Source organism: Phoca vitulina, unplaced genomic scaffold, assembly GCF_004348235.1.
Source record: "Phoca vitulina isolate PV1807 unplaced genomic scaffold, GSC_HSeal_1.0 scaffold5, whole genome shotgun sequence".
Classification (NCBI taxonomy): Eukaryota; Metazoa; Chordata; class Mammalia; order Carnivora; family Phocidae; genus Phoca; species Phoca vitulina.
Genome location: NW_022589708.1, coordinates 46,900,532 through 47,044,710, shown reverse-complemented (window position 1 = coordinate 47,044,710; position 144,179 = coordinate 46,900,532). Strand labels below are relative to the sequence as shown.

Sequence of the window (144,179 nt, the reverse complement as noted above, 5' to 3'; positions counted from 1 at the left end):
AGGAAAAAAACAGAATGGAAAATCTCTAAGGCAGGTAGAACACTTAGGAAATTTGGTACATTGTGATGAGAATCTGAACTAAAAAAAAAATCCAGGAAAAATAATGAAAATAGATGGATTGAAAATGGATTCTAATATTTTAACTCTTTTTTTAATTATATGGCTTTGTAATTTAATATAAAATCATAAAAATAGTGACTATGTGATTAATGAAATATTTTATCTAACCTCATGTTAATTTTTTAAAGGTTTTATTTATTTATTTGTCAGAGAGAGAGAGAAGCAGGGCGAGCAGCAGACAGAGGGAGAAGCAGGCTCCCCACTGGGCAAGGAGCCTGATGTGGGACTCGATCCCAGGACCCTGGAATCACAACCTGAGCTGAAGGCAGACGCTTAACCGACTTGAGCACCCAGGCATCCCTAACCCCATGTTAATTCTTTAAAAGACAAATGCATCATGTGATTTTCTTCCAAGTTTATGTTTCTTATTTTGCTTTATTCTTGACTACGTGTTCTAAAATCTAAATTGAAGTCAATGTTTAGACAATGTCTAGATGGCAAACCTAAGCTCTATCCCAAAATCTATTTAGATGATAAAATAATAGTACATATTGATGGATTGATTGTAGGACAAGTAGTGGAGATTTAGGGAAAGAAAGCAGCTGAGGTTGACTCCAGTATTTTTTACTTATAAAATTAAGTAAATGATGACATCATTAACCAAGACAGTACAGAAGGAGTAAGACTTAAAGTACAAGCTACTTAATTTAGGTTGAGTCATGTCAATTTCAATTCATCTATGAGATACACTGAAGATAATGGATCTCAGAACAGAGGAAGAACATAGATATGGCGATCATCCATAGACTGGAAATCACAAGACTGGATGATTCTAAAGATGATTCCACTCAGGAACAGCATCTAGAACAAGAGATTGGCCAATGTTTAACAGACACACCAAAATTTATTGTGTGGAAGGAGAGAGATCTGTTAAGAACCCTAAGAGAAGTAGTTATATTCATGATAAAAGAACATAGAAGGATAAGTTCCTACGATGCTAGGGAGAGGAGAGTTTCACAAATACAATGGGTATACCAGTAGCAATGTCAAAAGCTAACAGGAGCACATTAAATGAAAACTTAAGATAAGCTTTGCGTGGGGGACTTCAGCAGAGATAGAATTCTGGATTGGCAGTCAAAAGCTGTGGTCGAGATGTGAATTGATTTGAGGAAATGGAAACTTTTTGTTCCTGTTTTTGTTATTTTCAGAGTTTGGAAGTGAAGAGAAACCAAAAGAGAAAATAATAGGTAAGGAGGGAGGCTGAGGCAAGAGGAATGTAAAGAAAATTTCAGAAACAGATAAATTTGATCTCAGGGCACTGAAGGAAGTTAAAGCTTTGAGCACTGTATTTGCTCTGTCTATTTGCTCAGTGCCAAGGTGAGTAAGGAAAATGTGCAGAGTAAAAATTTAGAATAGTTGCTGTAGGAAACACAGAAAAGGCTATGGATGAGTACATATGTTGGCAGGATGGCGCTGGTATTGTAGGTGATATTTTGAAACCATCAAGTTATAATTATTCCATTCTGAGTTATCAGTTAATTATCCCCTTAGCAGGCTAAAAAAAAGGAAAATTCCATTTTAAGAAACCAAAGTGAGAAAAAATTTTATGAAATTTTTCTTGAGTTAACCGCATTTCCTTGTAAACACTTAGAAAAGAAATCTTTTTTTTTTTAAAGGATCTAGAGCAAAGAATAAGAATTATATCAAGGACCTGATAAGATTCAGTAAAATTAGTATAAATTCAGCTGTATTATTTAACAAAATTTAAATTAGTTCAAAGCTTCTTAGAATTAAAAACCATTTTTAATCAAGTGTGTCTTATAAAACTGGAAGGGGTGTATTTTTCGCCTGCAGAGGTAGTTCTGTTAAAATAGCTCTCTTAAGACATGTATCATATGACCTCACTGATATGAGGAATTCTTAATCTCAGGAAACAAACTGAGGGTTGCTGGAGTGAGGGGTGGGGTGGGAGGGATGGGGTGACTGGGTGATGGACACTGGGGAGGGTATGTGCTCTGGTAAGCGCTGTGAATTGTGCAAGACTGTTGAATCTCAGATCTGTACCTCTGAAACAAATAATGCAATACATGTTAAGAAAGAAAAAAAGAAGAAGAAGAATGTAGCAGGAGGGGAAGAATGAAGGGGGGGAAATTGGACGGGGAGAAGAACCATGAGAGACGATGGACTCTGAAAAACAAACTGAGGGTTCTAGAGGGGAGGGGGTTGGGAGGATGGGTTAGCCTGGTGATGGGTATTGAGGAGGGCACGTTCTGCATGGAGCACTGGGTGTTATGCACAAACAATGAATCATGGAACACTATATCTAAAACTAATGATGCAATGTATGGTGATTAACATAACAATAAAAAATTAAAAAAAAAGAAGAAAAAGATCAGAACAAAAATAAATCAAATGACAGATCACTTTAAAAAAAAATTAAAAAAAAATAAAATAAAATAGCTCTCTTGATAAAGAAAAGGAGACTTTAATTAAGGAATACTTGAAACCAAAATCGAATGATATCCAACAATAGCTACAATATTATTCTTCACTTTATTTGTGTTATGGAATATTGGCACAGTATAGTTTTTTAAAGTTGGATTGGCATGAGAAGATTTAGGTTCAAATCATGGTTCAGCTCCAACTGTACTTTTTTTTAATTTGCAGCTACTACGCTACTTCAGTGGTTAAAATCAATTGTTCATGTGCTTCTGTCTGCATCAGACCATATTGAGACAGTGGATTTCATTTTGTTTTGTTTTTTGTTCTTTATCTCTATTTGAATAAATTGCCGTATGAAAGAATAAGTAAGTAAAGTGTTTGAAGTCTAGCTGGTGCTAAATAAATGACACATTATTATTATTTCTGTACACATTTTCTATCAACTTCTAAGGCATCTTTATACACTATAGTCTTTATCTTTCATGCTTTAAATTTAGGGAGAATTTTCTTCCCACAATAAAAAAGTAATTAACTACCCCCTTTGCAACCCTAAACTGACTAATGAAATAGTCCACATACAGTATTTTTATGATCCATTCAACTGATCAGCTAATGTGAAAATGTATGAATTTCCTCTTGTGAAAACCATGACTTCCATTTTGCAGCTAGGAAGTTAAGAGAATCACGTGATTTAACAAGGAGAGTGGTGCTACAGCAAAAAGTAATGGCATTACAGAAACTTCCTATCTTTAGAAAATACTTCAAAGACTTTCCAAACTACACACAAGCTTTTATTTCCTCAAAACAAATGAACAAAAATTAAACGAAAAAACAAACCAACCAAACTTTTACTTTTCACATAGAGTTGGTATACCTAATGAGGAATTTATTATGATTATAGTGTATGTGAGGCTCTTTTTCTAAAATAAGCTTAATTTTTCTTTTTGACAGGAAAGTATATTCACTATTTTTAACTTGATTTTCTTAGATGCAAGCACAATAAGATGCCAACATACGAATCTCTGTACATTACATTAAAACATAAAATACCCAACACACACACACCACTTTAGAGTCGTACTTATTAAGTTTCATTTTTGGAACAAGATATAGTTGAAAGCTCCGTTAAAGGCATATTGCAATTACAGTTTATGTTCAAACCACAACAGGGGAATTCTAATTCTCTGTATAAATGGTTATATGGCGGGTAGTACAGATGTTACCCTCTAGTGAGTGCTTCTCCCAGGGAATCTCCTACCTCTCCCAAAGGGAACAACAGCAAAAACAACACAAACTAGCTATGGACTGCCTGGAAAACAACATAATCTCATTTACTTGTGAATGGAATAGTGCCCCATGGTAGACTGTTTGTTGCTGAAATGTTAGGAAGCTACGTCACTACCACTATTGTAAAGTGGATGTAGCAATTCAGAACAAAACTTCACTGCTGATTCTGCATTGTTTTTTTGTTTTGTTTTATTTTGTTTTGTTTTTGCGGAATGGCTAGTATAAACACCATGTAAGCCTTGCAGGATGTGAGGAGACAAAGTATTAATCAACCACCGGGGAGCTCACCCCATATTAGACCCCCTGAGGATTCTGAAAGTATTTGCAGCAGAGCAATTCGAATGCCTCTGGCAGTCAAAGGGTTTTGGTATGTTAAACTCAACTTTATTGAGTGAGGAGAGGGATGCTCTGGAATGCTTAATGTGGCAATATGTAGCTGCTAAAAAGGTGTAGATTCTGTTGTTTATTCCTACATTTATTTTACCTGACAGAATCCTACTTATATCCTAGAGTTTTAAAGTCATGAAATGCAAGGAGCGTCTGGTTTTTGGCAGTTAAACAGACTGCATATTTACGAATAGAGCTGAAAATAAAAGACAACCAAAAGATGTCACAGTTCTCAGATGATTTTGTGGTAAATCAGCTTTGAACATGGTCTAATGTGTAGGTGACCATAACAATGATTAGATTCATTTTTCCTTCTATCATCTAACCATTTTTTGATTTCTTGAAACAATTTATCCCATTTAATATTTACTATTTCCATTACTACAATTAATCCCTCAACTAGAGATACATCTTTTTTTCAGAAATCACAGATTATCAGTTGACAACTGAAATAGAATGAGAACTGCCTGATCTTGTATATTTGCACTGAATTTGGAGAGTTAAAGGTAATTGAGATAATTTACCTAAGAAGTCAGGAATATAATTAATTAATTAATTAATTAATAAACCAACAGCATTCTCTACCAACTTTTTCATGTGCATGGCTTTCATTACATCATTTTAGCCTAACTTAGGATGTGGGGATGGGGTGAAGGAAAGGAAAGAGAGTTAAAGGGAGAGTAGGAAGAGAGCATGTTAGTCATTTATAGAGAAAGAAATCACAATGGAACCAAAATGCACCAGCAATTTAGCTCTTCCCATGTATAAATACCACGTAAGCCTTGCAGTATTTTAGTAGACAAAATCTTTCAATATCAATATGTTGAAAAATATCAGAATATTATAGTTATACATAAAATATTTGACAAATAGAGGCACCTGGGTTGCTTAGTTGGTTAAAAATCTGCCTTCAGCTGGGGTCATGATCTTGGGATCCTGGGATCAAGCCCTGCGTGGGTGCTCCCTCCTCAGTGGGGAGCCTGCTTCTCCCTCTGTCCCTGCCCGCCTTGTGTGTGTGCTCTCTCTCAAATAAACAAATAAATAAAATCCTCAAAAATAAAAAGAATATATGACAAAGAAAATAAATATTTACTACATGATGTTGTGTCTGAATATAGAAAAAAAACACAAGTAAAATTCAGGGGGTCTAAATATGAACATTCAGAAGGCATACAACTTGGGGCACCCGGGTGACTCATTTGGCTAAGTGTCTGACTCTTGATTTCGGTCAGGTCACGATCTCAGGGTCGTGAGATCAAGCCCTGCATGGGGCTCCATTCTAGGCATGAAGCCTGCTTAAGATTCTCTTTCCCTCTCCCTCTGCCCCTCCTGTCCACATGCTCTCTCTCTTGGAAAAAAAAAAAAAAGAAGAAGAAGAAGAAAAAGAAGGCATACAACTCTTTTAATTAATACCTGCTTCAATTAAAATAATGGTAGAAAATTGTTTGTACAGAAGGATATGAAGTGATTTTGTTATGTTTATATTATATATAAATACTGCATTCAACTCTGTAGCTGTAGCTCTGTTATTAATGTTTAAAGGTCAATTTTCAATTATAAGATACATACATAGAATTTGCAGCATTGCATTTTTATAAGTTACTGCAGAGCCAGGTGGTATGATTGGTTCCAAAGAAAAGATTTATTTGGCCCAAGTGATAAATTGCTCATGCTATATCTTTATATTAAAAGTTACCACTGAATAAAAGCAGAAGAAAATTTTTGAAAACTCAATCTTAAACATACCCAAGTCAAATATATATAGTATTTTTAACTCCATATTTTTCTTCTTTTGTATTTTTATAGTCTATAATTTGGTTCTAAACATTTAGATATTCTCTTATTTTTGTCTTCATGATCATTGAAACCCAACTGGTAGGTGTGTGGTTTTGTTACAAGACTACCTGGATTCACAGTGTGGCTGCTCCTGGGTAATGTACGGAATTGCTGAATCACTACATTGCACACTTGAAACTAATATAGCACTGTAAAAATAAAATAAAATAAAAAAATAAAAAAAGTGTGGCTGCTCATTTCCAACTGTATAGTCTTATGCTTGTTAGTCTCTCTCTGCCTCAGTTTCCTCATTTGTGAACTGGTGATGGTAAGAGTCTCAAATTCATAGGTTTGTTGTTAAATTGTATGAGTTAAGAATATATCAAGTTTATGGAATAATACCTAACCTATTATAACCACTAAGTAAACATTATCTATTTATTCGATCAAAGAGTTGGGTTTTAGCCGTGGTAATAGATTATTCAGTTTATTCATTAATTTTTTCCTATTTCAGAAGTCAAGTAAATTTTACTTGTTCTCTTTGCTCTGTACTTTGTTACAGCTAGGTCTATTTTTCAATGTAGGTTTTAGCCTATACAATCTCTCCATAGAACTTTATTAAAAAGTAGTGTTATGATTGTTATTTCCAAGTTTTCTTCCTGAATAATGTGGTATCAGTGTGGCTTTTTCATGTCTGTGTGATTCTATACATGTCTGATAATCTTTGTATTTTTATTTCATTTTTTTTAATTTTTTTATCTGTTTTTATTTTTTTTAAAGACTTTATTTATTTATTTGACAGAGAGAGAGAGCACAAGCAGGGGAAGCAGCAGGCAGAGGGAAAAGCAGGTTTCCCACTGAGCAGGGAGCCCAATGTGGGGCTCTATCCCAGAACCCTGAGATCATGACCTGAGCAGAAGGCAGACGTTCAACCAACTGAGCCACCCAGGCGCCCCTTATTTCATTTTTTAAAAGATTTATTTGCTTATTTTAGAGAGAGAGAGTGTGCACACAGGGCAGGGTGTGGGCAGAGGGAGAGGGAGAAGCAGACTCCTCATTGAGTGTGGAGCCCCATGTGGGCGTCGATCCCAGAATCCTGAGATCATGACCTGAGCTGAAATCAAGAGTCGGATGCTTAGCAGACTGAGCCACCCAGATGCCCCTTTTTGTTTCATTTTTATGAAAAAGACCATGTTGTTTAATATAAGCAGTTGATACAGCCGTCTTTTTCAGTTCTATAGGTCTCTTTCCACAGGAGATGACTTCCTTAGTAAGGAAGGCTGATGAGGGGTTCCACACAGGGGGATACCTGCGAGACAGGATGCTTGCCTGCAAAATGCCTCAACATAGAACCACTCACAAGGTAGGGAAGACTTTACTCTTTGACTGCAATAGTTCAGTAAATTTAATAAAAATAGGCAAAGATGGTTTTGCAATGTTTTTAAATTTTTCCCTTCAGAAGTTATTTCTTTTCCTCAGGCCCTGACACTAACATTTGGAACTTCCTGTGGCATATCTGTCACTTAATTTAAAGAGTGTATCTCAGTTTTAAATCAGGCCACAACAGTTGCTGCCTGTGCTTTCTATGTAGGACACAGGGATGGGAGGAGGAAAGCTCAGGCTGGCTCAGATGTTTTAATTAAAGTTCTGTAACAAATTACCTAGACAATTTCTTCTTCTCATCTCCTGCTCTTTGGATTTATTGACCCTGAACTTAGAGCTTGTCTGGGGTTGCTTGGGAAGGAAACTTTATCTCTGGTATTTGCAGGTGCTGTTTGCTTTTCTGTTTCATTTTTCTAAATCCAAATCCAATTTATTTTTTTTATATGTTCAAGGAACTACCCGATCAACTGCCATATGCCCTTTTCTCTTTAGCATGTTATGGTTGCACTGTATTTTCTTTTAATATAAACCTCATTACCTAAGGATAATCAGCTCTAGGAAAAAAAAGTCACTCAAAGTAAATCCACTTAAAGCAATGACCAAAATTTTATATGAAGAAACCACAAAATAAAGTTTGAGAGATTAACTTAAAAGTAAAAAAATAAATCTTGTCAAGATCCTTTGTAAAACTTCCTTCATCGGTGGTTAATTATTTTAATACCAACATGCTTTGTATTACTTTGCATTTGATTCCAGCAGTTGCGGTTCTCTAGCTTCCATTGTTTCATGAAATCCTGCATTTTTCTTCAGAATTTCAATTTTTACTATTAAAAATACACAGATTGGTTTGCATTGTATTGTGGAATGTTCGAAATATAGGATTGTGGAGGAGAGAATAGCTGACAAAATTTTGATGCAATAAACCAAAGAACAGCCCATATTAAATGTAAAGTAATATTTGGAGTCATATACTCTAAGCAGTTTTTTTGTTATGAAATTTTGCTTCCACATGCAGCCTCCCGGGGGTTCACCAGTGAAAACTCTGAGAAGAACACCTATGTATATATTTCATCAATTCAATAGAATGAAAGAGCTTTTAAACATTTTTTTTTGTACACTTTATTTTTAGTTTTGAAATTTTGGGTGACATTTTCCTCTTTTCTAGATCACAATCTCTTTTCTGTGTTCCATAAAAATCAATGATCTCAAATAGTTATTAGTTAAGTAGTTAATTATTTAAATCTTGTTGAATATTTTTCTTACAATCCTTTTTATAATACTAATTTCAAATTAAACAAATGATAAGTTTTCAGTATAAGAATTCAGAGATAAACTCTTTACAGTGGTTCCTAATTTTAACACATTAATTACGCATCAATGTTCACTATTTACAATTTCTGTATATGTCTTATATATACACATATTCTTTAATGCAATTTCAATTCTTAATTGAAAGCACTCTTACTTTCAGGAAGATACACACTAAGATGTTGTTTTATTGAAAAGATTTCCCATACATTTGCTCATCATAAGCTTTCTCTCTCTCTTTTTTTTTTTAAAGATTTATTTATTGGGACACCTGGGTGACTCAGTTAGTTAAGCAGCCTCTTGATTTTGGCTCAGGTCATGAACTCAGGGTCCTGGGATCCAGCCCCGCATAGGGTTCCCTGCTCACCAGGGAGTCTGCTTCTCCCTCTCCCTCTGCCTCTCCCCTCTGCTTCTGCACTTGCACTCTCTCTCTGTGTCTCTCTCTCTGGAATTATTTGTTTCTTTGTTTATTTCAGAGAGAGAGAACATGAGTGGGAGGGTCAGAAGGAGAGGCAGAGAGAGTCTTAAGCAGACTCCTGGGGAGCATGGAGCCCATCTCAGGGCTCTACCTCACAACCCTGAGATCACCACCTTAGCTGAAACCAAGAGTCAAGACAATTAACTGCGCTACCCAAGCACCCCTTTCATAAGCTCTTTTTGATAAGACAATGCCTGAATGATTGTTGCTTTCTTTGGAAAAGTCTTCTTTCCAAAAGACTTTCTAATTCTTGCCCACCAACAATTCACAAAAGGTCCGATACTTTATTAGTCTGTTACTTTCTATTTGCCAAATTCTTGCACAGTTTTAGGAGGCCCAGGATATAACAACATACCATCTCTTTTTGTCAAAATCTTTTTAGGTTTTACTCAATTAAAGTACATCTTGTCCCGATCAACAGGTATTCTCTGGTTACATATTTGCAAGAGTGTGGTAAGGATCTTGGCTTAGCTACTCGGTTTTCATAACCTACTCTTACACAGATGAATTTGTTCTATATTTTATCCAGAGTCTTTCCTTAGTATAAGCCCATAATCAAGTGGTAACAAAGATTGTTCTTTCATGGTGTGAAACACAGTAAAATTTCTCTGCTACTTACAATATTTGTAAAAATCAGTAACTCACTTGTTAATCATGAAAGAAGCCTGTCTGTTAATAAAATATGTTAACAGTTTCAGGGCGCCTGGGTGGCTCAGTCGGTTAAGCGACTGCCTTCGGCTCAGGTCAGGATCCCAGGGTCCTGGGATCGAGTCCCACATCAGGCTCCCTGCTCAGCCGGAAGCCTGCTTCTCCCTCTCCCACTCCCCCTGCTTGTGTTCCCTCTCTCGCTGTGTCTCTCTCTGTCAAATAAATAAATAAAATCTTTAAAAAAAAAATAATATGTTAACAGTTTCAGTGATTATTACCAAAGACTGACTAAAGCTAAAATAATTTTTACAAGTTTGAATCTTCAAACTTATTTATCTATTTAATATTATTTCTAAGTCGAAGCTATGATATGCATATGTGAATATGGAGTAGAAATGTTAATACTCCTCATTTTCTACAAAATTCCAATTTGATTATGTTCATCTTTTCAGCAGAGAAGAAACAACTGAAGTAATAGTCTTTTCATTAACTAGGATGAGAGAATGATTGATTGATTGCTTAATATTTAAACTGTTCTTCCATGTGCATTGAATTAACTCCTCTGTTGATAGGGTAGCTGTCATGCATAATGCTTAGACAGCTTAAATAACGAATTATTTCATTAAAAGAACTGCAGTATCATCATTGTTATTTGTTATTCATACAAATTATGCTAATGATTACCATGTCATATTTTAAGAAGCTTAAATGAAGTCCCTTAAAATTAAGCAATAATTTTAGGACAATAAAGTAATATACTAGGACATCCCACTTGCAAATAGGGGTTATGTGAGCCATGATTTTAGAAAATGGCTTTTACTGATCACTGTATATCTCATTTTTTTATGTATCCTGGAGATTATATATACATAAATATATAAATAAGTAAAATATTTATATAAATAAACAAATTTACTTATGTATCCTGGATGTATTCATATTTATTTGATGCCACATGTTTATGATGATTTATAAATGATAAGCTTTGCATACCTTTTCTTTCTTAATTTATAGGCTCACGTATTACGCTCAACAATTATTAAACATTTCCTCCTCAGTCTGTTGTTAACTCAGCTGCACAAAGTGATGTTCAGACTTGGTATCTGGACAAGCTGAAACCAGTTGCATAGCTCTTCTCTTGTATTTATTGTGTGCTAAGATAAGTGAAATTTCATATTCCCAAAATTTCAAATGTCCAACAGAGTATTCTGTTAGAGGGAACAAAACACAGTAATAAGCGCTATCAGAAAAGGATAGGATAATTTATTTCAATTTTTATTGAGGGGATGCTATTTGCAAAACATTGTACTAGATACTGTGGGCTACACAGAAATGGGTAAACCATTTTTCTCCTCTAGGTCTTTATAATTTTCAAAAGGAGAATGATACAGCAATTAAACAGAAATGACAATACAAAACAGAATAAAGTATGTGTCATAAGAAATTATAAATAAATTGCTGTAATGGTCTAAAAAAGGAGAAATCACATCCAATTGCAAGGACTCAAAAGAGGATTTACATAGATGTGGGCTTCTTAAGTGGGCCTTAAAGGATATTAAGGGATGACTTTATGGGATATAAAGAATTAATATGATTTCAACAGGTAGAGGTGAGGTGCTAAGGGCATTCTAATTAAAAGGAAAATAGGTGGGGCGCCTGGGTGGCTCAGTTGGTTAAGCAACTGCCTTCAGCTCAGGTCATGATCCTGGAGTCCTGGGATCGAGTTCCACATCAGGCTCCCTGCTCAGCGGGGAGTCTGCTTCCCCCTCTGACCCTCCTCCCTCTCATGTGCTTTCTCTCTCTCTCATTCTCTCTCTCAAATAAATAAAATCTTAAAATAAATAAAATAAATAAAATAAAATAAAAGGAAAATAGGAAAACAGAATGCTTACTTAAGGAATAGCAAATAGTTCAGAGTCAGAAATGCATGTAGGCACAATATGTATTATCTGATCACTGTTTTATTTCACTGTCTGATTCTTTATTACCTTGAGAGAAGCAAAATTCCATCTGAGAAGTAAAACCTATGGAAGATGGGCCAGATATATAATCCTTCCTCAATTCTATGACTACAGTCCTCTAGGGCTTGGGGGGGGGCGGTGCAGGGGGGTAAAGGAAAAACTTCTTTAATGATGCCAACCCTAAATTCAAGGTCTACATCCCTGAAGTAACTATATGAATACTTAGTATTCTGGTAAGTTTTCATGCTCAATAGTAATGTGATAATAGCGATTTATCCACACTTCTTGTCACAAATTCTCCAAAAAATAAAGTATATAAATGGAAGAGTAGCAACTACTTGCCCACTACAGTTGACTCTTGAACCTCATGGGTTGGAATTGAAAGGGTCCACTCTTGAACAACATGGGTTGGAATTGCATGGGTCCACTTATATGCAGATTTTTTTATAAAAATATAACATTACAGTAAATACTGTAAATGCATTTTCACTTCCTTATGATTTTCTTAATAATATTTTTTTCTCTGGCTTTATTGTAAGAATAAAGTATGATTCACACAAAATATATGTTAATTGATTGTTTATGTTTTCAGTAAGGCTTCCAGTCAACAGGTTATTAGTAGTTAGATTTGGGGGTAGTCAAAAGTTATATGTGAATTTTTTATCATGTGGGGGTAAGCACCCATAACCGCCTTGTCATTCAAGGGTCAATTGTACTTTTTAGAAACTTCCATGAGTAGCTACTAGATACAGTGAATGAGGGACATGATTAAGGGGAGCAGAGCAGTCCTTGCCTATACCATTCTCTCACCCTAATCGGGAAAGGACCTTGTCTGGTAATTAAGGGAGGAGACTTAGAACCCTACTATTATTCCCCATCCTGATAAAGTAATGACAAAGTTAAGTGCAGGGTTATTCAGAGATCCCTAAAGTATTTAAATCCTGAAGCTCTGTTATTTCTGCAGGTTCTAAAAATTTGGCCACATCAAAGAGGCTTCAAGTGGCCCCTGTGTTTGCCCCTTACCTGCCGTCATATCCAGGAAGGACAATGGCAAGCATAGTGAGTGAAGGGAGAAAGCTTTTCTTGCTACTACTAACCATTGCATTTGTCCACTACTCACTTCCTAAAGACCACTGAGTTTTCAAAGGGTCTTGATTTAAGTGACTTGCTCTGAAAGCTGAGACAAATGTATTTGAATCAAAATTAAATGTTACTTAAATATGAACTAATCCCTTGCTAAGCTAATGTTTATATTACATGGGGGAAGAGTTCCATTAAAGAATTTATACTCATTTGTAAAATTAATAAATATAATTCACCAATAACAAGGAGGAAAAAATCATTCTGTTTTCAAGTCTTGGATTTGCCACTTACTAATTACTAACCAGGAATTTATAATTTTATACCAGTTATTTGATTTCAGCTAACCTGTGAATTTGATATCAACTGTGTGAGATCTGGCTTCCTTTTTATACACTGGGTAACAAAAATTGCTACTTACCTATTGTTAACATCCACATTTTACAGATGAGGAATCCAAGCCACAGAGAGGTTAAGTAACTTATCCAAGATCACATAGTTCATAAGTGGTAAACCATGTTTTGACTGAAGTAGTATTTCCCAGAATCCATGCTCATACCCTTATGCCAAGAGGAGAGGTCAGTAAAGGAAACAGGGAAGGAGCATCATCAGAGCAGACAGTAAGTTGGAATATTTAAAATTTCTAAACTCACTTTCAGAGCTTAAAATTTACATTACCGAACTATTTATGAATAGGGCAATAAACATGAATTAGTCAGTTATTACCATAATAAGGTTATGGAAGTGATTTTAAAGAAAAAATTAATATATGTAGCATGGTGCTGTATCACTAAAAGACACAATGGAAATTATGAAATCATACAACTGAAGGATCATAAAGCAAAGATTTTAGTTTTTCTCTTTGTTCCTCAGTGACAACCTCCTTAGATTGGAAGGAACTAGAATAAGTCATGTGGACCAACCACAGCTAGAATGGTTCTACGTATACCTTGTAAGGTAACAATTCTGGGACAACCATTTGAGTAGTGGTTCTTTCAATTAGATGAGTCAACATCTTCTGAGTAATGTGTTTGAATGTCTGTCATTGTAAAGAGTGTCAAGACATTGTTCTTAAATTATAGCTTATTGTGCACATTTTCAGATAATTAATGTTCAGAACATTATGATTTAATGAATTATTTCTGAAAATAGCATATTTTAATGTATAACATAATCCTACACTTAACTTGAAGTCACAGAACACTGATAAATCATATTGCTGACTTTTTTTTAATAGTTTTGAGAACAGTTAGTTTGAAAAGAAAAAAAAACTAGGACTTGGAGTGAAAGAATATTTTATACAGGACATTTTTGATCCATTAGTATTCTAGTTCTTGTTCCTACTATTCTTAGATGTCATGACCTTTTTATTTCCTATTCACCACATGCATTGTATTTAATATAATATATTATGACTTAATTTGAATTCATTAAACCATACAATTAGCTGCATATATTAATATTTTTTTGCCTGCCTTTTTCCCCAAAATGATTCTCAGAGATGTACACATCAAAAGCAAATGAAATGTCCTTGACGAAGGTTCAATAACTGGGCCTTAGTAAATATTATAAAAACAATAGCTTCTTCATCAGTATGGGGAACCAGTTTCAAAAGCCTGGAGAATATGAATTAAATGTTCTCTGGGAGAAATGGAAAAGGTTAAAATTCATCATTTTAACTGATAGGCTTTCTATGGGAAAATAAGCAATGCAAAGAATACCAAACATAGATTTAATTTTATAGTCTTCCCAAATACATTTTCTAGGGGAAAAATAATTTTATTACTTTAATTGTAAATAAGCTTTTATGATAATTATTGATTTTATATTTAATTGTTCTAATAAGACATATTTTTGAGTTTAAAAAACACTGAATGAAAAAATTTCTTCTTTCTTTATTCTTTTAAATTCTATGGGAAAATAAGCAATGCAAAGAATACCAAACATAGTTTTAACCATGAATTGTAATTTTAACTCCTTCATGTTTGATGTGCTAAATCTCATGGTTTAAATTTGAGCCTTTTATGGGTACAAGGAACAGAATTAACTTCAATTGTAAATTTAAAACATCAATGTCTTAGGAGTATGAATCAGGTTTTTGTAAAAAAAGAAACTTTTTAGCTTTTGTTCATTTGTTGGGGGATAAAGTAAGAAAAAGTTTAAGGTGATTAGCATTCTTCTGGTTTCATTAGAAAAAAAAAAGAGAATTAGTAGTAGTAAACTATGACACCAAGATGAAGTTTTCTAAGGCTCCAAACTTGGTCTGATTAATGCCATGCCAAAGATCATTCCTGTCATAGAGCAACTCTGGTATCATTCATTCCCTTTACTTAGAACAGAAATGAAAGAGACTAAGACTAAATATCAAACTACAGATTATCTATAGACAACAGGAGTCAGAGAACTGGTATTTTTTTTTTTTTAAGATTATTTATTTATTTGACAGATAGAGACATAGTGAGAGAGGGAACACAAGCAGGGGGAGCGGGAATGGGAGAAGCACGCTTCCCGCCAAGCGTTGAGCCCGATGTGGGGCTTGATCCCAGGACCCTGGGACCATGACCTGAGCCGAAGGCAGACGCTTAACGACTGAGCCACCCAGGCACCCTGGTATTGTTGCATAGACATTTTTGTTGAGTTTGCTACTCTCGTCTCCAAGCTTCTTAATCTAGAGGACAAAGGGCCCTTGGGGAGGCCTACAAACTGTGTTTCTAGCATTAAGGAAGAGGACAAATTTCCTGAAAATAGTTATTGAAGGGGATGTGACCTTAAGGGATATTGATATAAAAGCTTTGGTTTTGTTTAAACAAAGGGGAACTTGCACAAATGATGAGACCCGGGAGAGTCTAGGCAGCAGGCTGGAAGTGAGACCCCAAGGATGGAGAATTCCATTCATATCAGGGTCTATATTGAACCAAATTGAGTTGTGGGATTTTTTTTGTTAAAGGTTAAAGAACTGGAGGCTTGGTTTTTCCAAAAGCATTTTTGTTTACATGAGTGAGAGAGAGAAAGAAAGATTTGAAAGAGTACATACTTGATTGTCGTACTAGACCAAAAGCCAAAATGGAGCCGAAGGGCTAAGGTTGGCCAAGAAGTACTGAGACAAAGTTTACACTGGACAGAATGTGATTAAATACACACATAAATACTCAGATGAAAAATCCTTGGTCTGTACTTTTGGAACTTCAATGTAAAAACACATTTCCAATGACTGTTTTGACTCATGTTTTCTCTTCTTGCCAAACATCTAGTTTTCCATAGTTTCCATGATATCTCTGCATTTAAGAAAAATGGGATTTCCTTATTAAAATACCAAATAGAGCATTTAAGTCTTTTTGTAATCTTAGTTTTTAATCTTAGATTTGTTTTCCAAGTATGACCATGATTTAAATATTAACCAGGTCATTACTAACTGTGTCATCTTGGAAAGTTTTCTAACCTCTCTGAATTTTTCACTTGTAAAATGGGGATAATCATGCATCAAAATGTTGTTGGGAGGATTCAATGATATGACACATGCACATTTCTGGTAGTCAGCAGTAATACATGATATTTATTATCATTAATTGTAAAGTTCTATCCAGTTTCTTAATTTTACACTTCTTTAATTCTTCAGCTTGCTAGGAAAACCCGAGGCATAAAGTTGGTTTTAATAATATTTTGGGCATATCATAATGGCATAGCCCATTTTCCTAGTTATCTTGGACAATTTGGCATCGTAGCTGTCTTTTACTGTGGTGCCGGTTTGTTTTATCCTAGTGCTGGAGAAGTGAGGGGTGAGGTCAATAAAGTCTCCTCAACACCCCGAAGCTATTCACTATAATGAGCAATTAATTTCCACTCTTGGATGTTTTCATAGTAAGTCTCCATTGGACATGAAAAGAGCATAAATTTAAACTTGAAATTTTAGCTAATAAAAAGTCTAAATAAATATGCATCCATAGACAACATAGAGTATCTTCTCTTACAAATTTTTTTTATAATTTTTATTTTAATGGAGACTGAAATGGCCTCAGTTATTGATATTATTAAAGTAGTTTTTACTGTCGTGAGCGATTATTATCTTTAAGATTCTTTAGTACAATTATATAAAACACAATTTAGCTGACTAACTTTTACACATGGTCTAATAAAGGCAAAATTAATCACATGTTCCATTCTCAGTACTGTATATCCTTTTTTCATACAACCATGCATTTTTCAAGTTCTGTTTTATTACTATCATGTCTATTTAACTCAGTTGGTTAGTGCATGCTGCTAATGAAGCCAAGGGCATGGGTGATATCCGTTTTCGGGCCAATTAGTTTTACTCTGTCCACAGACTATAACCCTAACCTAAGGCAAATTGTACAAAAATTGAACACCCTCCATTATAAAGCAGCCAGCACAGGGAAATGTGTGATTCTTTTGTTCCATCTGGAAAAACAATTTAGTGTCTATGTCTATACAAGTTAAATCACTATAGTCTTACATAAACACAGCACATTATTATTATTTTTTAAATTACCTTTTCACGTATAAATTCTTACTTTTTTCTCAGATTCTTTTGAAACAAATTAGTTCATTGGTTTTCAAATCTTTTTATTTTGATTAATCCTTGCATATAAACTCCAAACCACAAAGAGGTGAATGGTAGTTCTTAGTGTGAATATTCTATCTGGATTTAGAATTATCATCTTACAAAAATAGTTTCAAATTTCATTTCATTCTTCATGGGTCCACAAATAAAAATTATTTGAACTTTTAGGTCAGTTTCCGTTTTAGCATTAAGGTTGAATGATGACCTCTATTCATAGTTGGCGGTGGGCATTAGGCTTATGATTCCCATAGGGGTGCTGAGGCTTTAGAATACCACATATACTTCTTACCATTAGTTAGCCCTAAAAGTGTGGCTGAACATTTTAAAACAGTTTATAAATCATTACAATTAACAACTTTTAAACTGCCCATCGAAAGCAACTGGCTTGACATGCCATCTGTTATTTTTCCTTTAAAACCCTCTAGTCTGTTTATCTAAGGCAGCCATTTAACATTTAAAATGATGTTCCTTTTTAAGGTATGTGATGGGCTGATGAAGACAAGCTTTTGTTTTAATTATCAACAATTTCTGTGATGTGATATAATTTTTGCAGTGCTCAGGGCCCTTTACAAATCAAAAGGAATCCAACTAAAACAGTAATTAATGTCAAATGACTAGTCACAAAAGGCCCTATTTAATTAAAAAGTTCTAATCTTTGATTAAACCTCATCACACATTCTCCTGATTGCAAACTGTTGTCTCAAAAAGGAATGTAATTGGGTACATAGTATATTGTCTGTCTAAAATGACACCTGCAAATTATATAAAATCACTATGGTTTGCTTAAAAGTTGAAAATTGTTCCTAAGTTATATTTTTATATTGTTTCTCTTTTTGTAACTATAATTGGAAGCCTTGTTTTTCATTAAATAATATACTAACTAAGAAATAGAAAGAGTAAAGTAAATTTATCTATGATTTATAAAAATCTGCTAATAAGGATATTTTGGACCAACTATATGTTTTGAAGTTGAAATTAAAGAGAGTAGCCTCATTCTTAAAAAATCAGTAGAAAAACTCTGAGAAAAATGCAAATTTGGGTCAAATCATCATGGCATCTTTTGTGCTTATATTTAGAAATATTTCAAAATCGAATATTTTTTTTAAAAGAGAGCCGAAGGGGAAGGGCAGAGGGAAAAGGAAAGAGAAAATCTCAAGCAGGCTCCATGCCCAACCTGGAGCCCCATGCAGGGCTCAATCTCATGACCCTCAGGTCATGACCTGAGCCAAAATCAAGAGCCAGACACTTAATCAACTGAGTCATCCCAGTGTCCCTCAAATAATTTTTTATAATTCCCACATCTTTTCTTTAATACTTCTCATGTTTGAAGGCATATTGTCTTTTATTGTATATTGAAATCACTGATTGTAAATTCAGGTTTCTTTTATATATTGCTTTCCATTGCACTTATTTTATTTTGTGATCGTAGTGTTAGATTTAGCTATAGTTCTCCTAGGTTTAGATATAGATAATGGTTGTTCTAATTAGGTCATTAAAATAGGTATAATCGTAAATGGACACAAAGACAAAGGCTTGTTGGCATATTCTAGGAGGTACTTAATTGTCATGTTTTTTCTCCATTTTGATGACTAGTATCTAAACCATACGCAATCCAATAACACAATGCTCATTCCAGATTTAATATTATTGATTGACAAACTAATCTTTAATACAGTGTTTTATTATTATAGTTCAACCCACATGGTCATTGTTTTTATCCATATCCAACCAACCTTATGCTAATTTCATCTACCATTCTAATCTAACCTGCATCATTCCAATCATTTCTGTTGTTCTAAATGAATGAATAAGGGAAGGATTTAAGAAAAGTTGAGGAGAGGAAGATCAAAGGCATTCATTCTGTGTCTACTATTGCCCTATGTGTGGTATTTAATGTAAAGCATTTCATTTAATCTACCAATTAAATCATTCACCATACTTTAAATAAAAACTCATTTTGTATATTTATCACATAGAATATAAAGAAAAGTGGAATATTTTTCATTATATTAATTAAAACCATATAAAATGTAACTGAAACTTTAAGAGCAAGCTGTTGTGTTTATGACAATTTGGTGTCTCATAAATTATTTTTGATTCTAAGATCAAGCTAATAACTAAAGAAATAGAAATGCTTTCTCAAACCTTCATCTTAAAATAGAATTAAGTCCTTGATTAATCATCATAACACATCTTAAACTATAACATTGAGTCATTTATATGTATGACTTATATGAATAAAGCAGTTTGCTAAAATTTGTGGATCTGACACTTCAGTAAAAAATGAAATTAACTTCATAAGGATAATTGAAACAATAAAGCAAGTTAAAAGACATATCATAAAATGATTCCAAAATTAATCCTGTCAAGTACTTAGCATATGATGTCAAAACTGATAACTATCTACCTAAAATGAAAATATAAATATAAATTCTTACTGAATTTTGATGAGTCTCTTCTTTGAAAATTTAACAGACCGCTATAATTATTTTATACACAATAAGGTAATAAATTCTCTAATTCTGGAGACAATTTCTGTGATCAGATGTATAAAAGAAAAATTCTACCAGACTAGTTAAATAGGCCATGGAGATTTTATTAAAGATTATTGCAATAGGAGAGAAAGATTGAACTCAACTTCACTGAAACAAAAGGCAGGAGAGTTTTTAAATGCCAATGTGAGCTAGCGCGAAATAACTAGAGGACATTCCTGGGGTAGTTTGGTCAACATGATTTCTCTGCATTTGCATTGTCCCTTATGGAAGTTAGACGCTAAACTCTCACAGAAACTGGATGGTGGAGACCCTTATCTTTCTAGGTGATTACATTTTAAAGATATGGTTCACAAATCCTTGAGAAAGATACCCTTTGAATGTAGAAAATAACAACTCAAAGGGGCAAAGAAAGAAACTGCAATTGCAAGCTTTCTAAAGTAAATGCTGTAAGAAAAAAGAGGTCAGGGGCCTGGAGTCAGGAAGAAGCCTGTTGAAGTTTAGTTAAGCTGAGGAAATGTAAGGCCATCTTGGTCAGATGATCTGTTTCAACTTTACTTAAAATGAGCTTTATGTGAAGAGGTGGGGCATGATACTAATAACAGTTTGTCACTTTTTCTACTGTTCACTTTGGGTTCCAATGAGTCTCTTAATTATTAATACATGTTGAATGCCAGAATTTTTAAAATATTAGACTTCTTCCAGTTGTGATTCTTATGACACCAGAACTGAACTAGATCAGGTGTAATAATCACTTGACACAGATTTACTGATTCTTCATAACCCCACCTTGAAGTAGATATTTCTATTATCTCCATTTTATAGCAGAGAAAACGAAAGTATAGAAACATTTAAGTAACTTGCCCAAAGTCAAACATCTAGCATTTGCTTAAACCTATGTACAAACCTGGGTAGTACACAAAACACAAGTACATTTCTGGGCTTAAGAGTAAAAGCATCACTCAAATGATAAAATTAGCATCAACAATGAAAGGAATTGGGACTTTGTAGTTTTTTTTGGGGGGGGTGTTTTTTTGTCTTGGAAAATAGAAGACAGAAAAGAGATCTAAATAGCACTCTGTGTGTGTAAATTTTTCCCTTGAATTGATTTGACATTTTTGCATTAGGCCATGTTATGTACCTTTCCCTTAAAAGATGATAACAGATGATGATGATGATGATAATGATGATGATGATGATGATGATGATAATGATGAAAACTGAGCCTAACTTCCACAATTTGCAAATGCAGATAAATCTCATTACTAAACCACCCAGGGTCCTGAGCTAGGTGATTTACATTCAATAGCTGATTTAACACTGACAGATCACAAGCTACTTTTTTTCCCCAATGGTGTTGATTTGACTTATTTCATTACATCAATGCCACTTACAGGGGAGCCTGGGTGGCTCAGTCGTTAGGCGTCTGCCTTCGGCTCAGGTCATGATCCCAGGTCCTGGAATCCATCCCCGCATCAGGCTCCCTGCTCCACAGTAAGCCTGTTTCTCCCTTTCCCACTCCCCCGCTTGTGTTTCCTCTCTCCCTGTGTCTCCCTCTGTCAATTAAATAAATAAAATCTTTAAAAAAAAAAAGATCAAAGCCATTTACTTTTATTTTAAATCATAGCAACAGTAATAATAAAAACATTTATTTGATACTTATTACTTGTCAAGACTTGGATCGAGGATTTACATCTATTAGCTCATTAGCTGCATAAATAACACACAGACACAGAGAATTTTTTAAATGGCATAGAGTACAGCAAGTAGATGGAGGAACCAGGATTTGAACTAAGGAAATCTGACTTTGGAACCTTCACTCTCAAATGCAAAGCTCAGCTGTCTTGTCACATATTCCAGTACTCAAATGGCTTTACGTTATTAATACACAGTAAAGATAAATAAAATAGAGTCAAAGGACCATGGATCCTTTGGTGATATTAACATAGTCATACTTACTGAATACAGTTTTAACTTTGCCATTTTACATCCCTAAAACCCTGAGAAAGTCAGTTTCCTCTTTGAGAAATGAGAAAGATAATTTCTGGCATATCTATTTTAGAAGGGTATTGTGTAATTAGAATAAAGTAAGTATAAAAGTGTTTTATAAACTGCCAGACAGGATATAAGTTCTAGTTAGTATTATATTTGTCATTTTCTTCACCTCTAAATATAAATATGTAAATAAAAATAAAAACTAGGTCACTAGACCCAGACAATTGCAACTTAACCCCAACTTTCTTTTTTTCTTAAGTTTATTTATTTTTGGTCATCTCTACACCCAACTCATGACCCCGAGTTCAAGAGTTGCATGGTCTTCATTCAGACTGAGCCAGCCGGGTACCCCAACCCTAAATTTCTCCGGGGGAAAAAATACTTCATTTTGGCTTTAAAAAGTAAATAAGTGCATTTAAGCATATATTTAAATTAAATTAAACAATCTACTCTTGAACTCTTTAAAGTTTTCCTATTTCATGTCTTTAAACTCAATAAATTTATGTATTTAGTTCAATAAATTTAGTGGTATATAAGCAAAGCATTTGATTTAGGTTATGTTTTTCTGCTTTAGCAAGGTATTCTGTCTTACATAGACAAACATTTTGCTAAACTAAAACAAGCTTCCTAAAAATCAAGTGTACAATTGATTTTTAAAAATGTATGCTATTATATGTAAAAATATTAATTGCTAATAATCAAATTATAATTTTTCATTTGCCTATTTGGCAACGAAGAAAAATACTTTATAATATCCAGTAATGGGAAAATATGCGGAAACAGACAATCAATAGCTGATGAGGTTATAATTTGGCCTGCTTTATTTCTATACATTTTATTTTGACAGTTTCAAATGTAAAGAATAATTACAAGAAGAGTGCAAAGAACTACCCTGTACCTTTACCCAGTAAGCCCAGGTTTCACAGTAAAGTTTTTTGCAGTCAAAGATCCAATCCAGAATTACCATTGCACCCCGTGATGTGTTGCTGTCATTCAATTGGGAACAGTCTGTCAGTTTCTCTTTGATTTTTCCAAATTCGGCATGTTTGTGTATTATATATATATATTACATGTCAGTCATTTTTTAGATTGCCCTTATATCAGTTCCTTGCTGCTGTTGCAAATTACCACAGGCTTGGTGGCTTAAAACAACACAAACTTTATAGTTCCCGAGGTCAGAACCAAATGAGTCTCACTGGGTTAAAACCAAAGTGCCAATCTGACTGTTTCTTCCTAGAGGCCCAAGGAGAAAATCTGTTCTGTTTTCTCTTTGAGCTCAACATCACTCTCATTCTTTGGCTCGTGTTCCCATTCCTCTATCTTTGAAATCAGCAACCTTGCACTAAGTCTTACACTGCCACCTCGCTGGTTCTCTCTTCTGACTCGTTTTTTTCACCTCTAAGGACACATATGATTACATTGGTACCACTGAAATAATCCAAGGTAATCTCTCCATCTCAAGGTCAGGTGATTAACAGACTTAATTCCATTTGTAAACTTAATTCTCCTTTGCCATGTCATCAAACATACCAACAGATTCTGGGATTAGGATATGGAAGTCTTTGGGGAGGCCATTATTTTGATTACCACAGCCTCTCACTTTAGTTTTTCCAATGTTTCCCCAATTATTTTTAGCAGAAATATCACAGGTGCTGTTTCTTTTTATTGCATACCAATGGGTAGCACACAATGTCTATTTGTCTCATTATTGGTGGTAACATTAATCATTTGATGATAATAGATCAGCCAGGTTTTTCCACTGTAATGTTACTTATTACCATTTTACAATTAATAACGATTTTTGTGGTGAAATTCTTGGAATTATTTACATATTCCATCTTCATCTGACTTTCATTCACTACTTTTAGAATCCTTTTATGTACCTTGCTTGAATCAATGATCATTCAGATAATTGCAAATGCTGATCTTCAACACCATTATTTCCTCCCTATTTATTATTTGGCTTGCTAAGTAGCACTTTTTCTTCTCCTTACTTATATATTTGTATCATTGAGTATTTGTAGTTTCCTATTTTATTCAATGGGTTATAATCTACCACTGTCACTATTTTGATACTCTAATGTGTCAATTTGGCCTGTGGAAACATTTTCAGGCTGTTTTAACAATATTCCTATCATTTCTTGATCATCTTTTTAATTTCTTATAAAACAAGCTTTTTCAGGCTCATTTTACTCTTTTCTCTACCTCAGCCCAAAAGCAGCAATTTCTTCAAGGATCCCTGGTTCCTTAATTGGAGAGTGATATATGAAAAGCATGTGAGGACTAGATAAGTTCATTGCTACTGGGGTGTCACTTGTCCCAGGCTCTTTCAGTGGAAACAGCCAGAAAATACATGTATGTAAGTACATGCACACACACATTTCTATGTATTTCTGTATCTATGCATGTATGTTGATAACCATGAATATATTCAAGTATTTCCAGTTCGACTGCTAAATTACAGAGTTCACACTACTTCTACCCACTTCCAAATTTGTGCCTCCCTTGGTGGAGTGTGAAATATTGCTCCTATCACCTCGAGCGTCTTGAATGTAGCCAATCTCCCTTTGCTGCCAGGCTGCAGCACCTCCACAGGGACCCCTAAACTGACTTAAGCCTTCCTACCCCAGAGCTGCCTCCCTCATTTGAGTTTGCCAGATGGGTTTTTGACAGTGGAAGGAAGGAAAAAGGAGAGCAGAAGATAGAGGGGAGAAAGCTGGAAATATTGTTGAAAGAAAAGGGAAAGGGAAAAGAAAGGAAGAAAAAGAGCCCTGTTTCTGTGAGAGCAATTTGTGAATATCTATTGATTTTTATAACTTTTTACTTAGAAATAATTTCACACTTAACCAAAAAGTTGCAATGTAATGGTAGTGCAAAGAACACATATAAATCCTTTACTAGGTTTACCTTTTACAAACACTTTACCACATTTTCTTTCTTGATCTCTCTCTCATCTTCTCTCTGTTCTCTATATGGCGTGTGTCTGTATACATATGCATCTAGGTAAGCACACATGCATATACATCGGATCTGTGTATACACACATTTTTTTTCCAGAATCATTTGAAAGTAAGTTTCATATGCCATGGCCATTTGCTACTAAATATTGTTGTGTATATTTTCTTAAAATAAGAATATTGCCTTGCATAACCCCAGTAGGGTTACTGGCGTTAAAATGTAACATTAATACTTTTTTTTTTGTCTAATCAACTGTGTGTATTTCAATTTTGTCATTTTATCCAATAATGTCCTTTATAGCATTTTTAAAATTTGGTACAGAATTCTGTCTAGGATCAGGTATTACAACTAATTGTCATGTCTCTTTAGTCTCCTTTAATCTGAAATATTTCCAAAGCCTTTCCTTGTGACATTGACATTTATGAAGAATATAGTTGCTCTAACTTTTTAGTAGAATATATCTATACTTGTTATTAAAATATGTATTTCTTTTGGCATAGCTAATTACTTTCTTATAAGTTAATTTCATGTGAAAGATATTTCCACATATATATAAAATATGCTAATAGTAATGTCAATTTCAATATTTTATAAATAAAACATCAGAAGCAATCTATATACCTACTGAGGGGAAATTAGTTACATACATGATTATGTGTCTACACAATAAAATTCTACATATTTATTAAAAAACATAATGTCCTGGTATAGAAAGATGTGCTTGATTTATCATTACTGAAAAAAAATAAATTACATAAAAGTGTGATTAGTAATCTCATCACATACATACCCCACTTACATGGCATATAGGTATTGGTACTTTTATAAATTCTATGACTGAACTACATTTTGAAAACATTATATTAATATTACCTTTGTACAAAATATTATTTCATATCAAACACAAATTTAGAATATTATCCAAATTATATTTTAGTGCTAATCCAAATAATTAAAATCTCTCCTGTTAAAAAATTTTAGAATTTCTACTTTTTAGCAGGTTTATGACATTAGATATCTATAAGAATTTTAATGACATCTGAAAATATTATTATATTTTTATAATATATAAAAGTATTTTATTCAGTATGGGACTTTCGATAGCAAATTCTCTTGATATATTCAGAAAAGCATTACCCACTAGTGTTTTGGAATATGTAAGATTATTATTAATTTAACTGATAATTTTTGAGAATATATCCAGTATAAAGTCAAATACACATTGAAGCTAAATGCTTATGTATCAAATAACCATCTAAATAATGTGCAGAAGTTACCTTTTGAATCAACTTACAGACATTCAGGAGAAAAAGCCCCATGTAGAAATGCCCTCCATATAATCAACAAGCATGTCAATCCCCGCCCTCCCCCAGACCATGCAATACACAGCAGAATATTGCTGCTAATTGGTATATGTTTTTCTTCTGGAAGTGAAAATTCTAACCTTTTACTTGACAGATGTTTGGGTAAAATGCCATGTAACATTTTGAGAGCTTATCTGTGATCTTTAGAGTTGTGTTTATGCTGCCACACATTCAGGAGCAAACAAATGAAAAAGTAAACAAAAGTAAAAATATGACCTAGTTTGGTATTGTCAGATAAACATATAAATCAAAAGCAAGTTAATTTCAAATATGTAAAATACTTAATAGATTAATAAATAAAATATCAACCTCGAAAGCACACCTCTAAACATTTGGAATATTTGAGAGCAAATAACATATACGACGGTCAAGAGATTAGTAATTATAAATAAACGCAATTCTGTATTTCTTAAAACAAACTTACAATTCTTAAATTTTTGTTATACTCATTTTTATCATAATTTAGCTACAAAATGGACTAGTACTATAATAATATGACAGCTATTTTTTAGAGTCAGCAAATCTTTCCCAAATGTCCTCTAGTCCCTACAAATTTGGGAGAGTGGAACATCTAATATTTTACTAGTATTTTTGAGATGGTAAAATTTAGTCTCTGGAGGTTAACCTACTTGCCTACTGGACCAGATGAAACCAAAATCTTCCAATAACATTTTCAACATCATTAATGAGACATCCTACCCTGAACAGCCCACCCCTACCCCACATCATGGCTGACAGAAAATTTTAGGTATTATTAAGACTGCTAATGATCCTATGTACTCTATTTTGTACAAGGATTATATTTATAGATGCTTTGTTGAATAAATTTATTTATTTATGCTTTCATTGAACATACTAAGTCCACATAAACCAATTAACTTTGTTCTTGTGTCATAAATATCTTAAACCCATCAGGATGAATGATCAATGTATTCAATTGGACAGAAATGAGGACAACTGTAAGTTTCAAAGAATTAATCCACACTTTTATAAGAAAAATAGTATTTTATTAATATTGAGCTAATCTAATTGAACCACTAAAGAAACCTATCAGATACTGGACTTTACATACATAGCAATATTGAAACATAACAATTTTGTATGCCTTATCTAAAGAGTAAAGTCACATAAATAAAAGTGGGAAGTACTAATAAATCTTCTCCTTTTGAAATGTTATGTTAAGGTGTACCAAGTCTGATGGGTTCTTATTTCATTTACCTATAAATTAATTCTTCTCTTTAGCATTGTTTGGTTTCCCAGCAATGCACTAAAATAAAAAAGAATGTTAGTCATGGACATACACCAAGGATGCTGTTATTCTACTTGGGGAATAAATTATTTACAGTGAATGTAACAATGAAAAACAAGAGAAAGCAGTTATAAGCAATCAACTGTTTCTTGTGGAACTCTAACATTTTAGAAAACTGAGTGATCTCTATGATAAAAAGACTTGCCTGGTGGGAAGAAGGACAAAAGCAAACATAGAAATTAATATTGCTTATATGAGAGATAGTGAAGTGATTGAAATTAAAGTGTTAGTGAGAGGAAATGGTACTATTAGTTTATTTATATGTTTTTAACATAGATTATTATGTGTTCCTAATAGAAAATTTATAAAATTAAAGAAGTCACCCACCTCCCTACCACACAGATATAAATGCTTACGACAGCCTTATAAATGTTTGATGTTTATGTCCCCCCTTATTTTTTATGTACAAATGTATATACACAAGTTTTAAGAAAATTCTAATAGTGCATATTCTGCTTTTATTAAATGCTGTTTAATGTAAAATTTTAAGTGTTGTCCCATTTTTGTTAATTTTTCTTATATTAACATTTGAGATAGCTGTTGCATAATGTATTTATCCACGTCCTCTGTGGTAAGCAAAATGCTCCCTCCGAAGATGTCCACATCCTAATCCCTGGAAATCTGCAAATATATTACAGAACATGGGAAAAAGGGACTTCACAGATGTAAATAAGGTTACAGGCTTTAATTTAGAGAGCTTGTCGGAGCTTTCTGAATGGACCCAATCTAATAACATGAACTCTTAAAGCCAGGGAGTTTTCTCTGGCTGGGGTCAAAACAAATGTGGCAGAAGGAGAAGTCAAAGAGATTCAAACTTTGAAAAGAAGTTGACTTTGCTAGTTTGAAGATGGAGAGGGCAATGTGATAAGGAATGCAGACAGTCTTGTGGAGTTGAGAAAATCTCCTGACGACAACCAGCAAGGACATAGGGACCTCATTCCTATAATCACACACAACTGAATTTGGCCAACAATCCTGGATCAGGGACAAAGGACTTCCTTTGTATGCCTTGTCCATTATAATTCTGGAACCTAAAATGTATATCTCATTTGCTAAATCAAGAATGAATGAATTATATTTCCGATTTTGTAGATTGCTAATATCACTTTAACAGGGTTTTGTGTTTTTTTTGTTGTTGTTTTTACTTGAGAAATTATTCAATTTTTCTTGATTTGTAGGAGCTAGAAGTTCTGTATTACATTTGTAGTCCTGTTAGGATAAGAAAGTTGGAAGAGAAATCTATTTTATAGGAGGAAAGAAATGCACCAAAGTGAGTTACTTTGGTAGAAATAATTCAATAAGATAGAAATAATTCAAGAAAATCAGGAAAATACTATATTGTTCAGCTATCTTATAGAAAGAGAAACAAAATAAGGAGAAGAAACATGCAGAACTATGGAAATTGCTTATTTACTCAGGTATAGGAGTGGAAAGAACCAAAAATGCAAAAGGACTTTGAGTATATGGAGTCAAGATTTTATAAAATACTGAAGCACCACTCCTGGTTCCAGGTAGGAGTGTAGAATGAGTTTGTGCTGGTTGTGAGATTCACTTGCATCACAGTAGTTATAGTCAATTAAGCTTCCACTGCGGATGAAGCTTCTGATCATAGTAAAGGAAGCTTTTACTTTTAAAAAATGGATTTTTTAATTATTAAAATATATCTCATACAGTGCAGTGCATCACACAAACTCATCTCACCTCTCTTAAAAATTTAGTATCAGCAGAGCAAAGCTATTTTTTGATAATTTTCCAAAATGGTTACTTCAGTGTTTGTACCTGAGTATGCTAATCAAGTATATACAATTCCTACAAGTTTTCATGAAAATATTTATACAGACTGAATTTATAGATCACCATCAAATTTATTGGAAAGGCATTCTGTAGCATTCAGCAGATTCTTGAGGGGATCCTTGTCACAAAAGATTTTAATTGCCACTATTTGTTATTGATATACCTTCAGAATATTATTAACTTATATCTATATAAATGGCTGAGCAGTACTGTAAAATTTAAAGGCTTTCTTTTTTAGGCTTTTCTCTGATCCCTGTGCCCCAATCAAATCTTACAAAAGGGCAAAATAGATCATCCTAACTCATCTAATTAGTATAGCCAATATATTTCAGGATTTATTTGTGTTTTTCTAAGATGAGCTGACCTATATTTATTTATTTATTTATTTATGTTTAAGATTTATTTATTTGAGAGACAGAGAGAGAGAGAGAGAGAACAGGAGCAGGAGGGGCAGAGGGAGAGGGAGAGAGAATCTCAAGCAGACTCGGCACTGAGCAGGGCTCCATCCCAGCACCCTGAGATCAAGACCTGAGCCCAAACCAAGAGTTGGATGCTTGCCTGTGCCACCCAGGCACCCCAGAGCAGACAAACATTTAAGTAAGTACTCAAGTATCTAAATTCTTTTTGTTTTCATAGTATATCTGTTGTTGTCACATAACAAGCTTATGCTATAATAACTAGTTTTGTTGATAAATAAACTTCACTCATTTATTACCAAAGTTGGACTTCTTCAATGTTTAATTTAAAATATTATAAATCATTATATTTCTTTTAGTATTGGCAACTTGTAAATGACCATGGCCTTTTTTTTCCTGCATATTTTGCTCTCCTCTTTTTGAGAAACAGCTGACACTGACTCAGAAACCTGTGGACCCTCTAAGAAATGAGGTTTTATAGCTCCACGAATCAGTCCAGCCACGGTAATTTTAAGGATGATTCAATCCAGTGATTCCTTTTATTTAACATTTAACATGCTTTTAAAACATCACTTGAGTAAGAACAGAAATAATTTTATTGGGTATGCACTTGTTTATGCATGCTGTGGGGTAAGGGAGAACTGAACAAAGGTGTTTTACCTAAAACAAAAGCCTGTGACTCCCGGGGTGAGGGACAATAGCTGTTTAATAGAGCTTGGTTTTCAATTGAACTGCTCCAAATTTTTAAAGATAAGAGAAAATAATATGCTTAGCTCACTGAAAAGAGGAATTTACATAAGTAGAACATAATTATCCAAGTAAGACCTTGTCGCTGAGACTTGGGAGGGTTAATGATTATGATGATAATTAAAATGCAGAGGATTTGTAGAACACTTATTTGCTTTCTGAAGAGCTCAGTGTACTTCCCGCATATTCTTCTCATACTTCTCTATGTGATAGCTATATAACAGGACATTTAAATATCTCAGAATAATAGATAGAAATGTGTGACCTGTTATACCAATAAGTGATTATAAGCTTTTGGGTTTTGCCTCACCTGAAAGGCAGGACCTCCAGTGACAAAGCTTTTTGAAACATTTCAGGTCATCACAGCAAAACTGACTCTGAGGAAAGAGTGCCACCTACTGAATCAAGTTGCCCGGGTTCCCTCCAAGGGCTGGCCTTGCAAATTTAGAATTGTCCTACTTGCTTCCCTGTAAGAAACAATGGGGTTGCTGCACCATACATGAAATACTTATTATCTTTGCTTCTCGCTTAAGCCATTTTGTTTTAACCATCCAGCAGTCATATATATGAATTAACTATTTCATTCATAAACTTTTCATTTCTTTTAAAAAGTTGTAGACAAAGATTGAACAAGCCTAACTTTCTTAATGAAGGAAATTTTCCAAAACAAATGCCTGAATGTCTCTCTTTATGGTTGAAGTGACCACAAGGGGGAGCCAGCATGTAATTTCTCATGGGGCAGGAGAGTTGAGGTTTCATAATTAATTGAACCTTTTTATTTCTGGCTAAGTCAGGAGAAGACATGAATATGACATTTGGAATTTATGAAGCTCAGGATAGGTTTTTTCAGGATTACATTTTTCACAATGTAATCCAAGTCGCCGTTTTAATTATATGCTAACTAATACAGTAGATGTAACATTTTTTTATCTGACAATCATGTTTCTGTGTGGTCTCTCTCAAGTATTCCACACACAACTTCAGACACAATTTATTTACACCACACCAAATAACCTTAAGTTATCAAATTTAAATATAAAAATGTTAAATTAAGTTTTAAATTTGTCTCGATACTTAAAATAAATGGCTGAAATATGTGCCACTGTTCAAAAGTTGATCATTCGTGACTAATTTATGAATATGTCCTTTTGACTAACATACTCAGAAATATATGTAAAATACATGAACACCGGTTGGAAATTTAGTTCATTTCTTGTGTGAGTTTCAAATTAATAGAATTTGTATGTTTTTGTAGGGTAAATCCTGTAACTTTATTTTTGACTTTCTCTAGGAATGCACTTCATTCGTATGTGTGGGAGGAGTCACATGTATATGTATAATCATTTCATAACAACATATACATATAATAAAGAAGAAAAGTAAAATATTTTATTTCTTTGCAAATATTTTTCTAATAGCAAGATTTTGTAGTTTTAATAAAAGTTAGAAAAAATTAATATTTAATTTAAATTACTGTTTGTTTATGAAGATAGTTTATATTTGTTTCTTATTTTGTTGTATGAGAGACTGAGCTCTCAAAAACTTTTTAAATTACAAAACATTTCTCCTGAAGCTTAAAAATTATAGTTAATTTACATCTTTATTATAATTCATATTTATCATAACAGAGAAAGAGATGTTTTAGTGATTGTCCTATTAGTAGCATAGATTTGTCATTTGTAAAAAGAGAAAGCTTTGGTTAAAAGTCAGCAGATGACCAATAGCTGTGTGTTAGAGGTGAGCCACAGTATCTCTAAAAGACAACGGAAGCTAAGAGAACTAGCTGTGAATGAAATACTATCACTCATTTTAGGATTCAAATGTGATATGGAAACTTTTTTGATACTTATATCTAAAATAGTTTAGCTGTTAAAATTATTTTTGAAGATTCTCTATTAACAAATAAAAATATATGAAACCAGGCAGTGAAATAATGGTAAGAAGGACAGAAAAGGTAACAGTAGAGAGGGAATTTTTCATTCATATAAACAGTGGTTATGTTGAAAATATCAGCATCAAAATTTCTTTTAAGTACTGTACTGAACTCAAGAACACAGTAAACAGGACAAGTTTTTGAAGAATGTTGTAAGTGCTGCCTTTATGACTGCAGGCATAAATTCTCAGAACTCCAACTCCAACTAGTACATAATGAAATACAAAGAGTCTCTCAAAGACAAAAATAAATATCATGCGATTTCATTAAAAAGCATCCTTAAGATTATGTATTAATAATGTTAATTAAGCTATTGATTTAATGTAGAAGCATTAATCAGTCCTTCTTAGTCTATAAAGTAGACCATAATGCTTCTGTTGGTAGCTATTCTAACATAATAATCAATTTATTTTAAAACTTACTTGGACTATCATATCTTATTAAATAATTTCATATTATATTTATATTAATTAAATAATTTTATATTTATTAATTAAATATTTTAATATTTATATTATATAATTATATTAATTGTATATCTTTCCAAGTTCCTTTTCTCAGTAAGTGTGCATACATATTGTGTTTTGATGAAATCAATGAAATCTTTGGATGTTCAATATACGTTTAATAAAGAAGTAATAATTAAATTTCGGTTTAAGGTTGAGACTACCATCTGTAATTGTAAATCATGATTATCAACCAGTCTCTTCTTGAGAAATGCGAGATTGTAGGTACTGTTAGTTCTGCATAACACTACATTTTTCTAGATTCCTCAACCAGATCTCATACATCATTGCCTACTATGGTATAGAATACAATAAAATCTTTGAACTAAATGAACTTAATATTTTAAGCATACTTAAAAAGAAGTTACTTAATAACTATATATCAAACAAAAATATTTGGGGAGAAAAAATAGAATTTATGAGATGGTAAAAATTAGTAGTGATTATAGCTTTAAAAATTGTGTCTGGGGGCACCTGGGTGGCTCAGTCGGTTAAGCGGCTGCCTTTGGCTCAGGTCATGATCCCAGGGTCCTGGGATCGAGCCCCACATCCGGCTCCCTGCTCAGCAGAGAGCCTGCTTCTCCCTCTCCCTCTGCCTGCCACTCTGCCTACTTGTGCTCTCTCTCTATCAAATAAATAAATAAAATCTTTAAAAATAAATTGTGTCTGGCTAAGGGGAAGCAAAAGAATTGAAAATATCAGTTGACTCCATTTCCTTTAAAAATAAAATAGGGATGAGACATAAGAATAAAAATTAGTTAGTTTGGGTACATGTCAGTCTTTAGTAACAGAACTCAATACTACAGTTTAAATAAAATATAAGTAGATATCTGATATACTTCCATTTTGCTCCCTTTGGCAGATGCCCTGTGGCCTGGTATTCTCTTTCTATACACTAGGGGGAAGTGTAACATAATTACTCTGGAAAGGGTGGTGGTCAAATTGTCTATGAGGATGTATTTCCTATCATGGGTCTCTTCCCAGACACTGTGTTTCTCCCCTCATTTGTGTAATAGCACAATTAATCATTGATAATCAATAAGCCATATTCCCCTGTCCTTGAAATATTTTCATTCTCTTGTTTTTGCCTTATTGTAAACCTCAAGTAAGGATATTTTATGACTTTGCTTGAATTAGTATATAATGCAAAAAAAAAGCCATAGGTTTGTCATATTAAAAAAGTAATGATTAATAAAGGAATGTGTAATTACTACTCTTTATTTAAGTTAGCTGCTGCTTTTAAAGCATCAAAGCCTCAGCTTCCAAGGTACACATATTGGGACAGAGGTACCAAGCCTAAGGAGATATAAAGGTGAGGTTTCACAAACCTCACAAAGGTGAGGTTTAGGCACTCACTCAACAAAACAACCCAGATTTCTACAAAGCTCTAGCTTCCCTGTTTAGCAAAGGTATATGCACAAACTACCTACTTAGAAAATACAAAGACATTTTAGGATTTGAAGGTCTAGCTATAAAGAGCTCCTCTTTGAATTTTTAAATTGTTAAAGATAATCTCTTAAGGGAGTGGTGAATTTTGGATCCAGATCAGACTGTAAACTCAGACTATAAGTTATCTCATTGAATCCTCCAGGAAATAAATAGCTCCTTTACTTGAATCTTTAAGCAATTATCCCAACAACAATCATCAGAACTTTCTGTAATTGGCCTGGATTTGATTTTCTTTGAATCCTGAATGATTCATGTAACAGACTTGTACGTTAGTCATTCACAATTTATAAATGGCAACTTTAGTATTTATGAATTGCGATCAATATTCTAGCAATCAAAACACTCACCTTTTCTATTTCAATACTTCAATTTCCTTTTTCCTTCTTAACTCTTTCCCAGAACTGCAGGATCAGGAGCAAACCAGTCTTCACTTGTGGATGTTTGTGATAATAGTTTGGGAAGAAAGAATCTCTGAGATTAGAAACTGAAGTTGACAAAGTAAATGAATCAGGAGCCTATGTGTGTGTGTGTGTTTGTGAGAGAGAGAGAGAGAGAGAGAGGGAGATGGTAGTAGTAATGGTGGTGGTGGTGTTACTTACAAAACATGAATCTTAACAGATGCCCCACTGATCTGCCTTCTGCTTTCCACTCAGCTTTTATGCATAGAAGCTTTGGCAAATGTGATTATCAACACTTATTTGGTTGAGATAAAATTCAGATTGCCTTATAGAACTTCAGTAACAAGATTGAATAACAAAACCCAAAAACTAGTGTGTGTGTGTGTGTGTGTGTGTGTGTGTACTGGGTGGGGTGTCCGCTTTACCTTAAATCAGGACTTAGCTGAGGGTGACTAAAAAGGGTAGAGTCCTAAGTATTATTTAGCCAGATTTGAGTTTTAACAAACTACAAAGATTGAATTGACAGCTTTTCTCCTTAAAGGAGAGGAGTTTTTCCTCTGGGAAGACACGCCTCTCCTTCACTGGGCTTCTGCTTTTCTTCTGAAACACTTTCATAATCAAGTGACTTTCCTTGCATGGGTGCCTGGGGACAGCTGATTTTTCTCCGAGGATAAAGAAAGTTACATATTGATTGCTATTGCTCCGGGTGTGTTTGCACCAGCTCCGGCAGAAGCGGGCGCGCGAGCGCCCTCGCATTCACACACACTCGCTGAAATACACATTACACCCCCCCAGAAACACACACACACACACCACGCACGCGGGTTCACACACACACACACACACACACACACATCCCTCTGCACCACATTCAGACGGATTCACAGGCAGCCAGAAGATCTGCTTCTCTCTTGGCATAGGTGTATGTTTGGTGCCGGTGTGTGTGTGGGGGGGGGGGGTACAGAAACCCATCGGGAAGACCGCAGCTACTTTATTCTGCAAGCACGCTGCGATTCCGGTTCCTGTGTACATGGAATAAAAAATAAATAAATAAATCGCTGTCAAACTTTTTTTTTTCTTTTAATTCTCCTTTTTCTGGAGGAAGACGGTGGAGGAGCTTCTCGCAGTAGTTAAAGACTCGGGAGACCCGGCGACGAGGCCCTGGGCGCCGCTGCCAAGGCGGAGCGCGGGGCTCGAGTAGCCCAGCTGGTCTCCCATCTAACTGATCTAATCAATGACTCTGAAGAGCTGGGGCTCCTGGCTCCGCCCCCGCCAGTCTCTTTTCCGCCTTCTATTGGGCGTGGGCCGAGGAGGCAGGGCCTTGTTCCTCACGCGGATTGGCTGGCAGGGAATCAGTATCAATGTTTAAGCGGCGGCGTGAGGTGAATAGAGTCAGTCAGCAAGAGGCGCTGGGGAGAGAGCTGGGACTGCGAGCCCGGCGGATGCTGCAGCGGCGGAGGGCGGCTGGGGAGACGCTACTCCAACTGTTGAATTTTCACCTTTCATTTCCTCCGATGCTTTGCTTGCGGAGATGGATTTATTTGCTTTGAAATCCGCACGTCTTTCGCAGGCTATGCGCTGATCCTGACAGGCACCAGATTAAAAGAGACCACCCGTGACAGAAAAGGAGGAAAAAAAAAAAAAAGCCCTCCACAACGGACTGCACAATTAACTATGCACACCGGTGCTGGACTTTGTGAATAGAGAACATTGAGAGGAAAATCATGAACTATGATGCGGGGCTAAGCTGTGAACAGTCACTGGAATCCTGATTTTTTCTCTTTTTTTCCAGGACTCTGAAAGATTTGGGGGTTCCTCACGTCTAACCAAAAGGAAAGGTTTTTTAAAAATAAGTAAATAAATAAATAAATACACCTAGCAAAACAGACGCCTTGTTTTCCAGACCCTCGGACCCCGGCAGAAAGAGGTAGAGTAAAAGTGCTGCTGGATTCAGCTACACCTTCTTCCTTCCCTCCCTCCCTCCCTTTTCTCTCGCTTTTTCTTTTCCTCCAAAACATGAATCTGGCTTTTCTTTCTATAGAGTGAGTCAGAGAAAGCGTTAGGAAGAAGCCGCAACTAATGTCTGTGAAGGGAGGACCATGAGGCGAGAGTGAATACGATTCGTTCCACTGCTTCTGACTCATCGGGCAGATCGGAACACCTGCATTTCTGGATGTGTCATTCCCGTATGTCGAGGCGCCTCAAGAACCCGAAATAATGAGTAGACAGACCTGTGCCTAACATCCCCTCGGAGGTAGCTCTCGGGGGTGGGCGTCCCTGGCTGGGCCCCCGTGGCCGCAGCTCCTCACCCCCTGCCCTCCTCGAGTCGCCCAGAGAGACTGTTTGAGAGCGAGACTGCAGAATGCATCACGCCAAACCTTGATGTGTTTCTTTCATCCAGCCCACTCCTACTATTAAAAAAAAAAAAAAATTGACGGGAAAAAAAAACCCGCACTTTATTCGCTTCAAATATTCACCACTTTTATTCCTCGCCAAGGTTTTCCTTTCTAGATGAAGAGGACTGGGAGGCAGGGCCATTGGAAGGAGATGCTGAATAGAAAGAAAAGAGAGGCACTTGACAGCCCAGCCCTGTGAATGCAGAGACTGTTTCCCTTCTAGCGAGAGACAGGGAGAGTGTGTGTGCGAGGACTGGGAGGGTGGCTCCCCCTTCCTTTTTATTCCGCCTCCCCTTCCCCCTTCAAATCTGCACATCCAACCATGAGTTGCCTGTTGATTTCCTTTCGCCTGGGAAGAAAAGCAAACTGGAATTAAACTGCATCGAGAGAAGTCCTTGCTCTCGGGGAGAGAATGGGATGGTAGCGGCGGCTACTGGCTTGGCATAGAGAAATCACAGAGTGTGTGTTCTACGAACAGAGGCGGAGATAGAGCTATATATTCCCCCCCCCCCCATAGACTCATACCGCAAACGCTGATCTGGCTGTGGCTTTCCTGATTTCGGGGGAGAGCCTTTTCCGAGGAAGAGAGGGAGGAGCCTGGTGGAGGGAGGAAACTACAAATCGGGACACTAGTTCTTTGCGCTGCATTTCCTCCCCTCCCTTTGGCTGCTCGGAAAGGAGAGAGAGAAAAAATACGCTTGGCTGGGAGATGCAGTCCGCCGCCGCCTCTGCCTCAGCCAGCAATGCAAGATTAGATCTCTAAATGCAGCAAAACACTGCCTGAAAACCGAACAGCCCGCGAAGCCAGCAGACATTTCACAGGGCTCCAGCGAAGCTTCAAAATATATCTGACTCTCTCTCCGTTGCTCCTCATCCCCATCAATTTCATCGCAGGAGACGAGAAACAAGTAAGGATTTCACTTTCCCATCTGCCTGAAGACACACCTCCCCGCTCCCTCCCCCACCCGATGTGAAGAGTATTCCGGCGGCTACCGCGGGAGTGGATTTGCAGCGCCCTAGCGGAGCCAGGAAAATCCACGGATTCTTTACCATCCCTTCTAGACGCGATTTCCATCTCATCGCTGGCCTCATCGCTCAACTTTGAGTCGCCCCAAGTCCCGGCGGAAGAGACAAAGCCCCGGGCTCGCCCCCAGCCGCAGGGAGCCGCCGCCTTGCTCCGTGCCCCTGCAGCTTCGCTGCGCCGCCGCTTCTCGCCCAGTGCGGATGCTGTAGATCAACAGGTTCGGGGAACTTGAGCGGAATAAGGAGACCGCCGGGTGCCGCAGCCTAGGAGCAGAGGGAAGGAAGGACCCACAGACTTGTGGCTCGTGTCGTGCGCGCACGCTGCGCCCGAGCCCCAGGCTGGCGCGCACCCACTCGCTCGCCCCTCCAGTCCGGCCGCTCCTGCCCCCACCCCACCGGTCTGGGATGTACCTTTCCATCTGTTGCTGTTTCCTCCTATGGGCCCCTGCCCTGACGCTCAAAAACCTCAACTACTCGGTGCCGGAGGAGCAAGGGGCCGGCACCGTGATCGGCAACATCGGCAAGGATGCTCGACTGCAGCCGGGGCTTCCGCCCGCAGAGCGCGGTGGCGGCGTCGGCGGCGGGCGAAGCAAGTCGGGTAGCTACCGGGTGCTGGAGAACTCAGCACCGCACCTGCTGGACGTGGACGCGGACAGCGGGCTCCTCTACACCAAGCAGCGCATCGACCGTGAGTCCCTGTGCCGCCACAACGCCAAGTGCCAGCTGTCCCTCGAGGTGTTCGCCAACGACAAGGAAATCTGCATGATCAAGGTGGAGATCCAGGACATCAACGACAACGCCCCCTCCTTCCCCTCGGACCAGATTGAGATGGACATCTCGGAGAACGCGGCGCCGGGCACCCGCTTCCCTCTCACCAGCGCACATGACCCGGACGCCGGCGAGAACGGGCTCCGCACCTATCTGCTCACGCGCGACGACCATGGGCTCTTCGCGCTGGACGTCAAGTCCCGCGGCGACGGCACCAAATTCCCAGAGCTGGTTATCCAGAAGGCGCTGGACCGCGAGCAGCAGAACCACCACACGCTTGTGCTGACGGCCCTGGACGGCGGCGAGCCGCCGCGATCGGCCACTGTGCAAATCAACGTGAAGGTGATAGACTCTAACGACAACAGCCCGGTCTTCGAGGCGCCCTCGTACTTGGTGGAGCTGCCAGAGAATGCCCCACTGGGCACCGTGGTCATTGATCTGAATGCCACCGACGCCGACGAGGGTCCCAATGGTGAAGTACTCTACTCCTTCAGCAGCTATGTGCCTGACCGCGTAAGAGAGCTCTTCTCCATCGACCCTAAGACCGGCCTGATCCGTGTCAAGGGCAACCTGGACTATGAGGAGAATGGGATGCTGGAGATCGACGTACAGGCCCGAGACTTGGGGCCCAACCCCATCCCGGCCCACTGCAAGGTCACTGTCAAGCTCATCGACCGCAACGACAACGCGCCGTCCATCGGTTTCGTCTCCGTGCGCCAGGGGGCGCTGAGCGAGGCCGCCCCGCCCGGCACCGTCATAGCTCTAGTGCGGGTCACTGACCGGGACTCGGGCAAGAACGGGCAGCTGCAGTGCCGGGTACTGGGCGGAGGGGGGACGGGCGGCGGCGGCGGCCTGGGAGGGCCCGGAGGTTCTGTGCCCTTCAAGCTTGAGGAGAACTACGACAACTTCTACACGGTGGTGACGGACCGCCCTCTGGACCGCGAGACACAGGACGAGTACAACGTGACAATCGTGGCGCGGGACGGGGGCTCGCCTCCTCTCAACTCCACCAAGTCGTTCGCTGTCAAGATTCTGGACGAGAACGACAACCCCCCTCGTTTCACCAAGGGACTCTATGTGCTGCAGGTGCACGAAAACAACATCCCAGGAGAGTACCTGGGCTCAGTGCTCGCCCAGGACCCCGACCTGGGCCAGAACGGCACAGTGTCCTACTCCATCCTGCCCTCGCACATCGGCGACGTGTCCATCTACACCTATGTGTCTGTGAACCCCACCAACGGGGCCATCTACGCCCTGCGCTCCTTTAACTACGAGCAGACCAAGGCTTTTGAGTTCAAGGTGCTTGCTAAGGACTCGGGGGCGCCCGCGCACTTGGAGAGCAACGCAACTGTGAGGGTGACGGTGCTAGACGTGAATGACAACGCGCCGGTGATCGTGCTGCCCACGCTGCAGAACGACACCGCTGAGCTGCAGGTGCCGCGCAACGCCGGCCTGGGCTACCTGGTGAGCACCGTGCGCGCCCTTGACAGTGACTTCGGCGAGAGTGGGCGCCTCACCTACGAGATCGTAGACGGAAACGACGACCACCTGTTTGAAATCGATCCCTCCAGCGGCGAGATCCGCACGCTGCACCCCTTCTGGGAGGACGTGACGCCGGTGGTGGAGCTGGTGGTGAAGGTGACGGACCACGGGAAGCCCACCCTGTCCGCGGTGGCCAAGCTCATCATCCGCTCGGTGAGCGGCTCCTTGCCCGAAGGGGTTCCCCGGGTAAACGGCGAGCAGCACCACTGGGACATGTCGCTGCCGCTCATCGTGACTCTGAGCACTATCTCCATCATTCTCCTAGCGGCCATGATCACCATTGCCGTCAAGTGCAAGCGCGAGAACAAGGAGATTCGCACCTACAACTGCCGCATCGCCGAGTACAGCCACCCGCAGCTGGGCGGGGGCAAGGGCAAGAAGAAAAAAATCAACAAAAATGACATTATGCTGGTGCAGAGCGAGGTGGAGGAGAGGAACGCCATGAACGTCATGAACGTGGTGAGCAGCCCTTCCCTGGCCACCTCCCCTATGTACTTCGACTACCAGACCCGGCTGCCCCTCAGCTCGCCCCGGTCGGAGGTGATGTATCTCAAACCGGCCTCCAACAACCTGACTGTTCCTCAGGGGCACGCGGGCTGCCACACCAGCTTCACCGGGCAAGGGACTAATGCAAGCGAGACCCCTGCCACTCGGATGTCCATAATTCAGGTAAGAGACTTTTAGCCTAACTGGGACTTTACTTTATTGCTGGTTTGGGGAGCTGTCCTGAAACCTTGGGAACAGGACAAAGCCACAGGGCCAGCAGCAGTGAGAGAGGAAAATTTTTTAAGTGAAAATGGTTCACACTCTTGCCACTACGTGTAGGACATATTCCATACATAACCCCTCCCATGTAAATAGTCTAAAGTCTAAAAAGATGTGAAAGTCTTACTTTTGCTGTATTTTAAAGTTTATTTTTGTAGGCTTAAAAATGTTAGCAGTGTTCAGTATTTAGAGTTTATTTTACTTTATTTTTATTCGTGGGTCTGTATTTCTCTCCATAACAAAGGATTCCCAGAGTAGGAAAAAAAAAATGTTTTAGTTAAATTGCTTTTTAATTCTGCTTAAAAAAATCTGATGCCAAAAATGAAAGAAATGTATACTCAAATACTCAGAAGTTAACTTTTTCAGGTACAAAACAGCAACTAGTCAGAGAATTCCAGAGCCTGAATCTGAGCTAAGTTTTCACTCCTCACCAAAAAAGTCAGATTTATATTTTAAAAAGTGTTTTAAAGAATATGAATCTGATTTACTTTTTACAGTAGAAACTGCATCATGATGTCTCAGTGTAGTTTAAACTTTTAATATGTGAATTATGCTCTGAAGCTCTTTCAAAAGTTTGAGTAAATGTAGGCTTTGGATAATGACCGTTAACTGTCTATGAAAAGTTTATATTTATTTTGTCCTGATCTGTTTCTTGGAGTCATTGAGGAAGGAATAGAGTGCACCAGAGGGTCACAGACTCAATTTATATGGCTGAAAACAGGAGGCGTATTTGGCATTAAAGGCACTTGACGCACCAAAAGGAGTTTCAGGATGTATTTAGTTTTCATACTATGTATTTTCAGTATGTCTAAGTGATATTTAATATATTTTAGATAGTATAATCCAAAGTTACTGATATATTAAAAAAAAAAGAAACCTAAATGACTGACCCATCGTGGACGTAGATGCTAACAATAGCAGGTGACTGTACTTTGTCTAGTCACTGCCTAGCTTCTTTTATCCACTATTAAGTTGTGTCACAGAAAAACTTAATTCTTTCTTATTATAAATGCATGTTGCTACAAATTACTCTGGATGAGCACTACTTGAAATTCAAAATTGAGATTAACTAAAAGTGACACTTTGGGAGGAAGATTAGTTTGGGGCAAATGAAGTTAATTTGTTCATAATTTTATGCTTTGAAAAGCAAATACCTTTTAATGACACTTGGCTCAGTAATGTTTTTATTATTAAAATGAATAGTAAAACTTCATAACCTTATCCTTTCTAACAGAAGTATAACAAATGCTAAAAGTTAGCAAAACATATTTTCTTATAATATTGTAATGTCCTTGTAAAACAGACTCTTGTAATTGGTGCTACTGAATACTGAAGTATCGATTGTAGTATTAAATCCCACTTTTTATGGTGTCTACTGTATACCAGTAATCATGATTTTCTGATGTCTATAAAAGACTGAACAAGTAATATCTCCCTTAAAAAATATTGTGGTTTCTATGAAAGTCTTTCTGTGACTGTGTAAAACTGGTATTTATGATAATCTCTTTAGGGAGATATGTTAATATCTGTATTTATAGATCTTTTGTAGTCATTTTATATATACACATATGTTAAATACCTTTCTTCTATTTTTACCATTGACAACTACAAAGATATCACAGAGAGTTAATGTTTAATCTTCCATTTCAAGTGCTGTTAGTTGAATTCTTATTTAGGTTCCAGTAAAAATGAAGTTGGTGCAGTAGAATATCAGCAAGCCTGATTCCTTGGTCAGATTAGTAAGGAACAAATTTGGATGGAAGTATCCAGAAGGTTTCGAGGGACAGGGGTGCCTATATTGTATTTACACCATGCTGTTCTTTAAGCTGTTCATTGCTTGAGGAATGGATGGTGGTGATGATGGTGATGGTGATGATGATGATGATGATGATTCCTCTCAGTAGTAAAACTTAAACCAAAGCAAATCTCACACATGCAGGGAAAGAGACAGATAATTTAAAAAGAAAACAAAAGACAAACTTCCTTGTCATTCCCTTTCTTCTAGAATCTAAATCCATGCCATAAAAACACAGAAAAACTTTCAGTTTTAAGTTCTTGAAATTTTTTCCAAGGTGACTCAATGTTGCAGATTGCTCTTGCCCTAGAAATATCCTCGATATAAACTGTTAAAACAGGCAATCTCTTACTCTTTTTTTTTTCCTGAGTTTTTGCAGTCTTATAAAGGATGCTTTGTAAATTCCTAATATGTTAATTTCCTCTTAAATATACCAGGTTTTTCTCAGTACCTACTGTTGAGAACAGAGTAAATTAACTATAGTGACCCTCCTTTCTTCTTTTTCTTTAAACTAGAATGCTGCAAACACTTTGTGCTGAAGTGACATGCTTAAATTCAAGTGCTCAGGTATCCAAAACCTTGTTTCAAAGTGCATTTATCAGTGTGTATATTTAACACAGTCTGCTGAGGAAACACGCTACTAATCTCACGTGTATTTCTGAAAGTAGTATTTTAATCCACGGAGTGCACTTGGACTAGCAGCTACTAGGTCTGCTTTAGCTTTATTTTCCAGTATGTTTGTGCTGTTTAGAAGGTGCACAGTGTATTTCTATTGATGGAATGAAACGTATTTTGTAATTGTTCTGAGATACACTGGTATGAAATTTAAGAATTTCAGGATGTAGAAGACTCATATTGCAGCTTAAATTAAGATTTTTTTAAAGTATCAAATGATATTGTGTGAGTCACGGGGGTCTAAATTTTAAGGTTAAGATCTGTAGGTTCTTGGGCAAAGAGCATTTTTATTGAAAGTGAATGCAGAACAATCCTGTAAGCTGGTTACACATGTAACCACTATGTAGAAACAGTGGTTTGTGAGAAGAGATTTTATTCAGGGTTTTTTCAAGTTTCTCAGATGAAGTAAAATGTTTAAATAATAGACTAGTGATTAAAATATCCTCAATAATGTGAGTCGTAATATAACATTGTGTTAATGAAATATTTTATTCATTTTAAAGCTATAACACTGATTTTGAAAAATAGGAGCACAGATTTTGTGGTAGGTAAGGCAAATAAATTGTTATACAAATTTATAAAAGCACTTTTCATAGTAATTTTCATGTGAATTATTTTGTATGTTAATATGAGAATCTAAAATCAAGTAGAGATCATTACTAATTGTCACGAGTTACTGCATATCGAGGCTTATCAAGAATTATTTGTTCAGTCTCAGGGTAACTTCTCAACAGGTGTTTTCAACGAAGGCCTGGCTGAGAAGAGGCTGGGGACTTCTTCAGTGTTGGGAGAATTTCCAGTTTTATTTGAACATCTGTGTTTTCAGATTTTTTTGTAGCACTACTGCAAGTCATTTCAATATGAACTCATAGAAGAAAATATATAGAGCCAGCAGAATAAGATCTACTAAAATAAATTTTACAAAAGAATACATTCTCATGTGGTGTTTTATAGTTCAATTTTAAAAGATTCACATTAGGATTGACTTTAGACTTTTTATGCTAGGAAGAGAAAATCCTTTTGATATATGTGCATGGCCTTTTCAATAAAAAGGAATTAAACACATGGTAAATACAGTCAATCCAAATATATAAAAATGAGATTGCAGCATAGAGGACTAAAGTAGCGTACCGTAGACAATAAACTCAGTATTTTGGAATTAAAATGTGAAAGAAAAAGTATATCTTTACTAGCAACATTATCCGTTGTCTGCCTTTAGTCCCACTTCTCTAACACAAGAGATTCTTGACTATAGGGACTGATGAGCTCCCAAGATGGTGATCTTTAAAAGTTCATATTCTAGTATGTTAGTGATTTCAATAACAAACATAAAATGTTGAACAATTTCTTCATATATAATTTTGAGGTTAATTTTCCACAATGTTGTTCTAAGATAGCACAGTTTGATTAGTTACATGCACTCATTTCCATAAACATTATATACATCTCTACTTATAAGAGGAATGATGGGCTAAATAGGAAGGGGATGTCTCTTTCCTATAGCAGGCCTCCAAGAGTGTCTTCTTCACTTGCCTTTTTTTTTTTTTAAATTTTTAAAAGTTGGAAGGATTAATTCCTACTTTAAGTTAACATGAGTACATAATCATAACGCATTTTTTCGGTTTTACCATATATTAAAAATAGTATAAATAAGGTACAAAAAAACCTAAAAGATAATCAGCCATCAAGGTATTTTGAGTTTCTTTGGAGAAGAATTCAAAATTCAAATTATTATCATCATTTTTAATACATTGTTACTTTCATTCTTAGTTTTGTGTGCACCTATGAAAATCTCAGCTCCAATGTAAATTTGGGTGCATTTGTTTATTTTGCAATAAATGAAAACACAAAAGTATAATTTTTTTAATTAGATGAATTAGAAACCTGAGAACCTTGTTTTTACAGTTAGTTGATATAACTACTCATAGGTAATAACCTCTTCATCCATTAGTTTTTAGTTTTTAACAAAATTTCCAAAATACCAGCCAGGTAAAATATTTCATCATCCTTCCACTGAGGTGATAACTCATCAGTCTTTTAAAAATGTAAGAGTAGGATAATTTTACATTTTTCTGAGCGTATGAGTGAGTTTATAATTTTACTTAAGTTCTATGAGTGAATTTTATAATTTCAATAAATATTATCATATCCAAGTCTACTTGGAGGATTTTGGAATTTTATTCTTGGCATCTTCATGTTATTTAAGGCTGTGTGTGATCATGAAAACTATCAGATCATAGAAAAGTATGTCCTAAAATTCCAATCTCAATTGCTTGAACATCATTTTTAGTCAAGAAAAAAATTTCTAGGTTCTAAAACATTATTGATCACCTGTGACCATATTGTTCAAAACACATTAAAAACATTAAAAAAATAAAAACAAACAATTTCCAGAAACTTTTCTTAATAAATTTGAAGTTATATATTATTCACTTTTTTACAGTGCATATAGATTTATATATGAGGTTAAAATAAGTTGGTTACTCTTAAAATAATCTCAAATACCTCATTAAAGGATTAAGAAATATACATATTTTAAAATTTAAAAAAAACTTAAAAATCTCCAGATAAGTATCTAATACTATTTACAAATATAATATTTATATTTTCTTATGTTTCACTACCACTATCAGGCTTCACATTTTTTACTGTTAGTGCTGCTTATGTAGTACAATGCAATAGAAATATATCTATAAAAATAAAAGGTATAAATTAAGAAAATATTTAATGTTAAGATTAATAAAGGGTTATATGCACTTATTGCAGTGAAGTTTGGCTCTGCCTATATTTATGAAAATGTGAATCATAAAACTTCTTGGCAAAATTAAAGTATGTGTATCCATGTATATATATCTCCCATATAATGTATATAAATACTCAAGCACAAATATTAGCCCATTTTATACCTTTTAGTTCCAAGGCAGCTCTCCTCTTTTTAATGAAAAAAATTTAAAGATTTTATTTATTTTATTTATTTGACACAGAGAGAGAGAGAGAAAGAGAGACAGAGAGCAAGCACAAGCAGGGGGAATGACAGGCAGAAGGAGAAGCAGACTCCCCGCGGAACAGGGAGCTGGATGTGGGACTCCATCCCAGGACCCTGGGATCTTGGCCTGAGCCAAAGGCAGACACTTAACCGACTAAGCCACCCAGGCGCCCCAGCTCTCCTCATTTTAAGGATGACCTCAAACCTTCATTTTTTCTTTGAAAATATGTTAAAACTTGATGATTGCGCTGTTTTCAAACTTCACACATTTTCAAGTTCCTTAAAGTAGAGCCAGTTGTTCTAGAGCAGAGAAGAAGTTGAGGAACGACTGGCCTTCAGTGGACAATAGGTTGGAGTTTATGTAGATGAAGAGAAAAAAATTTTCATCCAAGTTTCTGATTCTTTCGGGAGGATGGTGGGATGGCTGGAGGTATTGTGAGAATATATACCTTGATCCTGATGATGAAACAACCACAGGGGTAAGATGAGGCCGCTGGAACTGAACTCATGCCAGTTAGGAAGTAAAACTTAACTTCCTTATGCTGATAAGCCTTGCAATACACTCAATAGTGGGTAAATTCTTACAAATGCACCTGCTAATTATGATATTAGTCATTGCTCCAGAATGTATTCCCCTCAGTGATACTTCTGTTTAATAAATCCCACAGGGCAGTATCTTAAAGTCATATTTTAGTAAAGTCATCAGGGAAGTCATTTTTTTTTTTCCCCTGTACTGAATTCCTTTAACCAATGACTGTATATTTGATAGAGAATGGCATAAAGTTCATTTTGCCCATCAGTTTGAAGATACTGTGACTTCTGCCACCCACCTACAAAACACTTTTAAAGTTCATCAGACCTACACTAATCTATTGTCAACCTATTTAAGTAGAGGAGACATTGACAAGAGTTTCCTTCAGTGGTACACAGTATTTTATGGTTAGTCATAGCTTTCACCACCAGCTTTGACAGTGATATATTACTATCCTTTAGTCTCCTGAAATAAATTATCTATAATAAAGAATTCCGTAATGACATCAACATTCCCAGCTGTGACTAAGCAGAAGTTTTCTTGTGCTTCCTTGCTGCTGTAGAAGTTCAATATTTTTTAGGTAAAGCCAAAAAAGAAAAAAAAAAAATAGACAAAAAGACAGATGCAAAACTGTGGGCTGTGTGGGTGGCATCTTTCCCTCGTATGCACAAAGTTCTTCCAGTGATAGACTGTAAAATCGGTTTCAGACAGTGTTTGAGAGAATCTCTTGATATACATGTGACACACTTCTATCCGTTCTGGTCTTAGTGACATTCTGATTACTGGTATTTGTAGGCCTTGCCCTGGATCTATTCCAGGCAGTTTTATTGTAGTGAAATGGCTCTTACAGTTCATTGAGCATCTAGCATAACTGTGCTAAATATGATTGGCACGTTTGCATATATTTATTCAAAAAATAAGGCAGTTAAACAGCATAATTATGGGAAAATGAATCATAACAATAAAAGACCATTTAAGTTAACAAGCTTTGTGATCAAAGGATAAATACAGGTTGGATAAATGAGACTTTAGATGTAACGAATCTACATAAATAGACTTTGGTTTGATTAGAGGAATAGAATATATTAAAATAACTTAATGGTATTAGAAATCCATTTTGTTTTAGTAATTTTGAAATATTTAAAGACATGTTATTTTCTTTATGTTTCTACTCAATAATATATTCAAGAACCATATTTATATTGGATGCAAAATGGGCAAGGTACAGATAAGTATAATCATGTAAGCTTGTTTGGCTCTGGAATACACTCTGAACAGTATTTATTATTTTTTAAACTTATAATGTTTTTTATTGATTTTTAATTATTGGAACACATTAAAGGGACCATATAAAGGACAATTTCTTGTTTACTCTCTTTATCAGCTAAAAGCAGCCTTTGTAGAATTTGAAAGTGAGAGCATTAAAACTCTATTTCAAGTTTTCAAAGCTATAACTTTATAATTGTTTTTGTAGATACATATTGTTTTTAAGAGACACTAGTTACATGTTTGTAAATTATATTAATGCATAATGTGGATAATTCAGAAAAATTCCAATGCTATTTTGGTGGCATATATATATATATATATATTTTTTTTTTAATAACAGATTTAACTTACAAGGTGACTAAATAATTTCTTTTAACAAGTATGGTTCTTTAGATATATTTTCTTCAGCTTCTTTTAGTGATAACTTTTAAAAAATATAATTTAGGCGTAAGTCAGCAATTGATATACCTCTTTACCAGTATTTCTGCCTGAATCATTAATAATCACTGCTGAACAGTGATTGGATTACAATTACACCTAGAATTTTCATGCCCTCCAATTCAATAAAACTCAAGTTGAAATATACACATATTTCCTAAATTCTAATAGCTTACTTTTATAAAGTAGAAATGCAACAGGTATTTTATTATAAGCAGAAATGGTCACAGTGGCTTAAATATCTTTCTTATTTCTATAACCCAATTTTACACTATCACTGTCTTAGATAAATTCCTAAATATTTATTTGCCACTTGCATCAGTTTTGAAACCTAAAATGATAGTTTTTACCTTCAAGATAAATGTCTTTTCAATTCACAGGCCCCAATATAAATGCCTTTGCTTAAATCTGTTTATTTTCTTTTTCGCATAGCATAATTTATCAGAGTAAACTGAGATTGTTTTATGACTGAATATTCAATAGATTTTTTGCTATTTCACCAGAGCAATTCCAATATGCAGAACTGATATCTATAAAAGAAATTCACCTACGATTACCATGAGAAGCATTCTCTTACCAGAGTGTAAAGTGGCCAATATGTGCTTTATTGCCAATATTTCCATTTCAGTGGATGATATGACAATAAGAAATTAGAATGTTTGAGACATAATATTATTGAAATCTCAGCAAAATTTACTAAGAAAAAATATTATCATTTAGTATTTTTGGGGAAAAAAAAGGGAGTTAGTTCCAAAAGGGGTATTTTCCATCTCAAACCCGATAATTGCTTAATGATACATCTTTGTATAAACATTTGTTAGAAAAGCTTTCCAAACATCCTTAAAAATTAGTTACTTTGATTTCCATGGTTCTGTCACCAAAAATAGAATATTGTCTAAATATTGGTGAATTCTATTGTGGTGTCTTCTTGGGACACAAAAGTCTTGCTTTCTATTTTGCTTTTGCAGTTTTGCATCTATTTTAAAAACATTTATCCCAAATCAACTTATTGCATTAAGAATGTGAATAAGGGGAGTTATAAGTCATGAAAAATAAAAGAAAAATCAATCATTTATTTTTATTATCATTATCATTAAGATGGAATTAAAGATTACATACAAACTTATCTTCATATAATTTCAAGGCAAGACACTTGATTGCTTTATTTTTATTATTATTTTAAGCTTTATGTGACCTCCTGTTACATTAATGTATTTTGTTTTGTTTTAAGTCATTACCTAATCTCTTATTTTAATCTTGTTTGATTAAGAAAGTTTGGAGGTACACTTGATAATTGAATCTTACTTGGCATGGTATGCCTGGAATATGTTTGCAGTTTTAAAAAACAATAATATGTTGGTGCTAATGCATGAATCTAAGTGTAGAGTAAGATAGCAGGTTATTGAAATTATGTGTGTGTGTGTGTAAGAAAAATAACAAACATTTTAATACAACAGATTGAAATAAAAAGTCTATAACCTTGCACTTTTAGCATTGGCAGATGCACGGATAATAGTAATTATTAGCTACATTTCCAGATCCTGACCTTCTAGGAAAGCTACTATTTATCTCTAGATGGTAATAAGGCAGGAAATAAGTGAACTATCCTATTACACAAATCCCACTCAGAGGAATTTCTAAGGGTTATTGGCAAAAGCCTATTCTACAGTGTGGCCCTGATATCAGATGTGCCAATATCAACAAACAAAGCTATATGCCTAAGTGGAGAGAAACTAAAAGAATTAAAAGACAAGGAATACATTTAAGGAGAATTTCTTTTTTCTGGTCTTGAGCAATAAGACTTTCTACGATTTTTTTTTATAATCAAGACAATTACATAGTAATTTGGGTTAGAATGCATACCCAGTTCCCCATCTCAAAACCCAATTTGTTACCACCTGTGGCTATTTCTATTTAAAAAAAAAAAAAAAAACATAATTACTATGAGTCTCAGCAGTCTTAGAGTAAATTTTTGCAATTACAATACCTCCCTCGGGCAGATGTGTGAAAATGGCAGATTAATTCCTGCCAGGATCTTTCTGTTCCTCGTTCATTTTTAGGTTTGGTGTTCCTGCTTATTACAGTGGCTCTGTTTGCTCTGGTTAAAGGTTATGTCAGTGTTTCCATAGTAAATCTCTAGAAATAAAGATCCACAAGTCAGCCATTAAATTTTGCCTTAGGCGAAAAGCTGACATGTAATGCTTTAGCAAAGGGGTAGATAATATTTTCCATCACGCTCCTCTGTTGCCTGGTTAAGTTTGAAGTACATGGTAGTAGGACCATTTGGCAGTGTTGGAAAAAGCAGGACAGACTGGGAGGTAAAAAGGAAAGTGCAGTCTTTTGAACTATAAAATAATATTTAATCAGCAGAAGTCAGTGCAAGTATTTTTTCTTCTATGCTTCATCCTAAAGCTACATAATGCATAGGAATTTTAAAGAGCCATAATAAAGATACTGATACTGGGATGACTAACGGGAGGTTTAACACCCTACCTATTTCCATTCATTCCTTCTTTGGTTGTGGTATGTAGACTTTGTTTCTGTAAAGATCTAATTGTTCTACACACAAAATAATGAATATTATTAAATCTCAACAGTTTTAAAACTCTGGATCAATGTTATAACTATTAGCAAAGCTAATTTGTCACAAAGCAGCTTAAATAGCTGAATATTGGAGGACAGGGACCATATAACATCTTGCTTGTCTCTGTAGTTGGGAGAACCTAGCATGGTTTCTAATACATAGTAAGGACTTAAAAATATGGATTCTTTATAATCCTCTGATCACTGATCAGATATGAGCTGGAGTTTAGATCCAAACCTAGAAATTACAGAGGTCAAAGTCTAAGATATTATTTATATAAACATCCTGGTAAACAATTTATTTGAAGGTGGCATATTTTGATAATTTTTATTTATAATAGTTACCTTCTTAATAACTACAATGAAAATTCCTATACAATTATATTGATACTATTACAAGTTCATGGGAAAAAATGATCAAAGTTCACGATTATGAACATCAAACTTTCAGTGAATTTGTTTATATATATATACACACATACACACATAAAAATGTGTCTACATTTATATATATATGTATATGTATATATATATATATATACTGTATATCAAGAGCAAGTAGTGTTGGTAAGAGTATATCTTTTGTCTTTTGTCCTATTCCTTGATATGCTTTATACAGTATTAAAACTGCACAATTAAAATGTTATGTCTCTTTGTTAAGGCTTTAAGAATCATACAGCTCTAGTAAATTATTAAGAAAATAATGTGATTATTTTATCTATGGGACATTTTAATGAAATGAAATTATAGATAAACCATAAATAGTAATTTGGGGATTATATTTATTTGTATTTGTTAATATATAATTTTAGGATTTAATCACTTTGGTACCAACCATTTGCCATCTGATAATGGGAAAAGAATATCACCGTGGGCAATAATCAATGTGCATTATAATAATAATCCAACCTACAAAATTTTTCTCAAAATTTCAAAATCTATTTCATGTAGGTGGTATGAAATTTTTATGCACATATTGAGGAAACATAAGCTAAGCATTTATATAAACAGTATGTTGCCCATTTCAGTATTGTTATTTAAAACACATCTACAACCTACAGAGTTGTTCAATTCATAATCATAAATTCACTTAATAAATAAAAAAAATTAAAAAGCTCTTAATTGAAATCATTCACTACTTTTAAGCTATTCTAGGACTTAATTACTATTTATCTAAATTTTAAACTTTAACTGCAAAATCCATATCAAACAATAAGGAGGTTTGATAGAGTAAAGTTTTCAAGCAGAATGAACTTTCAAACCGTATTAAAAATTTAATCCTCTCCACTTGCCATATAGTTGGGATACAAAGTGAAAGAAAAAATAATAGAAAGGAGCATAGAAATGCAAATTTAAGAAGTTTAGGATTCATTGTCAGTTAACATTCAAAAACAAGAGAAAGACTTCCCGAAAATTTTAAATAAATATTATATAACATACACCAACAAATAGCAAGTTCTCAGTGGGGACATTTAAATCCACAATTATCCAAACATTGTAATTTGAGCACCTCTGTAAATTTACTCTGGAATATTTGGCATTTTGGGGAAAGAAGGCCTAGCAACAATGGGTGCTGCTCTCTCCAGAGGATGCCAGGCTGGTCTTGCTTTCCTGTCACTAAGAGAAGCCTGAGTACTGGGAGCAGATACCCTCTCAGAAGATCAGAAACTAGGCCTGTGATCGTCCATAATCTGTCTGAATTTTACTCATTTCTCTGAATGTGCTTTTCTTGAACTATCATACATGCTTTCTTTTAAAAAATACAGCTTAGAAATCTACTGGAAATATGACTTCTAAACAATGTTGGAAAAAATGTGAATGTCCAATAAATATACCAGGTTTTGTGCATTTATATTAGTCTTCACATAAAGCCATATAATCTGAAAATATATTATTTGTTTAGAAATTTCAAAAAGCTGTTTAGATATTTGAAAATTATCATCAAAACACATAGTTTGAAGCAAAAGGAAGGGAATTATTATTTATGTCTTATGCTGACTTGTTCTGATTGTTTTCTTCTTATTCTTTTCATCTGGTCTCTTTTCTGTGATATCCATTCAGAAAATATATTTTTACAGGGATACTTTAAGAACATTGTACATTTACATCTAATGTAAATACTTTTAAAGAACTCAGATACCGTTTTTTATCACCTTAAGCTGTGTTTAACTATATGTACATTCAGACCTCAGATGCCTATATTTGATTCCTATAGTAGAGCTATAGATGGGTGGGTTGAATTTGAGAAGGATTGGATTAAATAATATTATGTTTAGCATTATTAAAATGCATTTAATAGATGAGAAACTTTTGTTTATTAGTTAAAATAAAAAGCTTTTTGGATTTCCTTTCATCTAGACTTTAAGAGATAACATATGGATTTCTTTTATATAAAAGCAATAAATTGCATAATTCCTTCCTTTTATTCTTTGGGCAGGGATGTGCTCTACTGAGATATAGTAGAGATAAAATCCTCCACTTGCCGTTCCTAAAATAGAACATTTAATTTTTTTTTTTTTTTTGAAGTAAACTCTATGCCCAACTTGGGGCTTGAACTCACAACCCTGAGATCAAGAGTTTAACGCTCTACCAACTGAGCCAGGCAGGTGCCCCTAGAACATACAATTTTTTAACCACTTGATAAACCTTCTTTATATATTAAGCTTATGCAGGTCAGAGAAATAGACTAATGTATCAGTTTATAACATAAGGAAAGGAAATTCATAGTTAAACTTACTCAACAAATACCTTTGAAGTATTTTCATTACAAATTTCCTAATGAGCCTCAGTGAACTTGGGCTTCATTTTAAGTACTCATCATTTAACTATAGAAGTCAGATCTCCCAGGACACATCTGTTATTTAATGATATTAGAGTTTGGGTTTTGTTTGGTGTAAATGTAGGATGGTGATGGAAAGGCACTAGGGGTAGGAGAGGAAAGGAGCTCTGATTCAATATCCCCAGGTAATTTGATATAAATAATTGGAAAATGGAGATATCATTTCAGTTGGTTAATTGTAATAAACCCATTATCTTGTTAGAGCATTAAGGTAGAATCAACATGTTGGGAAACAGATAAAAGGTGCATGAAAGCATTTAAAATTCAATCATTAGGTTTCATTGCACCCATCTGCTCCCAGGAAATATAATTGGAAATTTGATTCATTGACCTTTAGCTGCCATTTTGGACCACAGTTTCAAAATCTATGTTTTCAAGTTGGACATTTGAAGTTAATTTGATAAGAGCCATATTCGGTACATTTTTAACCCAATTACGTTTTTGAACAAAATTTGAAAACATAAAATCAGGCCTAATGGGCTGGTGTATATTTAACAAAGAGTCAGCATAGTTATTTAATCCTGGATCTGGTTAAAGCAACTGATGTTCAAATTCATTAAGGTTTCGATTAACTAGAGGGACTGCTGAACTTTTTACTGTTATTTTATGCACGAACTCCTGCCTCTCATTAATTATTCTCTGAGTCCATATTATACTACTTTATACTTACAACATCCAATTACTCTAAAGTTATATACCATGGCACAAGAAGAAAAAAAGCATATTTAGTACTTTAGGTGGTTATCCTGAATTTTAAAAATTTTTGCACCTCCCTCAATCCTTTTTTGCCAACGTAATAGGATGCCACAGAACCTTCCCCAAATATTTCTTGTCTTCACTCAGAAGAGTGATATATGATAAAATTATATGCCTAACACAAGAAATACATTATGTAAATTGATCATCATTTCTTGTCAGCATTTGTGTATTGCTACGCTCACTGAAGTTCATGTAACTTGGAAACGAGTCATGATTAGACAGGTGTTTCTTCGCCTATGAGATCAAATTTCTGAAATATTTATATAGTGATGAGCCAGATGTACACAGCTTAACCTTATAATCCCATTTCACAGCTTTTCCAAATACTTGGAAACTTGTTAAGTAGGAAACTGATTATTTTGGCAGCATATCTCCATTAATAGGATTCAGATCTTCCTTGTTTACAAGCCACTGCTGCTAATATAATCTAGTATATTAAATCAACAGGGAAACTGAAAAAGTAGAATCCATCCAAGGGCTAATTGACAGGGAAGTCTTTTCTAAATCTTTTTAATGTGTTTTTTATTGACTTCATAATATCAGAACACACATAGCGCAGGTGAATGATGTAACTGTTTGGGATACTATGCTACTACCAGTTTGGAATGAAGTAGTTACATCTCAGACTCTCTGTGCTTCTATTGTAATCTTGATATAAGCCACATAAGACCATGCATCCGCTCTTTACAAATATTCCTTTCAATATCATCTCAACTGGAAGGTTTACTGTCATTTGACATGTGAAATTATTTTAAATGCACTCATCTTTTTTTTTAATGAATAGAGGCAATACAGAGTAATGTAATAATGTGTCATAATTTTCATTATGCTTATTTATTGGTTCTGCAATAATAGACGGAGAGTTTATTGTTATGCTTTCAGCCTGAGCTATTTATGTACTATGCTACTAGGTGCACCATTTCATATTGTGATGTTCTGTCCTCTTAAGAAAAGGGGTATCGGGAACCTTAAATCAAATTAGGCTACAGGAAGAGTTTTATACTTTGTCTTTTTTATATTATGTGGATAGCTTTTATAAACTACCTAACTCTGCTTGAATAAACTCATGGTCCTTCAGAGACAGGAAAAACCTACTTTTTCAAACTATATATGACAACCTGATTCCGTTTTTAAAAGAAGGAAGGAGAAAGCAGGCTATCAGAAAAGGGAAAAATTCTTCCATTTTTTTCACTTCTTTTTGGGAAAAATTATCTACTTTGTGTTTTATATTCATACAAAAATGTGCCTAATGTACATATAAGCAGGGCACATAATATTTAAAAAAAAAACATGGAATTAAGTAATCTATAAAGAAGAGTTTTTTAAGGACAATTGAAAGGTAAATATATGAGATTTTTGGACCCTTGGTTTTTGTGCTCCATGACAGATATTCTAAAGATGAAGCTGCTCCACTGAGACTGTGCTTTAGACCTGTGTAGTTGAGATTCAGGCACTGCTAGTCTATTGCCTTTTGGATTTCAACTACTCTAACGTTGAACTTGTAGTCAGCCCCCAGGGATGAATTGGCTACATTTGACTGCAAGGCCGGTTACCTCTTTCCTATTTGATTTTCACCAAATCAATAGTTTCCCTAGAAGAGATTTTACTGTTGGGAATAACAACAACTATTATAAAACTCTTATATGCAAAAAATCCAAGTTTTTGCATTAAAATAATTTCAGATTTTTTTGTACAGTATATGCATCTTTGAGTTTCTATTTTTTCCAAAATTAAATGATTATGTTTTTATTTATTTATAGTCACTATAGTCATTATGTTTATAGTCATTTTGTATTTTAAGAAGAATTTTTACTGCAAAACTTCTGCTGAAAATCCATACCTAAAACAGCACCTGGTGTATCATAAGAACTTGTTACATATTTGTGGACTGAAAATAGAGAAATTTGCATTTAAAAAGTTATAAAATTGCTTATAATTCAGTACTCAGAGGGGGCTATTGCTAACCTTTTGTTGTTCGGATCCACAGTCCCTTCTCAGACCTGAACTGATCTAAGACTATTTTTAACCTTTACTTGTTCCACTTAGTGTTAATATGAACATTTTTTATTGAAGAAATATTAAGATGTTTAAATTTGAGGTATTGTACCATTCCCTGCTGGGATGGGTAATACATGACATGTACAACAAAATGTCATTCTGAAATATGAAAGAGTTAGGGATTACAAAACATGTCTGAGTGCAAGGATTTTTAACAAGGGATCGTAACCTGTCTATCTTCCCATGCTGTGAAGTGCACACACATGCACGACACACAACTAGATTTTTTACAGGTATATACTAAACATAATATCTTACGCTGCTTTTTGCCTAAAATTATATAAATATATCATAGATAGACATCATTCCATGTCAGTGATGTAGTTTCATATTATCTTAACAATGCTGGAATTCTGGGCCGATTAATGGATAATTCATTTAATCAGTTACTCCCTGATGGACAGTTTGAGTCTTTACACTGAGACTCAATTCCCAAGGTTCTTGGTTAAAAAAAAAAAAAAAAGTTTTCAGTCCAGAGCAAGTTGCTTAACTTTTTTTTTCTGTTTTCTTATTAAGTGTTATACTATTTGCTACTCATAGAGCTATCATAAGAATTCAAGACGAAATATGATTATGCATATAAATGATATAATCAATACTAAATGTTGAATAACACATATGGTTATTGTTGTTGCTTACAGCAAATGACATAAAACATTGAAGCAGTTAGGGTACTGATATGCAGGCATATTTTCCATAAAAACAATATTTCAGTTGGCCCAAATGTTAGCAATTGTACAAGAGTACAATTTCATTCCAGAATACTTATGATTATAAAAGAGTAATTTTACTGGAATGCTAATTTATTTTATCACAAATTTCCATTTTGACCTCTCTAAACCAGGATTGTTTTTTTGGATTTTGCTTTAGTATTAAGTAGACATTTTAAAAAGTGACCAATTTTTGATAAAACATCTTCCAAAAAAATAATTTCCAGATATTTTAAACTTCTTACACAACCAAAGTAAACTTTGAAGTGGAAAGATGTTATTAAGTCTTCCTTAAGAACTGTGCTTTTTTATTCAGGGAGACCTTGTGGGAAGAAAAGCTCACACCGGGTAGAAACTGAAGAAAAGTTTCTACAAAAGAACTGTTGTAGGGCAATGAATACCAGAAAGTTAGAGACATGTGATAACATCTGATTTCATTTACACTTCTTTTCATGTGAGAAAACTGAAGCACAGAAATGTTACTCACATATATACAGATAGCTAGGAATAGAGAATTAATGCCATCTGACTCAGAGTTTAGGGTTTTTGTTCCTATACCAGTTGGGATATCATGTTTGACATGCATTTCTATTGAGGTATCTATGGAGTATGAAAACATTGTGTAGCATGAATAATTGCTACTATGAGTTACTACAACTTAGTTCCTGGAATGCAGGTCAATTTGGAAAAGAATTCTTTAAGGCCTCCATATACAAAGCTTCAGAAACTCTGCTGGGACCTATGTACGTATGACACATTGTCACAGGGTCTGACAACCAGCAGTAGCTTCAAGAGGTTCTGTAAGTTGGTCCAATAAAGTGAAAATACATCGAAAACTAATGATGTGATGTATGGTGATTAACATAACATAATAAAAAAAATAAAGTGACAATATTGCCAAATTTTGGAGACTCCAGAAGCAGCCCAGGATCATCAGATTTGATCATAGAACTGGCTTTGATTCTTTTATTTGAATCAAAGTTGTCCAGTAGACCTCATTGCTTTTATCTGTGTTTAAGATGATTCAGAGCTGAACAATTACAGGAACAAAGCCATTCAAGGGGGTGTGACCTGGTATTAGAACTCAGTAGGGAGCATTGATTAACAAGCATTATTAGAATAAAAGTAATAAATCTGTAAAATACATCAGACAATGATAAATAGACTAGAAAGCAAAGCATAATACACACAAAAGGAAGATGGATCATTACAGCACTTGCAGGCTTTTTATTTGAAAGAGTGCAAAATTTTAAGTCAAAAGAAACTCGTTCCTCTTACTTACTCATATTGGGATCTCCAGCTAGCCTTTCATGAATTCCACAGGCCTCAGTTTCTCCATCCACAAAATAGAAATTATAATGGTTCCAGCTGGTGAGGTTGAAAGGAAGGAATAGATTTGGAGAGGTTGAGAAACAATGACAAAAATCACCCTGTAAAAAAACATAAGGAAGCACAGGAGACAAAGGACCAAGAACAGAAGAGTTCTTTTCTCTGGGAAAGAACAGGTTGCTTACTCTTATTCTAAGTACATTCTAGAGGAACTTGTAATACACTTCAGGAAACTTAATGTGTCTAAGTGCATTTTGTTTTTAGGTGTTCCCGTGATGGTACTGTTTCCACAGTTTTAAGTAGTTTGGGATTGAATATAAACATGCTACAAATCACCTAACATTGAAATCCACTTAAAAAAAAAAAAATGAACAGTTTTTCCATAAGGCACCTTCTAAATGCAAACTCTGTGAGAGAAGTCTGTCCCACAGAGGATGAAAATGACTTGTGGTTTGTTTTTTGTTTTTCTTAAACTATGACCTAATTAAAAAGAGTGCTTATGTGAAAATGCCTCATTAGTATTTTATCTACAGGAGTGAATAGAGAGAAAATTTTAATTTTAAGGTTAAGAACTGAGACTTAGTTTTTCTAAGCCAGGAGCCTGCAACTTTTTCTGTTAAGGGTCAGATAGTAAATATTTTAGGGTTTATGGGCCATACGGTCTCTGTCACAACTACTCAACTCTGCCATTGAACCATGAAAGTGGCCATAGACAACATATAAATGAAAGGGCATGGCTGAATTCCAATAAAACTTGATTTTCAAAAATAGTGGGCCACAGGCCAGAGTTCACCAACTATTTTTATAAGGCATTACCAATTGTTAACATTTCTTCATTTCTTTCCATTTGTGTATTTTTTTAAAAAAAACTGTACCATGTAAATTATAAATAGTCTCTAACAAGATCAAGGTATTTGTCCATTATTTCAAAATTAGATATGGAAGAATGCAGGCCTATTATCTCATGAAACGATTGTGTAGGTAAGACTGCTGCTTTTACTACAGGAGAAAAAATTCTTAGAATTGAAGTCTCCAAGCAAAGAAAGCTGGGGATACTTGAATTAGGTATTAAGTGTCAGTCTGATAAAGAGTAGAGATAGTTCATTTCATTTTGTGCTAATGTTTAATTAAAAATCTGTTAACATTAGTAAAGACACTTAGCTTTATTTTAATTTCAGGTATGAATGCCAACCTAAAATAGACTCTTTCCATTGAATCATACATTTTGAATGTGATACTTATTCCTGTATTTCAGAGGGAAAATGATAAATATTCTAGTAATCTAATAGTCATAAATTTGATTAATAATTAATTTTTTTTCTTCAAATTTAGGAATGCCTTTTACTTTGTAATAGTCATTTCTGAGGACAGGTCTTCCAAATTCTTTGTATATTATCTCCTAAATTTTCATAATTTTTTTCTCACATTACTCTTTTCTTTTTCAAACTAGAAATTCAAATACAATGGATAATTTTTTTGAAAATTTAAATTTGTATATGATTTTTGTTATTTTGGAAAGCATAGTAAATTATCTTTGAAACCCATGCAAAAGACTGGGGGCTTCAAAATTCCCCCAAGGTATTTACTAACTATTGTAAAATATGCTGGTTGGTTAGCTGGTTGCCTGCATTATTGCTTCTAAAGAGTTAAAAATTATCAAGAGTTGGAGGAAGGAAAAATGAGAAAGGTGTTGCATCATTCAGTTTCACCTTGAATTCCTTCTATTCTTTTAATCCTATTAGGAACTGGAATATACCTATACAGGTGATGATTTGAAAGACAGATGCAAAATCAGACAGGAATCTGATCTTGCTGATAATTTTTTCATTTGCAAAATGAATTCTCTGAATAATAATTGACTTTATCTTATGATTAAAAATTTAATATTTGGGGGAGGAAGACTGGTGAACTGTGTGTATCAAAATCATTGCATTCATAATGTTTTTAATTTGAGTGTATTTTGAAAAAATAAGCTGATGAAATGGATAACAGACAGACGTTTTGGTTCACCTTTTAAATTAGTTATTTGTTTTTTTGGAATTTTACATAATGATTGACTAAATGTAATATCTTGAATTTCTTCTTTTACACTTTAAAAGGTAAGTGTTCAAAAGTGCCTATTTTGACAATTTATATGACTATCATGATGGTAAGTAATCATACAGTTAAATCTACTGCATGCATTAGAATATTTGGTAATGAACGGCTATTATCACCTTTTTATGCTATTGGCCAAAGGAAAAGAAATCTAGTTATTGGAGTTATACATAATGTTCAGCATATTCAAATAATTTAACATGCAAGTGTAAAAAGGTAAAAGCGCAGACTTTTTCAATGAGTTGTCTTATTATTAGGGGGATAGTAGCACTCTTTTTTCTTAGTGTGTAACAATAATTTTTAAAAGCACTTCAAGGCAAGTTACATTAATTTCTCATTAACTTACTTCTGAAAATATTGGGATGGAGCCTTATTTTTCTCTGTGTCTTAGAGAGGCAGTGCAGCAACTGACTGGTCCTGGCAGTCACCGGCAAGGGTTGTTGTTCTGCAACAAATCGGTTATATGATGGGTAATTTTATGAAAATTAGTTAGCTGTAGTTTCTCTGTTAAAGAAACCACGTAGACAGTAACACTATTATGACTTCTAGGGCAATTGGGAAGAATGAATAATAAATATCATTCATACTGTTTTGTGGATCTTAATAGAGGGCAGCATACTCCAAGCCTCCTACCCCAGAAAGTGCACAATGACACGATTTACATAAATTTAGATTCAGTGCAGTAAGATTTCAAAATAAGTCCATATTAGCTAAATGAATTAGACTGAAAACTGGTTTGAATCTAAATAAATCAATTTATAAAAAATTCCTTTTACTTTAGCAAGTTCTTTAACCCTAATAAAATAAGATTTTAAGGAAATGTATCTTGCAGAAAACTCAGCATTCATGGGGATAATAAGTAAAATCGTAAGTCACCAATTTGTCTCCCTCCCTTTTCTCTCTTTCTCTTCATATGTCAGAGTTCTAGAAGTTCAGACTTCTAATGACTTTTCATTGGCTACATATATCTTTGACTGCTTAGTTTGGAGGCCCATTTGCAGAGAATCCAGTTTTAGGTATTCCCTCCAGTGGGATAATCCTTCCATATTCTTTTTTTTTTTTTTTAAAGATTTTATTTATTTGACAGAGAGAGACACAGCGAGAGAGGGAACACAAGCAAGGGGAGTGGGAGAGGGAGAAGCAGGCTTCCCGCTGAGCAGGGATCCCGATGCGGGGCTCGATCCCAGGACCCTAGGATCATGACCTGAGCCGAAGGCAGATGCTTAACGACTGAGCCACCCAGGCGCCCCAATCCTTCCATATTCTTAATAGAGACAGAAAAAGAGCATGATAAGAGGAAAGCAGAGGAGAGTCTTCTAAGACAACATATCTGGCTGAGAGATGGCAAAAACCAACCAAACAAATAAAAAACAGAAAGGAATAGAACTCTCAACCCCTCCCCGCCCCCCCACCACGACCACTACCATCACTGGAAGAAAAAGAAAAGACTAAATATTAGCTAAGATTGACATGGAGAGGCTGACTGTACTGAAGAGAATGGGTTAATTGGAGATGTTGAAGTTAGCAACTCGAATTTTGGACTTTTTCCCCTAAGACATCAACTCATGGCATAACTCTATGGCATTGCCAGTGAGAAAGCACATCTAACATTCAGTGGCACCTCGGTGTCCTATGGCCTCCAAGCTTCAGCAAATATCAAAAAAGAATGTACAGTATTCTCTATTCTGTGTGCTTTTATAAATAACAAATAGCGCTCCTCTCACCTTTTGATTATCTCAATTTTCTTCTTTCTTGTCAAAGATGGTTTTCTTTAAGATTCATAAATTACATAATTAAATTCTGGCACACAAGTTATTATTAAAGTTATCAGTGTCATTTACCAAAGAGTTAACGCTTGCAAGAGCTTTTTTTTTTTTTTTTTTTCCAAGTTTTTATTTATTTATTTAATTGACAGAGAGACAGAGACAGAGAGAGAGAGAACACCAGCAGGGGGAGTCGGAGAGGGAGAAGCAGGCTTCCCGCGGAGCAGGGTGCCCGATGTGGGGCTCTGATCCCAGGACCCTGGGATCATGACTGGAGCCAAAGGCAGTCACTCAACCATCTGAGCCACCCAGGCGCCCCGCAAGAGCTTTTAATATACAGCCACATTACTTTAAAAAAAAAAAATCATCCCAGTCATCCTAATTGAGCAGTAGACTTAAAATGCTCGCATACAGGATGTGGCTGTTCTTGTCCTCTCATTTTTAATTCAAAGCAATGCTAGTTTTTGCTAAATGTGGTAAGAATTCCTTGGGTTTTTATTATGCCTTTAGTTGCAAAACACAAATGTCAACCACACTATACTTGTATAAAAAGGATTATTTTGGAAGTCATTGATAAATACAGTTATTGCCATACCTCATGGTCTTCGAAAATTCCAAAGCCATAGGTGCTGTCAGATAACTTTATAAGTGGTGGCTTAAAATGCTGTTGCCTACTTCAGCAATGTAGAAAGAACCACACCATATATTCTGTTGAAGGCAAAGCTATCAGAAGCAATGTCGGTATGAAAAGGCTTAAAGTGAATTATTCACCTCTTAACTCTCCCTTGTGTTCAGTCTGCTGCAAAGAGAATGCTCACTATCAATGTGAAAAGTAGTGCCTTTGAATTAAGGGAAAAGTTCAACTTGTTTGGCTTTGTTTTCAACCCAATGGCATCAATATATGCAGTCAACCTTATGTCCCTAATTCAAAAGAACTTTCAAAATTCCACTCCCCTACACCTCTGAAGCAGGAAAACACTGATCATCTTAGTATAGCTGAAGCTATAATGATATGATTTAACACCATAACTACACATCCAACCCCAAATTCGTTTGCAAGAAGTAAGTTCTCTCTTAATGATGACTTCAAAGAGTTAAGGACATGCTTTCACTTTTCTTTAACAAGAAAAAGAAAAGGTATTCTAAATCAATACCTCTAGAATTAAAACTTTCTTCATATTTGTATTGCAACCTTTGGGAGATCCTTCTTGTATTTGACATACCTGTCTCTACTTTCTAGTATATTACAAATTTAAAAAGACAATGTTGACACAAATATGTAAAACTTGTACAAACGCAAAGGATAAATTTAATATTATATATATAAAATTATTGAGGCAAAGGCTTTTAGAACTTGGTACAAAATACTGCATCTTTTCTTCTTCAGTATCTAATTTGCTGTCAGTCCTATTTAGTGTATTTTTTAATCTCAAATATTGTAGTTTTCACTTTTACAAGTTACATTTGGGTCTTTTTTTGTATCATCTATTTCTCTCCTTGAGGCCCAAGATGAAGATGATACAGGGGAGGTACTGAGGGCTCAAAATTTAAGGAGACACTCTCAAGTTCATGCTTTCATGTTCTCGACCATATTTTTAATATTCTAACAGATTTTTAAGATTCTTTTTGGTTAATTCCATCATATTTTTCGTGCCTGGATCTGTTTTTATTGATTTTCTCCTAGCCGTGGATTATATTTTCCTAGTTTATTGCATACCTTATAATTCCTGATCACATCTCAGATACTGTGAATTTTACATTGTTGAATGCTGGATTTTTAAAATGTTGCCTAGGGTCCAAGCTAAAGGTATGTTTGTGGAATTAATTTACCCACTGAGCCTCTGTCTCAAAGGTCTCTTCTTCGATAAAGAAACAGACATAAAAAGGTAAAAGGATATCAAGGATACCAGCAGTTTAGGAACCACTGCTCCCTATGTTTCCACATCAGTGATTCTGGAAATGCCAGAGCTGTTTGGTTTGTCAAAAATTGTTTTCTCCATAAGAAATTTCCTGACTGCCCCATGACTCTGTAATGGGGAATATAAGAGAATACTGGCAAATTAGCACCAAGGTATTGTGTATATATATATATCACATAGTGATTGCACTAATCACAGATTGAATTCTAGAATTTACTGAAATAGCATCTACGATGGTGAAAACTAACGTACAATCCATTTTCCTAATGCTTGAATTATTTTTCTCTCTTCCTTTTGCAGGAATACTTTTGGAAAATAGTATTCTGATATTTTTTTCTTGGAAATTAATTAGAAATGAGACTCAAAGAGATGAGGTCTTTATTTTTCTCATCCCACAGTTGTCTCACTTTCTAGAAATCCAAATATTGTTTTAAAATTGCCCAGACTTACACCCACTTATCATTATTTCATGATTATTACAGTGCTGCATGTAGGATTTTTTTAATGTAAAAGTTATAACAAGAATTGTATTTGATAACTAAGAAATTTTCATATATTATCTCATATAAAATATAAAACCACACATTTTAAATAGTATATCCTAATTTTACCACCAAAGTTGCAAAATTATTTTGATGATATTTTGCATACACTTCAGCACATCTTAGATACTAATCATTTCAATTAAATGTCTTTAGAGTCTTTACAAAGATATTCTATTCACTTCCAAATGTAGAATCAATTTACAAGGCATTTTCTAAATTTAAAAACTCACCGTTTCTGAGGATGGATCCCAGTTCTTCAAAATGTAGCCATGTTTTTTTCCTGCATTGAAATAAAAACAAAACAAAACAAAACTAAAAACTGTTCCTTTGTTTGGGTGCTTGGCTGGTTCTGTTGGTAAAGCATACAACTCTTGATTTCAGGGTCACAAGTTCAAGTTGCACATTGGACATGGGGCCTACTTAAAAGAAGAAAAAAAAAAAAAAGCTGTTCCTTTGCAATAAATGCAGTCTGCAAACTTCATTTGAAGTATTTATGTTATGGCTGGGAAAACGGGAACTGCACACAAGAAAAACATCTTTGAAATAAATGAAAATTTAGCTAAATAATTCATATTAAGATGGCTGTCTTATAGAACTGTTGCTTGGGTTTGCTAGTGTGGCTAAATAGATCTTTATATCTGAATCCATCTGTAGTCTGTCCAAATGAATATGGAATTTCTACATAGGTTTTAAAAGTTGGCTCTGTGTAATTTTAAAAGACAAAGTTCAGAAACATTCTTTATTGTAGTTATTTAATAAAAGAGCTTGTAGTTTTATAATCTTCTTTGAGATAGAAGGATCTTCAGTATATATGACATGCAGATGTCATTTTAGATTTAATTTGGAATTACCTTTTATTAGCATATAGTAATGAACCCTTTTTTGAGTGTAGAGTTCTATGTATTTTTAATCATGTATATATAAAACTTCATGAAACCACCACCATAATCAGGATACTAAATAGTTCTATCACCCTAAAAAGCTTCTTTATGCTCTATCTGTAGTCAACTTTAAACCTTGGTATCCATTGATCTGTTCTTTGTCATAACAGTTTTTGATATTTTCTTTTTTGAGAAGTTTTATAAATGGAACCATCCTGTATGCAATTTTTTGAGACTGGCTTCTTTCACTCACCAAAATGCTTTTGAGATTCATCCATGTTATTACATCACTAGTTCATTTTTTTATTGCTAAATAGTTTTCCATTGCATGCATGCACCACAGTCTATCTGTTCACCTATTGAAAGATATCTGAGCTGACTCCAGTTTTGACAAAAACAGCTCCTGTAAATATTTATGTACAAATCTTTCATGTGAGTCTAATTTACATTTCTTTAAGGTAAATGCCAAATTGCTGTGTCAGTTTGGGTCTTTTTTTTCTATGGATTATGCTTTTTTGGTATCATGTCTAAGAACTCTGCCAAATGTCAGGTGGCAAAGATTTCCTGCTAAGTTTCCTTCTAAAGTTTTATAGTTTTGCATTTACATTTAGACATATGATCCATTTTGACATATGTATATATACACATATATATGTATGTATATAAATGTGAGGTATAGGTTAAGGTTTATTTCTATTGAATTATCTATTGAATTGCCTTTGCAACTTTGTCAAAAATCAATTGGCCATATTTCTATGGGCTACTTATGGGCAGTCTCTTCTGTTCTATTGATCTATGTGTCTTTTCTGTCTACAGTACTACATTGTCTTGATTAGTGTAGCTTCATAGTAAGTCTCAAAATAGTGTAATTCCTTCAACTTTATTCTTTTTCAAAACTATTTTGCCTATTACAGTCACTTTGCTTCTTGTTACAAATTTTAAAATCTTGTCTATATTTACATAAAATCATGCTGTAAATGTGAATGTTATTATGTTACATGTATAGATTATTTGAGGAACATTGACATCTTTACCATGTTGAGTCTTCCACTCCACTAACACAATATATCTCTTCATCTATTTAGGTCTTCTTTGATTTATTTCATCATTTTTTGTCATGTTCAGGATACAGATTCTGTACTTGTTATTTGAGAATATTTCTTTGCTAAGCATTTGATTCTAAGGGAACTATGATAAATGTATTGCTTTTGAAATTTTGGTTTTCTATAGTTCATTGCTAGAATACAGAAATATGACTGATTTTTGTGTGATGACCTTGAATATGGCAACTTTAGCTTATTTATTGGTTCTAAGAAGTTTTGTTTGTGATTTGTTTGTTTTGATTCCTTCTTTTTTTCTGCCTAAACAATATTATGTGTGAATAGAATAACTGAAAAATTTCCCCTTCCTTTTTAATTTATCCTTTATTTCTTTTTCTTGCCTTTTGAACTTACTGGATCTTTTAGTACTATGGTGAATAGAAGTGGTGAAAGCCAAGGGTGAAAACTTTCAGTCTTTCACTAGTAAGCATGATGTTAGTTATACTTTTTTTTTTTTTTAGATGCTCTATATACAGTTGAGGAAGTTTCCTTCTACTCTGACTTTGCTGAGAATTTTTATCATTAATAGATGACTTTTATCAAATGCTTTATATATTTTAAAATTTTCTATTTTTACTATTTTAATAGTAAAAAAATCTATTTTGACTCCTTTTACTATCCATTTTCAACTCAACTTTCTTAGGCACTTGTAAGTGGTCATATCAAATTAATCTACTTCCACAAATAAAGAACTTACCTAATTTCAGCCAACATGGCTCAGTTTCAGTAGGTGCTTCCTTTTGGTCTTCCTCATGGACGCTTGTTTTTATGATTTGTTTTCTAGAGTTATAATAGGATGAGCAAATTGTAGACCATATAAATATACATTCTGATATACTTTAGGAATAGTTTATTATTGACTACTGCTGACAAAAATTCTGATTTTCAATATCATTTATAAATTGACTACAATCTACTGAGTACTTTTGGAGAAATACATAGAGGCAAATAATCAAAGAAACCCTTCATATCACGCAGACTTATCCACTTTGTGTGTCTGTTTAAGTGGTTACTTGCTTATTTCTTTGTGTTTTCTGTACAAAGGAAAGTAAGGAATATCTAAGTTTTCATATTCAGCAAACAAAATAACAGTAAAACAAAGAAGTCAAACTAGGAGGGTGGACTCAGTTTGATAAGATAGTTCATATCTGTTTTGTTATGAGCAAATAATCACTAAAAAATCCCCCAACTTCTGTCTTTGTAACTTGACTGAAATAGATTAAAAAGATCATCATATTCTAAAGTTTTTAAGGTGTTTATTTTGGAACTTTTATGTAATGACCTACTAATTCCAGGTACTTTAAAAAAAAATAATAAACAGGGGCGCCTGGGTGGCTCAGTCGGTTAAGCGTCTGCCTTCAGCTCAGGTCATGATCCCAGGGTCCTGGGATCGAGCCCCGCATCGGGCTCCCTCCTCCGCAGGAAACCTGCTTCTCCCTCTCCCACTCCCCCTGCTTGTGTTCCCTCTCTCGCTGTGTCTCTCTCTGTCAAAGAAATAAATAAAATCTTTAAAAAAAATAAAAATAAAAATAAAAAATAAACAAATTATATGTTTTAAAAGTAAAGGTTACTGCATTCAAGTTGAGTTTGAAGGGAAAACATTAGTTTGTATGATTAGTTTGTATGGAAGAGGATAAAGTTTTCAAGAGTTACAAATATTCATATTTAATTACTCTGCTGAGACCTAAAAAGCTTCAAATGTCTGACCTTGAATTTTACTTTCTTCTTAGACTTAAAAGTTAAGATTTAGACATGTGCAAGGTAGAACTAAATTTTTAGAGTACATTATTGGAAAATATCTTAAAGCCCTTCTATTTCTAAATTAAATGATGCTGTGGTACATATGGCTTTTGTTTTGGGTCTATTTTCATTTTTCTATGCAAATACAGTTATTTTATATTCAGATTATTTTAAATGAGTTTTCTGACACCCTTGGAGTCTGGATAATGAAAATGTTATTTTCTATATTAAAACCAGTGTGGGTTTTATAGTGAGTTAGTTATATGTTTGTTAAAGGCCAAATGGCTATTTCATTACAGTAATTATAAACACACATACAATTTCTCACGTTTCTACCTATTTTAATGGGTAAATGCAGGCATTATTAGTAAACTTCTGATATTCTGCTACTTATTAAGCTGCAAATTTTTAAAAGTTGTACTTTGTGAAATTCTCCGATAATAAACCAACCTTTCTTTCTTTTTTTTTTCTTTTACATTCCTTTTTACCTCTCTCCACCCTCATTCCTCCACAGTATATATACCTTTTTGTTTCTCTCTTTCTCTTCTCTATTTTTCTCTTGCCTTTCTCCCTACTTTTATTTTTTTCATCTTTCTTTTTTTCTAAAATCCCTTTTTTTTTATGACTTCCTCTCATGTTTCTATTTTCATCAAAATAACATTTGATAGCAATACTCTTGCTCAGTGTTCATCAAACACTCTGATGCATACATGCAAACATACATACACACATGCACATGCACACACATACACATAATTTAAAAATAACTCTTCATTCAGTGGGGAAATGTATTCTATTTCTTCATTTAAGTCCTGTATTTTATCAGAGCTGTTTAGAACTTTAGCAATAGGCAAACACTTTCAGACACTGTCCCTATTAGAACAGAGGAAGGGAAGTTTCCCAGTCTGTCTCCCTGTGTCTAACTGAATAGGGATCCATATCCTGTGATGTTCCACCTAATTAAAGCCATTAAAGTCACAAGGTTACTTATAATAGCACTTATGAAGACTAGAGTTTCCACTTTCACTTCACATTTTACCCTCTCCTTAATACCCATGATTCTGTTTTTCTGAATTGTTCTAAGATACTCATGGCTTAGTCTTTAACTGACAACAATAATGGTTTGCATACATGTTTTTGACCAATTCAACAGATTTTATTAAGTTAAAAAGTGGAGTTTTTAAGTAATTGTAGTTTTAAAAATTGGCAAAATTCTTTTACAAACATTTTGCCCCAGTGTTGTTTTCCACTATTATTTAATTTAATTTAATTTAATTTAATTTAATTTAATTTAATTTTTTAAGTGTGGGGCTTGAACTCACGACCCTGAGATCAAGACCTGAGCTGATATCAAGAGTCTGACGCTTAACCAACTAAGCCACCCAGGCGCCCCTCCCCCACCCCCTCCACTATTATTTTTACTAGAAGATCATTATCCTTAAGAATTGATAGTTTGCCATTATGGAAAGAAAAATTAAGGTGCTTCACAGAATCTAAAAACTAATAAAACATTTTAATGAAAAATGTTTGCTACCAACTACTAGTTAAAGTGGATTAGAAGTGAGAAATGTATTGACCTTGTTTACCTTCATCTTTGCACTTTGATAAAGGTCATTTGAACAACAACAGAAAAAGATTATAGATTAAGAAATTTATGAGGGTATTTCCTGTCCCCCAACTTTTAACAGACAGTGAAACTTAGGTAGTACTTTTAGCTATTACTCTTAACATATCTGTTTTTTTTTTCTTTCCAGTAATAGTTTAAGAAAGCCACAAAATTAAATTATTACATGGGAAGAAAAAAGGGTACTGTTAGTTTAAATTAGCTTTATTTATAAGGAAAACACATATTGTACTACATTAAGCCTTACCTTGGGCCCTCTTCTTCATGAATTGCATGCTCCGGTGTCACTGATACTTGCATGCTGGATGATCTTGCACGAATCCGTAGCTGCTTCAGAGCACAATGGTGTGATATGAAGTGATGCAGAAAACAGGAGAACCTTTGTCGCTGAGTCAGCTGCAAGAAGAAGTGATGTGTATGAATGTACAGTATAGGGAGATCTATGAAAGATCTAGTATCTTTCTCCCAAAAGACTCTGTTCCATGATACAAGGAGAATTCAGTTCTTTTTGGCAGCCCTCCACATCAGTTTGGAAGCAGTAAAAACAACCACAAAAACAAGCCTGGTTTCTCAATGTCTTTACTCTCAATATTTTAAGTAACATTTTATTTCTTGTTTTTATTTTACTTTGTTTTTAATAACCAGAAGTAATACCCTTTTCCACTGTCTAGTTCGAGTTCAATGCCATACTAGGAGTGTAGATGAGGATGAATTATAGAGATGAGTTCAGCCACATGTGCCATGCTTGTAATTGTTTTTGGCAAAATTTGAAGTAAAGGCCCTGTATCTCTTAATTCAGGAATGGATGACTTTAAGTGATATTACATCAAGGAGGGCATAGAATCCCAGCAGATGATGTCATTATGTTTAAAAATGAGTATTATTAAATAATTCACACTTTTAATATGGAGAAATTAGGTCATTTTTCCACACCTCCCACAAATGTTCAATCTTAATATCTAAGTAATGAAACTACACAGACAGTGTGATCCATCCTGGTAGGAACAGAGAATGCCAGTTATGACAGGCTCATTGTTTACTTTAACAGGTAATTTGTGGACCGGAATCATTTAATTGTTCTGAGTACATAATTACATGTCAGCAATTTCCAGTTTAATTAAAATGTACAAATCTGAAGATTAAGGGAATTTTTGAATTATTAATCATTTTTCCACTAGGAAATCTTGTTGCTCCGCAGGAGATTTGTCCAGTGTACAACTATACGTATTTTTTTCCTTCTCTTTCGCAGACAGACAATTTTCCCGCAGAGCCCAATTACATGGGCAGCAGGCAGCAGTTTGTTCAAAGGTAAGGCCTATTAAATAACTTTCTCGGCTTCCCCATTTGCATTTGTGTCAAAATTGCTTTGCAAGAGACTACCCTTCAGATTCAAACTCGTAGAGACAACACTTTCTCTTCTTTTTCTTTATATGTATTTCAGTAGCTCCACGTTTAAGGACCCAGAAAGAGCCAGCCTGAGAGACAGTGGGCACGGGGACAGTGATCAGGCTGACAGTGACCAAGACACTAACAAAGGCTCCTGCTGTGACATGTCTGTTAGGGAGGCACTCAAGATGAAAACGACTTCAGCTAAAAGCCAACCACTTGAACAAGGTGAGTGAAGCCTTCCAATGCTTACAAAGTGTAAAGCTTAAGCAGTCATTATAAACCTATTAGTACTAGAGTTGCAGTTTATCACGGTGGAATGGACCATTGATAATATATCAAAAGAAACAGCAAATCCCGAGCTTGTCCCAGACAGAAAGCAGCTATTCAATACCTCAGTAACAACAGAAAAAGGAAGACCATGGATATTAGTCTGTAATCTTCTAAAAATGAGAACTTGACCAAAGTCACTAGATTGTTCGGATCTTTATGGACATTTCCTAACCTTTCCCATTTTGTGTTTTATTAACAAGGAAAATAGGGCATGTATTAGCTAGATATGCACATCTTAATATACTAATTTACAAGATTAAATTTAGTAAATTCACCACTTTTAGGTAAAATGAAAACCTGATTGGAATTTTGTAGCTCTTAGCAATGTTTGTTTATTTTTAGTATGAATTTGAGCTTCAGAGTCGTTTTTCAAGAGTCAAATTACAGCGAAGCCAGAGTTTTGGCTCCTGTTTTGGAATTACATCTAAATCTGCATGGATGTCAAATAAACATGTACTTGTTGACCCTGATAGAGATATAAAAAAGAAACACTTCTTAATAAATACATATTTTTTTTCTAAAAATCTATCTTCAATTTATTTGTTTGATATGCCTTTTTATTAGTTTTGATGTTTTTATTGTTTCAAACACAATGAAATATTTGCTAATGATTCACCCAAAGAGAAATAAGGAACTCTTACATGTAAGACTTAGACCCTGGAAATAAGTTTTTATGTTTCATTATAAAAAATGAAAAGAACTATTGTATAAACCAGATTTCAGAATTACAAATGTATGTTATATTTGTTAATATTAGTTTTCAAAATACTAATGGTATTTAAATATACCTAATATTTATTATTTCAGTTTTTTAATGAGAAACTACATTTAAACTATGTGACATAGTCATTTATTCTTCTAAGTCGTTTCTTGATTGACAATTCATAGAAAATAAATTTTTGCCTGTAGTGCAGTCTGTCATATCACACATACTTCAACAGATACCATGTTTATTAATTTCTCAAATCATGTTGAAATTTTAATACACATGTTCACACATATATAAATTCAATACAGAGATAAATACATATGTTCAGTATAATATATATTTAAATTTCTGCACTGAATATAATTATGCTGGATTTATTTTAAGGTTGGTCTCCCACAAAGCCTTCTTTTGATAAGTTGTAACTGCCAAATATACCATAGCAACTTTCTGTCTAACAATGCAATATTGCGTTTTAAATTATTTTCAGTAAAAGGTATTTGAATGCTTACGGAATATTCATAATTCCTACAAATTTGAATGTTTACTCGAAGTGACTTAAATGATTTTGATGGGTTTTGACTATGTCATATTATAATATGTTAATTTTTTAGACAAATTTTAAATAATGGGTTGTTGGATCTTGATATGTGAATACAGAACCTAACATAGACTCATTTATGTGTGTAATAAAGTGATTGACAGATAATGCATTGACTACTTCTAGTAAAGCCGCATAGAGTAAGTAAAGAGTTTGCATTTATTATATCTTCATGAGAAACTTTTTGAATCAAAAAAAAGCTTATATGCTGTTCACATTAACTCTAAATTTTTTCATCAACCAAGTGAGCAATGTATTTGATGGGAAGGGGTAAGGACCCTTATAGAAAAAGGAAGGGGTTTCATTCATGTCTGAAGATGTAATTTATACTGAAAATCTGTTTTTTCAATTTTGATATTAGAAAATAATACCTTAGGAAGATGGCTGTTGTTCTTAGAAGAACATATATTTGTCATACATTTTAGTTAATGTTACATATAAAACAATTGCTAGTCTAAGAGTGAGAATGCTAATGCAAATGTCTCCTCTAAAACAAGTAGTTTCCACACGTCCTTATTAATAAATATGGGAAAGTTATTAGGAACCTGAAAGCCACACTTAGATAATCTATGAATTATAGGAGAGATACTGACCTCTACTTTAAAACACGATTTTGGAGGATTAGCTAAAGTAGTATTTCATTGGTTGTTTGACTGTTTATTAATTCATTTATTTAATAAATATCTATAAATCCTTTCAATACGTGAGGAAAGTTAGATTCTCTAGGAACATCAAAAATAAACTTGACTTGGAGCCTGCCTTCAAGAAACTGTATGTAACTAGTAGAGATGGGAGATCGCTCTCTCCTTCTCCTCTGTCTCTCTCTCTCTGTCTCCGCCTTCCCCTCTCTCATCTCTCTTCTCTCTCATTTACCTCCAACTCTCATCTTATCTATCTCTATGTCCATCATCTTTTTTCCCTTCCTTCCTTTCTTCCTTCCTTCTTTCTTTCCTTCCTCTTTCTCTTTCTTTCTTTCTTTCTTTTTTTCTTTCTTCTTTCTTTCTTTCTTCTTTCTTTCTTTCTTTCTTTCTTTCTTTCTTTCTTTCTTTCTTTCATGTATCCATGTTTACACCTATCTATCTACCTATCTAGATTGGAGGAGGAGACTAGCATTTACTGGGTTTTTACTATTTACTATAAACAGTGCTAGCTGCATTTCAATGTTAGCTTATTTAACCTGCAAACTCTAAAATATTTATCATTTTTATCCTACATGTAAGAAAACTGAGCTTATGAGAAATTTATTAGCCTGCTCAGCAGGTTGGAGTTTTATCTTAGGTCTAGATATAGCCAAAATTTGTGTCTTTTCTATACAACTTTGTCTCCAAATGGGAGAATTTGTTCCAAATAGACAATCTGATTCATTTTTATGACTAGATATCAAATAAACATTGAAGAGTAAGTTAAAACCTGAGTTCATGTATGCAAACCTTAGGGGAGAACATCAAAATAGCTCATATGCATGGAATGAATTATTCAGTACTTAAAACTTATTAGCCTATTTAGTTTTCATTGCATTCATAAATAGGTAAATAGTGTTACTCTCACATTTACTAGATATTAAGAAATTTTTTCAATACTCTATAGCTGTAAGTAGTGAAGTCGGCATTAGAAATAAAATGATATGCCTTCAGAGCCCCCCTCTTACCCAGTGCTTTATACTATTCACGTAATGAACAGTTTACTCAGAAATAATTTTAAAATGTTTGAAGAAGCAATCAGCCATTGTCTTGGTCAATGTACTCTGTTAATTTATTTGAAAAGCGTCATGAGAAGCAATGCCAAATTAATTCAATGCACACCTATAAAAAATAATTTTCTTTACAGATGAAAGATGATGACAGCCGTATTTAAGCAATTATCTCATGTCGGATTTCAAATATTAAACCTAATTTTTAATACCTTTTAAAAATCTCCTAAGAAACAAAAATAAATTTCCTCTTAGGAGAAAGAAACCAAAAGCTAAACAAAAAGAAACCTGCTTATGAGTCTTTTTCTCTTCCTAAAAATTTGTAGTAGTGCTTTAACACATTTCAATTAAAAAATCAGTAGCATATTATATTTTACAATTTTATATTAATTTAGTTAGCTTCTTTCCTTGTTTAATTTTTTTCTATTAAGAAAAATAACGTTCTATTTCTAAATCAAAATATTTCTTTAACTTAGAAATTAGAATCATTCCAAAAATAATCTTCACATTTTCAATGGAACTTTCTGTGCTAATAATGGTTTTTCTCTGCAAATGACTTAGGCCTTTGAGATTTCACATTATTAGTTCAAATGTTACTTTTTTCTTCTCTTTTGCGCAGATTCTTCCCATTTGTTCTATTCCTGATAACTGTGTTTTTTTGCTTCCATCATCCCAAATATACAACACTAGTATATGTTACTCATTTTTTTAGCAAATAGGTGAATTTGGGATGTTAATTGAAGGGGTGATACACGGCACTAAACTGGGGATAGCTTTAAGGATTTTATACTAATAAATCCTCTAATAGAAAGAGGTTATTTTAGTTTCTCTTATTGGGATTTAAAAAATTCTCAAAGAATGTACTTAGTTTCTTTCTATTTGTTTGCATTTTTGTGCCCGCTTCTCTATTTGTCAATTAGATTGTCTCCATACTCCCTTTGTCAAATATTAATTCTAAGTAAGTAGGTAGGTAGGTAGGTAGGTAGGTAAAGCAATCCACTTTGACTTCTTTAAAGAAGTACCTGTACCTCTGAATTTCCGTCCACTTGGCAAAGTATTTTGCTTGTTAGCAATAACTTTTTCGTCTTTAAAAAGATTTAGTAAGCCTTCCCTAAAATTCAATAGTCTGTACTGATTCCCAAATAATAAATGTGCAGTGTTCAAAACGCATTTTTGATGCATTTCTCTGAGCTCCTTATTTCTCTGATGATTTCTCTGAGCTCCTTATTGCTAGCTTAGGACTGTTCTCAATTTTTCAAAGATAATCAGTCTTCTGCTATCTTTATAGTTGACTGAAACCAGGTTCTTGAAGCCAGAAGCTAGTGGACTAGCATCGCACATTGTAAGTGTTGACAGCCTTTGCTAGCCATGGCAGTGGAAGGATCACCATTAGGGAATCTAATGCTCCTCTTAGGGGACCCCTGTTGGTCCCTTCCTCTGTAACTGGATTCCAGGACTTTTCTGATCCTCAGGAGTTGCTTCTTTTAAATTCTCTCTCATTTCTCCTTTTATTTAATTGCCTTATATATATATATTTTTTTCTATTCAATTCTGTGCTTCCCCAGTCCTTTTGCTTCTGCTAGAAAACCTGACTTCTTAAATTACATTCTGGGTACAAAACATTTCACAACGAATCCGTGATTAAAATCTAATAAATATAAAATCAGTAGAAAGTTGAGAATAATAGAAATACCAAATAAGCCAGATTTGCTCCAGTGAATTCAGTTTTAAAACTAAATTACATCTTAAGGGTTGCCTTCCCTCTTCCCAGAGGACATTCTGGAAAACTACAAAAAGTAAAGCTAATGGATTTTTGTTGTTGTTTTTGTTGTTGTTGTTCCTTTTTTTTTTTTTTTTTTTTTCCCTTCAAGTCAGTCCTTGAATTTTGCTTGTGGGCCCCATATTCAAAACAGGATTAGGCTAGTTTAAAGGACTGCGGTATTTGTTAGGTGATTTCAGAGTTTGGCAAGGCTCTGAGCCCCACTCCTTCAAATCTCCCTCCCTAATTTACTGCAGAATGACTGCAGTTTCACCATATTTCTAATTATGTCCAGAAAGGAAAGAGTTTAAAGTTTCCACAACCTAGGGACACCTGGGTGGCTCAGTCAGTTAAGGGTCTGCCTTCGGCTCAGGCCATGATCCCAGGGTCCTGGGATTGAGACCCACATCGGGCTCCTTGCTCAGAGGGAAGGGGAGCCTGCTTCTCCCTCTGCCTGCTACTATCCCTGCTTGTGGGGTCTTTCTCTCTCTCTGGCAAATAAATAAGTAAAATCTTAAAAAAAAAAAAAAAGTTTCCACAACCTATACTTTGCCATGAAGGAATGATTTAAAGAAGTAGCAGGGAAATGGGAGAATAGAAGGTGAAGCTCTTGTCCACCAAAATAGGAGTGGAACCATGCACCCAGGATTTGGGAGGGGGTTACTGAGACAGGATTAGGACACTGAACACAACCTTGACCTACTTTGCAATTTCCCCTAGAACTGACCCGAAATAGGAAAGTACCAGGATAGTACTTTTTATTCATTCTCAAGCTTCCATTCTGTTTTCTATGCTGCACTGTGGTTACTGCAGCCCGGACCCTTCCAACCCATCAGTGTCTTTTCCCAGACCTTCCCATGACAGGCAACAGCAAATCGCTTCTACCTGAGTAAGGACACGGAGGTGATGGCGACGTCCATCCCCTCAGCAGCCATCTCGCAATCTCTGAAAATAATTTTTAAAGAAATGCTGCTGTAAACTTACTAATAGTCAATTTGTCTTAGGAAGGAAATGGAAAATTACTGCCATATATGGGGGTGGGGAGAAGGAACTGTTGAATATTTAATGCCAGGAAGAAATCACTTACAAATTTTTAAAGGCACTGCTGCTTTATGATTCAGATATGTGGCATTTAAGAAATTGTATTATTTTCCAAGAATTATTATTTTCAAGCCCTATAAGTTTTTATTGGACTGCATTTTTTAAGAGCACCTTAATATCAACTTTTTCACCTTCTTATGCTGTCTTTTAGGACTCGCAGAATTCATTTGGCTTTACATTTTACTGGATAAAATATTCCCCGAACTGTGAGCAGCTTCAGCTTATTTTTGATTACCAAACTTTGCAAATGTCCCATAGTTCACCTAACTTTAAAAGTTTCAATGACATCTCTTTTTGTCGTGTGCAAACATCTGCTTCTAGAATCCAGCAGCTGGTATCATGAAAATAGAGAGATTTTATCACCCTCACATTTGTTCTCATCGTAAAGCCTCCCTAACAAGTGTTGCATGATTTACTATAGACTCAATGTGATTTTGAGATTCTCTTGCTTTTAGTAAGCACAGCAATGACTTTTGCTAAAACACTCCAATTTGGGAATGTTGGGCCAGTATTTCCCAAACTTTTAAGAACTCATTTTGCCTTGGGGCAGGTGCACCCTTCCCAGAATTACTGTATCTTTCAAACACTCCGATACAACCAGAGGATTTTCCTTTAATGGTTTTTTAGAAGGACAATATTTTTTTTCACTTTTACAAATAAAATTCTATATTAATATTATGCACACTTCTATGAAAATTGGAGTAAAAATCTGTAACCTACGACAATCTAGAATGGTTATCAGTTCATCTGTTAATTAAGAACTGTGAGAAAATAATGTTAATAGGTCTTAAGCTTCTTCTAAATATTTTCCATTATTTCGCTTGAAACACATGTTCTACTATTGCAGGTTCTCTGTTCTTTTGAAAGCCATATACAAAACATTAGGGTAGAAAGATTCCTGAAGTATAATTCCCCTGTTTTGTAAGAAAACAGACAGATTCAATGACTTTAATAGGAGTCTTCAATTAGAGTTAGAGGTAGTACTAATTCCAGGTTTATAATTTGCTGGTCTGGAGCTTTTTGCATCTTTTCATACCATTCCTATAACATGTGATAGAGAGACCTCTGTGTCTCCAAGCAGGTATTTCAGATTTGTCATCGCACTTCGTTGACTTATTAATCTAAAGATGTAAGCAGTTATGCTTGAGAGCTTATTTCTTGATTCTTTCATATATATTGAATAACTATTTAATATGTTTATATATTATATATATTAAATAATTATATTGAATAGAAGCTCTAAAAGTTCAAAAAAATGTATCATACCAAATGTAGGCATCGACTCTACTGTGTTATTTGTCATCAAGCACAAGGGTGCATATATTTCTTGTCTGGGCACAAGATCTACACTTCTCCTAAGTGTGGGTCCCTGATATTTTCTGAGCATACCAAGGAATGATGGCTCCAGGAGAGATTTTCATTCACTCATTTATTTAATCACTTATTTTTTCTTTTAATGAACAACTGTGCCAGGGATACAAAGATGAGTTAATGCACTGGCTGGGTTCTCAAGGAGCTCACACTGTAGTAAGAAAACTTGACATATAAACCATGAGGTTGGTGCAGTGAGAGATATGCCCTGAGTATTCACGCAGTCATGAGAAAGAAAACCCAGACAGGATTTGGAGGATCAAAGAAAATTCTTGGAGAAGGAGACATTTAAGCCGACTGTTCCTTCAGAAAATGTTTATCTCTCTTGGCCCAGTGATGTTTGGGGAGGGAAGATGACCGGGCACTCTCAGAAACACAGATGAAGTGAAACAACGTGTTGGATATATGTGAGTAGGAAGGTGTGAGACTAAGAACGGGGCATATGAGACTGAGAGGTTGTGAGAAGCCCAGTGATGGGACAGCTGACCAGGAGCCATTGGAGGTTCAGGAGTTAACAGTTCAAAGTCTCATTTTAAAGAGATTATTTTTATGTCAATGCCTGGGGAGACAGGGATACACTTAGGAAGCTGGGAAGTAGTCCAAGGCAAGGCAAAATGAGGCCCAGAGTAGTAAAGAACTAGCAGGAATGGAACTAAGTGAAAGATTAAAAACTTTTAGTAAATGACACTACTTTTATGATTATAATAAATTGCTTAGCATTCATTTGAAATTGATTTTGGGATATAAGTTTCTAAAGGGAAAAAAAATAAACATTTGATACCCAAATAAATGGAGTATAACTTGAATTATTTAAGTACACTTATGTGTAATTTATACCACATATGTTAAACTACCACATAAATATTTGAAACTTTCAGCATTTTTTCTAAATGAACAATGCTTATTTGTATGCTGGAATTGACTTACTAAAGAAATTTCACCATTCAAAGATGATAGGAAAAAACAAAAACGAAAAAACTTCAGTTGACCAGATCTTTGAGAGAACTTTTAGAAAATGGTGAGGTAGTGTAGGGCATGGTGTCATAATGAATCTTAGCATCATGACTTGGGTGACTGAGTTCAATTTAACTTTAAAGTGGCAAAGACAGGATGAGGTCACCACTGGGAAAATATTTGGGAAGTAAAAAGAGCTTAGATGAATATCAGAAGAGGCTACTAGAAATTATAGTTTGGTAGTCCACATAGAAGTTAGGAGGTATCAATTTGGAAGCCATTGATATAGAATGATACTTAAAGTATGTAAATCAATGAGAAAGATCATTGGGAGAAAAGAATCCAAGAGATTGGAATCTGGGATTATTGTAAGGAAAGGATCCAGGACAAAATCCTCCAGAACTTAGAAGTTGGGAAGGGAGAAAGTTCAATAATTGTTCCACCTGCCAAGAAATATGTTCAGTATATTCTATGACAATCCCAAATCCAGAGACCTTGTAGGTGACTTATGTGACTAAAAGCTAGAGATTTTAGATTTCATCTCCAGCCACATATAATTGAGAGCCAAATTAAAACAATACATTAAGTTGGATAATACTGTTTCTGTTAAAAACAGGGTGATACTGAGATAGTTCTATTTTATGATTCAACAAACGAGTTTGGAGTAAAGTCCCACATATGTGACCTGGCCTCGTGGGCATAAATATATAACTTCCAGAGCTCACTCGCTTTGAAGGAAGGAACATTCACTTGGAATCAAATGTTTTGAATTTTTAATGTAATTCAGTAACACTTTGTATAGTATCATTATAAATCATCACATATATATGCATATATATGTATATATATCATCATATATCTTAGGTGTTATGTTGTATATTTATTCAACAAATATTCGTTGGGTTTCTGGTATGTGCCAAGCACTCCCGCAAGTGTTGAGGATTGAACAGTAAGCAAAGCAAATATTTCTGTTCACATTGAGCTTACATTCGAATGATGAAATTCTCAAGTGAACTCTTTTGAAACTCACAAAACCCCCATTTTCACAGAACTGATAGTCTAGTAATGGAAGTAATACATATACCAAAAATATAAGAAAATGTAGAAAATAATATGTTATTGATTAGGTACATATAAAAGGGTCTGAGAGTTTCAAAAGGAGGAGTAGAATACTGATAATTATTCAATGAAGTTTCATACAAGAGCTGAAATTTGAGCTAAGACTTAAGGGATGAAAAAGGTTTTTACTTTCAGAGGTAGAAGAAACACAACAAGTACATAAACACATACATGGAATATGGAAAGTGTATATAATATTTGGGTGATAATGAATAGTCCAATGTGTCCAGAGGAGAAGGGACAAAAGGAGAAATGTCAATGAAAACGGGAAAGAGTTGGTCAGTAAGGGAGAGATAAAGTAGGAAAGACATATCATCACAGTAGCCAGAGATAGACAAGAACAAACATTTTGATTCTTTAGAGAAATCCAAGAAAATGAGGCTCAAGGAACAGCTATGGAATCTGATAACTGACATCACTCTTGATTTCCATGAGAAGAGTTATAAGGGAGTAATGAAAAAAAAAGAAAAAGGATTTCAAAAGAATGACCAAGAAGTAAGTTCAGGGATGGAAGACAGAAATTTCTCTATTATTTCAAGACCAGCAAATAATGGAATAAGGGAAAGAAAGGGAAAATAGTAGCTAAGGAAGATGGTATTATGAATGGAAAATGCTTTAATCATTTAGGGTAACTAATTATTAATGTACTGAGGCAGAGGATCCAATTAGAAGGAAATATTGAAGGATTGGGCTAGATAGAGGATATTCATTGGAGCGTAATGGAGATGCTAGCTTTAAAGTAAAATCACCTCTTTTTCTGTAAAGGAAAGAAAGGAGAAATAAATTTAAAAAATCAACAGCAATGTAGAGGTAAAGGGAAAATAATTATGGGGAGTTCATAATAGGTAGGTCCAATCTTCTCTATGAAGTGCAAGGCAAAGGTCATCAATCTGATTATTTCACATTATTTCACATAAGCATTTATATATATATATATATATATATATATTATATTATATAAATGACCTCAGCTTTGTGAAAAGCCAGGGGAGATCAGGAAATTACCAAAATACTCTACTCCAAGGTACACACCTGTCAAAAACAGATGTAGCTGTTATTTTATATTTATAATTGTTTTTAAAAAACAAGAAATAGGAATATCAAATATCACATCAAAAAATAAATGTATAGATTTATATTTGATAATTATATAGCCAAATATATTAACATATTCAAATTTGCTCCTCCTGTACTTTCCAGTCTCATAGCTTGAATAAATTTTTGAAAGCTGATGTTTTGTTGTGTATGCTTAAAATTCTTAGAACAAGATGCTTTCCAGAATTAAGAATTTTTCAGGTTTTGGAAAGGTGATGTAATACATAAATCATATATTATCTAACTGGAATCGATGGCAGTACTCACAATCAAACACATTAAATTTTGTAGTAAAGAAGTCTGAATATTTACACAAAATGGAAAAATGAAAACTATAAATAGTTCGTGTCAGTTCAAGTCAGTTTTTACCACCGTATGAGTAACCACCATTTATTTCTAGATCTGAAATATTTTTGGATTTCTAAATTATGGACAAGGAATTGTAGACTTGTACTTAATTTGTATGTTGGGGCTTTTGCTTCCTTACATTCTTGACAACCAGTTATACTGATGATGATTCAAATAGTAACATAATGAAAAAAATTATCTACCACCCAGAGAAATTATTTAATCCAATCTATTAAATCATAATAGAAATGTGCAGTGGGGGTCTTGCTTCAGACCAAATGTAGAAAAAAAAAAGTCTAATAGTTTTAATGTGATATATATTTACTTTGGGAAGCTAAAAAGTAATCTGGGAACATGAAAATGTTTAACCACTTCATAAGCTCCTTGTGAGTAGTACTTTCAGAATTTGCAGACAGGTAACAAATGCACCCCCACAATTCTGATACAGAGTATATTTTTGAAACAAAATACATATTTCATGGAGATTGATTTGTCTGCCCTGGATTTTATTTTCTTTGAGGTTTTGAAACTTCATATTGAAGGATGGAAGTATTTTGTTTTGTTTGTGTCCTGAGTCATTTCCTTCCTAATATTAATTACTGTGTTTATTACATAATTTCCTTTATATAGACATATGATCTTTTGCCCTTACAAAGTTACATTTTTTAAAGATATTTAAGAGAATGTTGGCAAGAAAACTTTAGAAAATTTAAATACATGCAGAATGACTTTGTGATGTACATAAGCGTTGCTCCACACTGTTGGAAAACAATAGACAGTAGACTGAATCTTAAGTAAATCTATCTGATATATATATATATATTTTTTTTTAACTCATAGAGTTGTATTGTGACTGTTGCTCAGGAGCAGATTTCATAACCATTAATTAAAACATGAATACATTAATTCAATAAATATTATTTTAGCACTCACGTATATGACACTCTACTTTCAAGGTGTTTAGTCTTTGAAGATTTCAATCCTCCATCCATCTAGCTATAAGTCCATTAGTTAAAAACAATGATATGTATAAATAAAATTAATTCTGCTAAGAAATAAGTAGGGAATAATATTAGATGTGCTTTTAAAAAGGTCTTAAAAGTGGAGTAGGACTGCAAGATACAGGGTGAATTAAATATTTGAAGCTTGGATAATAACATGATCAAAGATTTAGAGATGTGGCAAATTATAGCAAACTCCAAGCATGGCAAAAAAAAAAAAAGTAGAAATATTCTTATTGGAATATGGGGTGTAGAGTTATAATGGAAAGAAATTGGACCAGATGAATAGGTTAGGATCAGATTTTGAAAGACCTCGAATGCCATACTAATGAGTTTGAATCATATCCTACAGGCAATTGAAAACTCTGAGTGGAGTTAACTGATCACATTTTTGTTTTAGAGTGATCAATTAACAATAAACCAGAGGAGAGTTGGAAATTAAAGGAGCCCAATGGCCAAACCGATCAATCATCACTTTTCAAAAAGGCAGGGGCATGTTTAATACTTTCTAGTTTTTATATATCATGCCATGCAATTTAATTGCTGTGCCCACAAAATTTCATTGAAATCATTCTGAGCAATATAATTCAAAAGGAAGATTACTCAATTCAAAGTACTATCTATTTATATTTGTTGATTATAAGCAAAGTTGATTTTGCGCTTTCCCTTTTGTTTTACAGCAGAGCTGGCAACCCTATCTTAAATATAAATCCTAACAAAACCATTAAAAGATTATAGGTATTTGACTGACTACGTGAACTTTTCAGATAACAAAAGATCAGCTACTAGTAATAAGGAATTAAAAAGAAAGAAAAACTTATGGATCACCTATATATGGCAAGCACTGTACCAAGCACTTTTCTTTTTTTTTTTTTTTTGAGATAGAGAGAGCAGGGGGAGGGGCAGAGGGAGAGGGAAAGAGAGGATCTTAAGCAGGCTCCACAGCCCAGCACTGAGCCCCACACGGGCTGGATCTCACGACCCTGAGATCATGAACTGAGCTGAAATCAGAAGTCCAGTGCTTAACAGACTGAGCCTCCCAGGTGCTCCTGCACTGCACCAAGCACTTCTAAACAAATTTGTCCTAACGGCAGGCTGATGAGATCTCTTATCTCCTATAATAAATGAGAAGCTTATGTGTCAGAGAACTGCAGGAACTTGCCCACAGTGGAGGCCCTTAGCAGTGTAGCAGCTCTCTGTCTGATGGCATGTCTGTGCCCTTTCCACTCTAGTCCGTTCTGCTTATTTAGTCTTCAATAATCATGTGCAAAGAAGAATCCCCAAGGCAGTTATGCTGCATGGATGAAGCTCTAGCATCCGTGTTACTTTTAGAACTATGACAGATGACTCGGAGATATCGAAATTACACACACAAATTTAATTCCACTTTATTAATGATCTACAATTTGTAAGACACTGTAGTCCCTATGTAGTAAGACATTTCACAGTTCTCTAGGTATTTGATCGAAGGTTTTGCACAATTAAAACGGAGCAAAAAAGTTTGAATAAATTCCATTTACCTCATTTTTTCCCCTCCATTCCAAACCTGTCAATATTTTCTATCTACTTTCATAATCTCTGCCCAGCCAACAGCCTTCTAATTTCAGTAAGGGTTCTCACCATCTATCTACTCACCCTAGTCAGAAACAGGTAAAGGGACTCCTTTTCTTTCTCTCCAGCATCCCAGTAGGTGACTTAGTGACCTAAGTGTTATCTTTTGAGTGTCTGTTACTAATATTGAACTCTAAAGTATACACAAAAATTAAAGCATGTGGATAAGCTGACATGTTCAGGTAAAGAGTGAAGTGAATTGTCACTAGGAAACACAGGAGACAAATTAGTAAAATGAAAACTTATCTTGAACCTTAGATGAGTCAGGTCAAGATTCCACAGAGCTCAGAAGTGGTCCTTCCTATTACTAGACCCAGAAGCCATTTTTGCAATAAAATAATTAGGTTTGAATACCCAGGAAAGTGGTATCATTTATTTGTGAGAAATAGTGATACAGTTGGCCATATCCATGTACTGATTTAAAAAAAAACCTCAATAATTAGATAAGTCTATTTAAAGTGAAAGAGGAGCGGGGAAAATAATGGTGAAAATGAAAGATTTGTCAGAAGGAGTAATAGACAACACTAAGAAAAGGAAGAGCAGGAAAGTACTCCTATATTGAAGAGTTTCCAAAGAAAAGTGTAAGTGGACCTCTCCAGAACATGATGTGAAATCCTCTTGAGTTTACACTTTAATAAGAACTTATATTTAAAATAGTAAGGATTAAAGAAACAACCGTCTAGAGGCCAGAGTTTTCCGGATTTCTTCCTTGCATTTTATTTTATTTTATTTTTTAAAGATTTTATTTATTTATTCATGAGAGACAGAGAGAGAGAGAGAGAGAGAGAGAGAGCAGAGGGAGAAGCAGGCTCCCAAGGAGCAGAGAGCCTGATGTGGGACTCGATCCCAGGACCCTGGGATCATGACCTGAGCCGAAGGCAGATGCTTAACCATCTGAGCCACCCAGGCGCCCTCTTCCTTGTATTTTACAGAGGATACTATTTCTGCTCCTCTTTCCTTCTATAAAATATTGAGATTTTTAAAAACTAGGCTACATAGAACTTCAGAGTTTAGAAAATACATCTAGATTTATTTTAGATATTTTGATTTTCTATATGTTTGATTGCTAAACTTATTTTCTGTTTTATACCCACACATATGTGTATGGAAACATCTGTGAGTTTACATACATATATTATTTATCTTCAAAATTTGAATGGCAAAGCTTTTTAAATTACACTTAGCCTACATCCATCAGAATATCATAAACTTCTGAAATATATTGTAATTGTGCCTGGAAATTCTGCCAGGTTACTACACACTTTTCCTTGAAATTACAAAATGTTTAAACAATATATAATAATACATTTTCACATAGATTTACTAGCATAAGAATATTGAAAACCCATTAACAATCTAATAATTTTCATGTTCACATGACAATATTTTATTAACGATCATTTACAAAATTTTTGAATGTTGAAAAGAGTGAAAGAAACAGCATTGTAACAGCTATAAGGAAAGTTATTTGTTTTAGATTATGAGCAATATGCTTTATAAACAAAGGTTACACATTTTGTCTAATTTGTTTTTTGGAACTATGGTGTTAATGAATATAAATATGTACATTCATTTCAGTATATGTACTACTCACATGTCATCAGTTCATTTAAACACTCTGTATACATTTATTAATACTATCAATGTCTGAGTGATATGCTCTTATTTTCTTCAGATGTAACCAATCTTTCTCTGATATCAGCTCAATAGTGTTAAACTGCTCAAATTCACTTTAATAATGCAGCACAGTCATTAATTCTATCCGGGGGGACCTGTCTACATCACAAATTGCTTTAAAAATATGTCAGATTTCTATTTTGCTTTGATTCTGAGACAACTGAAATTCAAATTGAGCCAATAGTATGTTGCCATATAAATCCTTATTGAAATCTTCAATCATGAATAGATACTACAGATAGTAATTAGTATGTTATCTATAATTTGCTTCTAATTTATTTGAGGAGACTAAAAGTAGTTTGTTCCCTTGGTGCTATACATATTCCCTTAAAATTATGTTTGTGTTCTTAATGTGCAATATCTGTTAAAAATATTGGAAAAAGTAAAAAAAATCTACTAGTAATAATGATACTGATGTATAAAGCATTAGTGATATTTCAAAGCGGCATACATTCTTTTTTATCTTCTCAAATATAGTTTGCAATAGATGATTCAACATTTATTTGTGGCAGACACTGTATAGACACTAAGGAATAAAATCATGCACAAAACAAACCTAAGTACTGATCTCTGGTAGTTTACCCCAGTAAATGTCTATGCCAATCAAAGCTCTTGGAGCAACATCTAGTTTGACTTTTTGTTATTGAAGCATGCAAGTCTGAAAAACACACCTTAGATCTACCATGTGAAATCAACAAATATATGAGTTAACTTTAAAAATTGGGAGGGGTAGGGGGCGCCTGGGTGGCTCAGTCGTTAAGCGTCTGCCTTCGGCTCAGGTCATGATCCCGGGTCCTGGGATCGAGCCCCGCATCGGGCTCCCTGCTCGGCTGGAAGCCTGCTTCTCCCTCTCCCACTCCCCCTGCTTGTGTTCCCTCTCTCGCTGTGTCTCTCTCTGTCAAATAAATAAATAAAATCTTAAAAAAAAAAAAAAAATTGGGAGGGGTAAATGTTATCTTCTCTGCAGCTGTGAAAGCTGTAGGATGGAATTTTCATCTCTTTCCTGTAGATAAAATTATTGAGGAACAATATCTTGCATGGAATTCCTGAACAAAATAAGGACATAACAGTGAAAACTAAGGAAATTTAATATAATATGGACTTAAGTTAACAATAATGCATCAATATTGGTTCATTAATTGTGACAAATGTACTATATCAATATAACATGTTAATAATAGGGCCAGTTAGGTGTGAAGTACATGGAACTCTCTGTATTAGCAATTTTTCTGTAAATCTAAAATGATTCTGAAATTTAAATATTTGTTTAAAATGTTATTAACTTTGGTAGAAAAAATTGAGGAGACAAAATTGTACAGAATGTTAGATGTTAACCTAAGAATTTGGGCATTTTTAATGATCAGTAGGAAGCCATTAAAAATATGTGGGTGGGAGCATACCAAAAGTAATGCAGCTACGTAGGGAAAATTTCTCTGTAACTGCACAAACTATAGAAAGGGAAAGGTGGCATCGGGGAGACCAGTTGAGTTCAGTACTTTCGTGCAAAGTGATAAAGACCAGAATTCATATGGTGGTCGGTGTGAAGGAAAGTCAAAGATTGGACACAGTACAGATAAAGTAATTAACAATATTTGGCAATTTATTGGACATGAAGTCTATCAGAGAAACACAGTCTGGGTGATTTCGAAAAGAGATTTATAACATAATAAACTGGATATAGAATAGGAAAGTAACATATAATTTTAGACATAGAAACTACAGTTGCTGTTATGTAGGGTAAAAGAAGATATATTTGAGTTCCCAAGGCTAAATGAAGTTTAATCATTTCCTCCAGGAATGTCCTGTGTTTAAATAATTTGAAACCTCTTGGATAGTCTAGAATGTTTCTCTTGAAACCTCTAGAATGTCACTGTGGTCTGTTTCACAATCTTTGTAATGATGATTGTATTCTTATTTGAAATATTAATATTTTCTCGTTAAGTGCACAGTGAGTCATACTCTCAATGCATAAACTAAGAATTGGGAGTAAAATAGGAAAATTTCTAGCTGCCAGGCTACCACTTAATCAGTAATCTTTAATATGTATTCAGAATATTAATTAATAGTTTTAATAGAAGTCTAAAAATGGCACATGGCTACAATTCCAAATTCATTTGATAAAATGAAATTTTAGGTAGTTAATTTTTATTTTATTCTCATTTACATTTCTACTTTTGATTATTAAAAGTAATTTTATGTTCCATATCTCACAAGTGCGAAATAAATTACTTCTGAAACTTTTAAAGAAGTGTAAATGGTTGAAACTATCAAATTTGAAAGTGACCCACAAAATACCAGTAATGAGAGAGAGCTGAATTTGTTCCCATTGTGTGGAAGAGTCCCCTTGATGTCAATGGATTTTCCTAAGAACGTTTTTGTAGGCAATTTGAAATGTTCAAATTAGAAATAACTATTAGATTAAACACAGTCTCAATTGGAGTTAAATTTTCATTTTATAGATGTGACCAGCTCTTTAGGGTCATTCTTATTAAAGAAACCACCTTTCATTAAAAAAAAAAAAGTCTAACATTGCATCATCAAAAGAATAGCTATGAAATAGTTCTCTGGGTGGGAGAGAGGGAACTCACGTTCATTGTTGATTTGTACAATGCTTTTCTTTGGATTCAGTAAAGTGTGACTTATAATTTTGTGATTAAAATAGATAAAGATGTATATATTTGACCACCAACTTGCCATGGGTACCAGAAAATGATAATGGAGTTTTTGTCACACAAGGGGACAGATACCACAAACTCTCCTGTGATGAACTGTTCTCTCAAATCCCACTGTCATTGTTGTCTAAGGCTGACACTGAGGAGGGAGCTCCCTCAGGGGTGTGAAGTCCTGGAACATGATAGATTTATTTTTTCCGATCAGGTACAATATTTTCAGGGTGGTTGGAATCCTGTGAGAGTATTTTGGTCGGGATAAACCGTGTAGAGGTTGACTGCTCATTCAGATTACCCATACTGCAATGCATACTACAAGCATCTTTGGAAATTTTTTCTCTGCTGAAAAAAGCTTAATACAATCATCTCCCATCTCCAATCCATTTTCTCTGAAATTTTTAGAGGTCATGGGCTTTTCTCTTTGGATTGTTAGTCCATTTAAAAATTCTTTAGGAAAAATTGTGTTTGGTATAGCAAGTATAATAAAACTTATATTTTATACTAATCGGCACATACTAATGCATTTTTTATTTTGTCTTATTTCTTGGTGAGAATAAAAGCAAGGCTAGTGACTATTATATATAGGCTGATCTCTCTTTAATACAAGATTTGTTTTTGTTTTGTTTTTTCACAAACACCTACTGATACTTAAGTATCAGAGGTGGTTGCATGAGTACTTGTAGAAATGCTATACATTATAAAGTTGCTTTCATGTATCATCAGATACATGGAAGAAGACTTGAAACTTTTTACATCATTGTAGTGAACGTCAGATCTGGAATTTGTAGATTCATTTCTGGTATTGGCTCTTGGAGTCCAGAGTCCAGTTGCTCTGTAAGTAATACCAGTAATTATCTCTGTCTTTTACTAGGACCTTAACTTGCTAGGTCTTAAGTACCTTACCTGTAAATGAAAGGACCAAACTAGGTTATCTCTATCATGCCTTACCCTTTATAACGCTGTATGTATACAGACATATGGACTCTGAAAGGTTTTGCCACTGTAAGACTGATTTTTCAGCCTCTACGCAAATTCTACCAATTATTTCCTCAGTATAGAAATATGATTAATTCTATACATGTAATATCAATAACTAAAAATTCATTGAAAGGGAATTCATTTGTGCTGTCCCAAATTTTCAGCAGTCCTGTTGTTGCTCATAATAAGAATGGATGATGATATATTAATAATTAAAAATATTTCTGGGCAATAACGTTCATTCACTTAGTACTTTTTCACTGACTGTCTACACTAAGCCAGATACATTGTAGAAAGGGGAGACAGGATTCCTCATGGAGAATATGCATTCTAGTCAACATGAAGTCATGAGCGGGAGAGCCATGAAGGTAGTGAGGAGGTTCAGCCAGATTGCTCTCTGGGGAAGAGAGTTCCAAGCAGTGAATGACCAGTGCTCCCTGCTTATCTGGCATATTAAATGAAAAGCACAAGACTCTGGACTTCAAGAACCAAACTGAGGGTTACAGAAGGGAGGGGATTGGGGGAATGGGGTAACCAGGTGATGGGTATTAAGGAGGAGGGCACCTGTGGTGATGAGCACTGGGTGTTATAAGCAACTAATGAATTGTTGAACACTACATCAAAAACTAATGATGTACTATATGCTGGCCAATTGAACATAATAAATAAATAAATAAATGGCAGTGGAAGTAGTGAGGGGAATAAAAGCACAACTTCCAGCATGGCTCGGGGGCAGAGGAGGTGAGTTTTAGGTAGAAGAATGCATTAGGGCAGAGAAAAGGGGTAGATAGGTAGTATAGCACCATATAGTCATAGAAAATTGAAAGGACACAATTTTTGGTTAATTATCTTACTGGTGATGCTTGTGATCTGTTTATTGAAAGAATCATCTAAATTGGGTTCTCTTACATTAAAATATCCAACTTTGTGGGAATTCTAAATTGTAATTCCCTGGAGACAACCTTTGTAAACATGTTTGTATGTTTCTTTAGTGCCTCTGGATGTATTTTGTGTGCGTGTTTGTGTGTGTGTGTGTATTGTGTGTGAGCATGCATGGGTGTATACACACACATACATATATTGCAATTGGATTCATCCCAAATATATAATTTGTGCATTTCCCTTGACACTTAGCATTGTATCTTGAGCAAATCCCCAACCCGTAAATCTTCAAAAGCATTGGTTGCATTCAACTCAGTATTCAAAACTGTAGTTGAATAAGTCTTTATTGATGCATGCCTCTATTTGGGGAAAATTCTGTATCATACACATATACATATACTTTATAATTACTTTTATAAACAATGGGCTGTTTTACTTTACTCTTACAAATAATGCACTCTTGAATTTATAAGAAAATATCTTATTATTTCTTTAAGAATTGATCCTAGAAGCAAATTGCTAATGTTTCAAAGAACATGAATGTTTTTTAAGGTACCTAATAAAAACTAAAACTCCACAGGAATTTTTTTAAGTTTTTATTTGAATTCTAGTTAGCTAACATTAGTGTATTATTAGTTTCAGGTGTACAATATAGTAATTCAACATTTCATACAATACTCAGTGCTCCTCACAAGTGTCCTCTAATCCCCATCACCTATTTAATCCATCCCCCCACTTGCCTCCCCTCTGCTAACCATTAGTTTATCCTCTATACTTAAACATAGGTTTCTTGGGGCCTGGGTGGCTCAGATGGTTAAGCATCTGCCTTCAGCTCGGGTCATGATCCCAGGGTCCTGGGATCGAGCCCCATGTCCGGCTCCTGGCTCAGTGGGGAGCCTGCTTCTCCCTCTGCCTCTCCCCCCTGCTTGTGCTCTCTCTCTGTATCTCTGTGTCTCGAATGAATTAAAAAAAAAAAAAATCTTAAAAAAAAAAAGTAGGTTTCTTGGTTTATCTCTCTCTCTCTTTTCCTTTTGCTCATTTGTTTTCTTTCTTAAATTCCACATATGACTGAAATCATATGGTATTTGTCTTTCTGTGACTGATTTATTTCACTTAGCATAATACTCTCTAACTTCATCCACGTCATTGCAAATAGGTATTTTTCCAAAGAAGGCATACAGATTAATAAAATAAATTCCACAGGAATTAAAAAAAAATTAATAGACTATAGATTCCTCAAAATTTTCACATGGATAACTAGCCCAGTATCCATAAAGGGGATATTCTTAAGAAGGAAATATAATTGGTTTTTCATATTCATACTTAGGTTTCAGAAATCATATATGAAAAAAATAATTATCTTAATTTTTAGTCCAACACCCTAACCATATTCATACTAGGTTTTTATTATACTATTGGCATTATTTGGGCAAAAAAAAAAAAAGAGTTTAGGGGATTGTGCTCAAAGGTTCTTTATCCAATTAGAATGTAAAGAGATCATTTAATGAAGTAAGAGAGTTCAGGTTTTAGATACAGCAGTTTAGAAAACCTAAAATTATTACCATAATATTCACACAGAAATATACCTTGTTTTATCAAATTATGCAACTGAAACTGAATGGAAAAGACAAAAATGAGCAAAATCATGAATTTTTAGTAGGTGGAATAATATATTTAGTATGTAGCTATGATCAGAGAATATGACTTCTGAATAAAACTGAAAATTCTCATGGGTAAAAAAAATGATTCAATGCATGAGCCATATTACAAATCCTTTATAGTATCATTTATGTTTGATGATGTATGATGTGTAAATTGTGTAGTCTTTACTTTGTGCCAGGTACAATTTTCAAAATAATCTAACCACAGCATGTTCACTAATTGCATTACTCTACCTGGCTATATTGTATGGCCCTCATTTGACAGTATAACTATATAACCTTTGAAAATGGTATCCCTTGTGATTTTTAAATGCAGCATCAACATTTTGGCAGAATCATTTTGCGGGCATTTAAGTTATATGCATTTGAGTTAAAAATTATATCTTCTGAAAAATGTCTGCAATATACTTTTTTTCATCTGCTCTTGCTCACTGGAAGTATAAGGTATTAATTCTTGGTGACTATTTACCAATTCATTAGTCAAAAGTGTTTCCCAACATTGGGTATGAAGAAATTATAGACATTTAATTATTTTAGCCAAAATTCTATTAAATAAAAAATATATAGAGTAATGCAACACATTTTTTGTTCATTTTAAATTAACTTCATTCAAAAAAAATAAACTTCATTCACTCATTAACTCATAACCATCTTAATACCCCTTAGTGACAGAATTTAGTCAGATGACCATATGATTTATTATCCAAAGTGGCTCCTTTTTTAGGGTAAAAGTGGTACCTTTAGTACTTTCTCTGAGACTGATCTTTCAGGGCAAATCAAAGCTTCTTATAAAGGGGTTTTAAATATAATAAAATAAGCAGTGATTGTGCAGGAAAACAAATATAAAAACAATGGAGAGATAAAAAGTGAAACCAAAAAAAAGCAAAACATAAAAACTAATATTGTTCTAGTTGGCTCCTCTGTGATTATTTTTTAATGTTAAAGCTTTTAACATTTGCATTTTAATTTTTAAAAAGAATACAAGCTATTTTTGTTATTCATAGATGGAGTGTGTACACATCAATTAAAAGTTTAATAGCTTTACAAATAGCTTTACTCACCTCCCTTGTGTATTTGAAGTGGAAATGCTTAGTTTGAAAGAGAATCCATAAGAAAAAAAATTGTTTAAAATTTAATTCATAGATAAGACAGCCAATCTAGAATAATTTTAGTTTCTACAAAGTGAAATATATCATCCTTACATATTTTACTTTTTCCTAAGTCAATAAACATGTTAATATTATGCCAACTAACAAAGGTATTTATTTTTAAGTTAAAGGCAAAACTATATTTGAATGCATATGAGACTATGACTTTCTATTTTGAATGTGTACTAGAGCTTATTAAATTTTAATACAAGTAAACCAATTTAAGGTGACTTATGGTTTAATAAATGCCAGTGAGAATAGGAAGTTAAAAGGCTTATAAAATTCAGGAAGATAATTTCAACTTGATAATATTTCATGGTGCAGACTGATAAAAATTTGTTACTATTTCTTTTCATCCTCTATTTTCTGGTATCCAGACATTGATATTTAGCATTTTCATGCTTTGAATAACAGTTCTATGCTTATTATTAGATTGTCTGCAATTTTATGGATAAATAAATGAGAAATTCTCCATTTCTCAGCCATGTCCAAGAAGGATACTGCAAGCTTTCATTTCTACACAAGGATTGAATATTACTTTAACTAGCTGCCCTCTTCATTTATCAACAGTTAATTTTATCTGTATTAGTTTACTTTTACTTTTTACTTTTGTAATATTGTTAATATGTTTTGAAGTTAACTAGGCTGATTTTTGGCAATCTTATTTACAATGAAATAAAACTTTCAAAGCCTTTTATTAAAATGAGTTAAGATGTACCATAAACTAGTTCAGCTAGTTTCTTCCATAATAATTTAAATATTTTATTTAATGTAAAATAGTTACATCTGGGAATTCTACAATGTTGTATGTATTTCATACCCGTTTATGGGAATTCATCTCTAAAAGTGACAATGGTCGATGAATTAATATAATCTAGAACAGAAGGGAAGAACACTAATTTTTATTTTCATATTCACTTATTCTAGATTAGTACTTTTCTTGCTTTGTTTCTCTTTTCTCTTTTCTTTCTTTTTATTTTTTTTAAATCTCCTGTTCATGCTGTTCCTTTCAAAGGGGAGGAAAAAAAATGCTTATTTAATTTTTCTAGCTCATTTTATAAAAGTAAACCTCATTCTCCGAATTACCACTTCAATTAGAAAACAAACATTGTGTATGTATAAACATACATATTCAGCGGGAAGATAATCTATATGATACAATATCTGATTTTATATGTATTTGAACTTGTTTTACAATCAAAGCATTTCATGTCCATTTCTCTAATAAATAAGCTCTTAAGAGGTTTAAGGATTTCTTCAATTCAAGAAATAGAGGCAATAGAATTTCCCAGCTTTCCCATAGCCAAAGGAAATCCATGACACAGCTTCGATTAGAGGGTATAGTTCCTGATTCGTCATTTCAAGTGATATAACTATTGTCAGGACTTCCACCTTACGATATGGCCACAATTTTCAAATACCAAGGAAATTACTGCTGTTATAAGAAAAAGGGAGCACTTGAATACAGATCAACAATTTTTTCTGTTTCAGTGTGATAAACTCATTGTGAATTAAAATAGTATTTGAGGAAGAAAAAAATTTTTAAAGGAACCTGATATGTTCTCTTACTTTTATAAGTATATCAAGGAGTTAGGACACAAAATATATTTTCTCAAATAATACTCAAATTCTCAAATTCAGGTATACTGAAAAAATTTTGCATTGCTCTTTCATATTTTATCTTTTTAAAGTCTGGGCATATTATTAGAGGAATTACAGGTTGATCAGAGTAGAGATGGATCCTATATATATACTTTATATGACAATGGTGAATTAAATTGCTTAAAATCATCTGTATCTTATTTCAAATATTATTGTGGCAATACAATAATTTAACACTGATGATCACTTTATTTTTTTTAATTTTCAACTACACAGCAATATCTGTTATAAGAAGGATTAAATTATTACACAACCCTTCACTTCAATCAAATAATTGTTTCCTTAATTATATTTCTTTTTATGCTACTTTCTCACATTTTATGATCTTTTATTGTCTTTGGAGAATATACATATTGCAAAAAAAAACACAGTTTTATAAATCCCTGATTTAAGAAGAAAATCTAAAAACCTATTATGTTTTTACAGTTTCATATTCTATATTCTTTTGCAATAATTTAAGCCATGTCTTCAGAGACCAATTAAAGTCAAAAGAGTTTGTAAGAATACTTCCAATTTATAAACTGTAGATACATAAATTTTAGAGACCATATTGCAGCACTCAGTGAAGTATATTTTTTAGTCGATCTACACAAAGAATGGCATATCAGGAAGGTGTAGATAATTGATGGCAACATGTTCTGGATATTTCATAGCCAAGTTCTATATATTTTTTCTGGGTCAAGTTAGATGCGAATGAAATCAATCCCACTTTGATGTTTCAAAAGTTGTATCTTGACTCAGTTATTAAGATGTAAAATCTAGAAGTAGGTAAAACAGTCCGAGTGTATGACTCTTCATGCTATGTTTTCTCAGCCAAAGGTATTTATTACTAACAATGCCTGTTGGAGAAGGGTTCTTTCTGCAATATTTTTGGAGCACAATGTAATTCCTACATTATAATAGCTACTTTTTTATGTGTAAAATCATGTTCAGCAATTCCTTGTATACTTACCATCATAGAAAGCAGTTGTTAGAATTCAAAAAGTAATGAATATGAAAAGGTGTCAATAAGATCGAAGGACTATCCTGGTGTCAGTCTTCCTCTTCCAGGCAGGGATTCCCTGTCGAACTGAATGTTCTGTATTATTAAGAAAAGTGTCATGAAGCATTAGCTAATTCAGAAGTTAAAAGCAAATTTACAACCTTCAAAGTGATATCTATGTGAATTTATTTATTGTTGAATAAACACACTAAGCAGTAGTTTTAGTCTCCATATTAAACAATATAAAGGTAAATTTTATTTTGTTTTATATTATCCTGAAGTCTCCTGAGATCTGCATGTGATTATTTTAAGGTTTTTAGCTTTTTTTTTTTTTTTCATTTTGTTTTGCTGCAAACCGAAATACAGTCACAGTATAGGGTAGTATAATTGTTCCATTTTAATAGAGTCTATTTTTTCCCTAGTCCTCAGAGAGATCCTATGTAGGCCATTGCCAGATGTATCATTCTAGAGTATATTAATCAAGGATCTGAATCAGGATGGCAGCTCCTGTGTGTCCAGAGAGCTGGGTCAGAATGTTTCTATAATTCCCTGATGAGGAGTAGAAAGATATTGGCCTTTATGCCATATAGACTTTAGTGTTTTGTATGTTATTAACCAGTTGATTGCTGCTCAGCATACCTGCTAAGTAGGACACACTTTTGTTCCAGTAGGTGAAGGCCTCAATTCTCCAATTGAATATAATTTTTAGAAGAGGTTGTTACTGCCTGCAAGAAATGAAATCAACTATGTTTTTCTTTTCCAAATAAGTTAAAATTGAGTGTATGCGGAAGGGGAAGTTGAATTGCCTTTTCTCTGTTGTGAGGTATCTGGTATAAAACAATGGTTCCAGGGGCACCTGGGTGGCAAAGTCGGTTAAGCAGCGGACTCTTGGTTTCAGCTCAGGTCATGAAATCAGGGTCCTGAGATTGAGCCCTGCATCGGGCTCTGTACTCAGCCCAGAGTCTGGTTAAGACTCTCCCTCTGCCCCTTCCCATACTCTCTCACGTGCACCCTCTCTCTCTCAAAATAAATAAATAAATCTTAGAAAAAAAATGGCTCCAAATATGTTGATAATTTACACCTTAAAAAATTAGGTAATTCTCAAAAAGGAGGGGCACGATCACATTCACTTTGTAAATTTTCGCCTCTTAATATCAATACTAGCTTAGCTCCTTCGTTTTGAGATGCTGCCAGAAACAAGTCTGTCATTTATAAACATACAAGATAAAAGTAAGATTGCAAATGAGAAAGAAAGAAAAAAGGAAGGAAGGAAGGAAGGGATAAAGAGGGAAGGAAGGAAGGGAAAAGACTGGTTTCTAAAGATAAGTTATGTCTTCAGGGGAAATTGTATTTATTCCAATCATTTTAGTAAAAATCAACCCATTTTTAAGTTACAGCCTGCTGATTATCAGTCCCCTCCCCCAACTAAGCTTTTCTGAAGTTAAGTTAATTTTGGATAGGAAAATTGGGCCAAATTTAAGAATTATTGACCAATGCAGTAGAATACTTTGCCATTTATCACATCTCTACTTTGCATTAAACTCTTTACATATATCATCATTGCCCTCACAGATGAAGCCTCTGTAATTTAGATGTTATTCCCACATTACTAAAAAAGGGATTATGACTTTGGGATTCTTGTACTTTAAGTCTGCTCAGGATATCTTGGTTCATGTAGAAGTAGACAGTGAAGACGAAAACCTGGATTCCGGTTTATTTTTGCCACTTGTCCCTTTAACACCGGATTTCAGGATCCTGTTGAAGGAATAGCAATGCCCCACCTTCTTGAGAGATGAAGTTCAAGTGTATTGATAAATGTGAACACAGCTTGTAAACTCTATACATATACGATACTATAACAATTGTTCTTACCAAGAAATAAGGATTGGTGGTTGATCTTTATATTTTATTTGTAACTATTACCTTGGTTTTCTAAACCCGTTACTTTTAACTTCCAACAGACAACACTTTATGAAAATACTATTTCATTCTAGAACACAAAAAGAAAACTGCAGATGGTATAAAATTATTTAAATCCTCAGTTTTTGAGGGCTAAATTCTTCTTATTTTGTAAATTTTCAAGAGTGTGTTTATAATTTCATATAAACTAATTTATTTAGTCCTAACACTTTAAGAAAGAAAATCATATTAATTGAATAGAAAAACATATGAAAATAGAATATCATTAGAAAATGTCAGTGTTACTTCAGATTACTTGAACAGAAGAAAATACAGGTATATACTTTTTTGAAAACAAAAAAATAAGGGAAATAATTTGACAGTTTTTAAATGTTTTAGAATTAATTCTTGCACTTAGTCTTACATATTTCAAAGCATTAATAGTGAGATTTAAATTTATTGTTATCATTTACGTTAGATGAAGGAAGTTAGTGGTTCTCTTTTTTAAATAAGGTATAAGATTTTATGCATTTTGAGTATTAACAATAGAGATTAGAAAAGAATTATAAATTGAAATTCACAATGAGGAAAAAAAAGTTTGCCTTCTAAATGGCAGTGAAACTGCCAAAGTTTTTATCTGTGTTAGTAGAGGAAAGGAGTCAAATATGAAGGTTGGCAATGTTCTCATCTACTTAAATTCCTCCCACATCCACAGTTGATTGACACTCAACAAATTGATCATTGCCCACTTGATTTTTTTAAATAATTCTCAAGTTTTGGGGATTTTTAAGTAGACTTAAATCATCAGGAAATACTTGCATCAAGCGGGATCATTTGTGTGGCTTTTGTCTTTTATCCCTTATTTATTTATTCATTATTTTTTTTTTTTTAAATATTTTATTTATTTATTTGAGAGAGAGAGAATGAGAGAGAGAGCACATGAGAGGGGGGAGGGTCAGAGGGAGGAGCAGACTCCCTGCAGAGCAGGGAGCCCGATGCGGCACTCGATCCCGGGACTCCAGGATCATGACCTGAGCCGAAGGCAGTCGCTTAACCAACTGAGCCACCCAGGCGCCCTATCTATTCATTATTAAGACTACTTTTTTTAGAGCAATTATTTGCTTTTTTTATGGTAGAGAATCCATTTTTTCTGGAGACAATCTTCCATTCATTTAGGCGCCCGCTCACATTTGCAGAGGCCCCCTCTCCATTGAGCTGCATGCACTTGTTTTCATTAAGTTGAAAACCCATGAATTCAGGTTGGTTTTCTACTCTTTCTAGACCTTCATGGCTAAGCAGAGTAGTTCTTATTTATTCATAAAATAAAATTATTTTTATGCATATTAACCATGTTGCAGAACAGCATTTTAGCAAGTTTTTGCATGAGTGTTTCGTGCTAGAAATCTAAGATGATTTTCCTTATTCCTGATGGGATATTAGTTTTATAAGCTATCTTCTCAGATTTATGTGAATGTAACATGTATTATATACTACTCATACAGAAAAAAAAAAATGCAAAGATTTCGCCAAATAAGCAGAATAGAGAAAATGTTAAGAAGCCAACCGTCTCTTATATCCAACATGAATAGCTCTGTTACCATGTTATCTGCTATTTAGGTTTATTATAAACACATTTCTACCAAAAGTGAACTATGAACCACTTGTTACCAAATCACACTGCTTGGATAAGAATGACCATCTTTATATGTTCTCTATGTAGAATCAAAAGTCAAATATCCTAGAATGTTTTTTTAAGATCATAGAATACTAATAATGAAATAAAACACAGAGTCTATATGTTTAGCATCCTCATCCTACAGCTGAAAACAAAAGTGAATTTTTTTAAGGCTGCCCAAGATAGTTGGAAGGGGGGTCAGAAACAAAACAGACTACAAGTCTGCCATCCTTCACATTAAATGAATTTAAGTTATGTTTGTTATTTGAAATCAAATAGATCATAATCCTATGTATCTTTCCATTATTCTTTCAAATATATTAAAACATACTTTAGTATTCCAGATATTCTTCAGTTTCTTCCATGAATAATCAAGTCATAACAATGGGACATTTAAATTCCACGACAGTGAACATCCATAACCTTGATAAAGTAGTAAAATGTGTATTTTGGTGTTAACAGTGTACACAGAAATTTCATCAAGTGGATTTTTACCTTAATCTGATATATTTTGTGGCATCATTGACCTATAAAATGTTCTGAATTGATTGAATTGGTTATATTTCTATATATATGTATAAATATGAAAAGTGTATAAGAAGATACATATAAGAGGAGAGGGTTTTTTGTTTGTTTGTTTTGCTTATTTTTTAAATAACATAGGATCATTCATATGCTTATTTTAAGTACCATTACTGAGAGATACTTATGGGAACCAACTTTTCTTGTTGACCTGATAGAGAAATTGAGGTTACAGAACATTTACCTGTGAGGAGGCACAATTGTGAAGGAAAATCAGGGTTCCAACATTGGTCTTTCGTGTTTTATAAAGATCATACTGCTTTCTCTCAATCTTCCTGGGAAACAGCAGGCAATTATTTCTGCTTATGTTACTGAAAACACCAAAGAGCACCATATTTTGTTTTGAACAATTTACAATACTAATTTTGAGTATTAACTAGTGAAATGAATTCACCTGTTTTACAGAAATCATTAAATAATGTGAACCCCTCAAAAAATATTCTAACATATTGTCTCTCACTCTGAAGCTGATTCATTCAGGTCATAGAGATATAATAATCAGAGATGTTGTCTTGTAAAATGGCCTTGAACACTGCCAAAACCAGTTTTCAGAGCTAAAGAAATCAAATAAGCAGTCACCTTCACGTTATGTAGCATATATTTATGGGGGGGAAAAAGTGATCTTTGGCACAGTGTGGAAAGTCAGAATAAAATGTACCAGCTAATCATTTCATGTCAACAACTGAAAGGGAAAAAAAATAGAAAAGCCTTAACATCTTTATTTCCCCACTCTGATTCAGTTCTATGTAAACAGAGCTCCATTTTGACAACTGTTTAGCTCAAGGCGCAGATTTGAAGTATTAAAGATAATGGCAGATTTATTAGATTAACTTTTGCCAGGATCTTTTAGTGTCCTAGATAATTACTAGCCATGGTACATTTGAATGGTTTCGGCGTGCATTATTGTAATGTGTGCATTCCCTTGTAGGCATTGATGTTGTGTCAAAAGAGATATTAGAGTCTATATTTAGTTATGTTTCATTGATTTGTGTTTTTAAAGTTTGTGTGTGTGTGAAATAATTCATATCTCTGGTTTATTTCTTCCCCAAATTAAAAAAAAAGAGGTGAGGTTTCCTTTCTATTAATTTCCTGAATTTTAAAGAAACTATTCTTATTCCTTCAGTTATCTTTCTAATTTTAATTATTGATCTGTCATTCTTTGATTACTCAAGTGAGCACCACCAGAATCGCTTCATCAAATTTGCACATTATATTTCTCCCTTCTGTTTTGTATGATTAATTCATACAGTCTCTGCATACTTGCATTTTTATTCCAGATCTAATGCCTTTTTATTCATCTTTTATTTTTATATTTGTTTTTTACTAGCTGTTTTATTTATAGATTTTTTTTTACAAGGCATGTTTTTATCACTACTTTTTATAACTCTTAATTTGGTTTGAAGGTTTTTGATTAGCTTAATATTTTGTATGGATTTCCCTAACAGTCCCTGATTTTTGTTTGTGGCAGTGTGGATTTTTCTCACAAAAACAGTAAAGATTTTCTTTTTTTCACTTTTCTTTTCTTTTCCTTTCCTTTCCTTTCCTTTCCTTTCCTTTTCTTTTTTCCTTTTCTTTTCTTCTTTCTTCTTCTTTTTCTTCTTTTTCTTCTTCTTCTTCTTCCTTTTCTGAAAGAGAGAGGGGGTGGGGCAGAAGGAGAGGGAAAGAGGGAGAATCTTAAGCCACAGACTCCACACCCAGCACGGAGCCCGACACGGGGCCCCATCTCACGACCCTGAAATCATGATCGAAGCTGAAATCAAGAGTCGAATGCACAACCAACTGAGCCATCCAAGCGCCCCAAGCAGTAAAGATTTTCTACTGCATTTTTCTATGTATGTAGATGAAACATTTTGATTCAGTCAATAAATATATGATTGTTTTCCAATTTTAAAGAATAAAAATTCATATTAGTTTCTAGAAAAAAATGTTAAGATTATTGATCTCAAATAAGATTTTTATTTGTTTTATTTTTTAAATGACTTTTCAGAAACAAATCACAGGATGTTAAACCTGGTTTTCCTTTATTTTCTGGATAGATTATCATTTGTCATGATTTACCCAGAAAAATCTCTGTTTATACCTGTTGTCCAGACATAATCATTAATAGTGGTCTCTATCACTTTCAGAAATACCCTTGCTTAGACAATATGTTTGTGGTCACCTGTTATTTATGGGTGACTACTACAAAAACACAACATAAAAAGAAAAATATAGAGATATATAGAGTGAGGGAAAAGAACTATACTTGGGATCAGGAGAGTTATTTTTATTTTGCTACTAACTATTCTGAATTTCAATTTTCTTGCCTGGAAAATAAAGACATTTTATTGCATGATCTCTAAAACTCTCATCCTTAAAATATAAATTACCACACATAATTACATTTCCCTTGAGATTCAAACTACACAAAGACTGTGTATGTATATAAATAATAGTTGCAAGGAAAGAAGTTTAGATGCTTGATTTAAGAGATGGCCTGATTGTGGAAGGGGATACTTGCTTTCTTTTCTTTGGAGTTATATTGATATTATCCAAATATCTTTGGAAAAATATAAACTAAGTGTAACAATGTAACTATTATTCTGTATGTGAGCAGTAAGTCATATACATGGAGACCTGAAAAAGACTCTAAGAAAAGTTCAGGCAAACAATTCTGAAAATGAGGTTCTTTCCACAATGTTCAATTAAGAGTTAAATAAGATATATTTTTTGAGTCATCATTTCTTTGAATGTTAATAAACCATATGTAAATAATGAATAGAAGGCCAAACGGGCACTTGGCTGGTTTAGTTGGTAGAGTAGGCAACTCTTGATCTTGGTTGGGGTTGTGAGTTGGAGCCCCACAGAGGGTATAGAGATTACTTAAAAATAAACTCTTAAAAATAAGAAGGCCAAACAAAAAATAAACCTTCTTCATTATTTCCTCCCAGCATTAAGATATGATGGAAAGAATTGTTAAAAATGGAACTTAATTAATTAAAAAATCAAAGAAAAACAAAAACTAGCATCACTTTTCATATTTTATCAAATTACCTTGTGACAGTACTACTTTGAATCCCTGATTTTTTTGCATAAATATAGAAGTAGAGCGTGAAAAAAAACCTATATGGTAGACATGGGACATCGTCCCAACCTTCATTCTGCTTCTAGTTTGTGTGTGGCCCAGGTCAAATCCTTTACCTTTCTTGTATTTATCAGATTTTTCCACTAAAGAATCCCTAAAGGCAGAGGACAGGACATGCATACCTACCTCTCACAACGGCTAGAGGTATTGGATTCTCATGTTCTAATTTTAAAATACCCATAATTTTGCTTTCTGTTTTAAAATGTTTGTTTTAACAGGGAATTCATGATTTAAATTGTTTTCCATCTAGTCATCTTATTCTTCAGGAAAATGCATCTTATCTATTTTTGTGTATCTTGAATACATTTTCCTCTTAGAGAAGCATAGAGACAGAGCATCAGTGTTTCTGGAATTCTGATTCCATTCACTCCAAAATGCCCTAGAGGGAAAGAATCATATATTTATGGCCTTTTCACCACAACGGTAAATTAATACCGCCCCCAAAAGATTATGTGTTTTATTCATTATACGCTTGAATTTGCGGTGAGAAGTATTATACTGAGCATATTAAAAATAAAAGCGACAACAGTAATGGTATGTTTTGCTCTGTAATGCTCCAACATTGAGTCCCAAGATGAGTGGCTTTCACTTTCAGCAGGCTCCACATTCACACTGAGTTTGTGTACAAATTGTATTATACTTTCTTTGACTTGCCATTACTGCCCCGGCATTATAACTTAATGGCAGGATTCACGGAGTGGTTTTTGTCAACTGTTCTAAGTGCCTTGCATGCACGTGCTCCTTTCATCTTCACAACAGCCCAATGAGGATATCCCCATTTTGCAGATGAGGAAGGGAAAGAACGCAGAGGTTCGGCAATTAGATCCAGAACCAATGCGATAAGACGTCAGATCCAGCCACGGGGTTTGCCAAATTCAGTCTCTGCCCTTCCTCGTTATTCTAACTGCCAAATATTATTTACATTTTGGGAGAATGCAGTCTTAAAGATGGAAATTTTCAGCTCCCCACCCAGAGCAGGTAGCTCGAGTCAAAGCTGGCCGGGCTGTTCTCGCCTTGCCTGCGTTGTGCTCTCCGGGTAGTGAGAGAACTCGGCGGGGTCATGTGCAGCTGCAATTAGCAAGACAGGCAGGGCCTGATTTACAAATGACCCACATACACAGAAGGACACTCTCCCTTCCTCATTGTCTTTGCCACATTCTGGACCCTGCTGCTGTTTGTGCCTTCAAAAAGTGGGGAAAGGAAATAGCTATGAGAAGCGGGCACAGCCAGGAAGGCGGGCAGGCTCCCATGTGACACTAGCCTTTCTGTCCCTCTGCAGAAGTGTGCATGAATCTGTGTGAAGGCAGGTGCACGTGTGCATGGGTGTGTTCCACCCCGGTCGTGTTTTTTGTCCCCAGTTTACTTTGATCAATTTTCACAGATGAGACCGTTAACTAGTTTTGTAAAGGTTACTATTTTTGTAAAGACATGGACTCCTCGGCCAAGAAATTCATTAAGATAGGTCATAAAAGGCGCCTTATTTTTCTCTAAATTTTGAGAGATTTAGGGGTGTATCGAGTCACATGGATCTGGATAAATTTAATCAGGTTGCTTTCGTGTTTGTATGCGCAACCTATACCCACTATGACTGCATGGCAGGAAAGAGAGTTTTCTTGAGGGAGGAGAAATCTTTAGGTAATTTGGGAGCATAGCAAACTTATTGAGGTAGTAAATAAACCAATGTGATATTTCTCAATTGGGAAAACAAGGGACGTCTAATAAATTGAAGGGTGCGAGAAAGTGTTTTAAGTGGAGGGAAAATGCAGAAGAGAGAACAAAGGAAATGGGAAGAAAACAAAGTCTTACTCATATATCCTCATAGAATCCCTCCAGTGTCTGGGATGGAGGGAACCAGCTCTGTTCCTCCTCTACTGCCCATTATGTTTTATTGTTCCTTGTTGCTAGGACTTCAAATTAGAGCCAGAATTAGTATTCTTAGTACTAGAGTCAGACACCCTACGAGTTAAGCAGGTTTTTGTAAACTAAACTAAGAATCTATTTTACTATGGCTTTTTTATGTAATAAAATACATTTTGAATTCCAAAGTCAGAATAAGGAATAAACTCTCAGAATGTAACTCATTTGTACTCATGGCATATGCGTAAGCTCAGTAATTTTGCGTGCACAGCGCTCTAGTGACGTTTGCTTTCTGTCGTAATAAGAATGTTGACTTACCTTTTACTTTTTACTGTCATTGTTATTGGTATTGAAGTAAGGATATTCACAGAGAATTTTCAGATAAGATTTTCTTCTGACTGAGTTGGATGTTTTAATATTCTTAGATACCTATCCTCTGATTTCAAGATTAAAATGATTGAGAATTCAGCTACGTAGTTTGTAATCTCTGAAATTTGATCATAACCCAGCCCGTACCTCTCGGTGTACCATTTTGTTTTGACATCATAGTAACATGGATTAAATGATTTCCTCCTCTCTGTAGCCATCATTAAAGACAGTGATGATAACATGGCCTGTTATGCCTTCATGGCTTTTTGGTAAGCATTACAGATTATAAAATCTGCTCACTAAAGCAGTCTAATAGTCAGCTGAACTTTTGTAGGAAACCCAAAGTATATCAAGTATTGTTTCCCTTTGATTATAGTTCTGATAATAAAAGTAAGTTTTTAAAATTTAACTTTGCATTCTTTTTCTGGGTCACCATAATGATTGAGAGCCAGATAGCAAGGAAAAATTAATTTAATAGCTCTTTGCTATTGTAGAGCCCAGCTCGGCGACTCAAATCTCTACCAAGAACCCACTGAAACCTAAGGTGTAGGCATGGTACTTAGAAGACATTATTTGAAAAAAAGTGACAGGGGGTAATTTGCTCTGCTGCAATAAAGCACGCATTGATTTTTTTATTTAAAGAAACTGAAATAACATGGCAGAAATATTCTACTGTGAAAGGTATAACAAAACAATAACAGATAAATTTCTTGTATTTATGTGTAAAGATACTAATGTCAGTTTTTACACACCATTAGATTCAATCACTTTGAGAGATATGTAACTTGGATCAATTCTTAGGCTTTGCACTTGCAAAGGGCACATGAATACTCAGTAACTAACATATACTGAGATATAATATATTATGTATAATATATTATGTATATACTGGATACTTTTGTGAAGTAGAGTGCTGCTATAGACTGAATAGCTGTGTCCTTCCAAAGTTCATGTGCTGAAACCTACTCTTGAGTATGATGCTTTGGGGAGAAGATTAGGTCATGAGGGTGAAGCCCTCAGAATGGGATTCATGGCCTTATAAAAGAGGCCCCCTTCCACCATGTGAGGACACAGAGAAGATCGCCTTCCATGAACCGAGAAGTGGGTCCTCTCCAAACACCGAGCCTGCAGGTGGCTGGATTTTGGACTTTTTCTTAGCCTCCAGAACTGTGAAAACTAAATCTCTGTTGTTTATAATCTCCCAGTCTATGGTAGTTTGTTATAATAGTCCAAAAGGACTAAGGTAAGTGTTTACAGAAAAAAAGATGATTTAATATTAATATGCTGGGACATAAAACCCCAAAGAAACACAATGTTTATATGTGTATATACTAAACTAACTTAAAAAGAAATGTTTTTGCTAATAATGCATATAACTTTTGCTAATGTACAGTATATTTTGGTGAAATTTAGTATCATATTTCTTTTTTTAAGATTTTATTTATTTATTTGACAGAGAGAGAGTATAAGCAGGGGAGAAAGGCAGAGGGAGAAGTAGAATCCCCACTGAACAGGGAGCCTGATGCAGGGCTCGACCCCAGGACCCCAAGATCATGACCTGAGCTGAAGGCAGACGCTTAACTGACTGAGCCACCCAGGCACCCCTAGTATCATATTTCTTAAGGGAAATATATTTCTGCCTTATTTTTTTCCACTTAAATGAAAAATCAAGTCAAATGCTGCCCATACAAGTATAAAAATTGACTATTTAAATGTTTATGCATTCGCTCTCCCAAAGAGTGGAAAAATTTATTAATATATGCCTTCAGATAACGCTAAGTTAGTTTCTGACTAGAAACATACATGTATTTGAAGCCATATTTACATATATGGAAATATGTTTTCTCCTTACAAGAGACTTTTTCTTATTTGTTAATCCAAATACTCATGCACGTATGTGTCCATACCTGCAGTCTAAGAGCCCACTAGTGTGTGTGGAAATTTTAAGCAAAGTTGCATACACATGATACTGAAAATGTGATTGGTATACATAAAAATCAAAAGAAATAGAAACTAAAGAGAGAAGTCTCAGCAATCTTAGAAAATAAGCACAGAGAGCTATTAATTTGCACTCATTTTAAGAAAATACTCTATTTTGGGATGCCTGGGTGGCTCAGTTGGTTGAGCGTCTGCCTTTGCCTCAGGTAGTGATCTCAGTGTCCTGGGATCGAGCCCTGCATCCGGCTCCCTGCTCGGACAGGAGTCTGCTTCTCCCTCTCCCCCCTGCTCATGCTCTCTCTCACTCTCTCTCTCAAATAAATAAAATCTTTTTGAAAAAAAAAAAAAAAAGAAAATACTCTATTTTGAAGTACTTCATAGGACTTGGATAATCTTACACACACACACACACACACACACACACACATACACATGAGATATATTTTTCCTAGGTGATTTTCAGTTAAGACTTATACTCAGCAGCATCAATTTTACTGGCATATGGACGCATCTCTTATGCCAAATTTAGTTTATTTATGAACCATAATATAGAAGACAACATTTTAATTCATTCATATCAATCTTGTTTTACTTTTCTAGAACCTACTTTTTAATTTGCCCCATTGTCATTCTCCACAGCAATTTGTTTTGCCATCTGGGTATTTTATATTTTGAAGGTTGTTTGTTTTTATTTTTGTTTTGTTTTTTGTCAATCTGTATTAGTTTCCTAGGGCAGCTGTAACAAAATACTACTAATTGGATGGCTTAAAAAAAAAAAAACAAATTTATTCTCTCACAGTTCTAGAGACTAGAAGTCCAAAATAAAAGTATGAGCAGGGCTATACTCTCACAGCTCTAGACAAGGATTCTTTTCATGTCCCTAGCTTTCTGTGGTTGCCAGCAATTGTAGACAAATCACTCCCATTTCTACTTCCATGGTCATAATGGTGTTCTTGTATGACTGTCTCTGTGTCTCTTGTTTCTCTTCTTATAAGGAGGGCAGTCGTAGGATTTAGACCCACCCTAATATTAACTGACTTCATCTGAAGTAATTATGTCTGCAAAGACCCTATTTCTAAATAAGGTCACCTGGTTTTCTAGGTGGACATGAATTTTGGAGGAGCAGTATTCAACCCAGTCTACCCTCTGGACCCCCAAATTCACATCTGTCCCATTTACAAAATCCATCTACCCCCTCCCAGTATCATCCAAACGTCTTAACCCTTTCTAGCATAACTCTAAGTCCTGTATCTCATCTAAATATCAACTAAAAAAGTCTCACATCTCAGCATCTAAATCAGGTGTAGGTGAGACTCTGGGTATGGTCCTCTCTGGGCAACATTACTCTCCTTTCACAGACCTATCAAACTGGAAAAGAAATTACCTGCTTCCAAAATATAGTGGTGGAACAAGCATAGGGTAGACTTTCTCATTCTAAATGGGAGAAAATGGAAGGCATAAAGGGGTTACTAATCTAAAAGAAGTTGACAATGCAGCAGGGCAAATTTTATTAGGTTTCAAGGACTGAGAGTAATTCTCTCTGTCCTGGTGCTCTGTGCTCTAAGCCCTCTTGACCCTCTGGGGCAGTAACCCACCTTTCCTGGTCCCTGTATCTGTGACTGTACTTTAAAGTAATTTTTCCTTCATTTTGTCTCATCTCTGTCCTTTTCAGTCCACATTAGCAGTGTTACATAAAATTCTCAATGACTATTTGCCTTCTGTGGAGGTTGAGGGGATCCACACCATTAGACAAGCCGTGCTCTCCACAGATCCTTCCTCAGTAACCTCATCTCTAATCCTGACTTCTCTTATGATGATGGGTGATTGGATCCATAAATCACACCCTAATCTCTATAGCAAACAGCTGTCTAGCCACACCCTTGTCCTTGTTTCCAGAGCATGTTATCTGGATAGGCAGAAAATTTTCCAAATCAGGTGTTGGTTTCTTTTTGCTTGAAAGTTTATTCCTTAATTGATCTCTTTGCTCTCACATTTTACTATAGCCAGAAAGGAGAAATCAGGCCGCATCTACTACACTTTGCTCAGAAATCTCTTTAGCTAAATATCCAAATTCATCAGTTACAATTTCTCCTTTTCACCCAACAATGTGGCCAGGTTTCCTGCCCCTTTAGAACAAGGATTGCTTTCTACTGTCCAATAACATTTCCATCTGAGACCTTATGAGAAACACCTTTAACATCCATATGTCTATGTACTTTCTGTTCTTGATGATAAAGCCACATGTATATCCTCAGAGATGATAGAAACTTCCTCTCTAGCTTGCCTCACTTCCTACTGAGCTCTGAGATGAGTCATTAAGTTTTTTGATGTCTATATTTCTTCCAATAGTTTCCTCAAGGCAATCTAGGCTTTTAAAAATCATGCATCTCAAAACTCTTCCAGCTTATTACCATTACTCAGTTCCAAAGTCACTTCCATATTTTTGGGTATTTGTTCCAACAGCATATCACTTACAGATACCAAAATCAAGGTATCATCAGGGCCATGCTCTCCAATGGCTCTAGAAGAGGATCCTTCCTTGCCTCTAGCTACTTCTGGTGGTTGCAGTGATGCTCGACATAATAATCCAGTCTGTCCTTCTGTCTTCACATGGCATTTCCTCTGTATGACTGTCTCTGTGCTTCAGTTTTCTTTTAAGAACATCATACTTCGGATTAGGGCCCATTCTAATCCAGTATGCCTTCATCTTAAGTAATTACATTTGCAAGGACCCTCTTTCCAAATAAGGTCATATTCTAATGTTCCGGGTGGATATGACTACAGGGGGACAATATCCAACCCAGGGAACATCCTATACCTGTTTTTTCCCCCCCTCTAATTTCAATGAAATGTATTTTTCTGAACAAAAGAGGTCTATACCTTATATGATTCTTGTTATATTATTTTAAAAATATATGCTATACTTTGAACATATCTAAAATATGTTAGATATTGATTACTGAGTTTGGATTATTATCAAGTGAATGTAAAGTGCCTTTTGCATAGTAAAATGGTCAGTGGATAGAAAAAAAGTCCAATTTATGGTAGGACTGAGAACTTAAGAGAATCATGTCAAATGCAAAAAAGACAAATGAGTCTGGTGACAAAATAAGAATAAATGAAGGTTGTAGACTATAAACTTTTGTTCATATGTCTTTGGCAAAAACTAGATTGTCTCTTCAGAATTTTAAATTGAACAGTAACAAGGTGACTTACAGATTGATTATTTTTTTCTGTAAACCAATATTCTGTATTCTCTTTTCTGTGTTAAATATCACAATAGGCATCATTTAAACATGTGCATGAGGCAGACTTATTTTCAGATGTTTCCATCTGTTGTGGGAATATACTTTAAGAATAGGAGAGAAACATACACAAATTAAACACAAAGCCGGGGAGAAAAGAAAAAAATGAAAGAAAACATCTGCAGGGCAACAGTGTGGAAAAATGTTTGAGCTGCCTGTTATTAACTACTCAACCTGTTTTACATTGGAATCCTGCATAATTACATTCCAGGGGAGGGGCAAACAACAGATGTTGAATAAAGGTTGAAAATAAGAAAATGAGACTATTTAAAAAATAAAGCTACTTTGCTCACCAACAGGCATTTTTTTCTTTTTTTTTTTTTTGGGCAGGACTTTTAGATAGCAATCGATTTCATATATTCACTGTGCATTTAGATGCAAACAAAGTGTTCTCTTTTTTTGTCTGAGAAACTGATCAATTATACATCCATATATGCCTAAGTTAGAGGTGCTTAAAAAGCAAAACAAAAACAAAATGCAGCATTTCTTTTAATTTTATAAAAATAACATTTATATGTTGGGTGAAAAAAAGTTGAAATTGTTACAGAAATATATGTATTTCTCATTACTAAAGTCAATATGCCTTTATTTTTTAATTTTTTATTCACTATTTATTTAATAATAGCTTCACTGAGATACAATTCACAAATCATAAAATTCACCTTTTTAGGGAAGTCAATATGCTTTTAAAAATTGAGGGTTTCCAGTGACTGAGTAAAGAGCTAAGTTTCAAGTAGTCTGTTGTTTCAAGTTCCAGACAAAACACATCGAAATTTCACTAGAAGTGAACATCTTTATTAAAGCCTTATTCTCTGGAGATATTAAAGAACAGAGAGTCTGCAGCTGATTTGGTGGCATGCATATGTACATCTTCTACCAAGTATTACAGGGAAGTTTCTATTTTATGTAGGATAAATGAATCCATCATCACAAGAGTATTTTTCCCATTGACCTAGGCATTCATATAGTTACTTTGCATTGTTTCTCTCTCATCTAAACTGAAATACTCCCCCAAAGTAATTTTCTTCCAATAACACTAAGTTTTACATATCTGGGGAAATACCAATGACCGTATCTTTTAGGGATTGATCAATCTAACTGATTTTAATATAAAAATTGCAATCAATAGAGGAGTCGTGATTCAATTGGCCCTTTTTTCCCACTTGGTTTTTCTATTTGTTAACTAAAAATATTTTATTTTTCAAGCATTCCCGACTTTGCTTTCCTTTGCTATCCTCACCCTACACACCATCACAACTAGACTTCAGTCTGTTGATCTGCTTCCTCCAGGTGAGCAATTTCTTCATCTGCTAGCTTTCTTCTCTGTGATCCGAATTTTACTTGTTAGATGATGGCACTTGTAAGACTCTACACACATAAATGCAGAACTTGTAGACTTTATTTCTTTAAAGGAAAGTAGCATAGTAAATAAGTAATTTATTCTATTATCTCTGCATCACTACTATTAGTATTTCAGGAAAAGATGTGTAACATTAAGAGTTGAAGAGAGAATCTAAATATTTATTCATTTATATCAAGGTTTTTCATGTTTATTGTTCTTCAGTGAGTTTAAGTGGTCCAATTCTTAATTATTTACTGTAAAAAAATCACCACTGACACAAATTTCACTTTGGAGTGAATGTAGGAAATGCTAGGGAAGAAATTGGTGGACTGGAGAGAAAGCTGGTATAGGAAAGGGGAACATTACTTTCCTTGGATGTTGGTTGTGGGTACAGAGCAAGCTGTATGACTGTGCAGCCTAAAGAAGAAACTGTGTTTCACCTGAGAAACTGGGTCCCCAAATTCTTCTTTCACTTTGGACAGGCAATTACACTCCATATTAGAAGTGTTATTTTATGGAAATATATCAAAGGCTTCTTTGTACATTACTTTGTAAAATCTGTACACATCAGCCTAATACAGATTCCTAAAGGCAGGGCAGAACCAAGTTCCTATCAATTGCAACAGCTAGTGAAGCTCAAAATTAAAATCCCCTGAGCTTGATAAATTTTGTCAATATCTTTTAATTTTGAAGTATGCTCTGGATGTGACTCAGATGATCTGGGAAAACACATTGAAATATGAAATAACTGGATGGATTAAGTGAAAGACAGAAAGAAATATCTCTCTCAGGTGAAATTTTAGTTCATCACATTATATTTTTCTATGTCTGGATTGTATATTGTCCAAGCCTGAGTCATTTGAATGCTTTTGAGAGATTTGATTGGTTTCTGAGCAGTTTAATTTCTACACAAAGGAAACAAGCCAGTGGAGAAAATTATTACATCAGGTTTTTGTGGTGCTTGAAAAATATACATGTATGTAATAGCAATCTAACAGTTACTGTTATATTTATTTGTGTTGCTTTACTCATGCCAGAAAAAGGGAAGAGGTTGCATTATTTCTGTGTGGAAATGAATGGAAATTGGAGGGAAAATACAAGTAAAGTCCTTAAACAGATTGTGTTACAATGAAGGGAGTTTTACTTATTTCTGATTTGGGGGAGTGAGGAGAAATTTTGACAACATGAGTTCATGTACACATACGTACACTGACACATTTATATACAGTCATCCCTGTTATCCTTAAATAGTTGTGATTTCACGTTCATTAAATTAAAATCAGTTGGGAAAAAGTTTTATTTTTCAATTCTGTAAAACTTAAATTTAAGGATAACCTTATACCAAAGAAACATTTTGGCTTTTAAAATATATATTTCTGCACATTATTTTGTGTGTTCTTAAAAATCTCTTTCTCTTAATCTGCCATCGACTCTCTGCTCATGTGCACTTGTGTGCTTCCGGTGCACGTACTCACCGGTGCACACACCTGTACTTCACCATGACTGTCTACTAGCGGGAAACACAGAGCTCTGGGAACTAGGACTGAGTATCAGGAAACCCAAAGGCTGTTTGTTGTAAGGCGGATTAGGCCTTTATTTTTACATCCACTAAATAGTTCCAGAAGATTTTGGTCCTTAGGTAAGGCTCCTTCCATTCATTTCCATTTGGTATGGGAAAGTGTTTTTTCATCATGGGTACAAAGGGTGCATATATAAGAATGTGTATGCTTGCCTTTTTAGTTGTAGTTCTTTGTTGATAGTTATCTGACATATTATAAGTTATCTTATCATTTCAAGACTTACATTTTCTTCACTTAAAATATTAAGATAGTGAAGCTTGTGACTATTTTCCATCCACATATATACTACAATAAAACTCTTCAGTTTAAAACTCAATTACTGGAGTTCACTGAACATAATCTTCTCCTATTTTTGCACATATATATTTCTTGGAATTTTAACATACTAGAATGATTATATGTAATATAATCATTTTATGTGTGTGTTATAATTTTGTAATCATACTAACTGTATTTTTTGGTTTAAATCACTGTTATCTCTCAAATATATGGTTCACATAGATACCACCTTTATGTTTATGGATAAGTAGATCAATGAGTTATTATATTTATAAATTTTAAAATAAATGATTAATATTACAATGAATCATTTATATTTGGAATTTTATGTAAAATTATGTGCAGATATATATGTTTTTAATCATAAAAGCATCATTCCCAATAAATAAGAAGTTTTTATTTGCCGAGTACTTCTAACTTAATAATTTTTCTATTTTGCTATAATACTTATTACAATGACCTTATTTACAATAATAATTAACTAGGTAATTTTCTTTTATGGTCATGTACGTTTTTATCAATTCAGTAAATAAACACTAAAATACCTCTTTTATTAAAAATTTGCCAAATCAAATAGTTAAATTTTATTCCATTTTTTTATTGGACCTTGGGTTTTAATACTAGTTAATTTTAGATGAAGGAACATACTCATCTGAGCCAGTAAAATTAAAATAAGTCACCTAAAAATTTAAGATTAGGATGACACTCTCTCAAATTCAAGTTGTTCTCTCTTTTGGGCAGACGTTTTGTGATCCCAACCATGTGGCCACTAGCAGGTTCCACATTCTCTAATTGACTCAAGTAATTACACCATCCTAAAGGAATTTCAGGGTTCATTTAGAAGGTTGCTGCCATTTTCCTAAAGATTGCAAAGAGATTTACTGTGAAAGAAAGTGTACAAATTTGACTCGTTCAAATTTAAGTTTATTATTTTTTATATGCCAGAACTGCCTAAATAATTTATTTGGGCCACATTATGGAGGGTTTTGAACATTAAACTGAGTAGTTCTGATTATAGCAGTGTCCCTTATCCACAGTTTTATTTTCCATGGTTTCGGTTACCTGAAGTCAACTGCGCAGTCTGGAAGCAGATGATCTTTCTCTAACATATAACCAGGTGGTCAATAGTAGCCTTACTTTACATCACAGTGCCTAAGTCCCTCCCCTCACTTCATCTCATCACATAGGTATTTTATCATCTCACATTATCGCAAGAAGGATGCGTACAATATAATAAAATATTTTGAGAGAAAGACCACATTTGATATAATTTTTATTACCATATATTGTTATAATTGCATTATATTATTATCAGATATTGTTGTTAATCTCTTAGTGTACCTGATTTACAAAATAAACTTTTTTTTAAAATAAACTTTATCATAGGTATGTATGTATAGGAAAAAACACAGCGTATAGTATATAGGGTTCATTGCTATCCATGATTTCAGGCATCCACTGGGGATCTTGGAACGTATCCCTGTAGAAAAGGGAGGACTACTGTATAACATTTTTCAGTAATGACCATGGAAATTGTTAGGCAGCTACTCAAAAATAGCTTCTTCTAGGATTGAGCATACATATTTTTTAGGGGGAAAAATTCAAATATAACATGCCTGAAATTAAAAACGACTGTCTCAACAAATTCTCCTTGTGATGTCAATATGAATTTCCTCTTAGATTGGATTTAGACTACAAGTCTGAAAATAAAATAAGTTTTCATATATTTATTTTCCTGTTAGTATTACTCATGGGGAATACACTTTTTTATCATCTGTTCTTTGCTCCAAGTATGGTTGATTATCAATTAAATCACAGAAAGTACTCTCCAAGATAAGAAAGTATTTAAAACATCACTGTAGACACCTTTTGATGTTTATACTGCATTATGTATGGATAAGCTTTCATATCCTTTAGAAACACATTTTTATCTTTGCTCTGATTGAAGGGTAGCATTCTCCAATAGCTTTTTGACTCTCGGTTTGATTACATAGCAAGGTGATACAGAGGGACACATCTCCTATTTTTTTTTTTTAAGTTTTTTTTTTTTTTTAATTTATCAGAGAGAGAGAGAGCACAAGCAGGGGGACCAGGCAGAGGGAGAAGCAGGCTCCTCGCCGAACAAGGAGCCCGATGCAGGACTTGATCCCAGGACCCTGGGATCACGACCTGAGCCAAAGGCAGACGCCCAACCAACTGAGCCACCCAGACGTCCCTCCTATCTTTCTATATATGAATTTCCTGACCTCTTTTCCCAATTTCTCCATTGCTTCAGTATGCTTTAATGATTACAAAATATTAAAGCTGTTACATAAAAAATGGCTTGTCATTGCCAGTAAAATCCATTACAAGAAACACTTTTGTGTATTTACTCTAGAACATGATATTGAGTATATTGATTTTGCTTAAATTTTCATTCTTAGGATGACCCAATCATACAGGATAAAAAACATCAGCTTCCAATAAACTTACAGCACACTAAAGGTGACAAGAACAGAATGGTTTTAGAGAAGTAATTCCAAGAACAGGCTTTATTTAAAATGTCAGTTATCTTTCCTTTCCTACTATTTATGTATTTTAAAACTATCCGTAATAATGGTAGCAATAATTGTGGCAATATTAGCAGCTTGATGGTGGGAGTTGTTTTAGTAAGATCAAGGCCAAATTGTTTAGGTTCAAACTATCTCTATTTCATTCTAAAGTTACCTCTGGGACACTATCAATTTTAATAGTTCTTTCAGACAAACTTCATTTCACAGAAGCATTTTTGGTGAAAATACATATTTATTGTCATCTGTGTGTGTGCATGCATGCACATCAAGGACCTCTAGCTTTGGTTTATTTTTTAAATCGTAATATAAGTAAATTTTTGTAGGAATCACTTATGGAGAAGTATAGTTTCATATATATTTCCAACTCATATAATACATTTCCATCTGTGTATTCTGTACTGTTTCTTTCTTTAAAAACATTATGTTTTTAAAACTACTGATCTGAGCAAGGTACCCCTCTGTTCTTTCGGAACCATGTCCATCTAATTTAAGGTAACTGAACTGAAACTTTGGATCTATCTCTGAAGAGTAGAGTTCTATGAATTTAACGAAAAGCTTTTGGAGATTAGAATGTCATTGAAAACATAAAAATATAAAAATCTTTCTGAAAAATCTATCTTGTGGGACTCCCAAATCCTATTGGCAGGTGTTGATTACTAAATAATAAGCAAGAGAGGATTAGTTGCATCTGAATTAACTCTATTTTCTGAGAATGCTAAAAATGACACCCGATTCTGTGTACTTGTCTCTAGCAATTGGAAACAAGTGCTAGAAATAAGATGAACAATGGGATTTAAACTGGTAAGTAGATATACATCCCAATAGAAATCAGATAGCAAGCCTGAGAGAAAAACGCTAATAAGACTATCTTGCTTGCTTGTTGCAAAGAGTTCGGCTTAATAGGCATGTTTTCATTGACCTTCCTTACAGGATTACCACTTTGCTGGGAGGATGACTTGAATTTTAGATGTATTCATCCATGTCATCAAAAATGGTGTCATTATCTGAGATGGGGTTAGCTAACACAGGCAATAAAAGCATAAGAAAACATCCTCTATAAAGATGAAGAATAGCGTATTTAAATAGTCTTGGGTCTGAAATTCAGAGTATTTTTCAAGTTGCTATAATTTTAAATTTGTCCTTGTAAACCAAACAGCTTTCACTAACTATTGCATGCTTTCCCTAACTATTGCAGGCCGGAGCATAAGTTTATCGCTGCATATAAATCAGGTTCTTTGGGAAGCTGCATTAACCCTTTCAAGACTCTAAAATTACAAGGACTCATTAATTATTTCATCTGTGATGGTAGCTGTCAGATAAAGAATGAGAGACAGACACAGCTAACTTAAACTAAAAGAGAGAAACTGGCACATTTGACACAATGCAGTAGAATCAAAAAAGAACAAAAGGAGAAACGTAGGAGTGAAAAAAAACCCTATAGATGCTAAGATGTAGGTTTTTAGGACACTCACTGTTTTCTGTAATTTAAAAGTATAAAGAGGTGATTATTTAAATATAGACTTTGATTTCAATAAACGTGTCGCTGATTTTTAAAAAGTCCCCAAGGAAAAAATATTCTGACCACTGTGCTTCAGTGGATGTATTCCAGGCAGATGTTTATCTTATTAAAAATTGTAATAAATAAATAATAAATATAGAACTTTTTAAGTTCTCAATAATAACTAGAGAACTTTGAATTTTTATGTAAATGTGGTACTGAACAGACAGATGAGATGTGACTTTATTTTTTTTAAGTAAGCTCTAGGCCCAATGTGGAACTTGAACTCATGACCCTGAGATCAAGAGTCACATGCTCTACCAACTGAGCCAGCCAGGTGCCCCAGAGCTGATGTGACTTTAAATCCTATATATCTCATAGCAAGAGAGAGCCACTATGCATAACTTTTTTTTTTTAAATGTTTTATTTATTTATTCATGAGAGTCAGAGAGAGAGAGAGAGAAGCAGAGGCAGAGGGAGAAGCAGGCTCCCCGCCTAGCAGGGAGCCCGATGCGGGACTCGATCCCAGGACCCCGGGATCATGACCTGAGCCGAAGGCAGACGCTTAACCATCTGAGCCACCCAGGCGCCCGTCTATGCATAACTTTGTTTAGGTCCTGGGATCATTCTGAAAGCCGACATCACAGCTTCATAAATGAGAGGGGTTTTTATTGTTTGGTTTCAAGTTTTTATTTACAATTCTAGTTTCAGTGGTTTTGAAATAAGTAATTTGTAAGGAATGGTCTTGCTTATTATAATCAATAGTATTTGAAATCTTTTTAATGTAGTCTTTCTTTACATCAATGACAGCATTCAGGTGTGACTAATGAGTGTGTTCTGTGTGCTCAAGGAATGGAGCACAAAAGAATATACCATGGTATCAGTATCTTGATCCTCAAGGGGTATAAAGATCTCATTGAGACAGATGAAAAAAGAATAAGAGTTAGGGAGCTAATGCTAGAATATATAGTTTAGTGGGAAAATGGTGGCATTATCTTCATTCAAAAATAGAAATGCTTATTTTGGACAACGTTTTCAGGAATTTCCTGCAGTAATTTATTCTTTATGATATCCAGAATCAACTTTGAACAGTTTCTGACATTCAACATCTACCTTATTTGCGGCTCTTCTCCTTGCCTTGTAGGAGTATTTATTACCTCTTTCCTAGTTACCAAAGGATCTTCTTTCTTCCAAACCTTTCCCCTTTGACCTTCTCAAAGAATCATTTTATCTTTCAGATATGTGATCATATGCAATTTTATAGTTGGTCAATAATAATAGCAAATTAGAGAAAGAGTGAAGACAGATAAATAGATGTAGGAAGAAGAAATATTATTCTAATACAGAATTATAAAATACAGGACTTATACAGTTAATATAAAATACCAGTTGAATCAACATATATTAAAACTTTCTTTAGTTTAGAAGGAGTAGGATGAGATGCGAGCAGAATGGGGTCACAGTGAGGTCAGAATGACTATGTCAGTGATTCCTGTCGTGTCCTATTGTGCTCCACTGGAGCTATCCTGGTTGGGGCCAAAACTCTAGCTATCTGTTTCCAGAAATAATGCTGATTTGAATGCTGCTTGCCATGTGGCTCATCTCAGTTTTGTGTGTTCATACATGTTGTCTAATATCTTTTCAATCAAGCACCTAAATATTTCAAGAATCTTCTGAGACATACAATACACTGCTCAAATACCTATAATAGTGCTTCATGGCCTGCTTCATTACATTTGTTTTTATTCAGAGCTTTTTCATTCTCTTGTAAATCCTAGTGAATTTTGTGTACATTATTATTTTATTTTTTGGCTTTACAGCATATGTCCTTTGACTTATAAAGCTGGTCTTTTTAAAAATATTTTATTTATTTATTCATGAGAGAGAGAGAGAGAGAGGCAGAGGGAGAAGCAGGCTTCCCGCGGAGCAGGGAGCCCGATGTGGGACTCGATTCCAGGACCCTGGGATCATGACCTGAGCCGAAGGCAGATGCTTAACCATCTGAGCCACCCAGGCGCCCTTTTTTTTTTTTTTTTTTTTAAATATTTTATTTATTAAAGCTGGTCTTTTACTACCCTGTGAAATGCACAATCCTGTGTGGTTATTATTTCACTTTCTAATCCCTTCACCTGGATCATCCCTTTCCTGCTCTCCACTATTTATTGAAACTCTGATCATCCTTTGAATTGCAAATCAAGCACCCCTTCTTGTACAAAGCCTTTCACAATATTATAGTCTACACTTTTCTCTGTATTTCTGTTCCTTGACACTCATTTGACATAGTTCAAAATGTAACTGATCATGAATTATTTCCCCTAGATGGTTTTAATCCTACTTTCTAATTTCTAGTCAAAGTGCAAATGCCTTAGTGAAGAGATAAAATCTTACAGGCTGGAGAATTTTAGAAGTGGATAGACATAGGTTTATTTACTACAAACCTTTCCTTGACACAACCTTGCTATTCTACAACATTCTATTCAAGATGCCTTTGTTTGCCTTCCCATGCCTGAAGCACAAAGTTGGTGTTTTATTCATTCTTACCTTGTGAATGCTTGAGTATAACTTCTTTAAACTAGCTACTGAACTGTACACTTCTAATATTGTCACTGAATTTGAGCTATCTTTCCTCGGGTGACGCATTTGAGCTGTATTGTTTTTCCTTGAGAGGCTCTGTCAGAGTCCTTTTCTCAAAAAAAAAAAAAAATACAGTTTGTTTCATTAGTATAGTAAGCCCCCAGTGATGGCTGCACCTACAGTATGGGATTGGTGGGGAAGGGGCGGCTAAAAATAAAAATTGAATCTTAATTCCAGAGAAGTATACCAGGAGAAGCAATTATATTTGTGCAAAAATTCCCAATGCATGGTTTGGATTCTCATTTTTTAAATATTCTTGATGCCTGCATATAAAATCTCCTTATATCCTTTCGCTTTCATTCCTTAACATAAGTTTCCATTTAATTTAAGTTTTCTTCATCTCAGAGCATTATCTATATGTTGTTAATATATATGCCAGAAAATTCACTCTGGTAGACATGTTATTATGTCCAAAGGGTCACAAACACTTAAAACCATCCCTGAAGGCGTGCAGGTGCACTGAATAGTAAGTGCAAACGCTCCCAGTGCTCCAAATACCCAGCTGCAATTGGATGCAGTTGAATATGATATAGGCCAGTGGTTCCTGTGTCTGAATGCAGCCGTGGCAGGACATTGGGAAGCATTGTGCAATGCAAGTGCACGCTAGAGGATTGCTACTTCAAAGCTGCCACGGTTTGACTATTTGATGGTATTATAATAACTTCCTCTTCAAAATGTGCTTTCCACCTATCAAAAGCAGACAGAATGGTATTTCACAACTGAAGTAAAATCTGCAAGCCTGATTGGCAGTGGATCAACCTAAAAATATATACGTTTCTCTCAGAGTTTTTTTATTATGAGAACTATGTTTCCAAATTCTGATTCCTTATGGCCAATTATTAGGAAATAATTTTAAGTTTCTGGAGTTGTATACCTAGTGTTTATTCACTGTATCGCTGCCAACATGTAAATAGGCATCCTCATAAGATGAGCACATCAGCATATTATCACAAGATTCACGGTCCCTCTTACGTTAAAAAAATAAAGGAAGCAAAAACACATCCTACATGTGTGTATTTGTGTATCAGTTACTCGATTAGTAAAAACAATTAGGTTCCTGTGCACAAGAAGCACGGGAAATACAATGCAATAGACGAAAGATCACTTAGCTCAAGTAAAGTGGTTGGTTCTCTGATGCCACATTTTCCCTAACCCTTTCCTTTTCCTTCCCTGCACGAGGGATGCACCAAGCTTATTAAAAATTGTGCTAAAATTAAGCCTGGCAGTCATGTGAACACTAGCAGGAAAAAAAGCATGTGATAAAATTGTAATGTATTCCTTTCTTTCTTATTCTGACACAGGGGAAAAAAGTTTTGAGACAACTTTCCAACACTGTATCTAGAAATAATATTGAAAGTGAAATTTTTACCCCTCTCATAGAGCGAAATCAAAAGGTTTATTTTTAACTAATGGGCTAGTAAATGGGACATAGAAATCATAAATGGAAATTATTTGAATGAATATAGATTAAGGTGTCATTTATATGGAATGATTCACTCCATCATCATAACAAGTGTAAGGAGTTTATTGGATGGTAAAGGAAAGTAAGTGAATTATAATCAACTGCCAAAAAAAGAAAGAGTTGTTTACGTTAGAAAAGTGTCAGTTCACAGGATTGTGCAAATTATATCAACTCACTGCAAGGAAAATTTTACTAGAGATCTGTTGGACTGTATTCTGATGAGATTTCTATTTTAGCATCAATACTTTTTATCTGATATGTTAGAATATATTTGGATTAAATTGTAATTTGCCACAATCATAAGGGAGTATGTGTACATGTGTGAAACTGAGTGTGTGTGCTGAAGAACAGAAAAAGACAGCGAAAACAAACTGTTCTTATACCAGTGAAACCTTTCAGTAGAAAACTGGTACCCAGAAACTGCCAGTCGAAGGTCTTGGCTTGTCATTGTTTGCTGGTGGATAATCTGTGATGGGTACCTAGTTTAGATTCTGTAGAGTTAATCTCCAAAACACCAGTGCCAGCCATAAATAGAGATGGGTGCCTGCTCTTTGCTTTTCCAGACAGCTAATTAGGTGTTATGAAAGCTTACGCTGGTGAAAGAAAGTAAATTAGAAATAAAAAAGAAAAATGAGAACGAATAAAAAATGGACTTCCATTTATAGAGTTGTCTACTTGGAAACAACTCTAATTTTAAGATGCTGTTAGAAACAGTAGCAACCACCACACTAAGAGAATAAAACTATTCCTATTTAAAGCTGTTTACAAAGCAGAAATAAAACCATTTTGTTGACAGTCAAAAAGCAGAGCAAACTCTGTCTCTCAAATGCCCCTCCCTCATAACCACAGTATTTTAGAACCTCCTCATTGATGCCCTGACTTGTGGATTTTGGTTTTCGGATTTCTATGACACAGACGTTTATTTCTTCACTATAAAAAATTAAATCAGATGCATATGTGAAACTCTTATGCTAGAAACTATATGCATGTTTTTGTACAAATATGTGGGCTCCAGAGGCCGCAAGCAAGTTGAAACTAGGGGGAGGGAATCCTTTTATGTTTTCTAATATCTCCCCTAAGTAGTAACAAATTAGTTGCCAAGTATCTCTCTTTGGGTAGTGTGGCATGGGGCTTTGAAGACAGGGAAAATAAGCTTAATTTCTGATTTGTGATAAATTCCTGCCTGAGTGAGAGAGAGAATAGAATAAATAGGTAGATTTACTCTGGACTAAGAAATTTTATGGGGACTGGCTCCTTGACATGTTCCCTTTGCAGTGAACACCACTGAATCATAACGCACAAGGATTGTTTCCCCTGACTTTTCCCAAAATAATCATGTTTAGCTAAGGCTCCCTTAATCTTTATTAGTCCTTGCTGGTTTAAATAGTGCTTTGGCTTCAAATTTTAATCTTACACATAGTAATCTTTGGCACCCTTTACCCGTCGTTGAGATGACTATGCGCCCCTAATGATACAGTGACATTACAAGGTGAAAATCACATTGTAAACATTAAGTTATGGACACCTTTGTGGAAGATTGTTAAAACCCAATAATGTAAGAGTAGGGAGTTTGATGTTTTACCTAAATATTTTCTTTCCTCGGGGGCGCCTGGGTGGCTCAGTTGGTTAAGCGACTGCCTTCGGCTCAGGTCATGATCCTGGAGTCCCGGGATCGAGTCCCGCATCGGGCTCCCTGCTCAGCGGGGAGTCTGCTTCTCCCTCTGACCCTCCCCCCTCTCATGTGCTCTCTCTCTCCTCTCATCCTCTCTCAAATAAAAAAAAAAATATATATATTTTCTTTCCTCACAGAGATGTACCTTCCACAATGACAGTTCCTTTGAAGGTGTATTTTGGCACCAAACGATTGCTTGCCTAATATCGCTAAGATTAAGTTATTAAACTGCTTAGTCTAGGTTAAAAAGAGAGAGCTTTCAGATATGTCAGCAAATATAAATATGCAGATTTCAGACATCTTTATGTCTAAATCAATTTGAATTACATAAAATTCTAAAATCAGGGGTAGTCAAGTTGTTGATCCAGTCATGGATTTCATACCTACAGTAGGGCAAAGGGAAGGATTAAAATGTCATTGGATATTTGAAATAAAAAGACTTATACCTATATATGTACATTATATATGTAATGTTCTATATATAAAATGTGTATACATATGTGTGTTTTATATGTATTTATGTTATCTCCTAAACTATGAATATAGAACTTTCCTTTGCATTTTATTGATTCATCTGTATTTCTCTTATGACAATTACTGATAGTAAATTTTCAGGAATGCATTGGTTATACATTTGAGTTTTAAAATTTTGTTTGGACTATGTCCTGGTGAAAACTCAAAAATTTTTTTTAAGATTTTATTTATTTGACACAGAGAGAGAGAGCACAAGTAGGGGGAGTGGGAAAGGGAGAAGCAGGCTCTCTGCTGAGCAGGGAGCCAGATGTGGGGCTTCATTCTAGGACCCTGGGATCATGACCTGAACTGAAGGCAGACGCTCAACCGACTGAGCCACCCAGGTGCCTGAAAGCTCAATTTTTTACCGCCCACCCCCACACACAGGTCTGTGTGTGTGTGTGTGGTTTATTATACAGCTGAATTGCAAGCACTATAGTCATTTGAGCGACTTTATGTCTTTTGCAAAAATATCATATAAATTAAGATTACAAATTAAAATAATTAAGATGACTGTGTTTAGATCCCTCTCTTTGAGAGCTTGTGTAATAGTCAGACATGGCAATAGGAGTATAGAAAATTCTTAATACTAACCAAGTATTTAAATTTATCAGATTGTCACATGATTCTTCAAGGAATCATACATTTTAAAAATGAGACACTGTAAACTTTCCCTATAAGCAGAACTGCCCAGAGTCCCAGCTGTTGGCCTTCAGGATAGTTTTCTCTTTGCAATGTAAGCATGCTTATCTCTCAGTTTCTCATCTGCATACCGTTTGGATTATGCCCTCTTTTTTGGCAAAGGGTGCATTCTGTGAAAGGGTAATCATGTTATAATGAGGGAAGGGTGAAAATGGGCATAAATAATTTCTTTGCAATCCCAGATTGGTCCGGAAGAAAAAAGTGAATCTCGGATCAATTATGTTTACCTTGATTTCTTCTATCCAGGGTCTCTGAATTTGTTTTCTGATACAAATATCTAATCTGTGTTAATAGTGGGTGTCTATATAATTTGCTTCATTTTCATTTCTGTGGCATATAATTCAACATATCTATTCTGAGTCCATTGTGCCTAAGGTACAGGAAGAAGTTTGATTATTTACCTTGTAGCTCTAGGTCTTGAGAAAATACTCCACACTATTATTTTTATGATACATACTTAGTTTATTGAGGGGATCTTAAACATATATAGTAGAAGGTACACACGAGAGAAACCCTCCTGCGCAGCTACCCCCCCTTCACTTAGCTTTCCGTCTTCCCTCTTATTTTTTCTTCTATGTTTCTCATTTTGTTTATTTTTATGTCTGGATGGTCATTCATTATATACTACCTAAGTCCCTTTTTCGTACCTACCTATTCATCTGTTTATTTATGTTCCTCCAGAAATAATTTCACTTTCTCATAAATTCTTATTTGACCCTTGGCAGTAATAGTTCACCTTTTGCTCATAGTTTCTGCTGCTTGTACAAAAGTATCCATTAGATTTTCTTCACTGTCTGGGAATTGCTACCATCGAAATTACAGTGTAATCAGAAGGTGAACAGCTTAAAATGTATCATAATCAATACGTAGAATTTGCTCCCTAGGTTGTGACATAAAGGAGTCAAGTAAAAAGCTGCAGATTTTCAGCTGTGAAATGCAAACAATCATTTCATATTGATGGTTTCAAATTCAGGGTCGATTTATACTTTCATACATCTGCATTATTCTATCTCTTTCACTCTCTTCTTAAATTCATATTGAATTCATGCAGTGCTAGGCTCCCCAAATTGCTGAAATTGAAGGCCAGTCAATATTGGAATATAAAACTATGTTAGCATATTTCAAAGAGAGTGTACGCATTGTAAATAAGTTTTTTAAAACTCATGACTTTAAAAGACACAAAATTATTATCAAATGAAACAGATAGTGAAGTTTTCTACTGTATTTTTGGAGGATAAAATTGGTTGAATGAAATGATACATATTTCTTTTCTAACTCAGACTGACACAGTTGTAGAGGTTATATTTATGATTCCCATTCAGAATAGGTAGAGAAAACAAATACCTGATATTAAAATTTTCTTATATCTGTTTGTTTTTTAAATATCTGCTCGACCTTAAATCTGCACAGGAAGGCCTCTGAGAAAATTTCTATGTCTAGATTTTTCTGCCACTCTTTATGTCCATCTGCCTAACAATCTTCCAAGGCACAGATAATATTTGTGTCTCTGGGTGTGAGTATTTGAGTTCAGCTTGAGACTGCCTGTCAGCATTCTTACCTGTATTACATAATAAATTTAGCATATTTCATTCATTGTAAATATATTTTTTTGAAAACATGACAAAATTAAAATAGAGGTGAGCTACCTGAATACATTTTTAACATTTCACAGATATGAATGACACATGGTGTGAAATACCACAGTATTTTTGTTCTGTCAAGACACCATTCTGATTTCTTTCTAAAAAAATTTTAATCTCATAAGAAATTCTTTTATCCTAAAACCTTTTGAGATAAATCAAGTTGTGGTTTATTTTTTTTCTTTTTTGGATAAGGAATTATTTATGTGTTTTAAATATGAACTCAGATTTTATATCTGACTTTACAAAGTAACTATATAAATTTACTATATAAATTGCTGTTAAATTCAGTTCTTTCTATTTTAAATATCTCTCATGTATTTTTTTGGGGTGGGGCTTGCACAGGACACTATGAATTTGTAGGGATCCTCTCACATCAATTAAATGGCTATCCCAAGGGTTCCTAAATGTGTAGGGAATTCTATTCCCATCACACAGAGGTAAATTGTAAATATCCTCTCCTGGAAAAAAAAAGTCCCTGATTTAAAAAGAACCATTAAACATAAAGGGAAACAATCATTTGTAGATGAAAGGGCCAAGTGGGAAGATGTAGTTAAAAGTTATAGTTTAAAATATTGGTATGGTGGAATTATGCAGCTGTTGTCATAATGAAGGAATTTTCTTTCATATTTTCTGTTCAGCATCTTTGAAATAGGGATCATTAAAGAATGCTTTATTTAGATTCTCTGTATGCCTATTGGCAAAAGAGAGAAGCAAACATTCTCACAGAAAACATTATCATTTAAAATAGGAAATCATGAGTTGTCATTCATCTGAACTGTATCTGTTGACTAAATCCATTTTCACCTACTTACACCAAAAACAAAAAGCTGGAGTGAAGAAAACTGATTACATGATCCATACCCATACCTAATAAAATAGGAATGTGCACTTTTTGACAAGTTTATTCATAACACATTCTGATAGAAAATTCCATTTGCTCCTCTCAGTAGGAAAAGTGGGCTTTTAAAGGAAACCTTTTATTTCATGACTGTCACCAAAATAACAATTACAAGCAAAATAGGGATAAAACATAAAAAAAAAAAAAAAAAAAAAAAGCAGCAGCTTAGGACTTGTTATGGAAGTACACGATCTAGTTTTTACCCCGTTATTTGATTTGAAAAATTAATCCTGGTAATCCTTTTTGAAGTTCACTGTTTCCAGGATGGGTTGTACAGAACAAAGACTAACTGATATCCTCAGGAGATTAGTTTACAGTGATGTTCTATTCTACTGAGAATGATTCTCCAATGGCCACTTTTTACTTCTTCCCAGGCTATGGGAATTCATTAATATCTAGAGAATAGACTTAAATAAAACCATTGTCTCAACCAGCAGGTTTATGCAACCATCCTGAAATGTTTTAATTATTGTTTTCTTTTCCTTTTTAATTAAGAGACCACAGGTCAAACAAGCCCACTGAGAGCTGATCGCAGCCTCAGTAGAAATTTAAAAGCAACCCTAATGATTGGATTTGCTGTTTTCTTTTTTGTTTTACAGAACCAGAAGAGTGCATTAATTGCACAGATGAATGCCGAGTGCTTGGTCATTCTGACAGGTGTTGGATGCCGCAGTTCCCTGCAGCCAATCAGGCTGAAAATGCAGATTACCGCACAAATCTCTTTGTACCCACAGTTGAAGCTAATGTTGAGACTGAGACTTACGAAACTGTGAATCCCACTGGGAAAAAGACTTTTTGTACATTTGGAAAAGACAAGCGAGAGCACACTATTCTCATTGCCAATGTTAAACCTTATTTAAAAGCCAAACGTGCCCTGAGCCCTCTCCTCCAAGAGGTCCCCTCAGCATCAAGCAGCCCAACCAAGGCATGCATGGAGCCTTGCCCCTCAACAAAAGGCTCTCTGGATGGTTGCGAAGCAAAACCAGGAGCCCTGGCCGAAGCAAGCAGCCAATACTTGCCCACTGACAGTCAGTATCTGTCACCCAGTAAGCAACCGAGAGACCCTCCGTTCATGGCTTCCGATCCAATGGCAAGGGTCTTTGCAGATGTGCATTCCAGAGCCAGCCGGGATTCCAGCGAGATGGGCGCTGTTCTTGAGCAGCTTGACCACCCCAACAGGGATCTGGCCAGAGAATCGGTGGATGCGGAGGAAGTCGTGAGAGAAATTGATAAGCTCTTGCAGGACTGCCGGGGAAATGACCCCGTGGCTGTGAGAAAGTGAAAAAAAAAAAAAAAAAAAAAAAAGCATTGGCATTTTCTTGTCTCTTTTGTTGATTTAAAAATGATCCCTCCTGGTGACAACCCATTTTACAGGGATGAAGAAAGACCAATGCTGCTTTAAGGCTTTTAGTGAACATCTGAAGTGCCCACAAGTATGTTCTTTTCACTGCTGTTTCTTTTTCAGAGATAACAATGGTTTTGTTTTGACCAAACTTCTATTAGGACAGAATTAACGATGCTGAAAGAGAAAAGAAAAAGAGAAAAGAGAAAAGAAAGAAGAAAAAGGAGGATGAGGAGGCGAGTTACCTTTTGACAATCTGTTAGGAAGGTATGCAGTGTGAGAATTGAAGTATTTCTGATCACTCTAAGACTGTCCTCCGTGATTTATGCTGACTTAACTGTTTACCTATAAACCCCATACAAAGCAGGGTCATAATTTGTGATCTGTGGTGGATTTCTAGCAGTCATCACAGGCTTCTACTTAAAGTCCCGAAAAGACCTTGCAGTAGTCCAAGCTACACCAAACATTAACACATATTTGTGGTAAACATTTCTGTATAAAGTTACCTGCCACACATATAAACATAAAGAACATTCCATATCATTAGTTGAAAAAAAAAAAAAAACTTGGTCATTTGTAAGACACTTCATGTCGTATAAAAGTTAAATGTAAAAAGATATAGTCCATTTTGTCCTGCACACACATAGACTAATTCACTTCATTAAAGGAGAAGAAATTTTAAAAAGGTTTAAAATGCCTCTTCAGCGTTTTAGTGTCCAACAAACATATAAATAACGATGGATATGTTTTAAATTTGACCTGAAAAATAGTTACCATGGAATGATAATATGCAGAGGAAATTAACATGATTAATATGTTTTATTCATTTGTGGACACTAAAATAGCTCAGGAAAGTGAAAATGTCTTAGACATACACCAATCACATGACCATTTAAATGTGCAAATGTAAGAAGATTCAATGTGTTTACATCAAATGACATATTTTTATTGATTTATTGCAGATTCAGTGCATATGAGCCAAATTGTTGAGTGTATAAGAGCTATATTGTGTATTTTATTAAATTAATATATAGTTGTGTTGCAAAAATATTTGGGCTTATATTGTAAATGGCAAGTGTTGCCTCGGTAGCTGTCGAACTCTATGAGTTTTGTTTTTTCCTGCTTCCTTTTCCCCATGGAGCGTGGGAAGCAGCGCCTCAGAGCAGAGTCTCTTGTTTAATGTATAGTCTACCAAGTACTACAGTACATAATCTGTTCAAAATGTGTTTGAGTGAGCTGATGGAGCTAACTGAAAGGTCAAAAAAGACATCCGTCAGTCATGGTTATGTGCAAGTCCTTGTAGAAGCTTTCATTAAAGTCACGCTAAATCACAAGAGTTACATTTGTACCGATACCTGAAACTTGTTCACGTTTTTTCAATAACATCCAGCTTCTGCCTATGTAGATATCATGATGTTGATTGATTTCTCAAAAGTATCTTAAGTGGTTCAAGATGTGTGCCCCCATTATATTTCAAAACCATGAGAAATGCTTTAATGCATGTGTGGTACCAGCACCGGTTCCTTGCATTGTGTAGTGTGTTTCAAGAGGTCTGGGTCTTAACAAAATGTTTTTCCTTTTTCTCAATACTCTTCTGCCTTTTTTATTGGTGTCCTTTGAGAACAATACACCTTCTCTTCCTTCATTTGGTTACACCTTTACTTGTGACATTTAGCAAGTTTCAAACTTACTTCCGTATGAGGCTAGGAAACCTCAAATTTCAGGAATTGGGAAAAACAAAATTAGCACTTGCAGAAGTAGCAGCAGATGGGAAAATGCCTTGATTGACGTTTTCCTTCAGCGTTTAAAATTTTTGGCATTTTACAGCTTCATGACAAACAGTTTCCAGCCCATACCTTAGAAAATGTGGTGCTGAGTTAAATAAAGGCTGTTTGTGCACTGGAGCAGAAAAAATGCGTTATTTGCAAACTGGTGGAGAATTCTGTGCCTTCTTTTCTGGCCACCAAACCAGTGTAGAAACAGCGTAAATGTCATAAAATCATTATATTAAAAACAAAGGCAAAAGCAAAAACAAACACTGAACTTTTAGAATTGTTTTGTAATTCTAAACCTCAAAAAATTCAACTGAAAATATTTCCGTCAAATGCCGTCAAGATTTTAGACTGTACCTCGTTTGCAAAACTGCTTTGAAAGGGAAGAGTGGACAACTCCCATCAGCCTTATTCTCTTGAGAACTCTATTTGGTTCCTAGTAACAGCCTTTCCAAAGCTCTACTCTTGGTTTTTATTACTCATCAATGTTTAAATTAGAAAAGAAGGGATCTTGTACACGTGAAACCTAATTGACTCTCTATATTTTGGACAATTTATGTATCTGAAATGTGTTGTCTCTGTTATATGATGTTATTTTTTTTTTTTTTTTTTTTTTTTTTTTGCCAGGAGACTACAGGTTGATTTAGCTTGATAGCTGAAATTTGATGGAAAACTAATTTCCATTGAGTCTTACCAAGTGTTGCCTCTCTCTGACTAGACAGATACAATCTAAGGCAGTATGTAAATGAAATCAACAAAGAGAGTAGGTTTTATTTTTAAAATATTCTTAACACTGAGTAACCAGTTGTTCAATTTACTATATGTGTCTGAAGACATTAAAACACTATAAGATTTTAAGAATTGGTTGTGCCAATGTGTGAGGGATTTACCTTTAGGCTCTCTGTCGCCGGTGATTTACTAGCGTTAGCTGTTTAACACATTATCTGTATTTAGTAGTGATTATTTATTTACAAGTTGGTGGTAATTCAGCAGTCAGGACTCCGAGCTTTTATAGTTGAGTTGAGGGAATCTCGCCTTTATTCATTTGGCTGGCGACTGACTTTATCACAGACCTCTGGTGCTTGGCTTCCGAGGAAGTCTATGAGATGCCAAAATCACCCCTCTAAGGAGCAACTTGCTCTGAGGGGTGATGCATGATCAAACAGTGATATTTCAGGGGGTTTCAGCATAATTCAGAATGTGGAAAAATTGTCTTAATTCACATCCTCCAAATACTAACCACTCAGAAAACCCCACACATTCAAAAAAGAATAATTTGATAATACTTTGTCTTTTAGGTCCTTCAATAACTGAAGTCAAGCACAGAATAAGAATTTATAGACATTTTTGTAAGAAAATCAAAAAGTTCTAAAAATCATTTACTGGTGAATTAAAAATAATCAGTTACACAACAATCTTTTCATTAAATGTTAATGAAAGATCTTTTCATCGAAGTTAAAAGTAGTGAGAATCAGTGTTAGTTATACCTATACCAAAGTAAACATTAAAGAGACATATCATGCAATTTTAAGGAATGCTTTCATATTATTTCTTAACCTTACATACTTATCTTTATTGCAGGCAATATACAAGGATTGGCTCACTACTCCATGAATTAATTGAATTCCTGGTTGGGAAATTGACTTTGTTTCATTTTCCCAAGATCTTGTAAAACATGACTTCCCTTTAAAGGATCTAGGCAGTGCTCAATTTAAAAAATAACACCATAAAAAATAAAGTCATGTAGTAATAGAGCAGTATGCTTTATTAGAACTAGGTTAAAAGCTGTTTGTTTCCTAATGGAGTAGAAGTTGTTGAGGTCAACAAGTAGACTGAGGTCTGGCATATATATGCCCACTCATTATTGTCTAATTATATTCTTTTGACAACAGACAGCATTTATCACAGCATTAATTCAAATGAGAGTTTTGGCTATCAAGATGTGTTCATTTGAAACATAATTGAATGAGACCTGATTAAAGTCTGACTTTCCTGGCCCCAGTGTTTTGCAGGTTGGCTATTCCCATGTATCAGCCCCATCATTCTATAAGGTTCTTAGCTGCTGCACCAAGCAATTGGTGAACAAGGACAACAACAACAAAAGCAGCATACATTGTATGGATTTATCTCAACGCTATTGTTTAATGGCTGTGTTTAATGTGACCTATCTGGAAAATGAGGACTCCGAATAAAAAGCTATTACTAATAGTGGTGTTGCCTTCCCTTGAATTCATTAACACAGACGTGGTGTGTTACACACTGTGTACCACAGGGACCCTCGTCATAATTATTTTGGAAAGCAACTGTGGCATCACGACAGTTCTGCTAGTTATTTGTTTACCGGTAAAATAAGATTTCTTAAAAATTTGTTTAACAGTAATGTCACTAGATTCTCAACAAGAATGGGTTAACAGTCTTTCAGATAGCTTCGATAAGTTGGCTAGTCAAATAATTACCATGGAGTCATGACCTAGACACTTGTGACTTCTTTTTTTTTTTTTTAAAGATTTTATTTATTTATTTGACAGAGAGAGACACAGCGAGAGAGGGAATACAAGCAGGGGGAATGGGAGAGGGAGAAGCAGGCTTCCCGCGGAGCAGGGAGCCCGATGCGGGGCTCGATCCCAGGACCCTAGGATCATGACCTGAGCCGAAGGCAGACGCTTAACGACTGAGCCACCCAGGCGCCCTGACACTTGTGACTTCTAATAGCTACAGTTGGTTTGAAAATAATTTGGTATAAGGACCGAAAGGACTTCAGGAAAGTCCTTTTTTAAAGCTTTCTCACACGTGATTGATGAAAACACATATTTATAAATAGAATTTTAAAGTAAATACATATTTATCATGGTATCTTAAAATAATAAGCCTCTCTTCCTAGTCATTCAACAAATATCTACTGAATTGCTAGTGTGTTTGCCCTTGTCTACTATGCCCCAGAAGTAGACAGGAAACAAAGCAGTGGTCCCTGGGTCACAGTCTTGTGGGAGAAACAAATAGGTAAGTTCTAATACACCTTGCTCTTTATATAAATTGGATTGGGTTGTTTGCATCTTTCCTTAGTTTCTCCATATATCCCTATTTCACTGTCTCATTCTCAGTGAATGGCATCTCCTAAATTAAAAAACAAAACAGAACAAAACATAACAATCTGCCCATTTGGATTTTTCTTTATTTTAATTTTCTTCTAACAGCATAATATATATCAAGAAGCATGCAAGGCTTTTCCACATTTCAGATCTTTACGGTTTAGGCTTATCGGGATAGACTAAATGGCTTATATATTTATTCTTTTGCTCATTTATTTGTTGAATTCTCTGTTTCTTTTTTATTGAACACCACTTAGGTGCTATATAAGGATCCTAAGTTACAAAGAACTAAGCCAATTACGATCACGTTGCCCTCAGAGTACCTGTAGTTTGTGCCCAGGTGATATACACTAACATTATCTTTTTTGTACACTATTATCTTTTCATAACAAAAATAATTTATTTTAAGAATAGCAAAAGCCATATGCCTACCATGCCATTCATCGCTTTCAAGGGTGAGGGTAGAGCAAGTCGTTAATTGGCTCACCTGAACCATCTGACGAGGGGTGAGGGAACACCGAGTCATTCAAATGAGGAACCCTATCTGGCAGTGCTGCAATTAGAAGGAAGTCATGAATGGGACATATATTACAGGCTTACGTCATGTCAATAAGCTATTAAGTCCCTCAAAATACACTTTTTTAAGTAGATATGCCCACAAAATACAATTATTTGACAATGGTAGAGAACGATTCTTTGTAGGATATGAAGAGAATGAATTCTTAAAGGTCACTTTAACATCAATACAGCACACAGAAATTGATCAGCAAGTTAATGGACCATCCTCAAACTCTTTATTATGTGCTTTTGGAGATGGTTGCACATGGTTCACCAAGGAAATATATCATTTTCTGTTCATTTTAGACACTAATAGTATTGAACAACCCATTGTACACTAGGGATTAAATTCTCAGTATTTTTCAAAGAGGGTGCAGCTTCTGTTACTGTTTCAGAAAGAGTTATCAAATATTTCAGAAAGAGTTATCAAAAAATAACTTTATTTTTTTCGAACTACTTTAAATGGTAATGAGTATCTTACAAGGACTGATTGAGAGAGGGAAGGTTTCAGTGAACTTTTACAAATTTTGTATCACAGAGGTTGACTTATCACCCATTAGGTATTCTGGTTTTTGTCTTACAAGTGAAACATTTCACTTTGAGAGGAACAACTTATTACTTGTTCCACTCCCTTTTTTCTTATACATATTACATTATTGATAGCATTTTTATAAACTAAATTTTGATTAAGACTTATATTTTAAAATCTACTTTCCTGAAGTTACTTTCCTGAATTTGACATAACTTCAGTCAAATTATTTCATATTTTTCAAAGATCACTAATAACAAACAAAACCAAATTTAGAAGTCTTTGTTTCCCTTATACAGATTATCATTACATATATATTTTTAAATATTGGTATTCAGCACTAATTATATGAAAATTGTGCTTGCTTCCCTAAGGGTTTACAGGATCAGGCCAATCAAATAAAAGAACGATGACACAAACCTAAATTAATACTGATAAGTTCTGTTTGTAGAGAACTTTCCAATTCACAGAGCACTTTCACAAATTTACAAGACATTAAAGAATTAAGGATTCTAAAACTCAAAATGGTAAAAGGACTTACCCAAGGGCAATTAGCTAGGAAGTTTTAAACCCACACTTGAACTAAAAGTTCAGTGCTTATGCTTGTTCCAGATTTTGTGATTTCTTCAGTCCTGCCCTATTTAATATCTTACATCTTTAGTATCTTAAATTTATTATCTGAAAAAATAAAACTATTCCAGTAATATACCTTCCCCTTTAAGTTGACAAGCATGTAATTTAGATAGTCTCTATGTTAATAGTTCATAACAGTATTAAATGATTTGAAAAGCAGAGAATAGGGATTGTAGTCTCCAAGTAAAAGACATCATAAGAATCATGCCTCTCAAGTTTTTGTTGCTATCTATAAAAATGTTTCACAACATTGGTGGTAAGTTCTCCAAAATATTCTTTTTTTTTTTTTAAAGATTTTATTTATTTATTTGACAGAGAGAGACACAGCGAGAGAGGGAACACAAGCAGGGGGAGTGGGAGAGGGAGAAGCAGGCTTCCCGCTGAGCAGGGAGCCCGATGCGGGGCTCGATCCCAGGACCCTGGGACCATGACCTGAGCCAAAGGCAGTCACTTAACCAACTGAGCCACCCAGGCACCCCTCTCCAAAATATTCTAAACTAATATTATGGGATATTAGTTTTTCTGTCAACTTGGTATATAAAAACAATGATACAGACTATATTGAATCCCTTGAATCATGAAGTTTGGCATATACTGAACTAATGAGAAAAATAATTGGTTTCTTTTAAATAATCACATAAACTCTAATAATACTAAGGGGACATTTAAAATATTACACCTATATATATGGATTAATATACACATATAAAGGCATGAGAGTTGACTACTTTCAAAAGCCAGTATCGCAAAATAAAGGTGAGAGGAAATTTAAGCAGTAGCAATATGGCTAAGTGTTGAACAACACGTTTCTTTTTTAATCTATGACTTGCCACATCCACACTGGATGTGATCAGATGAAAAAGAGAGCTTGCAGTTGCTATCAGAGTCATTTTCAGGCTGGTTAATCAAAAGTGAAGTTGTTCTGATTCTGCCTGAATTTAACTTACTAAAATGTTTAATATTTCTCTACAATTTACAGAAAACCAGCTTTATTTTCAAGAGGTCCAGAAATAAATTTTAATAGCCCTTTAACACTAATCAGCTATTTTATATTTTGAAAATCTAAATTCAAATAAGTGGGGTATAATATTCATTCGTTTTATTGATCTGCTGACTATCTCAGTATTACCTCTTTAGCAATATTAAATCATATTTTGATAATATTCTTTCTTACACTGAAGTTGAGAGACTGTCTTCAATATAATAATTTGTTCTAAGATTTTTAAACTGTTATCCTTTCCTTATTAAAATTTGATTTTTGTCAATATTTGTAGTGTCAAATATTATAGTATCAAATAGCTGTCTTGCATGTGGCTATTCTCTTATTTTCATCCTTATTTCATAATTTTCTCTCAAAATCATCTATTATTTCCACATTAAAAGGGTTTATATATATATATATATATATCTTCATGGTTATGGATCAACTATGGAAATAGTGATGTGATGTGTTCCTAATAATTATATCAATGTGAAAAGTGTCCAAGCTGCTTGGGCCAAGAGTGAACTTATAAGAAAACTGATAATATTCTTTAGATGTAACCTACATGGAGTGTTAAAATGGACAAAATGCATAGTAAAATATAACAGATATATGTAAAGTAGTAAACAGGTTAAGATGCAGGATCTTAGTTAAAAAGCTTTATGTGAGACTGCCTAGCTATTTCATTGAAAGGTTGAAAAAGAGAAAGTGAATCATCTCACTCAATTATTATTAATTCCTATACGCTAAGAAATTCTCATTTTAGTATCTCATGTGAAATGGTTGGCTTTGATTGAAGATAAGAAAAGACCCTTACCTCTGAGATTATGTGCTTATGATTTCTCAATCTGCCTTTATTCCCCAAACACCTCTGAAATTCAACTACTATACATATTTCATCATTTCTTTCATTTTGGATAACTACTAATATTTACTTTCTGTTCATAGTCCAGAGGAGGAAAAGAAATAAATGAATGGGTCAAATGTGGCTTCTCTGGTGATTTTCCTCCTTAGAATGTGACGTCCCAATTCAATTCAACACTAATTTGTGGAGCATGTATCGTGTTTTTGAATACAATGGAGCATACACATATTAATAAAATGTGGTCTTTGTCTCTGTAGAATTTAAAATATACTGGGAAATGAAGATATTTACCCAAATACAGATTGTAGTTGGTACCATGAGAGAAGTGCAAGTTGCAGTGGACAAAAAAAGAGAGAGAGAGGGAGAGAGAGAGAACAAGTACTTTCAGCTGAGGAAAATTCGAGCCATGGAGGGAAGGAATCGTTGCAGCTTCTTGGAGAAAACAGCATTCGGATTGAGCATGCAAGGTGGGACAGGATTTTGGCAGTGGGGATGTACAGGAAATGCATTCTGGAAGAAGACAGGCAGTGTGTGCAAAAACATCGAAATGAAGTCAGAATATTTTCTGATTAGAAAGTTAGGAAGGGTCAGAAAGGTGGGTTAGGTCAAGCTGGGAATTATAGTGAATGCTGAGCTTAGGAGATACCACTTGAATGCCTAGTCCAAGGAAGAGGAGGCTCGAGGACACCTGAATTAGGTTCACAAGCTGGGAGAGCTCTGTGAAAGTTTTGCCAAGGGGAATGCGAATTTAGGAAAACATTGGGACAGCTTGCTGCTGCCTGGTGATCCATTCTTTATAAGATGCTGGCTAATAGCACCTTGTTCTTGGGGCAGATCCAACTATCCAGAGGCAGTGCCAGCTTTGCTGAATCTTGCAATTCTCAGCTTCAAGCCCTCAGCAGAGTATTTATGTGTATATTTCCAACTTCCCAGAAATAATTCTTCCTTTGAAATCTGTAATCATGTTGGATGTTTTGGGAGACAAAGAGAGACAGCAGAGAAAGACAAAGATCAAAAGCATGGATGATTTTCATCCCTGGAAAAGTGGTTTTTTAACATTTTCAGATTCTCCAAGCATCTTCTGGCTATCTGCTGTGTGAATTCTGTTGGGCAGAATAATTCTATTCCTAAGAATTTTTGTCTATGTCTGCTGTCCCAGGAACCCCCAGGCTGACAGAGGTATCCTGTCTTATTGCTTCCATGATGTTCTATGCATATCAGTAGAGGAGCTTATAGTTACTGATTATTTGGACACTGAAATAGGGAATAATGACTTAGATTAGTGATTTCCACCTGGGGGACAGTTTTGCCTCCGAGGGTTATTTGGCAGTATCTAGAGACAATTTTGGTTGTCAAAGGTAAGGGAGTTGGTTTGCTACTAGCACCTAGCAAGCTACTAAACGTCCTGCAATTCACAGTACGAACCTCTGCAACAAAGACTTACCCCATCCGAAATGTCCAAAATGCCCAGGTTGAGAAATCCTGCCTCGGAGAGAAAGGACGGAGTTAAGAAAAGAAGAGTGAACAACACTGGGCCTTGAATAATGGGCATTGAATACTAAGTGGATTGACATATCTTCTTCCATAGTTTTGAGAAAAGTCCTGGAAAGTCTTCTAAGTTACTGAGCATAGGGCTTATGCTCAGCTTCTTCAGAACAGTCTGCTCGGGGAGGTGGGCAGGGTGCCTTCCTGCAGCTGCAAATACCATCTCAGACTCCAATCAATACCAACAACACAGATAATTGGAGGAATCTCCATGGAATGAAAAGAAAAGGTGTTGCTTGGGAGGGCCATTTGCTTTCCTTCTTTGAAGCGTTCGGAAACTGATTTCCTAAGAAGGGCAGCTAAAACAAAATCCCCCAGCTGTATAGGGAGGGAAGAGAGATGCCTCTGGGACCATCTTGAGAGTCTTGTCTCTTGGTGCCTTATAGGTCAATTGGCATGACCAACTTAGCCTCCAACCTCAAGTCATCTGTCCTTAATGTGTATGTAGAATCTGTCTCTACCATGACACTGGGAGTTTGGGGGAGCCAGATACTAGAAAAGGTGATGACGGTGGGAGGCGGATCAAAGAATGGCAATGTTCAAGCAGAAGCTAGGTGACCATAAATATGCCCGGATGCTGTGGAATGAATGCTTCCATTGATCTCTTAGGCATCTTCCTACCGTAAATACTGATTTTAATTCTTTCAAAGTAATATGTGGAATGCCAAAAAATGTCAGATTGACTTTCTAAATGAGGTGAGGGGAAGGTTAGTGCAAATGGTTCCTTAAAAGTTTTATTTCTCTTGACACATTCTGTTTTACCCATCTGTAATGCAAGGTGGGCGGTTCCAATGCACATTTCATGAATTTGAACTTGAAATGACTCTGGTTTAAAAATAATAATGATAATGTGTTAAAAGGGTGACAGGAACTCCAGTGGCAAAGTTGAAAGTCTGCACATTGACAGGCCAATTAATAAAAATAGTCATTACCATAACCAATCCACATTTGAGATTTTATTTGGTATAACTTGGCTAGATGTGCATTAAGCGTGTTAAAAAATGAAGTTATTATACACTGTTGTGAGTGCTGGTGTTACCAATAGACCAGGAAGATGTTGAAAACCGCAGCCTCCCACCTCGGAGGGCCTCCTTCCAGTGGAGACTCAGTCACCGACCCAGCTCGTATACAAACTTGCTGGGTTTTATTTATGCTGGAATCACTCCATATTAAAAACCAATATAACTGCTGAAATACCACTACTGTTCAAGCTAATTTACTTCCTAATGGTCTATTTGCATAGTGGAATTTGCATTTTATTTCACAGCAAATGTTATAACTCCACCTGCCCTATTTTAGATAAAACACCAAAACAGAGAGAAAACCAAAACAGTTAAAGAAGAGAATGAGTATAAGAACCGTCTCACTCCTCCAACCTTACTTGGCAACACCGAACCCAGCAGCTGGGAAAGGACACGAAGAATCCTGGTATTTCCTACCCTCACAACTAGTGTGCTGGCTTTCTGTTTCAATCTTCTCTCTCTGTGTCTTTGCTGTTGCAGTTCAATAAAGGTAATTTCCACAGGCGATGCTGAGCCACACAAAGTTCATTGTGAGGGTATATTCATTTTGAGAAATGTTAAAGACAAGTGAGGAGTTACAAGCAGACATCAGATGTCTTACCAAACTTCGACATCACTCCTTCTTGCCTGACTTTTATGGGCCTCAGAATAAAGATGGGGGCTGCAAACTGTACATCACAACCTAATGTAACAAAGCACTGCTTTCTGACCTACTTCTGTGATCAAGAGCATGAAATTTGGGAATATGTGTTCCTTTTTTGTTAAAGCGCATGCATCTTTGTATATATAAATATATTCTTTTTTTTTTTTTTTTCCATGCTTCAAAGTTCATATCCTAGGGTGAGAGCTGCCATTTTAAAGGTGACTCATTACAGTCATTTAGAGAGTCCCCTAACAGATGGATAGGACTTTGTTTCCCAGGGAACACTGACAGGTTACAATTCTTCACAGCTTTTAATCATTTCAACAAACCATACACATCTGTCAATTACTGTATTTGGTAATGTTAATAATACGGCAATCTGAGGGTGACAAAGTGCTGGATTTTAAAAAGAAATTATTCCATAACATTTTTACATAAAGAAAAGAAAATGTAGGTCAAAATGCATTTGATAGCTTATTTTTTTAATCTGCAGGAAAAGACTACTTTTATTTTCCATAATACATTTCCTATGTAGGTTATTATTCAAAAGAATTCTTAAGCGCTTCATAAATAAAAGCATTAGGGAGAAAACAATGAACATATAAAGAATAAAACAAAAAAAAATATTTTAAAGCACATAATTGAGCAAAGTCTTTTTTCTCTCTGAAAACTTTAATCATTGAATAGAGGTTCCCGCATGAATGGAACTGGAAGTATTTCTAGTTGCAAAGTTACGGAGAGGAATAGAGGATGGTTGTTTAAGGTCATCGGGTGAGCAGCCGAACTGCCTCGATTAGAGCTATAACTGTCTCCTAACACTCTAGCTATGTGACCTTATATCCGGAATGGGCAAACTATAGCCGTTGGGCCAAATAAATCCATCCCTTCAGCTTATTTTCGTAAATAAAGATTTATTGGAAGCCAGGCATACTAATTCATTTCTGTATTGTCTGTGGCTGTTTTCCAGTACAACAGCAGAGTTGAGTAGTTAGGACAAAACTGTATGCCCCAGAAAGCAGAAAAATCTTTACTATCTGGTCTTAAAGAGGAAATTGGGCAGCCCCTGAATTATGTAACCACTGTATAGTTCATCTCTCCATCTGTAAAATGGGAATAAATGAGGCAACTGTAAAGAAATTGAAATAAATGAGCTATTACGTAGAAAGTTTCGGAGCCCTTTGGACACATAGTACACTCTCAATGAATACCATCCATCGCTGCAATTGACTCTTCTGGGTAATAGAAATCTATCCCCCCGTAACCACAATACAGAGTCTGCAAATCTTGTTGACGGTCTTTGTCAGACAAATTATTCTAAAACAAAACACAACAAAACAACAGTCCTCACAAAACAGTTCAAGGGTTTTACTCGGTTTATTGTAGTTGCCCAGCCATTACCAGCAACTATATTTCTTGCACATTAATAGCAAGTAAGTCACGTAACCACTTACCACTATTTCACCAGAACCCCGGACTCCTTTTACCTTGTTTGCTACTAGCTTTTAGAAGGATGTAGTCCATGGTCAAATGCGTCTCAGTAAAGTTAAACAAGCGGCAGCCGGCACCATACAGCTCTGTTATAATGAAAACATGAGGTGGCTGCCATTACACAGTCCTGCACTAATGAGAACAGTGGGAGGCTAGCATTACAATGGTCTAATGAAAACAGGAAATGGCTGGCTTTAAATTGGTATAATAAAAACAGGAGGTGGCTAGCATTACATTGGTAGAATAAATAAATTAAGAGATGTCAGGCCTCCCCAATCTCATCTCCATTATATATGACCATGGTACCCACAATTTAGACCAGATCCACTCAAAGTCAAACCAGTGTTGGATGAAAATAAGATTTTTTTCATACTGTGCTTCAAAAGATTCTTCTGTTTCAATCTGTGTTTCCCTTAGGCCAATGCAAGCATGTTGTAAAATAAGGATATAATTTACATTGAAATCTTTTTTTCCTCTGAATTCCAAAAAAAAAAAAAAAAAAAGTAACATTATTTCTGACTCAGAAGATGGCTAGAATAAAAGGCAACAATTCAAAAGGAGTTTCTA

The 144,179-nt window shown here is 34.8% G+C and overlaps 1 protein-coding gene across 3 annotated transcripts; it reads left to right on the top strand.

The window, feature by feature from the left end:
* Positions 1 to 36,056: 36,056 nt before the first annotated feature.
* PCDH17 (protocadherin 17) lies at positions 36,057 to 134,467 on the top strand. Of its 3 annotated transcripts, none has more exons than XM_032402902.1 (5): positions 36,057 to 41,148; positions 72,136 to 72,194; positions 72,331 to 72,500; positions 113,576 to 113,659; positions 129,744 to 134,467. In XM_032402902.1, exons 1-5 carry the CDS (start codon positions 38,575 to 38,577, stop codon positions 130,424 to 130,426), a joined length of 3,570 nt encoding a protein of 1,189 aa, XP_032258793.1. In that variant the 5' UTR covers positions 36,057 to 38,574; the 3' UTR covers positions 130,427 to 134,467. The 3 variants fall into 3 exon arrangements, with proteins under 3 accessions (XP_032258793.1, XP_032258791.1, XP_032258794.1); XM_032402900.1 differs by having other exon boundaries at positions 36,063 to 41,148; positions 72,328 to 72,500; XM_032402903.1 differs by lacking the exon at positions 113,576 to 113,659 and having other exon boundaries at positions 36,067 to 41,148; positions 72,328 to 72,500.
* Positions 134,468 to 144,179: the final 9,712 nt, after the last annotated feature.

Coding starts and splice junctions, on each gene's coding strand:
- PCDH17 (XM_032402900.1), top strand. CDS start 38,575: ATGTACCTTTCCATCTGTTGCTGTTTCCTCCTATGGGCCCCTGCCCTG. Junction 72,195..72,327: donor AGGCAGCAGTTTGTTCAAAG/GTAAGGCCTATT, acceptor TATGTATTTCAG/TAGCTCCACGTTTAAGGACC. Junction 72,501..113,575: donor AAGCCAACCACTTGAACAAG/GTGAGTGAAGCC, acceptor TTATTTTTCAAG/CATTCCCGACTTTGCTTTCC.